The sequence below is a fragment of the Leptosomus discolor genome, chromosome 1 (assembly GCF_034619465.1).
Source record: "Leptosomus discolor isolate bLepDis1 chromosome 1, bLepDis1.hap2, whole genome shotgun sequence".
Taxonomy (NCBI): Eukaryota; Metazoa; Chordata; class Aves; order Leptosomiformes; family Leptosomidae; genus Leptosomus; species Leptosomus discolor.
The window spans coordinates 17767294-17911472 of record NC_141391.1 but is presented as its reverse complement, the minus strand read 5'-3'; the positions used below and the strand labels follow the sequence as shown (position 1 = coordinate 17911472).

Here is a 144179-nt window from a genome sequence, read left to right as displayed (position 1 = left end):
CACAAGAACTTTTCCTCAACTTCATGATTGTCCTGATTACAGTATTGCTCATGTGGCTCCTTGTGAAGTCTTATCAGGAGTAAAAGACAAACAGAAACTCTGGGAGGTGATTTAAGTGTGTGTCTCCACAGACAGAAGTAACACCCACAGCACACCGCTGTGATTAGCTTTCAGTCAATTGAGGATGTTGTGAAATCTTTTTTTTACTCTCTCATATCTGTTGCCTATGCTAAAACTTGTGATGGGTCTATGACTGTGTAATTATTTTATTCTGCAGTGATCCAGCTGTAAAATGTAAAATGCAAGATCCTTAGGAACTGTTCAATGTGGCTGTCTCCTCCGGTAGTTACTGTGAATGGTGCAGCCCCCTGCCCGCTGCACCGGCTTGTTTGGTGTCGGTGTTAGGTTCTTGAGGATATGAAACTGCAGTATGCAATGTAACCGTCTGTATTAACCAGCACAAGAGGCACAAGCTCGCTTAGCAGAAAGGAATGTGAAACCTCTACTTTCACTTGCCTGTTTCACTTAAATAAAGAACATGTAAAACCATTTTTTGTAGCATTTTTTATCTCTCTCATGGCCTGACTGCTGTTTACTGAGAGGTCTGCCGATAATCATGGTACAGTGCACTGTGCGAGTCTGGGGGTTTGCTTGTTCCTCCCATCTGCATTTTTATTTGTATTTTTAAAAAAATTACTGTAGAGTAGAAATCCTGTAGCTTAACAGATGTGTAGCCACATGAATGAGCTGTTCAGGTCACTTTTTTGTCCAGGGTGACTTACACCATTGATGTCTGTGGACTGGGACTTCAAAGAGAACTTCTGTCCTGTCCCACCAGGGCATTGTCAATAACTGCATTTTCTGAAGTTGGCTTTTGGGCAGGGATTCCCAGGATCCTATTTTTGGCCAAGCTATGCTTGGAGCTGTGCCTGGAGTGATGAGCCTGGGTCAGTTGCAGGCGTAGGAGCCTGCTGGCGCCGCAGCCCTGCTGTGAGCTTGGCCCGGGGCAGCAGTCCCTCGGGGTCCGCTGCGGCACGCCAGGCACCGCGGCATGGCCACACTCAGCCTCGGCAGGATGAGGCGCGAGTGTGTCTGGGTTGCTGTGATGGTGTCGTCGCCTGTTAAAAAATCTTGAGCCAGCTTGAAGAGCCCACATTCCCTGGGTTTGTGAAATCAGTAATTAAACTCCTCCTAGGCATTCCCCATCTGTTATTTTAATGGCTTCAGAGAATCAGTATCTTCTACAAAATATATCTTTCTGTAGGATGGCGGTTAGCTGTGTGCCACGCTGCTAAAACAGGTCTCCTTCCCCTCCAGGAGCCTGCAAGGAGCGGGCAACATCGTGGGGCCACGCTGTGAGTTACCCAAGGCAGGTTTCTGGTATGGTTAGGTGGAGAGGTGTTGGCCACGACAGCTGGGACTCAGGCCTGGGCTTTAAGGGAAGACAGCAAACGTTGTGGTAGCACCACTTGTTGAGTCCGTGTGTTGCTTAAAGATTGCTAGTAAATGACCCGTTGCCCTGTGTCACTTGTGCTGTCGTCCGGATTAGCAGCCACCTCCTCTGCAGCTGGTGTCACTCATCCTCCCAGTCAAGAAATCCCCACCCCAGTGCAATGACAAAAATCACCTCTTGTTTACTCTTGGCAGTGACTGAGCAAACCTCTTTCCAGCATTTCCAGGGATGGTAAATTTTTTGTGAGAAAACCGAAACATTGAAATGAACTTTTGCCAGCGGTGGACACAACCTTTCTCTGCAGCCCACCTTGCACCAGATGCTGTTATATTTCCAGTCATTTAAATGGTCAATGTTTGTTCATAAGCTTGACTGAGACACGCGGAAGTGGCTGGAGAAGGACATGGAAAAATCTATTTTTAAATAGAGTGAATAGTTGATAATTCAGTATGAAAGATTCTCATCTTTCACTGGCTATGGCTCCCTACCCCAGCTGAACATGGTGTCTTCATCCAGCATTATCAGACCTTCCCTGTGGCTTAAAACCAGATTTTCAGAGTGTCTCATGCATCACGGCTTTCACAGCAGACTTCATCATCGTGCGCCGGTCCCACCCGGCAGGGCTGAGGCTTTTCTGCCAGTTCAAGAGCATGTGGCCACTGCCCAGGGAGAGCAACGTCATGAGCAAATTGATGTATTTGGGCTCACCTCAGGCTAGCAACATTAAAAATGGAGGTGTGGGTTTCACTGTCTGAACCAGAAGTGGTTCAGCAGCAGCTCAAGGTTTTTTTTTCAGATAGGAAGAGAAAATGTTCTGGAGAGTTTGGGCCATCCACAACTTTTAGCCATCAGTCTTCTTGAGAGTAGACACGCATTTAACTTTGAGAATATGATCAAGGTAAAGCACCCCAAACAAGTTGCTGAAAGTGAGAATACCAGTCTAAGTGGTTCTCTTTTCAGGCTTTTATACTCTTTAAGCAGATTTTGAATAAGATAACTTATTTGCCTAAGTCATTTGCCTAAAGCTGCAGAAAAAGGCAATTCAACAGTTAGTGCCAGACGCTGCAAAAAGCCAAAATATTTGTGTCAAAGAGCATCAGCCAAATACACACATATGGACAAAATTTGGAGGTTGAGGGACCTTAATGCAGACGTTTGGTGGGACCACTGATTCTCAAACTCTCTCCATTATCTTCCTGCTTGCCAAAGAGGCTCTGGAGGAGAGGTGGCTCTCTGGCAATGTATGTTACCAGCATTTTCCAGCCCTTTGCAGTGTAAGAGAGACTAAGAACACCAGAGAACTTTGGGGCTAACAGTGATTTGTGTTTAGTTTATCAGTAAAATTATTTTAGGCAAAAATTTTATTAAAACTATGGTTTAGAGTAAGTAGCTGCTCTAACTGTTCCAGCCTCCCTGGACAAACTGTTCCAGTGCTTGACCACCCTCACAGTGAAAAACCTGTTTCGTATGTTTAAATGTAATTTCTGCATTTTAGTTTGTGTCTGTTGCCTCTTGTCTTGTTGCTGGGCACTTCTGAGAAGAATCTGTCTGCTTCATTCCCACCTGTCAGGTATTTATATACATCGACAAGACCCCCCTGAGCCTTTTCTTTTCTAGGCTGAGCAGTCCCAGCTCCCTCAGCCTTTTCTCATATGTCAGATGTTCCAGTCCCTTCTTCATCTTTGTGGCTCTTTGTCGGACTCCCTCCAGTGTGTCCACATCTCTCTTGTACTGGGAAGCCCAGAACTGGACACAACATTCCAGATGTGTCTTGTTGGTGCTGAGCAGAGGGGAAGGATCACCTCCCTCTATCTGCTAGCAATGCTCTGGCTGATGCAGCCAAGGAGGTTGTTTGACTTCTGCTGTGAGGGCCCATTATTGGCTCATGGTCAGTTTAGTGTCCATGACGAGCCCCACATCCTCTGCATCATTGCTTTCCATCTGGTTGGCCCCAGCCTGTCCTGGTGCCTGGGGTTATTCCTCCCCAGGGGCAGAACATGGCATTTCACTCTGTTGGACTTTGTGAGGCTCCTGTTGGCTCATTTCTCCGCCCTGTTGAGCAGGACAACACTCTGGTGTATCATCAGCCACTCCTTTCAGTTCTATGTCTTTAGTTTACATCTTTCCATACATACATCTACATACTTTACATCATTTTAACCAACCCGTGCCTGTTTTAAGCTTCAGCCATCTATCTCTTCTTTGTGGCCCCTAACACATTATGAATGATGTACCATGAAAAGTATTTATTATGTAAGCTGTCTTATATCTGCAAGCTTTTTTGTTTATATTTGTATCTATATCTATATTTATAGGTATATATGTATAAATATAGAAATTTGACCTGCTATAATTTTTACACGTAGTGTGCACAGGACAGGAAGGCAGCACAGTACATGCTCAAGGAGAGGATTGCCAAGGTGACGCTATACTTACCGTTTCCTCTCCCATCCCACCTCCCTTGTTAAAGGCAGTCTGTGTGGCACCTCAGGAACTGCCAATGACAAGTAAAACAGCGTTTGCCCACGACTTTGACCTGACCTGAACTGAACAAGACAATTTTCATTCTGGCATCTAAGTATAGATGAATATGCCTCACCCAGAACCAGAAGTTCAGCAGTGGCCTTTCTGTTCACTTTATCGGGCTTTGGATCAAACCTTAGCTACCTAATTTTAGATGTTCAGATTTCAAAAGTTTGGCTCTAGGCCTGGTAATTCAGAATTGCTAATCACTCAGCACTTCACTCAATAGAAACTAGAGACACAGGGTGTTCAACATGCTTTTTTGAAAAACCAGACCACTAGTTTGTGTGCCTGGATACTAACATAGAAGCCAAATTTCAGGCACCAAGATTTGAAACGTTGGCTAAACACTAGAAAATTGTTCAATGGGGTTTACTAAAATGCTTTTATGAATCAAAAGTGTTTTCAGTTGAAACACGCTTCTATATTTTTTCAAGAAAAGTGCTTTTATCAAGGAAAACTAAAATTTGTCGAAGGCAAACACCATGCTAGAAAATCAGCTGTGTCCATTTTGGTTTTGAGTAATGTCATGGCTGCTGTAGACTGTGTGGCTTGTGCCCCCTTTCTCCTTTATTGCCCAGGCTCCCGGTGACATAAACAACCATATCCTGTGTGACATAAACAACCACTCTCACGATGTGTCACCTCCAAGTCACAGGGTAGAAAACTGCCATGCAAGGAGAGATGAGAACGGAAAAAAAAAAGTGATTGACACCAAGGAACTGCATGTGCTGCGTTTCTAAGTGGGTTGGCTACGAACCATTTCTTGCTGATGTTTTTTACTTTGCAAAGATTTACTCAAAACTCAGCTTTCTGTAGAAAAAACTTCACTCTGTGTAAGCTCTGTGTGTGTATGTGTTTTGTGTGTGTGCTCAGTAGATGACAAAGAAGAAGCAGCAAAGGCAAAACCCAAGGTTCTCAGCCTTATTAAGATAGCATTCCTGTGTATGCATCTAAGTTTTCTCTGGATCAAACCAAGAAAATGGGAAGCATAAATGACTTCCTTGCTACGTAGCAAGTCCAGAGCAGTACTATTTATACAACTGTGTTTGGAATTGTCCCAGAGGCGATAAATGCCCTTGCAATTCAAGAACTTTGCTCAATAATTATCTATATTTTGGTGGTGCAGTGAGCTAGAAGGGATCAAGAAGACTGACAGCTGCTGACACCTTGGGATGCCATTGTGGGGGCTTCTAAATCATTCTTCACCTACACAGCTGAGCTGGTTTGTCCCTTGTGCGTAGGGTTTACCCATAGATTAGTGTCTCACAGGTCTGAGCTGGAAAAGCCTTTGGCGCGTTTCCCAGGGTCGTATGCAGCTGGTGCTCAAGCCAATCAACTCTGACCTCTTAGCTTAACAGTTCAGCTGTCAGCTTCCAAAGAGAGATGACAGCATTTTCAAGCAGGCTCCATTATGCTTATCAGCTAATGCCAATCTCTACTCGCACTGGGCTGATTTGTGGGGGAGTGTAAAGAAGCATAAATTCATGCAAAATGAATGGAGATGGTCAGTTTGTACTGGTGTGTGTGCTGTGTTGCACGTGTTCTTTGCCAAGTTCTTTGCTGCAGTGGGTGGATGAGGGAGATGAGTAATAATTTGGTTTTGGCAGCAGCAGTTAGCTAAATGTAGACCTATGCTTCCTCATACTACAGCTTGTACAGCAGGGTCCAGAAGGGTGCTTATGAGGCACACGGATGTGACTTGATCTATTGGCTTTGCATATATACCTCTTTGTGTACCCAGAAGAGGAGCTGGAGCTGTGTCTCTCTTCCAAATTACTCTTTTCCTTGTGTTTCAGCTCTCCCCTCTTGGGAGGCAGCCAATGGCTTTCATCTCTTGGCCTCATGGCCAGTGGCACATGGTCTAACACAACAATGTCATGCCCTCTTCATGTCTATGCTGTGCTGCTGTGCCTGCCCATGTCTATGAAGGCCTGGAACAACTGTGGGTCAGATGTTTTTGAAGATCAAATTGATGGGATCAGGATATTCAGAGTGACTCAGGTATCTAATAGTTTCTTAGGAGGGACTTGATCCCTCATAGGAACATGCTCTAGTAGAAGGGCTCCTGGAGAAGATCCTACCTTGTGCTCATAGAAATCTGCACATTCCTACATACACTTGGCATAACTTTGGTCTTGCACATTACTGTGACAGTCCGGTCCAGATGCACCCTCCAAAACATCCAGTGGGAGTGACCCAATTACTTCATCAAAACCATGGAACACGCTGAACAATAAATAATCTAAAATGGATTTTCATGTACCTCTTTTCCCTGCAGTGTTCAACCATTTTGCTGTTCAGCTTCTTGTCCACAGACATCTGTTGGCGTATCTGAAAGCAGGGACATAATTTTTTAAATACCTGCAGTGCAGTTTCTCTGGTGACTGCCAGTTTCAGTAGGATTAACCTGAGCCTTTTAACTAGGTTAGGAAAGATCTGCTTCTGCATGCTGCAAACCGTTTCCCCAATGGACTTCAGTGGAGCTGGATCTGGTTATATGAGACAAGGATCAGCCCCTCTGTGTTTCCCCAGTTCTGACCTGCTCTCTGCAAGAGTATGTGTCAGCATCACCTGGAAGAGATACACCAGAAGTAGTTTTAGCTCTTTCACTTAAACCCAGTTTTGAATAGAAGATTTTCACTGTAAGAAATCTTACATTCTATATTTATTAAGCTATATTAACTAGCACTTTAATGAACATATGATTTGGAATCACTAAGCTTCACACTTTAAATCCATAGCTGTATTTTAAACTGTATCTTTGAATTGCTAAGTTCTACAACTCATTGTGATAAGAACAAAATAGCAACAATCAACTAAGTTTAATATATCTTTTTGCGACAAATTTATTTTTACAGTCTCAGTAGAACTTTAAATCTAGTCCAGTTTTTCTGAAAAAAAAAACCCCACCATTTTTTTTAGTGGTTTAAACCTAAGTGAATGCAGAAGCTAATAAACATCAAAACCACTAAGCCTTAGTTGATTTTTTTTCAGCTGATGATACTTCCCTACTGAACTATACCTCTGGGTACTTTAGCTGCATTTTCACTTGTTTATCAGCAAAGCAATTAAACCGAAGATATTCAATAAGATACAGTCAATTCCATGCCATAATGAGGCTAGATAAAGTCTCCTGTGAGCACAGTAAGTGGGAACTCCTCCCTGGCGCACTAGAGTCACAGTCCCTTTGCAGACTTGGTTGTGAATTTTGGCTCATTCTCTGCGAAGGCAATACTCACCTGAGGACAGAAAGTACTGAAAACTCCGTTACAGGCTTGGGGAAAGCTTATTTGCATAAACAGCCAGCCTCAAAGCTATAGTGCTTGTCTTCTAGATGCAATATCATATCATACTGTGTCCTCTGATAAAGAACAGGATAGAAGTCAATGAAATTCAGATGGGAAACACAACAATCAGCAATTTCAACAAATAAAGGCCTATTTAGCCAGAATCAGACCAACCCCAAAGTTGCACATACTCTTTTTTTTTTTTGTCTGGAAATACTAGTATTTACAAAATGAGGCTGGGTAGACTGGAACATATAGTTGTTAATCAGAACTGGCCGATAAAAGAGGTGGTGACTGGGAGACTACCAGTAGGACATGGTGATAACACAAATATCAGAAAGACAAAGAAGATTGTATCAATAAGGAAGGTGCAGTATACATTTAAGAAAGCTTTAGAAAAATAAACCGTTAAAACCAATATACAGTACCCCTCTAGTCTGACATTTCAAAACCAGGAAAAGTGCAGTTAGGACTAAGCTGTCAACCAGAATATGACACGCTACAGGACACCAGCGAGGCTGTAAGGCAGAAAGCGCAGTGGTCACAGAAAACTACAGTTACACACTGCCTCCACAAAGTGGGGAAATGTCAGACAGGGCTCTAATTCTTGCTGCATTTTTTGACAACACAAAATATTGTTCTTGGGCAGTCAGACATCACAGAAGGAGAAGCCGTGCAGCCGTTAACAGCACACAGGATCAGGACCAAACATTACTTTTGAAAAATGATGGTGTGACAGTGACCACAATGTGCATGAGCGAAACAGCCTTATGGGAATGGGCAGGCCAGAAGAAGAATCAGCAAAGCACTGGAAGTAATTATAGATAAAATACTACCATTCAAAACACAGAAAATGGATCCAAATTGGAAAAACTGAAAAGAACTCAGAAAAGTTAAATATAAGATCATAAGGAGGGCAAGAAAAAATGTTGGTAACACCAGGCCAGATGCATTAAAAGTTAATAATAAAATACATCAGCAACAGGAAACCTGCCACGGAGACCGCAGGGTCTGCGGATGGTGGGTGCAGAACAGGAGTGCTCAGAGAATATAAGTTTGGTACAGGAAAGGTATAATTACCTGCAGCAGTGCTCGCTGTGGAAGGGCTTAGGAAGGCTTCCAGATAAGATCTGTTATCTGCAGATGATGAGTTGGAGAAACGGTCTCAACTGAAGGCCCAGAAGTCAACAGAACGAACAGTGATATATTAGCAGGGCGGTCAATGTTCATCCAGTGATTTTTAAAGGGGCTCAGATATGAAATTGCCTGCGTAGTTACTGTGGAGTGTAAGTTGCTGCTCACGTCAGGCTGGTACCAGAGGAACAGAAGGTGGCAGATGCAGTATCAGTTTTTAAGAGGACTGCAGAGGAGTACTGGGCAGTTAGAGACCAGGAAGTTTCATTTCTGTGTGGGAAAAAACCCCAAACCACAGAAAAGCAAACAGATAGAATTCCAAGGCATGTAAGTGGAGAATATCAGCAGAGGCTGCCCAGAGGTGGCAGAACATGGTCTGGCAGCCAGGGCCCATCCTGCTGTTGCAATTCTGCAGTGGTAAGAAAAACTTATCTACACAGAGTTAGATAAGCAGAGATGTCTTTTATTAATGATGCACACCGTGTGCACCGGGGACATGGGATCCTTCCCAAAGATGTCCGCCTGCACATTGCAATCAACAGATATTTATACATTAAATTCATACATATTTAGTTTATACAATGCATATTCAATTTCATCCTCTAGATGATTGGTTCTTCTTTCCTCGCTTCTGATGCAAATTAGCGCTCAGCCTCTGTCGTAGTCTTCTATTGTTCTCTTTTGAGTAGGTGGTATAATTTGGGTAGGTGGTCCGTGAGTTGGAGGTCTCAGCCACTCCTCGAATTGACCATGTTTGGTCAAGGAACATGTCCTTGGCTCGTAGGCTCTTGGCTTGTACCTTTGGTCGCGATTCAAAGATTATACACAATGGGCACCATAATAAATCCTGTCTTGCAGACATCTTGGACTACAACATACTGTCCTTGTTTCTAACCACTAACAGATTATTGGTTATTGAATACTTTAGGTCTGGAATTTTACAGGAGTATGCTAGCAGCATTGGCAATACAGATTTTATTTTATATTTGTTCATTTATTCCATTTGAGACTTATTTTCCCAATATAATCATTAGTTTTTCCTATTAATATTCACTAATTAGAATTCTTGATATTTAAATCAAGATGGGAAAAGTAAGGAGATTTCCAAGCAGTATCCTAAAATCCTAAATCTAGTGCTTGCTGCAACACTACCACCCAGCCATGGAGCAGGTCAGGACAGTCCAGGGGAGGCCAGTGGCAGCCCCAGCAGCAGACATCAGGCATCACACCAGGAATGGCCCAAGTAAGAGAAAAGAAGATTGTTAACAACCTTCAAATATGTACAACATAGCAGCAAAGAACACAATGAACTATTTTCCTTGCACGCAAAGTAATGGGCTTGAATATTAGCAAAGGAGATTTCAGAGCAGTTTTCTAAGTCTAACTAGTAGATGGTATAGTTGAGTATTATGCTACACTGTTGAGAGATGTGGGGCTACAAATATCAAGAGATGCTGTCCTTGTTTTTAAAGAATGAGTGCAAACATCCGTCAGAAATAGTTTATAAGAGCTGTCTTAGCTTGGAGAGGGGTACTATCAGTTGGGGAGCTTTCATGAAAGCAAGTACCAAAGGCAACTTTTCCTTCAGTGTTTGAGAGGTCTCAGCCTCTCCATACTGGCTCACTGAAGAGGAGGATATTTTACAATGGAGAAAAATGCTAATAGAAAGTTGCTGCAATTTGCTTACAGGAACTAATGAGTATGTGAATAGGCCAATCTGAACTATTCTTGATGGAATTTAGAAAGTGTTTAGGTGACTTAGAGCAGTGTTTTCCACCATGGAAAAATGTTTGCCTGGGGGAAGACAAGCGTTACAGAAATATTATTTCCTCCAGGCTGATACAACCTCTTTGGGATCTCTCAGGCCTCAGAGCACAGGATCCTTGGCAGCCTTTCTCCAAGGTGAAGGCATTCACAACAGCTGACTCTCATCCAGGAAACACATCATAGAACAGAATCACAGGATATCTCAGGTTGGAAGGGACCTGTAAGGATATTCGAGTCCAACTCCCTGCTCCTTGCAGGACTACCTAAACCTAAATCATACAACCAAGAGCATCATCCAGACACTCTTTAAACTCTGACAGGCAAACTGAGTAAAAATCTCCCAATACAGTCCCAAACACCTAAAGGGGCACAGCCTAGATGTGGTTGCCAATCTCTGATTTCCAAGAGAAAATTAAGAACAATTAAACTAATTAGATTAAGAGACATTCCTGCCGAGCCCTGCCCAGACCTGCCCTACCCAGCCCAGCCCAGCCAAGCCCAGCCCTCCCGAGCCCTGCCCAGCCAAGCCCAGTCCTGTCCTGCCCAGCCCACCCCAGCTGAGCCCTGTCCTGCCCTGCCCGGCCTTACCCTGCCTAGCTCAGCCCGGCCCTGCCCAGCCCAGCCATGTCCTGCCCTGCCAGTCCAGCCTGGCCCAGCCCTGTCCAGCCTGACCAGCTCTGCCCAGCCCTGCCCAGCCCAGCACAACTCTGTCCAGCCTGACCAGCTCTGCCCAGCCCTGCCCAGCACAACTCTGCCCAGCCCAGCCCTGCCCTGCCCAGCCCAGCCCTGCCCAGTCCTGCCCTGCCTGGACTGGACCTGCCCTGCCCGGCCCTGCCCGGCCCTGCCCAGCCCAGCCCAGCCCAGCCCAACCCAACCCAGCCCAGCCCTGACAAGCCCGGCCCAGCCCTGACCTGCCCAGATCTCTCCTGCCCTGCCAAGGCCTGCCCAGCCCAGCCCAGTCCAGCCCTGCTGAGCCCTGCCCAGCCCAGCCCTGCTGAGCCCTGCCCAGCCCAATCCTGCCCAGCCCAGCCCAGTCCTGCCCAGACCAGTCCATCCCTGCCCAGCCCTGCCTGGCCTTGCACAGCCCTGCCCAGTCCAGCCCAGCCCTGTCCTGCCCTGCCCGGCACTGCCCTGCCCGGCACTGCCCTGCCGAGTCCTGCCCGGCCCTGCGCTGCCCGGCACTGCCCTGCCCAGACCTGCCCGGCCCAGCCCTGCCTAGCCCAGCCCAATCCAGCCCTGCCTAGCCCTGCCAAGCCCAGCCCTGCCCTGCCCGGCCCAGCATTGCCCTGCCCTGCCCTGCCCAGTCCGGCCCAGCCCGGCCCTGCCGAGCCTGACCAGCCTTGCCCAGGCCAGCACAGCCCGGCCCTGTCCTGCCCAGTCCAGCCCTGCCCTGCCCTGCCCAGCCCAGCTTCGCCCGGCCCTGCCCAGCCCAGCCCGGCCCAGCCCAGCCCAGCCCGGCCCAGCCCAGCCCGGCGCTGCACGTCTTTGCCGGGCGCTGTCCCGGGTGCTGAAGCGGCGGCGCTTCACCCTTCGCCGGTCCAGGGCGGCGGGGGCCCGGCAGGAGGCGGGGCCAGCGCAGGGCGTAGGAGGGACCGTGACCCGGGGAACGGGGTCACCCAAAACCTCTGGAGTATTTTGCACAAGATCACAATCTCTTGCTTTTACCCCAGAACGTTCCTTGGTTATAACTGGGGGGGTCAACCATAGGCAATTAATGGGAGACAGTTCTTAAAAAAAATGGTGTTTATGGCTTTGAAGTTGTCTTTTTTTGTGCCTTTTTTTTTTTGTTTGTTTGTCTCTTACAACCTCAAATTCATTGTTTAGTCAGATATCGAGGGTGAAGACGAGGTTATGGGGGCCCTGCAAGAAGGAAAGTTTTGAAGGTGGAGAGAGACTGGTCTGAGCCGGTAAGAATGCAGGTGAAAGAAATAAGTAAGGAGACAAACCCCAACGGCTGCGATGGCAGGACGGTTAGCTCGTTATTGTCAGAAACTGGAAAGCGTACCAGGCGTTAAACAGCGCAAGCTGCCCCCTCTGCCTGGGGAACCTGACTTTCTGCATTTAGGTGTCACTTCAGGGTCAGATTTTGGGTGCTGCAGAACGATGATGTGACAGCTGTAAACAAGAGAGGACAATGTCTTCCATGCTTGGTGTATATATTGAGTAACAGGAACTTCAGCCATGTCAGAGAAGTGGCTGCTATGGCAGCTGAGTCAAGAGAGCGAGATCCTACCCAGAAGTTTTACTGACCGACTACAAACCAAGACATTTCATTCTCAAAGGGTGCCCTACTTGGTTGTTGGAGATCTCATGGCTGAGGCAAGGAAGGAGAGCTTGGGAATTCATGCCTCTCCTATGCACTAGCATAATTAAAACCTAGATTATTTTCCATCACACCTCATTTTCCCCAAATGTGATAAGTGGGTGTTATTTGCCCATGTACAGGGATTTTGTGAAACTGAATTCCTTCTGGTGTGCAAAGCGTTCCTTGTCCTGGCTGGAACATGGCTATTGGGAATCAGTCACACCACAGCAGCTTGCTGAGATCCGTTGATACTATGTGGGCTCATTAACAAAATTTGCTCTCTCTAAAACACGGTATTTTTTCCCATTGCAGTGTTTATTACAGGTAATTTAATATGAAGAAAATCAATTTGTTACAACTGCTTTGATCCTAAGAGCAGTGAGCTGAGGCATCCTGGAATTAACTCCTTGCATAACACAAGACTGATACAGAAGTCCCACTGCTTATGCAGGTAACGCATCACTCCGCTGTTCCCAGCTGCCTGTGGCTGTTCCAGACTCATCTTTTTTTTTAGATAGGTACATGGTCTTATAAACATTTTTGCCTGTGATTATCTCCCTCTCTGAGGTTTAGGCATTTGATATTAGGGTTGTATTATTGATTAAAATTTCAGTAGCATCACAGATGACCTAATCCAAATGGCATAGGCTGCCGTGGCTCCCATGATGCTCTACCCTAAGGGCAATTCTCTCTCTGGGAGGAAAAGTCTCTTAACTCCCATCATTCAAATGTCTAGGAGCTGTGTAATGGGTCTGCGTGGCAAGGTTTTGGTAGTGGGGGGGCTACCAGGGTGGCTTCTGTGAGAAGCCGCTAGAACTTTCCCCTGTGTCCAATACAGCCAATGCCAGCCACCTTTAAGACAGACCCACCACTGGCCAAGGCTGAGCCCGTCAGTGATGGTGGTAGCACCTCTGGGATAACATATTTAAGAAGGGGGAAAACCCCCAAAACTGTGAAACAGCAACTGCAGCGAGAGAGAGGAGTGAGAATATGTGAGAGAAACATCTCTGCAGACACCAAGGTCAGTGAAGAAGGATGGGGAGGAGGTGCTCCAGGCACTGGAGCAGAGATTCTCCTGCAGCTGTGGTGAAGACCACGGTGAGGCAGGCTGTCCCCCTGTAGCCCATGGAGGGCCGTGGTGGAACAGATATCCCCCTGCAGCCTATGGAGGACTCTGTGCTGGAGCAGGTGGATGTCCAAAGGAGGCTGTGACCCTATGGGAAGCCTGTGCTGGAGAAGTCTGTTCCTGAAGGACTGCACCCTGTGGAAGGGACCCACTTTGGAGCAGTTCATGAAGAACTGTAGCCTGTGGGAACGACTCACACTGGAGAGGTCGTGGAGGATTGTCTCCCATGGGAGGGACCCCACACTGGAGCAGGGGAAGCGTGTGAGGAGTCCTTCCCCTGAGGAGGAAGGAGCGGCAGAAACAATGTGTGATGAACTGACCCTAAACCCCATTCCCTGTCCCCCTGTGCCACTCAGAGGGAGGAGGTAGAGAAAATCAGGACTGAAGTTAAGCCCAGGAGAAGGGAGGGGTGGGGGGAAGGTGTTTTTAAGGTTTGGTTTTACTTATTACCCTTCTCGTATTTGATTGGTAATAAATTAATTTCCCCAAGTGAAGTCTGTTTTGCCTGTGACAGTACTTGGTGAATGATCTCCCTGTCCTTATCTCTATCCACGAGCCTTTTGTTGTGTTTTCTTTCCCCTGTACAGCTGAGGAGGGGAACGATAGAGTGGCTTTGGTGGGCACCTGGTGTCCAGGCAGAGTCAATCCACCAGAAGCTGTCATTGTTGTGCCTGAAAAATAGAACTGGGGCATAGAAGTTGACTACCATTATGTGTAAGACTCATAGGCAGTGATTATAGCAACCACAATAAATTTAAGAGGATCATAAAAGATACTGTTGCTAGACAGCAATGTTTAATTTGCGTTTATAGGTGCAAATTGAGAATATAGAATAAAACAATGAAGTGCTAGCATCTCTCTCTATGACCTGCAGTTCAGACAGCTCCAAAGTGACTTGAACTGCTGCAGGTTCCCATATGCACTGCACAACCTGTCTGTAGCTTTTGGATCTCTATCGGAATTAGAAATTATTTTAGTGCTCCAAAAGCACTGATGTTTCTACATGATAAGAAAGCCACTGACTGACTTTTCAAGTAGTCTCTGAGGACACGAATGCTTAGCCTAGCTTTTAATACAAGGTCACTCATATCACCGATCAAGGAAGACTTTCTGACCCACTCAGTAGATAGTTGATGTTCACATCTCCCTCAGACCTGCGTTTATATCCAGCGAATGAAGGAGAGCACTGTGCTGGGATTATAACTCCTTGCTGGGGCTCAGGGTCCCCTATTCTTTGCTTTTCCTGGGTTCAGCTCTTCTGGCCAGATTTGGAGCTGGTATGTACTTGCACAGCTTCACATCACAGCAGACAGGTGTGACTTACACTAACTGAAGCCTGTCTCAGCATGGACAAAACAAAATAAAATAAATACTATTCTGCAAGACAGAAGCAGCTGATTCTCCCTGGAGAAAGCCTGGTGGGAGTTTGAGGGTGCTTTAGGGCCGGAACAACCCCATGCACTAATTTAGCAGCTGAGCTAGAGAAGCTCTTCATTCCCCGTGCAGCCACATGCTCAAGCCCCTTTCTCATAGCCCTCATAGAGGCAGCAGCCTTAAAGTGGCCGAGCTGAGAGCAGCCCTCCTAGCCCTGGTGTCACAGTGGCCCATGGCAAGCTGGGCCAGGGCAGGATGGGAGGAGAGAGCTCACTAGGTCATCTGGTGCCTGCTCAGGCCTCTGCTCCCACCGTTCTTTTTCTGCTCTTTTTCGGCCACAGAGCTACTGTCATGGTTTGAGGCTGGGCCGGCCACTAACGAATGACAGATGCTCTCTACTAACCCCTCTCCCCTCCCAAAAGGAAAAAGGAGAGAGAACAAGGGAGAGAGACTTTACGGTTTGGAAAAAAAAAACTAAAACAGCTTTAATGGAACAATAACAATAAAAGAAAAGATAAGAATAAGGAAAAAAAATGAAATATATACAGTATGTACAAATATATACAAACACAATACCGAACCCAACTCCCCCCACCCTGATGACAATACGTCACCACCACACCGCAGGGCTGGCACTGGGGCAGTCCCAGGCTGGACTCGGCAGCAGACAGGGATGGGATACAGGAGCTGGACTCAGGCACTGGATTCAGGGATGCACGGATCAGTCCTCCTCAGATGTCAGCCATCGAAGAAGAGAGGAAGAGACGAAGAAGAGAGCGAGACCCTCGTGATCTCTCAGCTTTATACTGAATATGACGTCTATGGGATGGAATACTCTGTTGGTCAGGTTTGGGTCACCTGTCCAGTTCGCTCCTCCCTGTAGGTGCGACCCTTTTCACTCCTGGCACCCCAACACGCAGTACAAGCTTTAGCAGTGACCTTGGTCGCTACAAGAACAAGTATAAGCAAGGGCCTCTCTGCATACCATTCTTTGGTGCGAACTATAAACACCAGGCCTTATCACTGCTAGGAGCAGTCACTGTCTGGAAAAACAGGCTGCTGTTTCAGAAAATGCTGTTAGTTAGAGGAGACTTAACTGAAAAGTTAAAAGCACTAAAACAGAATTAGTTCTGATCTAGCCCAAACCAGGACGGCTACAGAGAGGTGACATCCACATCCTCTGCAAAATGGTTCTCTGCCAAATGTGTGTGGCAAAGGGTGAAAGGGAGAGAAGCTGAAGGGGTGGTGGGGACAGAGACATGGAAACTCGAGGCAAAGTATACATCGGTTGGCATAAATTCAGACCAACCAAACAATGTGAGTGGAAAACTGGGAGAAAGTGAAGAGGCAGATGATGGCTTAGTCACAACTGCTTAAAGCAACATGTGAGACCACCCAGAACCAAATCAGCATCACAAGTACCCGTATCAAAGAGAGGCTGCATCCTCGCACTTCTGCATCCTGCCCCTTTGGCATTCCCCCCATCCAGCACGTCAAGCAGGGGCAGCTTCACCAAGGGGAGCAGGCAGGTTTCATAGGCTGGATCAGCCCGAGAGGTCTGTGTCACAAGGTGCAGGACACATGCTGTTCCCATCGGCTAGGACTGAGTCAACTGGAAAAGATTGAGTCATTCCCAGGAGTCAGTCTGCAACTCAGCAAAACTCACACCTGCATTTGAGCAGGCAAGGAGGCCTTGTGTGCTCAGGGAGTGCTTGCTTAATGAGTCTTACCAGAAGGATGCCTGGTTTGACAAGGGCAGGTGACAAAAGCTAAGGGGCTGAGCTGATTTCCTGCTTTTGAGGATTTTGGTACAGTTTTTGCTGGGTATACGCACTGATTGGCCTGTAGTGAGATGGGCACTGCACAAGTGCTTTGCTGGATGAATTAAAAGGAACTTGCTGAGAACAGAGCACATCACTGGGGAAAAGACAGAGCACTCAGCTGCCAGATGCCTTTGACACAGGTCACCATGGTTGTTTTCTCAAATTTGTTTCCCCTTGGTTTCGGAGACTGTCCATCCTCTCCTGCCTCCCACCTTTTTGATCATTACTGCCACAAGTCCTGTGGAGGATTCTTTCTATCCATGGGGCTCTCCATGGCGTTCTGCCTTTGGTCTAATTTTTATTCCTGCTTCAACATTTTCTCCTTGGTTAATCTTGTTTGCAAGAAAAAACTTGGCAGTTCTTGCCCTGTTGGTGAGTCACAGAGCTCTCTCTGCCCCAGACTTTTATCCTGATGTCCACATTAAGTTCCAAGCTGTTCACCATTTTCTAATGACTCTCTCTCTGTCTTAAGCCTTGATGTGCCTACAAAGCTCTTTCCAGCTGTGGAAAAACTCCCATCTTGTCTCTGGAGCGTGACCAAGGGCTCCACTTTGGCTCTTAACCTCTCTTCAGGGCTTTACATCTAGCCTATATCTACATCTTGTAGATAATTCCTCACTGGTCTCTCTTGAGAAGTACAGCCTTTCTTATCCATCCCCAGAAATAAAATTTACACCCAAACTTGTCCTTGTATTTCAGGCCCTGGACCATGCAGTGTCGCCATCCTTAGAGCCGTTCAGGACCCTGGCACACAGCCCTTGCTGAGCTCTCTCTGACAACTGCACCAGCCCCATGTTAATCACACCAACACTCTGTGAATTCTCCCTTCAATACACACTCTCTCACTTTGGACTATGTTTTTTTCTTTCAAGGACCTTCTCAGCCATGTTGTATCCACCAGGGATATTCTGTCCTCATTTCCAGCATGTCACAGTGCCATGCCCTGTTGTCCATTGGTTAAGTTTTTCACAGCCACCTCCATGTCTGTTCCTTGTTTGTCCTTGCAATTGGGAAAAACTGCCCATAAACATACAAACGGCTTCCTTGTGTCCCTTTCTCCAGCTCCTCTTGTGCTGCTCTGCTTTGCTGAACTGTCAGCTGTGCTGGCAGGTGTTGACTCCATGCTCCCCTGTCTTGCTCACCTCTCTTGTTTCAGGCTGTAAGCATTTTGGGGAATACGCTACCTTTAGTTACATGTTTTTACAGTCCTTCAGTACAGCAGAGCTGGGGTCTAGGGACACAGCAACACAGGTAACAAACCCTCTGCCCTTCCCCATAGCTCATTTTGATCTAAGCTGCTGTACCCAGTTCTTGCTTGGAGGTTTTAGAACTAAATCTCTTTTTCTAATTATAGTTCTCTATAGAGAAGAACGGTTTCCTTCACTTGAATAAGTAATGACCTGGTTTCTATGTGTGCTGCTCACAGGGGAAAGCACACAGCCAGTCCTGCTATATTCCTACATGATCTTATAGGAAGACTCCCGTCTAATCTTTGGCAAGCCTTATAGAAAACCTGCACTGCCGCAAACTAAGGAAAACAATGAATAATTCATTTTCTTATCTGTTTCAGGATTGTTTTCTGCAAAATATGTATTTTAAAAATTCATGTGATTTTTAGCTGCACCATGCTGCAGATGCAAGTGTAGAGAGGAAAGCCATGCTGTTTTCCTTGGTGTAGCCTGGAGGATTCATTAGTGCAAAATTCCAGCTCACAGTGGGTGAAATTCCAAGTGAAGTGTGAGAGACGAAAATTGGGGTGGTTAGCAAGATTCAAAGTAGAACAGTTCTCTGAAAATCAGAGATTATGAGAGTCATTCACAGAGGAGTCTTCCTATGATGCCAAAATAGTCATATGATGGTGATGTCAAGCTTGTCAAGAGCCAACTAGTGGACAGAAAGAAGTGTATACAGAGTTTCCCTATTTCCCAACAGTATTTGCCAAACACGTGAACTTAGTGTTTACAGAATTGCATGTGGTTACTGTTTCAGGCTGCAACTGATTCCTACCTCAGTCAGAGCCATCCAAGCAGCAGAGCTGCGGATTGAGGTTTCCTCTAGAGCTCATGCAGGAGTGACTCCAATCTGCCAGACCTCACTAGTGGACAACCCTGCAATGCTGGTCACCCTGTGGAAGGGTCAAAAACCTCAGGTCATGTTATGACAAAAACGGACAGGTCAGCGAATGAAACGCTAAAAGATAACCATGGCCCATGAAGGGCAGGATTAAGAAGGAAATGATGATACCAACTGCATAAAGGAAACAGATGTGTGCACGATGCTACCAGTGATTCTTTGGGTTAGTGGCAGCAGATTTCAGGCAGGCTTCATCAACCTGAGCATCAGCACTCTGTTCAGAAACATCCTGCTGCACCTAATAGCACTTATCTCAACTGGGAACATGCTGAAAATTCTCCACGTGCAGCAAAGTGCTTCAGTCAGCACCACTAAGCCATCGCCACCCGGCTGTGCCCCACAGGGCACACAGCACAGACCACACAGCAGGTACAGGTGCTTTTAAAGATTGCTCTTCCATTAACGAGGACAATGGATTAATACCTTTTACCCTCTACATGACAGGAAATTTTCCAGTCCAGCTTCAGTGCTGCTCTGGGAAACAGCCAGGAGATACAATTCTCCAAGACAAACTGCATAGATAAGATGGACTTTGCTTTTAAAAATAGTACATAGAAATACCACTAGCACCAGCATTTGAAAAAGTACCTTCTGAAAGTGACGGTAAGAACTTCAGCAAAAATAATTTTCCTTTCCCCAAAGGAAGAAAATAGCTACAAGCCAAAAAGTGACGGGAAACCAGAACAGCACTCGTCCTCCTCCCGGCTGCAATGAAAACCCCAGGCGCAGATCCTGCCGAGGCTCACAGCCCCAGCTCCACAGCTGCTGGCAGTTGCTGAAGACAAACCAGTGCTCACCTGCGTTGTTGAAGGAGCCCCGGCAACAATTCGAATTCACATTAGGGAGGATAAGGAAGTGTTGGGTGATGGGAAGTGGCTGAATCTGTAATGTAGAGAAATACAGGCCACCCTTCTATAATTTCACATACAGAGTCAAAGAACCACAACACTGCGTGACCCTTTTTTTCTGGCTTTAAGCAGATCGAGGTAAACATTTCTGCATTTTAAATCACATACAACCTGTCAACACCATGTTTTAATCAATTATGTTTTCATCTGCCTGCCTAAAGCCAGACATATTTTGCACAGCACCATTACGCTATCTTGTATTTCATGAAGTGAAGTAGCAGCTTGGGCTTACAAGATGGCTGTGCCTTTTTAAAACACCTGGGTTGCACAGTGCTGCCAACGTGAATTATTTGCCTGAGAAAAATACCTGTTAAAAAAGAAAGGTGCCAAAGAGCTTTACAGGCTGGGCAGGCAGCACTTGCTGCCCACGCTGCCTGCGCCACGCATGGTCAGGGACAATGTCTTGCCTGCAGCAGGCATCCGGCCAGCATCATGGGAGCCTCTGGGAGAGGAGATGCCAGGTGAAGTGCAGCAACCACAGGGCTGTGGAAAGTTTTTCAAAAGATCCAACCTAAATCCCCTCTACTCTTAATGAAGCCAGATGAGTATAAATACTGATTCTACTTTCTTGAAACAACTTTTTATACTTCTTTTTTTTTCCTGTTTCTTTCATTTTCTTTTCCCCAGGGAAAGCAGCACCCAGCTCCTCAGTTTGGAGGTGTATCAGTGAGAGTGTAAATTCTCATTTTTTCAAGAAAAATTTAGGTTTGCATCATGGTAAGAGGCCATTCCTTGGGAGGAGGGAAGGCAGTGTCGGACAGACATCCTCCCTCAGCAGCGCACAGCCAGTTTGGCAGTGACCAGGGACATTCTGTGCCCCAGGTTTGACAAGGATTTTGAGAGCAAGGATGTCACAGGCCAAAGCTGAAGCATGAGTGGGTGGGATGGTAAGAACTGTAGGCACCAGCATGCAGGGGCTCCACAGGAGGAGGAATTTCACACTTAGCTTCAGGAAATCCATCTCCCTGCAAGACAGGAAAAACAATCACCCAAAGCAGCTAGATTATAGTGACACAATCTGACACAGAGCCAGATGACATTTTCTGATTTTATTTGAAGTTGACACCTTGAGACAAGGCATAGCAACTGAAAGGATCACACTTGTAAGAAGGTAGCAGGGTCCTTCATGCCTCCCTCCCCTCCAAATCCGTGAACTCCAGTGCAGAGTATTAAAAATAAACCAGCGTAGCCTAACAAATTGCAGAAGGTATTTAAGTCAGAGTGAGGCAGGGAAAGAAAGCAAGAGTCTAAGATTTGAAACAATGAAAAAACTGTTGCTAGAAACTTATTTTAGAAGTTTCAAAAGCAGCACAAAGAAGTCCTTGGTACCTAATGATTATAAATAACCACTTTCCAAAAATCAGTGGTAGTAAGTTAAACATGCATAGTTTTTATTTCTTAGATTTTCATGCAAAATATGCATTAGTTAATATTCTAGTTCTGTATTTCCTAATTAATAGGAGAAGACTAATTATCACAATACCCATAGAGTCTTGCTGATTAACTCGGCAATGAGTGCACGTTTCCAGCCCTGGAGAGGAGTTCTGATCCCCTCTTACATTTTAGCAAAACAATGAGAGGGCTTAAATCCAAAAAGGAGTTTCCCCAAGAACTTTAACCACTCCCATTGCTTTATTTTTTACTTATAAAGTGATGGCCCAAACGGTAATTAGAAATGGTATAAAAAAGCCTGATCCAAGGAAATTCAGATTACCCTTCAGACTAGGGAAATACCACAAAGCTGTTACATTCCCTTTCACTTGATCCATTAAAGTAAAATAGCTGTCATGTGTATTACTGCGTACCTCAAAAATAAAACCCACAGTGCTTCAGTTTAGAATGACATAATTTATTCATATAATTCACAAGTAGTTGGACACTACTCAATGTAATCTCCATATGCAAGTGATTTACACAAACGTATAATACTAAAATTGAGTGCTCAGAAGGTAAAAAATACCATGGGTATGAAATGCCATGGTAGATGCTGTTCAATATACTACACAATCTTAGTGTCAGAAACTTTTACTCATCTATGTTTTTAGAAAAAAGGCAGTTTGCCATTTTTAATTTGTTTTATAAGTAGTCTGGGAAACTCAAGTGGTTTTGCTCTAAACTTTCTAACCAATTATTTCTTCCCGTTCTTCAGAATTGAATTGACAACCAAAGCAACATTTTCAGTAGTCAAAAAAAAAATATATAGATTTTTGCTCCCCTGAATTCATTAAGCACAATGTGACCAAATCACGTTGCCTTCCAAAATGTGACACAAAATACCAACCCCTGTATATTCAAAGGAATGTGCAGGAATTTAGACCATGCTTCAGCATGGTGGTGTTGGTGACAACAGCCTGATGACATAATTTTTGGCCCCTGCCAGTAACCAGTGAGTGTGTTCGCAGTTCACTGTGAATGTATTAGCATCACCAGACCATTTGGTATTCATGCAGCTGTGGAGTCTGACTGTAATTCTGCATAAACTCATCTCACTGCAACTTGTATCTCATAAGCCTCATTAATTCTGCATTAAGCATATAATGGCTGCATGGAGAAAATTGGACTGTAATGTATTTGCCTGCATCAGATTAAATTATGCACATTATCTTCTAGACAAGGTCCAAACATATATTCTGCTTGAAATGCCAGTAGTTATCTTAAAACATACCAAGAAGTTAAAAAGCTTTCACGATACAAGATCCAGCTACTTATTCCACATATACAAAAACACAGCTAGATAAATACAATTCAATTGTCAATGCTGAATTATGAGGAAAGTCTAAAAAAATAGAAAAACTCTGATACCTGGACATCAATTCAGAATGTAACACTGCATAATGGGGCAATATGAGCAGCCATTTAAAATGAGAAGTCCCCAGCAAGAGAAGCATAAGGAGATCTAGTATGCCTGACAAAAATAAATGAATACTGCACCGAAAACATGCGTACAATCTCCATGGTCATTCAGTATGCTAGCGATGGTCTAAACAGTGATCTAACACAGGAGTGAGACAGTGTTCCCAAATAAAATTGAGTGGGTAACTACATATTGATTAAACTTTCTGATGCAGCAAAATGAGGGCACAAAGCCATCTCTGGGTTCTGGAGCTGTTTCAAGATTCGCTTGTGAAATTTCTCTCTGACACGATTGAACTCCATTATGTCCAGTGGATCCTCTTCAATCCAGAATTTGTGGAATTCATGCATTAAGTAGCCTACAAAATAATAAAAAAGGAGAAGAAGCGATAAATACAGCATTGTAAAGATCACATACAAAATTAGAAAGAAACCTGCAATTAACAACTACGTTTTACACAGAGAATCCTGGTCACTGAGGCCTGACACCTCACAACACTATGCAGGGACAAGACTAAATTCATTTTGGACAAGCCCAAAATTTGCTGAATATTACACATCAGCCGAACTTCTCACAATAAATACAAATAGTCACCAGTTGTCTTAACATACAGGTACATGAACTAAAACATTAACCTAACCAGTATAAAAGCAGGGGAAGATGCTGCTGATGCTGCTCCACCAGCCTTTTATTTATTTCAAGTTCTGCCTCACAGATATTTCCTCATGGCAATACTGCTTATTTTCCACTAAAAGAGAGCCTACTTGTAGGTAGCATAACAGTTACCATCACGTCTTTTCTGTATTAGTACTCCCTCCTCATGCACAATTTTACCTTGTGTGTGCATGACCTTGCTGGAAGTGCTGTTTAACACTTATGCCTATGACCCTGGAAAGATGGATGACAAAGTGACACACAGAACCACTAGCTTTGGTAAGACATCCCTGTTATAGGAAGAAACTTGATTGTAAACTGGGTTTGATATACAGGCCTTTACCCTCTCAGTTCTGAGCTGTTCTTGGACTCAACCAGCTTCACTGACAGGAAAAATGTTACATCCAGCATTAGGACTTCAATGAACTGGACTCAATCTCTTGATCCCAACTTCCACAGCAGATGAACCATTGAATAAGAACAATCTTTCCTCCCAACACAGCAAAATGTGCAAGTAAGCTTTCTGTATTCCAGAAAGTGAGGGCACTTGTAAAAAAGGCTTAATTGCTTTTATCCATTTATTTCTATTGTACGACAACACACACATTTCTAACATAAAATTTCAAGGTATGTTTGCACAGTCATATTTTTTTTCCGCATCATCAATCTGAGAAACTTAATTTAAGAGGTACTTTAAGTACATCTTCAAATCTCTTCCAACAGGCATAGGCTGTTTCATTCCAAGAAAAGTTACTTTCAAAGAAAACTCAGTAAAACCCCTTTTTAAAAAAAATCTCTATATAAAATGTAAAACATTGTTAGACCTTCACCCCCAAAATCTAGATTTCCGAGAGGTACTTTCTGTACTTCAGCAGTGACTTGTTGAACATGCTACTGAGCATGCCATTGAGCAATGCAGTTTCATGCATTGCTTGTACAGTCAGAGAAGGCAACAGAGCCTGAGAGCAGTGGGCCAAATGCAATTCTCAGCTTCCTGGGTGTCTCCCCAGCCAGAAGGAGCAGAAGGGTACAGATGTGGTGGATCAGCATTTAGGAGGTCCATGCAGTACAACTATTGTGTTCCTCTACCAGCAAGGCTGCTGGCTGGGCAGTGGAAATTTGACTTTCCAGTTCAGTTAGACAACCTGTAGGCATTTCATGCAGCCTAATGGTATCTGGGTTTGAAGGAAATTTGAAGGAAACCTAGGATGACTGTGGTAGGGAGAGCAGAGAAAGTGCAAGACCATAAGAGCAGGTATTTATCAGATTCAAACAGATAATCTCTGGATGAATTGCCCTTTGCTCCAGGAAAGTTTGTTGAAGCTTTCTCTACAATAAAGTCCATTTGATAACCCCAGGTTTTTCCTAGGACGGGAGGCAGAGTGTGTAGGAACATTCACCACCTTTACTGGCCCAGAGATCCGTGCAAGTTTTATCCTGCTTTGTAACTCATACATGCACGGGCTATAGAGGAAGAGCTGTCAAAAATCAGCTCTCCCTCCAGTGTTGTCATGCTGGACTGGCCATGTGGGTCAGCACACACACTGGTCCTGTGGCACAGTCCCAGGGTTAGCCAGCAGAAGTCCCTCCTGCAGCCAAGACTTTGGCAGTGGCAGCAAGACACTGGAAAGGTACTAAAACATGCCTCTTCCTCCCCAAAATTCAGCAGTGGGGGATTTTAGATGGAACAAGAAACCAGAATCAAGAATAGGATTTTGAATCATAGAATTGTTTAGGTTGGAAAAGACCTTTAAGATCATTGAGTCCAGCTGTTAACCTAACACTGCCAAGTCCACCACTAAACCGTGTTCTTAAGTGCCACATCTACACATCTTGCAAATACCTCCAGGGATGGTGACTCCACCACTTCCCTGGGCAGCCTGTTCCAATGCTTGACAACCCTTTCAGTGAAGAAGTTTTCCGTAATATCCAATATAAACCTCCCCTGGCACAACTTGAGGCCATTTCCTCTTGTCCTATCACTTGTTGCTTGGGAGAAGAGATCGACCCCCACTTCACTACCACCTCCTTTCATGTGGTTGTAGAGAGCACTAAGGTCTCCCCTCAGCCTCCTCTTCTCCAGGCTAAACAACCCCAGTTCCCTCAGCCGCTCCTCATCAGACCTGTTCTCCAGACCCTTCACCAGCTTCATTGCCCTTCTCTGGACACTCTCCAGCACCTCAAGGTCTTTCTTTCAGTGAGGGGCCCAAAACTGCACACGGTATTCGAGGTGCAGCCTCACCAGTGCCAAGTACAGGGGCACGATCACCTCCCTACTCCTGCTGGCCACACTATTGCTGATACAGGCCACGATGCTGTTGGCCTTCTTGGCCACCTGGGCACACTGCCGGCTCATGTTCAGCCGGCTGTCAACCAGCACCCCCAGGTCCTTTTCTGCCAGGCAGCTTTCCAGCCACTCCTCCCCAAGCCTGTAACGCTGCCTGGGGTTGTTGTGACCCAAGTGCAGGACCCGGCCCTTGGCCTCGTTGACTCTCATACAATTGGCCTCAGCCCATCGATCCAGCCTGTCCAGATCCCTCTGCAGAGCCTTCCTATCCTCCAGCAGATCAACACTCCTGCCCAACTTGGTGTAATTGGCAAACTTACTGAGGGTGAACTCAATCCTCTCATCCAGATCATTGATAAAGACATTAAACAGAACTGGCCCCAATACTGAGCCCTGGGGGACACCACTTGTGACTGGCCACAAGCTGGATTTAACTCCATTCACCAAAACTCTTTGGGCCCAACCATCCAGATAGTTTTTTACCCAGCGAAGTGTATGTCCATCCAAGCCATAAGTGGCCAGGTTTCTCCACGAGAATGCTGTGGGAAACCGTGTCAAAGTCTTTACTGAAGTCCAGGTAGGCAACAACCACAGCCTTTCCCTCATTCCCTAAGTGGGTCACCTTGTCATAGAAGGAGAATAGGCTACTGAAGCAGGACCTGCCTTTCATAAACCCATGCTGACTGGGCCTGATCACCTGGTTGTCCTCTACGTGTTGTGTGATGGCACTTAAGATGATCTGCTCCATAATATTCCCCGGCACCAAGGTCAGCCTAACAGGCCTGTAGCTCCCCGGATCCTCTTCTGGCCCTTCTTGGATGGGTGTCACATTTGCTAACCTCCAGTCAACTGGGACCTCCCTGGTTAGCCAGGACTGCTGGTACATGATGGAAAGTGGCTTAGTGAGCACTTCTGCCAGCTCCCTCAATACCCTTGGGTGGATCACATCTGGCTCCATAGACTTGTCCGTGTCTAAATGGTACAGCAGGTCACTAACTATTTCCCTTTGGATTACCGAGGCTTCTTTCCACTCCCTGTCCCTGTCTTCCAGCTCAGGGGGCTGGGTACCCAGAGAACAACTGGTCTTACTATTAAAGACTGAGGCAAAGAAGGCATTAAGTAACTCGGCCTCTTCCTCATCCTTGGTCACTATGTTTCCCCCCACATCCAATAAAAGATGGAGACTCTCCTTAGCCTTTCTTTTGTTGCTGATGTACTTATAGAACCATTTGTTATTGTCTTTTACGGCAGTAGCCAGATTAAGCTCTAGTTGGGCTTTGGCCCTTCTCATTTTCTCCCTGCATGACCTCATGACATCCCTGTAGTCCTCCTGAGCTGCCTGCCCCTTCTTCCAAAGGTCATAAACTCTGAGTTTTTTCCCCAGAGTTCCAGACAAAGCTCTCTGTTCAGCCAGGCTGGTGGTCTTCCCCGCCGGCTTGTCTTTCTGCACATGGGGACAGCCTGCTCCTGCGCCTTCAAGATTTCCTTTCAGAATGTGCAGCCTTCCTAGACTCCTTTGCCCTTCAGGACTTCCTCCCAAGCGACTCTATCAACAGGCTCTTAAACAGGCCAAAGTCTGCCCTCTGGAGAGGGCATAGCAGTTATGCTGAACCCCCCTCCTGTACTTTTATGAGAATCAAAACCTATCATCTCATGATGACTATGCCCAAAACCACCACATCACCCACAAGTTCTTCTCTGCTCACAAACAACAGGTCCAGTGGGGTGCCTTCCCTAGTTAGCTCCCTCACCAGCTGTGTCAGGAGCCTCCTGGACTGTTTCCTCTCTGCTGTATTGTATTTCCAGCAGACATCTGGTAAGTTGAAGTGCCCCACGAGAACAAGGACTAGCGATTGTGAGGTATGGGAGCCAAACCAATCATACTGGACACAACCGTTCACAACGCCATAGGCACGTCAGGAATGTGGTGAAAAGACAGAATAATGCTTCCAATGAAAAGAGGAGCTGAAGATGCGTAAGTGGATGTTTAGGTAGATCCTCATCTGTCTTTTTTTATTTAACAAGCCAACCACCACCAAAGACAAAAGCCTAGCATCTAAACTGCCCAGAGTTTCTACCAGCCAGCCTATCTAAGGCAGCATCCCAGAAACCATTGCAAGAGGGAGAGCCCTGCTACAGCATGACATCTGCCCACATAGATTTTGGGTGAATGAGTCTTATTAAGTAGCACCCTTGTTCTGAAAAGCCTGTACAATTAAATGAAAGAAATGCACAGGACACTAATATTTGCCATTTATCCAGTTAAGTAATAAGAAAATATTACAGCTGCAAAACAAAAGATCTGTTATCTAAATAGCCAAACTTATAAAAAAACCCCAAACAAAACCTTTGCAATTGTCATAACCGTAGAAAATAGTGCAACTTGACTTCTTGTTATCAGTTTCTTGCCTATACATTGAAAAATACTAGAAGTGTTGCTCCCACTGTGCAAGGATGTACAGCAGGTCTGTGCTGTAGAAGGGATGCTCATATACAGGGGAAAGAGGTGGGAAAATATTATTTTGAAGGGGGACTCTATTGAAGGGTGGAGGGTAACACTTGAATGTAGATGTAAATAATCTTAAGACAGTTGGATTTATGGGGAACGAATCTCCAGAAGCTCTTTAAAGTACTTTATTATTATTATTATTATTTAAAACCAGTGTAAGAAGATCAGAAGGTCACTTGTTCAGGCACTTGGTGGGGTTTTTTGTGTTTTTTGTTTGTTTGTTTGTTTGTGTTTTTTTCTGGGTGTTTTTGTTTTGTTTTACCCCTTGGTTTGGTAGTGGCATCCATCACAACTAAGAACTTAATCCAAACACCCTAAACACAGGAGAGCAAGACAAACATGATAGTGTCTGTGCTGTGTCAGTCTTTTTTTTTTGGTGTTTTTTTTTTTTTTTTTTAAAGTATGGGTAGTACAAAAGTGTTAGCAGGAGTACAAATTATGTATTTCCCAACCCCTCACCACTTACAGAATGTCTGCTGAAAGTGAGTTAGTGTTGGTGCTTCTGGAGCAACATTGTAGAAATGGGTCTTCAGAGCTCCACTCACAAGCAGGTTGTATGCGAGGTCTGTTATGTTAATGCCCACGATAGCAAAAGAATAGCTGTAAGAAAAAGCAACAGCAACATTTGTGGAAAGTTTGTCTTTTTTCAACATGCTATAAAGAAACACTGATGACACTGACACTGCAGATTCTGTGTGCTACTGAGGTGTATTAATGCTCTCCTTTGTGAGCTTCCAAGGTGGGGGGTGCAAACAAGAAGAATGTTTATCCTGCCTGCTTTGTACGCTCTAATGGCAGTGTTTCCCTTGTGAAACATATGGTCACAGTGAAAACAGGAGTTTCAACACTGTGCCAGTGTTTTCAGTGGAGCAGCATAGATTCATTCCTATGGAACAAAACAAGCCCAGGCCTCCCTAGGCTCCTGCACTCGCCTCTGACACAGGGCAAGCACTCCACGTGGTGGCTGTGTCTGCAGGGTGACACAACATTTACTATTTCAACCCATCTGCCCCACTAGAATTCATTACCCACAGTTGGGAACATCAAATTTCAACAATCAGTCCTATAAAGATATTCATACAGCTAAAAAGCCTGAAAAAGAGATCCAGCAGAGTCAGGTCTCTGTTAGGAAGAAATTGGAGGTAAGATACACAGGCCAGAAAACAGGCAAAAACCTAAATCAGAGCAGGCTGGAAACAAGATAATTAGACTCATGAAGCAAACTCCTGTCCTGGTAAGAGATATCAACAATGATTTGGGCATAACAGAACTCTGAAATTGGAAGTTATTTCTTAGTTTGTGAGCCTGTTGCATGAAGAACTTGATATTTCTGGCAGTGACTATTTCCCAGGAAAACGTACAATGTCTCATACTGAGAGACACATTTCGTGATAAAAGCAAACTTGTTTAGTTATTCAGAGATTTTTTCCTTTTCTTTTCTAAACGCAGCTATCTTCTGTAGACTATGCTGGGTACTTTTTCAATTACCTCTATCAAGCAAATAAAAATATTTTCCTGGGTTTTAACCTTTGATATATTTCAGGAGAAAAAACCCAATATATGAAAGTCCAGAAGTTATCTGCAATGTGAGGCCTCATGGCAGGTTTCACAGAAAAATGAAAGGTGGGCATTAAAATGTTGTATTACAGATTTTCAGATACACTCAGAAGGAACATCCAGTTCCATACTCATGACGCAGCTATACCAAACCCTGTACTTAAGGAGAAAAAAACCTCACTACTATTTCTTCCCTATTATACTTTCCTGAAAGCAGATCAGAACCTGTCTCTGACAGTAAGAAGTGAGACTTGACCACATTATGGGTTAAGAAGAATTAACAGGATATTCATCACTGCACTATTCACAGCATATAGAGAAAGCTTCTCCTTGCTACAACAGTTTTGGATTATTTTTCCTAATTCTTCAAACTGGTTTTCCTGTAATTTTTGATCAAAATCAGAGTGTGGTTAAGACAATACATGTTAGTGTGTACATTGAAATTTCCTTTAAAAAGTAATCAGGAAACACCTTTTTCCCCTCAAATACACAGCATCATTGTTAACTATTGTGTTTGTGGCAACTTTAAAAGATTTTTAAACATACCCGATTGCTTTATCAAACTTTTTCTTCTCCCACTCGGCTTTGCTGAATTGGCTGAGGGGAAAAAAAAAAAAAAAAAAAATTAAAAACCAGATATTGCCATGTATTACTAACTGACAAATATTTTCTTTCAATTGCTTTGATATTATAACATTGACTGAACGTGGTATTTTACCTCCATTGATATGGCTCATCACATTTAACTCTGCTTCTGACTGAATGGATTGGTATAAAAAGACTTGAAACAGATAACTGGCTTTATAGGATTGCTGATAAACTTGTCTCATCATTACAAAGTATGCACCTACTCCATGCTCTCAGAAAAAGCCAGTTATTTTCTATATTGACCACAAAGATGACCCATTTCAGTTAAGTGTGAGCTATACAGATAGTTGAAAATATTACATTTCTTTTAACTAATCAAAGATGATTTTAGCCTTTTGTGCTTTCAAAGATATACACGACACTCATCACTGGAGGCATGATTCACCTGAGGCAGCAAACATGAAAAATACTCGTCTGTCCAAGCAAATTAGAAATCTCTCAACAGCCAAAAATAAGGAACAGTATTTCCTATTATTTGGCACAATAATGCATAGTTTTTTAAGGACACAATTCCCTCCCTTAAAACAAAATTAGTCAGGGAACAGACTGATTTTAGACCTGATTTCTGCTGTTCAACAGCATTTTCATTTAAAAGAGCTGCGTGATGCAACCAGTCAGCCGACATCCCACTAACCAGGCTTTAATCTAATCAAATGGAGCAAGTTTAGCAGGAATCATTGCCTGCATTTATCAACAGCTAAAAGCAGGCACAGAACCAACCCTAACCAGTGGGCTATAACTTAGATATGCCTGCAGGAGTTTTGCCTTGGTAAGGCAGATAAGAGTTTGCAAGTTTTAGATCCCAAATCATACACAGCTATGTGTGAAAGTATTGTTCTTGGACTATACTTGAACGACAGTAAGCCAATATTACACTAAAAAAAAAAAAAATCCTCTGAGTTTCATGTAAATACAGTATTTAAAAATTGTTGCCATTAATCATTTAAGATGCTAATAGGTTCATACCCATCCTGACTTGAGTGTTACCAGGTGGCACGTGTGAAGACAAAACTTCACCTCCTAAATGGCTTAGCGTACAGAAGTACATCAGTCTTCATTCATTCTCTAAAATCTTAACCATCTTTGCAGGCTGTGGCATAGCATCAGTTAAAAAACCCCAAGCAAACATGAATAATAAAGTGGCACATGAAGGATGTGGACAAGCGATACCATTCAACAGAAACAGAGAGTACATTGATCACGTTCACATCAGAAATGAGCACAGCTGATAAGCAGTCACACCAGGAAGAGCACCACAGGTACCACCAGCAGCATCTATCTTCTACCAAATGCTCTTTCAAGGAATGGAAATTGCACATGGTCACACAGCACTCCAAGATGATCCTCTGTAATCAAATGTGTAAACGAAGAACACTAATGTGTTCGCATCTTCCAAGTGCTTTTTGTCACAGAATTACCACTGGGAACTCAATCACGGAATACTGAAGAGATCAAAAGCTTCACAGGATTCAATTGTGGACCTGCTATATGGATATCCTACCTTACTGGCAGAAGAAAAATGTCTTTTAAGGCAACTGATTACTATGTAACTGGCTAAGAGGCATCTCCCCTGGAAACAATTATGAAATAAATCTCCTTATGGGCAAATCATTCACAACACAAAATTTCTGCCACTTGAATGTACCTGATCTCTCAACAGTCAGGACAATGGACTAGCCAGATCAGACCCATCATTAGTCAAGGTAGACAGAATATGTGACTACAAATAAAGGGGTCTTCAGTTGTGCCAACAAGTCCTTGGCCTAGACTACTCTTGATTATGAAGTCAGTCACAGCTGTTGTGACCATAGTGGCACTGCGTAGCCTTTTTTCCTACAGTTAAAAGTCACACAAAATTTGTTCATTAAGCCTAGTACTAAATAGGTCTAAAATACAGTGCTTTAACTCCATCAAGCAAGGTTGATGACATTCTTTATATATAAGCATGCTCAGATGTACCAGTGTTGCACCATCAGCTACATTTGAGTTAAATTTAGAGCAAGGAATATGGATCTCTTTGGATCCATATGTATGGATATGCATTGCAACAAATGCTTTCAGTTTATAACACGCCAAGTTGCACTATGATTTGGTCTTTATTTACATGTAGGGTCTCATAAAACTAAGAGAAAAGAAAAAAAAATACCTTAGTTCCTTCTTAGTGACTTCCCTTCATTATGAAAAGACAAAAGAATTAAAAGAAAGGTAAATAAAAATACAAAATCACTTGAAATTAGAAGTATAAGTGAAAACATTTAACACTAAGTTTAACTATTTCTAAGATTCAGTATACAAGTTTGCCTTTTGATCAGTTTTCATGAGCAGTACTTGAAAACAGATAGCATGTGGCAATACCCAAGCATATGCCCCAGAAAAGAAAACAACCCGAACAGCGCCCTCCCCCAAACACAGCCAGCACAGTGCCCTCTCAAGTTATTTTCTCTGGTCTCAAGCATTACCTGTACTTAGGCTGAAGAGAATCACAGAGAACTTGCTGAGCTATTTCAGTGTCCCATTCAGCAAAGTACCTGCAGATATAAATGTTTAGGGTGAATTGTTAAAGAAACTCAACAAAAAAAGCATGTTAAGTCACACTAACATACACACCCTTTTAAAGGTTACTACATGTGTTATGCAGTATGAGTATCATCAAACATGTTAAATTCATTAAGCTACCACTCAGACCTGCAAAATGAAAGATAAAAGCAGCCTCAAATCATGAGTGCAATCCTACAAGTGCTTAGTGAACGTGCATTACCCACCCTACAGAAAATCAGTTGCTTATTAGCATAATAAGCATGTTGGCTGCTGAGGTCAAGAGAAAGCAGTTCAGGCCTTTTGATCTGGCATATTCATTAAGCAAGATAAGAGTCATCACAGGAGACTAAGAAATGAAATACATGGTAGAGATTCATCTCCAATGGAAGTTCAAAGCCAGAGTCCAGATCCTCAACTGAGCTTTGCTAGAGAACGACATATGGACAGTGGATGATATATGCCCTTCAATCTGCAAAGGCAAAAAAAAATTTCTTTTTCCCCTCATAGGGAGAGGTTATTTTACCAAACGTTTCCAAGTTACGTAACTACCTGCAGTAGATACAAGGGCTGGAGGACATAACATGCATTGATCAATTCCCAAATTACCAACCACAGATATGGTACCAACATCTGGTGTGTGTGAGGTGGAAGGGAAAAGTGATGTAAACTCACTGCTTAATTTTGAGTATCAACAGAAATTGAAGAAGTGGTTCAACTACAGAAGTCTGCCATCAGTTGCTGCATTTCAAGTGTTTTGACTAAAATTTCAGCATGAAATTCCCAAACAAGAAAGCTGAGCAGTAACAGAACCCTCCCACCTACCCACTTCCAGGGCATTTTGTTTAAGCAGATCCAGATATTGGTGAAAATATAGTTTACAGTTTCTTTCTTGTGGGAAGAGAGTGCTAGCTTACTGTGTCACAAAGAAACTAAATAAAGGGCTTAGCAAATGGTATTACTGAGTTGAATTAGGAATACTTAAAGTCAATTTCTTTAACAAGAGAAACCCTCAAAAAATTGGGGTACCAAATAAATTCTTTCAGGTTTTTATATGAAATCCCTAACACTTTTATAAGTTATTCCCACAGACTTGCTGAAAATCTCCAAGTAGCGCTGCTTTTCATGATTTCAGACACACATAAACCCATCTACAGAGGAACATACTTACACCAAGTTATATAAGCCCAGGAGACCCATCCCTCTAAAGTCTGTTTTAGGATCGTCACCTTGGAAACCAATTTCACACCACTGCTTTGAAATCCGAGCTTTCAGTGGTGAACTGGGCTTCAAGCATTTCCACAACTAGGAAGATTACAGGTAAAACATAATTAAACTTCCACACGTTAGTACGGCTTTTTCTTCCTTTTAAACCAAGCTAAACCAAACCACTGCGTTGCTTTCCCAGCAACCCGAACATAAAATCAAATTAAATTCCCAGGGGTGAGAAGGGTGGGGGGGAAATCCCAAACCACTCTTAGGTATTGCAGAGGTTTCAGCCCTACAAGGCCCTTCTGACCTTATCGGCAGCTGCTGTAACGTCTTGCACAAGGACTTGTTTTGTTCATGCTTTGTGCATCAAACTAGTGTCTGACTCCATAAGCAGAGACATATGAATGGGCTGGAATTTGGTTGTAAATCACTGACAGAGCAGCAGGCAATCAGCCCTCAGGTCCCTGAGGCTCTGCAGCAATCTCTTCTCCAGCATGTTTGCAAGTCGCTGGAAGGGTTATAAATCAAGAATGCTGACTTGGCTACCACAGTGCTGAAAAGCAAATCAGAGAACATAAAAAGAAAAATCCATTCAAGAATAGCATGTGCCACCGTCATATTTAACTAAGGGGTGAATCATTCATTGATCTCACATAAAAGAAAAGGACAAAGTGATTTAACAAGCCAGATCCTCAGCTGGAATAAATCCACTTAGCTGCACTGGTCCAGTGACTTTAGTGCCTAAATATCACGTTGCTAGGCACCTAAAAGCAGCCTAAATTGACATGTCTGACAAACACATACGTTTCTGCACACCTCATGTGTCATATCACAAACTGACCCTTTCCAAAGTGTTTAAGAAATCAGGTGTTCTCCATAAACCCACAGCTGGTAAGTAGGGCCTCAAGAAACGCACTTAGACAAAGCCTACCCAAGGGAAAGAGCTGTATGCACATTTCCCAAATAAAAAATTCAGAAACTGTATTAATTTTAGCAATTGTAACTGCATTTAAAATGAAGTGCATTAGGAAGGTTAGAACTTTAATGATTTCTCTTCGTAATGACTGCATAAAGCATCATTGTTTAAATCATATTTGCTATCTACCTTGTTCATCCATCAACAGTAAATACAGTATTCTTCATTAGTTCAATAACATTAAGTTAATCTTTCTCTCATTCATAAAGTGCCCTCCTGGTAAACATGAATAAATGATAGACATTAGGAACCTGAATTACCCATTACAGAGATCACTTAGCAGAATACCTAGAAGGAATGAAAACCAACTGACCTATTCTTCCTCAGCATGGGTTGGGAACCAAATGAAACCCTTGGACATATTTCCATTTGACATGAGAATTTGCAAAAGCAAAACACCTACTGTAAACAAGTGCTAATACACAGGTTACACTGGAGGCAGATGGTGAAACTGATTTCATCAACACTATGAATTTTACAGTGTAAGCTGCACTATCTCCCCTCAGACAAAGGCTCAGTTTCCATCCTGCTTTTATTCTCCTGCAGTTATGTTTTTAAAGCACTTGCATGACTACACATCATTGCTGACATGATTCTCAGGCGCATCTAGGAACTAGGACCTTGCCCTCACAGGCTGGGTGGCTGGTAAGGAGACCACAGCCAGCTTCTTGGATCTTCTCATCTGTGACCCCATCCACAGACCCAACTTCTTGCTCTCTGGGCAGTGTAGATGACCATTGTATTTAGGAACGCTTTCTTGGAGACAAAAGCCCTCGTTAAACCTGCAGCCAGGTACTGGGTGCTTTCAGGGACGAACATTGTAAGCTGACACCTAGATCTCCCCCCTCGAAGACACAGGCTTCCTTACTGGGTAAATCTGTGTGCCCTTTTAGTTACAGCCCACTCTACCTCCAGAAATTTGCACGTTTGGCTACACCAGGGCAGGACTTGAATGGGAGTCGTCCATCTGCCCCATCCTCCCTGGTGGCTAGAGCACTCCTTCAGGGGCAGCTCTGGATTTTGACTCCTCCTTAGCGAAACTCCCGCCTCCTAGCAAGAAGCCAACCTTAAAGACAGCTTTCCAGACACTTACAGGAACACCTTGACCATTTAAGGCATTTTTTCAGAAATAGTTATTTGCATCCATAAGTGCTTATATAAGATGCCTACTGGGAGTTTTGGAAGTACCTGGAAGCTCAAGTAACTAAGGAAAAATTTCCAGAATTCCCAACTGTAACTTGTGTAAAGCATTACACTGCAAGGTAGAGCGTGGGAAAGAGCTTCATCTTCATGTGTTGGAAAAATCCCAGCCAAATTCTAACAGTGGCAGAAGCACATGTAGTGTTTTAAGTTTTCAATATTTTTTGTTTAAAGCAATTTAAAAAACAAAACCAAAACCAAACAGCTGGTATGTTTTTATAAGACCTCTCAAAATTCTCTAAGAAGGCATTTTGCTCGTAGATAAGCTCATTATCACTATTCTGTGTTTCTTCCCATTTCGCTGAAGCATCTTGTGCTAGCTATGGTCAGAAACAGGATCAGAAAAAATACTGGGACTGGCTATTAGACCATATTTCCTTTTATTCTGTCCTCAGTTCCTTTCGAATGTAAGAGCTCTCTAGCTCTCCCTCTGCTTATGGCTTCAAGATAGTCTTCCTAAAAAAATACTTTTATTTTCTGCTCCAGTATAAGGCTTTCCTGAAAACATGAATTAAATAAAACCCAATTGGTATGGTTTTCATCACTTTGCATGTATTATCTAAAGAATGGTTTCATTTTATTTTCATTTGAAAATATGTTTGGTAAATATAAATGTGTAAGTCATCATCTCCCATCCTTCCATCCAACACAATGAAAGCTAGAGGTTTGCCATTGGGATACACAGACAATGACTTACAAAAATAGAAGAAGTTGAAGAAAAAAAAAGTTTATTCTGGTTAAGAGAGAAAAATACTCTTCTCATACTGAAGAAAGGTGTATTGAAGTAGGACATAGGGCTGTTCTTCCAGAGCTCACACTGCAAAGCTGTTATCTACAGTAAGAGCTGAATATCCAGTGCCTAGATATCGTCTAGCCAAAGGACATGTATTCATTGACCGGGGAGTGAGCTGCTTCCTTGGCAGGTGTTACACCCAGACCAGATTAGTGTGCTGTATAGCCTTAGCTTAAAACAGGTACATGATGGAGGAAGGTGACAACACTTCTCAATGTTTTAAAGAGGTTTATAAACCAGGCTGTTTGGAGCTGACATGAATAAAGGATGCCCTCTAAGTACTTACCTTCAGAAGCATTTCCTCATGTTTTGGATTTTCCGAATCGTATGGCTCTCTGCGCAGCTTTTCAACCTCTGCAATCAGATTTCTGTACCCCACAATCTGCAGCAGGCATGCCTGAAGAGATACTCCCAACCTGGGGTGGGGGAGAGCAACATAATCCAACTCAATCGTACGGAGCCATGAAACAGCACTACTGCATACATACCCATTTAATTCACATGAGTAATGTTACATCAACGAATTGATAGTCTAACACTAACTACAATGGGAGAAATTCCAAGAGATCAATATTACATCAAACAAGGCCTTGTGAAATGCATAATCTTATTTAGTGCCTTCCTCAGGTGACAAATTTGGGATTTTTTAAAAACAGTGAATTTTCTCATTGAAATCTCATTATAGCTATTCACAGTAGTGTTGAACACCTGCAACAAGCACATCACTGAATTCTTCCACTCATTCAAATGGCAGCTTCTCAAACGATGCCCTGAGACCAGAGTTGTGAACTTAAAAACGGGTGAGGGGGAGAGGAAACTCAGCAAAAACCTAGAAATATTAATTTTGCTTCTATGCCACAAAAGCTAGCATAGAGAAGCTGAAAAACCTGAATTAACATAATTCAAAGATCTGCCTCGAGGCAGCTTTTTTTTTGGGTCTCATGTTAAGAATCACCATAATGGTTCTCTTTTCATTATAATGCAAATTTTATGTTTCCTTTTTACATTTCCTGATGCATCATTTAACAAAATCCCACAAACAAAAAACCAAAACACCCACCAAAAAAACAACCCCACAACCTGAAACAAACTGCCCCCCCAAACCTCAACAAACATGTGGCTTGCAAGTCTTTAAATTACAACAGTTTACTCAGCTTTAGGTTAAGATTTTATAATATTAAATACAAGTTATACAGTACAGAACTGTCATGCTCCTAAGAACCCTTTAATTTTTAATGATGTCTGAAATTATATGAATGCCTAATATGAATTTGGAGGGCACAACTAAATCTATACCATCATTCCTCTGTGAAACAGGCTGCACTGACGCTAAGCTGCACAGGTTCCTCATCTGTCTTGTTTGATATACTGAAACATTTTGTTTATTCCATAATACTGTTAAATTTGCTGAGCAGAAGGATTTTCACTGCTTATCTTTTGAGATTAATCTACAGAATCAGAGATGTCATCATTAGGCCATTTCTCTTGCTGCAATTTCATGCTATTTGTGGCTATAACCCTTCCAGAAAAACCTATGCACTGTTTTCCTTCCTTTGCTTTTTGGTGTTTTTTGTTTTTTTTTTTTCCTTAAACATGCTTCACTTGCTATATCCTACAATTTTACAGAAAGTCTGCATTTCAAAGAAAGCTGAAAAGCCTGACAAGACTGTATGTGAATCGCTGTAGTGCATCACTAAACCACAGCCATAATGTTTTTAACTACTCTATAACCTCACAGTAGTTCAGAGAATACCACAGGCAGTGGCAAAGCAATTTTATATTTCAAAAAATACATTTTTAAGTTCCAAGTTGTGCAACATATACAAAGGAAGCCACATTTGCACTTTATCTAAAATCAGTCAAATGCTTCATGCAATGTTAATCCCACCTCCCCACCCCTAGGAATAGTTTCCCCATTCTCCTTTTCATTAAGCTTTTGCTCTTCTCCTTGTCAAACAGAGGATGCCAGTGAGCTGCTGATACCCCACACCTCCTCCCTGCCATCCCTGTGCTGGCAGTGGCAGCTCTCAGAGCACATGAGCCATCTGCCTGGGCTTTCATCCCCACTGCACTCAGCTCCAGGAGTTCTACCAGATGGAGGTGAGTCCAAAACTGGGAGTATTTAGTGACTGCTTCCATAGTTAGTCTAGACTGCATGTGTCACCACCTGGTTATCCAACCTACTTGCTTCCACCACTAAATACACCCACTTATGTCAGAAGCATTGATAAAGGGAAATGACTGTGGGCCTCCTCCTCTTCAGGTCATGTCAGACCACAGCCTTCAAGAACAGCTCAATGCAAACAGCCCTTGGATGCTAGTTCAGCTCTGCAAAGATGCTACATTAACAAAAATGACTGCATACAGATGCGCAGAAACACATATAGTATGACACATGTCCCCTTGTCCTTACCCCAGGAGATTTCAAGTCTCTACTATGCAAGGGAAGGCCAGACTGAACAAGACAGCTTGAACGCAGGGGTTTTCTAATGTCCAAGAGTAGGCAAACCAATGGATTTTCCTTAATCCTCTCTAAAGAAATAGCTGACCTGCTTTTGCTGAAATTTCTCCAGAAAACTTTAGTATAAAATAAATGGCTTGCATGTAAAACTTCAGTGCAGATGCTTAGTTTAGAAGAACTAGGATTAATTTAAGGAGTGATTTAGTGTCAAGGTTTGTTTCTACGTATGTGGCACCACCTGGCGCATCCCAGGCCTCCATTGCTCACTGTTTTGAAAAGAAATTTCACCAAACTGGGGGAAGTATAAGGGGAGATGCGGGACGAAAGACTCTGTCCTGTAAAACATTGAGTGCAAGGGTTCTAGTGAAAAACGATTAAGCATTTGTTCTGTGCTATGCATATGAATACCACCTGGATTAAACAAAAAATAGTTCACATTCGTTTGGTTGATTGATTTTTTTTTTTTTTTTTTTAAATATTAGGACCAAATCACTCAAAATGTAACTTAGGGTTCAGAAGCCTGATCAAGCAAGCAGAAATCATTTGCATCTCTGCTTTCTCTCTCTTCTGGAAGATAACATTTCTTCAGAGACCAAAGGCAATGCCATGAGAACTAGATTATGATCTTTGTGTCACACAAAACACTATGTTAATGAAATCTGTTTTTTCTTGGAATTATTCCACACAGTTACCCAAGGGTCCAACACTGAGAAGCGAGTACTTGAACAAGCCTGATTGCTAATGCTGCAGTTACTGTAGGGGGCCTAGAGGAAAGGTGGGGAGGGACTCTTTACCAGGAAGTGCAGTAATAGGACGAGGGGTAATGGTTTCAAACTGAAAGAGGGGAGATTTAGGTTAGACATTACGAAGAAATTCTTCACTGTGAGGATGGTGAGACTGGAAGAGGTTGCCCAGAGAAGCTGTGGCTGCCCCCTCCCTGGCAGTGTTCAAGGCCAGGCTGGATGGGGCTTTGAGCAACCTGGTCTACTGGGAGGTGTCCCTGCCACGGCAGGGGAGTTGGAATCTAGATGATCTTTGAGGTCCCTCCCAACCCAAACCATTCTATAATTCTATGATGCCCACAGGCTACGCTCTGAGCTGTGCACATTTACATCCTGCAGTTCTTCCTCACCAGATGGGCAGCCTCTCAGCAAGGCCTTGCCATCCACTTGAAGCAGCTGCTCTTTTATCACCCTCCCTTTGAAGGTCATGTGGGCAAGGTCCTGTGAAGAGACACCCCTAGAAAAGCTCTGGGCCCACTCCCAGAAGATCTTCATATGGCTTCTCATCTATGAGAATTAGGTATTTTCTTTGTTTTGTTTCTTTTATATTCTTCCCTTCTTTAATGATTGGGTCACCATGTTTTTAAATCCAGGTGGACAGTGGTCATTGTCTCTCAAGTTAGAGAGACACCTAGTGTACTCTATTTCCCTTATGATCAATGAATTCTTATTTTAACACTACCCAGTTACTGTCCTTTTCACTGGGGAGTAAGGGCTGGGGGGTCATTCCTGTAAGGAGACAAAAACAAATGAACAAAAATATATTTTTCTAACTGAGCTTTTGGTTTTTGTTGTTGCAGCAAGACCGTGGGACCACCTCACCTGTTGATGCTGCTGACCACTCAAAGAAAAGCAGCTATCAGTTTGTGGATGCCCATTTTGGTTTATGTACATCAATTTCAAGCGAACCTCAGACTGATCACCTGAATAATACAACCCTCAACGTTTCTCCCACCAATTCCTAACCTAGACCATGTTGTGCCTTAAGCTAGGGGCTGAGAGGTAAGGCAACAACAAAAGCGTTATCACGTACTCTTGAAATATGCACTTGTAAGTTTAATAGTTTGTCGTCAATCTCTTACCACCATCATCTTGCAGCATTAAAAGAATATCAGCTATGCTGTATCTTTAAAACTTGCGCTTGGATAATTAAAGGCAGTTTTAAAATGTAAACCAGTATACTGTTTACATCAGTTACAACAGGATGATTTCTTCCCTACTCAAAAGACCGCATCCAGCCTTGCTAAGAAGCCATCACTGTCCCTGCCAGGACCACCTGCCTTTGGTGCTATTTTATCCCTGGTGAAGCGACCCCCATAAATCAATGCATCAAGAATATACTAAGACAGCACGATTCAGGAAGCAGCTAAGTAAAGAGACTCAAGACTTGCCTATTACAGTCACCGTAAAAGATAATTCATTTTTCCATCAGCTTTTCAACAGCAAAGCTTAAGTTGGAGTTTTATGCTGAGAGACGGAATTCATCTTCAAACTGTGTTCCACAATAGCTATGGAGAACCAGTTCTCTATGGATTTAGACACTGAAGAAATCAATAATTCCCATTTGTTTTGTAAGAAAACCGCGAACTTACTGTGGATTTATATCTGGATTAATCCTTTTCAGCTCCATGATGTCGTCTATAGTTTTTTCAATAGCATCAGGATGAACACTTACTGACGTTTGCAGCCGCTAAAAAGAGGTTTTAAACACATATTAGTTCTCACGGAAGATATTATTCAATAGAAGTTAACAATGGTAAATTTGATACCCAAAAGCTTCTAGATTAAGAGCCCAGAAGACACAACTCAATATATACACACACCTTTCCAGTCTATTCAACACTAGTGACTAGTTTCAGAGTGCTAGCCCTATAAGAACTTGAGTCATGTTGCCTTGCCCTTGCAGTCAGTCTATCACCACATTTCTGTAGCAGCTGCCAGAGAAGATGATCTGCACTGAGGCCTTTGATCAAGAAGCAGCTTCAGACCTTCTGCCTAATTACACTGGCATTACTAGCATTCATTTGACACCCCCTCTCTCAACACGTTGCAGTATCACTGCAAAACATTTTTCCTTTCTCTTGCATGTCATTCCACTGTAGAGGTGCCCCTGGAAGTTCAGTATTCAAAAATCAACATGGTTTGAAAAAAATTAAGAGGTTGACGTTTCTGGTGTTTTGTCTCAAAACTACACAAGTGCTTAAATGCAAACTTTTAAATAAGTTTCTGCCTTTCTGTTTGTGCTAGAAGTACATGTGGAAGCTATGCTGAACTATGAGCTATGTGACATTGGTTTTGCTAATACTGAGGTAAGCTTTTCAACATCACTTATTCTCATGCCAAAGAGAAAAGCACGTCTGAATGATGCTATTTAACACATACAAAAATGCTTTGTGAGAAGACTTTAGGTTAGCACAACCAGTGCTACAGTGAAATGACAAAGTGACAGAGGCTCTTCTCCATTAATGTATCTAAAAGGAAAGCAGAGAACAAAGTTGTCTTGGCTATCTAGGTACTGCTGCCTTCAGCCTCTTTTATCCCTGCTTTCCAGATAAAAAACCCCTGAGGTGTAAAGTCTGGAAGTGACTGACTGCAGATTACAGAAATTCTAAGACAGGATGAGGAATCAAGACAAGAAATCCCAAATTACAAACACATCACCCTTGTCATCTCTACCGTGGTCTGTTGCACCCTCGATTCCATCCGTGCCACAGTGTGCCTGTCCCTGGAGCACAGGACACTCTCCCTGACTTTGCAAGATCACCTGCTATTGCAGACACAAGACCCTCTTCAGTAGAAGATGATTTTAATGTAAAATCATATCAAAACTTGAAGTGATTTTTTTGGGGGTGAGCAGAGACTGAACAAACCAACTGCACAGGACATGACAAAAGGTGAATGATGAGATCTTTCACTCACCTTACTTTTTGAACCTTTCAATGATGCCTCTGTAAGAGAACAGTATTTGAAAGCATCATGTCAGACATGCTAAGTTTATATAGGATTAATTTAACAACTTATTTATGTATTTATTTGTAAGAATGAAGTCATACTATTTTTAGCACATGCAGAAAGGTACAAAAGCATGCAGAGCTAAATATTTTGCAGTTACCTATTTTCATAGTTCTGGCAGCTCCAGGTTTGGTATTGTAACAGATCCTTTGCAATTCACATTGACCTGTTAGTTTCCTGACCACGAATTTCAGGCAGCGCCACAAGCATTTGCAGTAGAAGTACAGGCATACCTGGACAAACATCCTGGCAAAAGAAGAAGCCTGAAAATAAGAGTCTTGAGCAGCGTTCATTTCAACAAGGTCACTACCCAAACAGAAGGTACTATCTCACCCCAAATTCCCATTGCCTAAGGACACCTTTAATGCTAAAGCAACGCTCACACTACAAACCTTTATCCTGGTAAGTGTTAAATCATGCTTTTTAGTCTTAGACAACAAAAAACCCACACACAAAGCACCATGGGGTGTGAGGAAGGATTGAGTGAGTGACTGCGTAGTGCTTAGTTGCCAGCTAGGGTTAAACCATGACACATCAGAACTGGAAGAACAAAGTAAGTCAACTCCAGAGTTCTCAAAAAGAGGATTGCTAGAAAACTCTTTGTTCCCTTAAAATAAAAGGCTGTATAGTTCCTACTAGTGCTTTGGGGAAACAGGACTACATGAGAAGTGAGCACAGCTCACCCTGTTACCATGGCTGCTGAGGATCCAGGGAACCACTACACCCTGGCTTAGCTTTGCCTCTGCATGCAGCTGCTCCAAGCAGAGAGGCTAGTTATACGGACAAACACGAATTAACACTCATGTCAGGTCCCTAAGAGTGAAGAGTGATGATTAAGGAAACCAAAGCTTTCCTCCCTTCAGGAGAGAAGGTGTTTAAGAACCTGTCCTGAGGACTGCCAGTTCTTCTTAAGATCAGCTGTTATACAACGCTGATGCTGTGCCATTTCCCAAAGTACAGACAGTAAGCCAAGAAAGCCCTTACTTAGATACTGCGTCCAGTTTTCAGCCTCAGCAATACAAGACAGACAGACAAACCAGATGGATTCCAGTGGAAGGCCCCAAGATGGTAGGGCTGGGGCACAGACCCTGCAAGGAGAGGCCAAGAGCTGCGCTTGTTCAGCTTGGAGCACAGATAACTTCAGGGGGACATAACAGCAGCCGCCAGTGCCTGTGGGAAGATCATGGAGGAGACAGAGCCAGGCTCTTCACAGCAGTGCAGGACAGGAAGACAAGTGGCAACAGTCGTAAGTTGAACCATAAGAGGCTCAGCCTAAATATAAGGAGAAGCTTTTTCCCCCATGAGGTCACTCAGGTAGTGGCACAGGTTGCACACAGAGAGGCTGTGCAGTCTGCTTCCTCAGAGTTTTTTTTCAAGCCCTGACTGGAAAAACACCCTCAGAAGCTCAGTCTGACCTCAGAGCTGACCTGCTGTGAGCAGGAGGTTGGACCAGAGACCTGCTGAGGTCTCTCCAGCCTGAACTATCCTCTGATCCTATGAAAGCCTGGAAAAGGCTGTGTACATGAGAAACGCTCTATTTTAAAGTTTGTTAGCATTGCAGCTGCTACTAAAGCCCACATACTGCTAACACAATTATTTAACACACCCCAAAACCAGACTTAATAGGCTATAACTTATTTAGACAATTTAGCGTTATTGTTTCTATGGTTATGAAGGCACAGATTCAGCCATATTACCCAACTGTCAACCCCCACAAGGTTGAGGTAGGAGGGGATGATCCACCCAGGGTTGGGTTCAGAAGCACATTTCAGAAAAGGCAAATTTCAGAGACCTGACAATGGGAACACTGCTGTCTGAACACGGCCCTGAGCAACTGGCTCTAGGTGGCCCTGCTAGAGCAGGGAGGGTGGATTAGATGACCTCCACAGGTCCCTTCCAACCTCAACCTCTCTGTGATTATATTCTATGATTATATTATGGGAAAACATCAATAGAGTTTTGATATGCTAGCTTGCCATGAAACATTAAAAAAATAACTCAGTGTATTATGTTCTAAGTCTGTGTGTATGCATATTCATCATTAGCCCATTATTTCCTCCACATGATGTTGATGCTTTCAAAAGGACAGTTACTTGTTAGGAGACTCTCTGTATTATCCTTTTTAAGGGAGTGTGGTGGTTATTCTGAAATTTTGAATTCCAGATGCTCAAATCAGCTATAGCTTTAATAAAGCTTGAAGAGCTGCATCACTTCCTAAAAGCATCCTAAAGGACATGGTGTAGAAGGACATTCAGGGAAGGGAAGTTAACTCATGTTAATGTCCACACAGTAGTTTAGTCTGCTTTATGTTCACTTCAGTTTAATTCCTGTCCTAGGTTACAGTGTAAAATGTGCCAAAAGAAAAAAAAAAGTATTCTATTACCATCTTCAGGAGCTGTTGAGACCAGGTGGGGCGGTGCTCCCTGCCTCCCCCCTCTGGACTATCTTCTGTTAATGGGCACAACAATGCCTTATCGCCTGACCCATCGATAACTCGCTCCCGGACTATCTCCTGTTAATGGCCCACCAAGGAACTGCCTCACGACTCCCCATCCCACTGTGAGATGCTCTGCCCGGGGGGGAAGGAGCCAAGCAGTCCATGCTAAATAAAAACTGAGATCTCGAACACCCTAGCAGCCTTCTTCCACTGGATTCCCAGAGGAGTTTTTTCCCCCAGTGGAGTTCCAGAGGACAAGAGCTACCTACCTACCACTGGACCTTCGGAGGAAGACCAGACCCTTTTACAAGATCGCTGCTTCACCAGCACCACATCCATCACTTCAGGAGGACTGCAGCCACCACCTTATTGGACTGCTACTGCCACCCTAACAGGGTGTCAGGTTGTATTTCTGACTCTGTCAGTGTAAACCAGTGGGTTGGGTTTTTTCCCTGCCTTGTGTTATATATATATATATATACATATATATATATATATTAGTAAAGAACTGTTCTTCCTATTCCCCATATCTTTGCCTGAAGGCCCGTTAATTTCAAAATTATAATAATTTGGAGGGAAGGCGGTTGCATTTTCCATTTCAAGGGAGGCTCCTGCCTTCCTCAGCAGACATCTGTCTTTCAAACCAAGACAATTCCCTTTGAAGGAAGATTAAGCTAAGGGAACTAAAGCCATTTTATGTCTAAACGGAGAGCATCCACACAAGTATTTAACATGTTTTAAAAGCATCCACTTCATCTTCACACTTTTAGTTAATTCACTTAACACTCCCAAACGCCCTCACGCAGGCAACGCCCTTGCCTTTATGCAACAGGAAGCCTATTTTAGATACAAAGTGAAACCTAAAAAATAAGGAATCACTCCCACACTGGAATCAAGTATTAGACAAGCAAAAAAAGTTTCAGCTGCTGACACTGAAATATTTGGGTTCCCGTGGGGAAGTTGTGCCAGAACGCACAACTGTGAGGAGTTCGTACCTGCTTCTCAGCAGGTTATCACCTTCAGCATTAAAAACAAGACCAGTTACCAGGAGGGAAGTCCATCATCAGCCAAGCAGCCACTCTAAGTTTCCAACAGTTGGAAATGTAAGTCAGTTAGAGTGTCAATCTCAAAGTCAACTAATGCCTTCAACTGCAACCTTTAATAACGGCTTGAAAAAAACCCCAGGCTAACATTGGGCACTTTGGTTTTCCTGGAGACATTTGATATCAACCTTCACAGATTTGACCAGTCCACCATCCCTGAAGAATCCAAACACAACCTATAGCCATCCCTCAGGCTCGTCAGCACACCCCAGCTCTGCAATCAGGCTGAAAGACCAGAGAAAAGAACACAACAGATTAATGCCAAACTGGAAGGTGGAGCGTAGTAAAGAGGGTTCTGAGTTTTCACCGCACATTTGTAGTAGAAATTAAGAGTTGCTTTCTTTTGGCCTGCTACGTTTCCAAATGTTAGGTCTCTGTTAGAGCAACTCACTACCCAGAGAGCTCATTTATATGAAAATAGGGAGGAAAGACTCACTTAACTTCATGTTAACAGCCCACATAAGAAGATTTCCTTCTAATGAGCAAGATAGATGTCCTTTAAGAAAGTTCATGCTTACACTTAATTGCCTCCAGGGCTGAAACATCACAACTCATTTCATTACTCAAAACCTTGTTTTGTTTCTCACCGTATTTATTGTGTAATGTGGACAAGATTGGGGGGGGGGGGAGGTGTTAGGTGCATTTGAATTGTGTGTTGTTGCCTTTAGGCTCAATGACATATTACAGATCAAAGGAAAAACTCTAAATGGGATAGAGCTGTGACCACATGGTTGCAACCACCTTCCCCACTAAAGTTTTGCTTTGTCTGTGGTTTGCACAAAGATTAACCAACAAAAATGCATCTACTAAAAACATGCCACTACAGCACGCAAACACTACACCTGTGATTCTCTAAAATATACTTTGCAGCTATTACTAATAAAGCAAACAAACACTAGTTTTGACTAGTTAGCTTATAGAAGAAAGTCAGCCTTTGGATACCTTCAATTTGCTACTACTTATCCATCTCAAGCTTATAATAGTTGAAATCTTCCATTGGAAACATGAATGGCATAAACAGTAACACAACTTTGTTTTCAAAGGCTTGTTCTTTACAAAAGGGAATTCTTGCTTGCAGAAATCCTGTAATAAAAGCACACTCGTGATTAAATAAGACAGGTTTTATGTTAGCCACTATGCCCTTCAGTTCATGTAAGCAAAGTGAGACACTGGCAGCTATATAACAAAACGTAGTGTGTATCTTGAACAAGAACCCACATGGAAGTGTAGCATGAACCACATGTCTGACTACAGCACAGTGGCACTAACTTCTGGTTTGTTTCAGAGTCCAATTCCAAGCCTCCTCTCCACTCAATCTCCTCCATAGTGTTTTTTTTTTTTTTTGGTTGGTTCGTTCCCATGCCCCCCCATGCCCCGTCCTGTCGTGTCCCCCCCCCGGCCCCTGCTTGCCTTTGCAGGTTCTCAGCACAGAAAATAGTGTGCTTCACCAACAGTTTCTGTAGTCATGTACAGCAATAGTTCAGGTCCTGAGGTGAGCTTTAAGAAGCACTACAGAAATGAAGGCGTTCCTCAGAGACTTGCACTCCACTCTCCCTCATCCTGATAGAAGTTCCTTTTCCTCCTGTATTGCATGCAGCTATACAGACCTACACATTCATGTTTATACATGGATAGTGCATTACAAGAGTTCAAATGGACATTTATTTAGGTAAAACAAAGGAAAAAAATGCATAATAAATGCTGATGCGCACAGACCAAATCAACAGGCAGTTCCCTTGCCAAGGATGCTTCACGAGTGGAAACACATGCAGGAGTCAGCGTTACACATTCCCAGTTGTTGATGCCAATCGCTTGGAACATCAGAAGCTACCTCTTAGCTCTTGAGCAATACCACCACAGCTCAGCATAGTTCTCTCAATTTGGCTCACAGAAAGGGTCACTGAACTGAGGTCAATACTACAGAAAAATGTACTTACTACTTGGGTTCCGGGGTGTGTGTGTGTGAATAAAACCAATGAAATATTCTGATGTGAGTAAGAATTCCCTTCCATGTCTAAAGAGACTTACGGAATACTACACAGTGCTAAAACTACTACCATAATAGCCTGAAGTGCCACAGAGATGTCAAGTTTTCTTCTGTATAATTATTAAACACCAGTTAAAGGCTGGTATATGCACCTATTTCACCTCTCCTTCTTCCTTGCTCTTCTATTTTTAACTCTTTCATATCTTACTTGCTGTATGTCACTGCTTCTGAGATCAAATTTTCTTCTAACAACACCTTTAACCAAAAAAAAAAAATAAAAAATTAGGCAGTCAGTACCTTGCAAGGACTATCAGGAAGGCTGCAAAACCAAGCAAGCAACCAATCTCTATCAGCAACAATGGAGCACAGGAGAGGTTGTGGAGAGCTCTCTTCCATGAGGCAGGGGATGAAGAAAGTGGTTCTACAATTGCTAGGATCCTTGCAAGACACAGAGAAATTTAGAGCCAAAAAAGAGCACAAACCAAGAGTACCGCTGCTGCTGAAGTCACAGCGCTTCTGTTCTCCACAGCACATGCAGCTCTGCCTGGGGTAAAAAAGCACACGGCTGTGGAAGCAGAGAGAGCTAAGCATATTGCTTCACACCCTGACATTGCAAAGAGAAGGACAGAAGTGGTTCTCAACAAGGGATCTCAAGGTTTGCCCTCAACTTGCCCAACTGATATTGGGACAGTGTGATGGGAACGGCATGTGGCTGTTATTAGAATTTACATCACTCTCCAATGACAGTATGACATCACATTTCATGAAATTTGTCTTTTTATTTAAAGGTGATTTGCTCTACACAGCCTTCTCCATGATAAACAGGCAGAAACAAAATTGAGCAAAAGTTTCCAAGGTTGTCTAATATTTCTGTGAAGCTCTTGTAAGCTATTATGTATAACGCACCATGCGGTATTTCACTGATGTGAAGGGAAGTAGACATTAATTACTGTGCAACATTTTTGAAACTATAAAAATAGAAGGTGCTTATTCCTTCCCCCTGTTAATTTCAGTACCTTAGTATTTTCAGAGCTAGTGACAAAAAGAATAAATACTTTCGGAAAATGCAAACTTCAACGAGATACCAAATGCAAAAAACCCCAGACCTACTAGTTTAAAAGAATGAAATAAAAGTCGCTGAATCTACTCCCACATCTTTTCTTTCCTGTGTGTCCTGTTTTAGCTCTTATGGATAGGAAATATTCTTACACCACTATTTTTCTGAAGGACATACTCAGCTCAGAGAAGAAAGCATTACACATCAATATTTCCTTCTTGAGAATTCCAATTATGGCTTGAGAAGTCAAGGACACACTAGTTATGGATGACAAGCTGTCCAAATAGATGAATAAGCAAGTGATACTATCCTGTTAGAAGCTAATTAACTTGACTATCTTTAGTTTATTTGTACAAGTTACAGTGTGTATACAAGGTCAACCAAGAAGTAATGTACCAAGCACCATTTCTGCCATAGACAAACATGCTATTATCTCCTTTAAAACACAAGAATTTTTTTAATTCTATGCCTTTGCAGACTTGATAACTGAAATCCACCTTATTCCTCCATTTAGACATGAAAAAAGCAAGTCACTGTGGCAACTAAAGAAGACACAAGAGTACTTTTTAACAGCAGCTTTCCACACTTTCCCTGCTCTTGCTTTTTGCTGACTTGATTTTCGTTTTATCTGATATGACTCCAGTAAGACAGAACTTATGCTTAAAATCTGCTAGTGCCTACAGTCTGTTTTGCAGTAGATCAAGAGAAGGTGTCAAGTTTCTAGGATTTATTGAAAAAAAAATTTAAGTGCATACTACAGTTAGATCTCCAAGTTGTTATTATTTCAGACATTTAAGATAAGTTACAGTCAAAGTGGATGTATCACTGACAGACTCCTCAAAATCCCTTTACAAAAAAAGAAAGCACTGAAAGATTAAATATTTCACTGAGAAACAGTTTTATTATTTCATAAGTAATATTTCAGACTTCAGGAATAATTCCTGCCAGAACAAGCTGAGAACAAAAAGAAATCTAGAACAGCTATTTTCATTTAGATATTGCCTTGAATTAGAGATAGAAGCGTAAGAGTCCTGCAGTTTACCGGCCAACAGCACCTCCCTAAATTTAGGGATTTAAAGTTACTCCAAGTACTAGACTGTCTGTTTAAAAAAGCTTCTCTTTTCATTGGGAAACAGCAGCTATTGAAAGCAGGTAGATGAAAAGCCAGAGATGAACTTCTGTTAATTAAGGATCCTCCATTCTAAAAATTATATCCTTATAAAAGATCTAGATGTCAAAGTAGTTGCCGTTTGCACAAGCCCTTCCTCACTACTCGGATGCGCAACACAGTCCCAGAAAAGGCAGGAAAAAAGGAAGTAATTCAGATTGAAAAATGAGACTGAACAAGCAACAGATTCAAGTTAGGACTTATTTTGATCTTTTGCAATTGTTCAAACACTATAGGACTTCAGTTTATTAAAAACAGTCTTACTCCATGGCACCACAACCCGTATCTTCTTGTATCTTGTCTCATTCAATGGCTGAACTTTGTGTTAGAAATGTACTACAAGACACATTTTTCAAGTTACTTTTACAATGACAATTTCACTTTCCAGTTAAAGTAGAGATGGTGACTGTTAACAAAGATAGGTAACTTCAGAATCAAGCCGTTTTGCAACAGGTAAAGACTATGCCTTAAAGAAAAAAAACAACACACAAACAAAAAACAACCCCAAAAATGAAACCATCCACCCCATACCTCAAGTAGACACAGTCATCAAAAGCAATAAAACATTATGCCATAAGTTTTTCAAGGGATATTGCATATTTATCTGTTGTTCTAAATATCAACACAATAGGAACAAATTAATTACCTTCATGTAACAAGTAGTTTAGCCAGTTTTGTCAATGGCATGAAGCAAACATTTTTTACTCCCTTTAAAATGAGGATGTACAAGTGTTACTTGTGTATAACTAAGCAATTGCTTCAATTGTGTGAGAGCAGTCAAAAGTTTTACCTTTTCCATTGCCTTTAAAGCTCCATGTATTTGTGGATCATGCTGATTGTACTCTATACTCAGCCCCACCAAGACACATCTGGAGGGCTATGTTCAAGGCTGGGCTCTCCAGTACTAGAGTCACATGGGCATACTGGAGAGAGTCCAACAAAGGTGATTAAGGGACTGGAAGCATCTGCTGCAGAAGGACAGAATGAGAACTAGGGCTCAGGGAGATCTTATCTATGTGTATAAATACCCAATGGGGCCAGCAAAGAAGACAGGGCCAGACTCTTCTCAGTGGTGCCCACTGGCAGGACAAGAGGCAATGGGCAGACAGAAATGCAGAAATTACATTTAAACATAAGTGTGGGGTTTTTTACCTTGTTTTGTTACTGTTTTTAAATTGTAAGGGTCATCAAACAGTCAGAACAGGTTGTTCAGAGAGGCTGCAGATTTTCCATGCTTGGAGATAGTCAAAATGTGACTGGACACAGCCCTGAGCAACCTGCTGTAGCTGACACTGCTTTGAGCATGGGGATTGGACTTCATGATTTCCAGAGCTGTCTTTCAACCTCACTAACCACAGGATCACAGAATGGTTGAAGACTAAACAGGGCTCCTTAAATGGAAAGGTCTGGGGGAAAAAAAAAAAAAAAAAAGACAACTCAATGATACTAAATACAAAATAGACCATGTCAAAAGAGAGACAGGAGATGTCAAGCTGATTATAAAAAGCCATGTCAATGGTCCAACAGATGAGTAATAGGTACAGCAAAAGCAGCACGCAAATTACGCTAATTCCTTATTATCTGGACTCACACCTACAGTGTTTTGTTTAGAAGACAAACTCCAGCAGCAGTCAGGGAGCCCTGATGCAGCACACCCTTTGATAGCAGCAGCAGAGACTACAGTGTGCCTCCAGTACACAAACCTAACTCAGAGCTGAATGGCAAGTCTGCCTACAGGTGACAGTCTTCTCTTACAACAAGCTGGATTTGAGAGTCACTGTTGAAAATCCTCCTTGGGTCTTCACGTGAATATCTGCTGCATGAAGTTGCTGCAGGTAAACTAGTGTCACTACTCAGAGAGCAGTTGAGGTTATCGTAACTTTGCAGAAGAAAGCTCTGCTCCTCTCCGTCTGTTTTATGGCATTGTCTATGTTGCAGTCAACAAGATGACTTGCAGTTTGTGTAGGCTTAACTAAACTCATTGGTTTAAAACACAGAGATAATCCATGCCATCAGCATCAGCTAGTCTGGTGTCTGCTGTATGTTGTGCTAGAAGGAAAACACTGTGCCACTGTGCAGTCCTTGCCATCAGTACGCCACATTCAGCCCTGCATTTGATCTTCACAAACAGTGAAGGATGCTTTTAGCAAGCTCCTGTGCAGCTGCTGCTATTGGTAACAGAAAAATAATAGAGGACACAATGTATGTTAACTTGTTTATTTTCCAGCTCATTTCCAAGCTGGAAGGCTTAATATCCTTGTCTTGCATGTATGTCTCCCTGCAGCTCCAAACTTCACTGCCTTATTTCCTCTCACACAAATCTGCAACCACCACATACACAACAGAACTCGCTATCCACAGTAAATGCTTTTCTTGGAGGATGACCCCAGTTTATTTCTTAATCTCCCCATATTTCTTCTATATTTACTAAACATGAGGAGTATATTAATCATATCAGCTCACGTCGAAGGATTAACATAAAATAAGAAAATCTAAATGCTTGTAAGTAAACAGAATAGCTTTCCTATTCCAACAGTGTTTTCTTATTTGAGGTGCTTTGTACTCCCCCCGCCCCATCCCTACCCCTTAAATCCAGCTTTCTGTTCAGCATTTGGAATACTGGACTTTCCATAATAAAGTCCTAGACTGTGCTATTTAGAGAATCAATTGCTTTTCAGAAGATCTACCTTGGCTACTTAAAAGAATCTAACATCATCAAGACTTCTCAAATCTTGTAGGATTCACCGACTTTAGAAATACCAGGAAAAGAAGTAGGAGGTACTTTCTTCAAGACAGCCTCAGGAACCCAAATATTCGAAACAGCACACTTTCTCCAACATGGAAAAAACACCAATGGGCCGTGACAGACAAAGGAGGGCAGAACAGGCAGTTTAAAGGGAGAAGCAAAGTGTTTACTGTAGTCAGGGAAGAGCTGGCAGCTTAGAAGCTGTCCGCAGCTCAGCTTCTCCATCAGGAGGGAGCAAAATGTATTATGCTCAAAAGATACCAGGTCATTATGGGGGCAAGCTGTAACGCCCTCTGTGATCCCAGCTGGAGGCTCCCACCCACCAACAGGATGGTAGAGTCCCATTTATGCAGGATTCACTGCCCATGGCACCAATTTGTGACCTTGAGCCAGGCTGCTGAGCCAGTCTGTACAGAGAAAGAAAGGTAAAATTAAAGAGGCAGGATTGCTGAGATGGAAATCATTAGCAGGATCCAACAAGGAAGGCTCCAACATGGGACATTATAAAATTGTAAAGGGAAAAAGCACCACAGAGACATTAGCCAGGCTAGTTGTGAACCATCAGGTCACTGGACTAGCATTAATGGAGTTGGTGGAAGACTTGGGACCATCCAGGTTCTGGGCCACAGAGCTGCAGAGGCCAATCCTTTTCCTCCTTACCAGTGCCTATCAAGCTGATGAGCACACTAACACTTAGCTTAATGGCTCATTAAATCTTAGCTGTCTTTCGTGGGTGTTAGCAAATAAATAATTGCTTTATGCTTTTAACCTGTGTCCTGCTTACAGAGTCATTTTGCAGCTGACTCGAGATACCCAAGGAAACTGACCCAGGGGCAGAAATGCTTAAGCCAAGGCTGGCTTGGCAGCAAAATCATTAGAGATGATCAGCCTAGAGGTAATGATGCTGATATCCATAGAGTATAAGATTCTTTGCTATAAACAGTCTACAAAGAGGGAAAAATATAGTGATAGATACTCTTGAAAAGGTTTTTCCCATCCAGACAGAATATGATTTCTTTGTTTTACACACAGACTAAGCTCTTGATCTGTTTTATTTTCTAGCAGTGCTGAACTCTCTCCACTGACTGCAGAACAAAGACAACATGGGCTTTCTGCACCTACTGCTGGTATCTGCAAGTCCTCCATTCTACCCCTGGTTTACAGAGAAACAACTGTACTCATATATGCAAGTAGGAGCAAGTAATAGACATTTCTCTCCAAATTAAGCACAATTAGCTTCAAAAACATTTGCCATCTTCAACAAGCGTCTCCCCTTCTCCACTTTCACATATAACACTACAAAAATCCAGACAGCAGACAAGAATGGGAAACAAAACACCCAACATTTTTTCAAGTACTGTTCTATGTTACTGCTTCTTCTATTTTCCCCTGATATATCAGGCACTACTGATTTGATACATCACTGCTCAAATCCCACAAGACAGTTTCCATGTTCTTTGCTTCTATAAAGAACTGGAAAGGAAATTTTAACTTAAAATAGCTTTAATTAAATAGTGAAATTAGGTGAACAGCAAGCAGTCTAGTATAATCTACTTTACACCTTCTGTACTACTGGTAACAGCTAAAACACTTAACTCACTGCAGCACAGAAGTAGTTAGAATAATTTAACACTTGAAAAAATACAGAACAGTTACCTTAGGAAGTGTTTCATGATGATGGTTTGGTTTGTGTTGCTGGAGCCGTAATCTATTGATCACTGATGACCTCTTCTTTGCAGGCAATATTAGTGCTGTAGAAGTAGAATTGAGATGTGTTTACTAACAGAATAAAAAAAAAAAAGAAGTGGTACTTCAGTTTTCTAAATTGCTCTTCAAACAAATATCTATGGAAATACATGGGAAAGATGTTAAGAAATCTCATGTCAATAAAAACAAAATGAAAAATTGTAATTTGTTCACACTCTTCAGCCTGAGCTCATCCTTTGATCAGACTATGCGATCCATGTCTCTTTTCAGAGAAGTAAAATATCTGAATAACAGTAGAAAAATAAGTAAGAAAGCTTGAAGAAAAACCTAGACAATTTCAAATACTTCTTTGTGTTCTTCAAACACCTGTCTGGTTCACAATAGCTTCCAAGTGGCAGTTTCAGAGACACTTGGCTCACTCTGCTGTGAAAAGCCCTCTGCTCCCCAGAATTTGCAATGGTGCTTGGAGACCTTGGATAAAAGTAACACATAAGCAAAGAGCTGCTACTGGGTCCTGATTTAATTAACTATAAGGAGATGTAAAGTAATCGATTTTCCTGGCAATCAACTTTATTAAATGACACATATAAGGTCTTGAAATAGATACAGTTGACCAGGTTGCCCATCCGTTCTGAGATCTGGTGTCCTACAGTTAAATTTCTTTATGATTACCATTTAGTTCCAGCAGAGGAGAGGAACAGGAAGAATTCAGGGAGAAACATCATAAATATAACCCTGCCTACGTATTGCAGACTCTCTCCAGTTACTGCCTATTTACTTCAGGTTTCTAAGATAGAGTATTCACATACAAGCGATATTTGACTAAGAGATGCAGACTTCTCAGATTACTGTACTTCATACACTGTAAAAGGCAAGACAACATTTTCACTTTTTGCCAGAAAACAGGGTACTGCTACACATGTCTGCTATCAGGACAGCGTAATCCAGGACTTAAAGGGAATAAGGCCACACTTTCAAGCTCTGTACTAGTGAAAACCACACACAAAGGCCTGAAAGCTGCACTGTTCAGAAATCACTTAAGAACCCATTTTTCATTAGCACCGTATGCAGCATGCTGAAAAGTACCTGAAGGCCTTAAAAAACGTGACCTCTTGTCACAAAGTTACAGAACCTCAGAATGGTTTGGGTTGGAAGGGACCTTAAAGACCACCTAGTTCCAACCCCCCTGCCATGGGCAGGGACACCTTCCACCAGACCAGGTTGCTCAAAGCCCCATCCAGCCTGGCCTTGAACACTGCCAGGGAGGGGGCAGCCACAGCTGATAGAGAGTCCCTCCCCACCTTTCCTGTAGGCCCCTTTAAGTACTGGGAGGCCACTACAAGGTCTCCCCAGAGCCTTCTCTTCTCCAGGCTGAACAACCCCAACTCTCTCAGCTGGTTCTCATAGAGGAGGTGCTGCAGCATCCTGATCATCTTTGTTTCCCTCCTTTGGGCCCATTCAAGCAGGTTCATGTCTTTCTCATGCTGGGGACCCAGGGACACAGCACTGCGGGTGGGGTCTCGTAAGAGCAGAGTAGAGGGGGAGAATCACCTTCCTCAACCTGCTGGCCACACTTCTTTTGATGCAGCCCAGGATACAGTTGGCCTCCTGGGTTGATTATAAATCTAAAGAACTTCAAATCTATTTTCTTTTGCAAGACCTATCAGCACCGATGGGATAAAAATTTTCTTATCCTACCTTGTTCTCATATTCTTTCCCTTTTCTGTTATGCTGTTGCCTGCTGACAGGAACAGAACAAACATTTAAGTTCAGAAAAATGCAGCTATCTTGTTGGATTACATCACGTACAGCTTGCTAAAAATATATAATCCCCAAACAGAGAAAGCTTCACTCATTTATATTGTTTTTGACTGGCTGAATCATGTTGCTGTCCCCTGAATACAGCTGTAATTGGTGCTGGCTGTAGTGACACCTGCTTGCAAGGGCAGAGAGATGCTAACATCAAACTCTGGTTCATTAATGAACACAGTAAGCAGGCTCCTAACACTTCCTGCTACAGCTTTTGATAGGTCTTCAACGACAGCAAGCACAGGAGATAGGGAAAAACTTGAGGGGATATAACCTGCTCCCCTTCTCCAGTCTAATAATTTGCTGTTTAAAAGATACAGTTTGTGAAAGATTCTCACAGCTGAGTCCCAGCTTTTTAGCATCAACTTGAACAAAGGAAGCTTCACCACAATATTTGACCCATAAGGGCAGCAGTGTAAGGAACACACCAGAAGTGCCAGGAGCTGTCAAATCAGTGCCATCTAAAAGTGTGTGCTGACCTCGGCGTCTGAGGTCAGCTCCTTCTTCATTCTGATCAAGTGCCTTGCTGAAAATGATGCTGCTTCTTTACTACTGCTTTAAAGGGAAGAGAAGTTCCACTTGGATGAGCCAATTCTGGAGTTCAGGCAAGTGTGGCATGGTAGGAGCTTCAAGATACTCTCCCTTCAAGAACAGTTACCAGCTACAGGCAATTACAGATCTGTTTCAAAAACTATATTTTAAGAAGTCAGCATTGCTGTTCATAAACCCCTGCCTTCTACCCAGAAAGCTAAATTCAAAGGAAGGTCATTGGTTGCAAAGAAAAAACATAACTAAGTGACACAAAAAAGCATGACAAGTGGTTAAAAGCACCAAATTTTAGATCTCTTTAAAAGCTCACCTTTGGAATTAGAAGAATAAGTCTCCTTTCTCTCTCCCTTTTAATTAAAAAGAGGTGGTAGTGGGGGATGTCACCAGAAAAACTTTACAGCTGAAGTCCTGATGCCACAGAAGTCAACATGAAAGCCCTCAAGCTTGGAGAGGCACAGTTCACCCTGCAAGCTCCAACAGGTAGTTCCCTACAGCACAGGCCCAGCCAATAACCAGGTCCACAGAAAGGCTATGGACTCAAAAGTAGTCTCCTCCACCCGAGCACAAAGCAACCAAGTTCCACCTTACTCTACCAAGAAGGTTTTCAGGACCTAGAGGCAAGACTTCCAGCACAAATGAAAGTACAGAGAGTCTACGCTGTTGTCTTGGTTCATAAGGTAAAAAGTTTAATGTCTGGCAGACAGGCTTTGTAAATGCTGTCATTTGCCAAGTACAGGGATAGAAATTAATGTCATGCTGTGCGATTCCTGCAACAATTCACTTATCTGGACACATACATACACATGGCATTAAGCTATTGACATCCAGGCTAGACTGGGAAGCCAAATCAGAAGGCTAGAATTCACAGCCACCTTCAAACAAGTAGGACTGGAGGGCAGCATTCCTCATTTCCCTATACCTCCAGAAGTGATCCCCTAGGGCAGTTCAGTAAAGATTTTCTGTGAAAAAAAAACAGTGTTTAAACTCTTTAAAAAGATTGTTATCACAATTCCCAGCTGAGTAAGTTCAACTATTCATAAACCTGTAGAGCCACACAACCTAATTTCTGCTAACCTCTTTTCCTTTCAACATGTAATAGACTGTGAAAAAAAGAAACAAAACCTCACACAAAATAAACTAGTACTCTGTTAAAACTTCCAGTAAAGTTGCTCACTGAGATGCTGTAACAAGAAGAGCAGCTATAGCTTTGGACAACATTTACACCACTTCAGAATCTGCCTGAAAAGTTTCAGTCAATTGCCATTAGGTGTGCTTAGGAAAAAAAAAAAAAAAAAAAAAGGCATTTGTGGTCAGGGAGAGGGACTTGACTTACAGCCTCCTCTTTTCTTAAGGAAGGAGTTTCCTCAGAAAGTTGGATGTCTGCAGATCAGAAAGGCTTTCAAGGTCCACTTGTGGGAAAGGAAGACACATATGAGAAAAAGTTTTCTACAAGTGACAGATAATCAAGGTAATGAATGTTTGTGAGCTTGTTGAAAGAAAAAGCACAATTATACCATTCAGTTGAGAAGATGACAGCAGTTACGGATTTGGGGAGACTGAAATAAAAGTTTGTGAAGACTCAACTTCTTGCACTTTTGAAATATCACTTTTGTCAGAAAGTAACAGACTCTCAGCAGGATGCCCAGAGCCAGCAGGTACCCAGTGGGGAGCAGCCTGTTGGCCACAGCACGCACCCACCACTCTGAGAGCCCGAGTTTGCGCTTTTACATGGTTTCACTCACATGATCTTGCACCTGTGTTTTCCTGCAAGCTAAGAAAATGTTGCAGCTTTAACCTGTACACACTCACATTTCCTGACCAAGGAACCTGCAAGAGACTTCCTCACTTCTCCTTTTCAGGCAGCTTTTTAGCCTTTGCTGATTTTAAGTCATGCAGCTGGGGTAAGCCTAAAGACAAGTACGTTTGACTTTGTTAGCCATCTTTCATTAATTCCCTAGTAGTAGCTTAGACCAACACAGATCCACCACTGAAGACCTCTTGGCCCGATGTTTAAAGTTTGCTCTTTGGCATGAAAAGACTCATGTTCTAAGGCTCTAGATTGAGGACGAGAGAGCAGGGACACAGTTTGGATCTCCCATAAGCTCGAGTTTCTCAGCTTGCAGGATTTTATCCCACATCACACCACTTCCACAAATCAACCTTCTCCCGCCTCCAACAACACACCCATGTACCCACTCACTGCCAATTTTTTCATTCAGTTTATCTTAAACCAGACAGGAGTTTCCCCTCCTAAAACTAGCTGCAGCTTTTCTTGGAAGAGAAGCAGTACTACTATAATCACATAGAACGGCAGAACTATTGCAAGATCTGTCTCAAAGCATAAATGAAGCTTTCCTTGTATAAACATTAACTATTTGAATTCTTGTGACTCTATGATCTTTTAAGTAGTATAGAAAAACATGCATCAATCTGAAAGGTTAACGGTTGCTGGAGGCTGAAAGAAATGAAGAGAAACCCTTAAAAGTCACTTCTTTATCTGAAGCTGAGGGTTTGCCTGGTTTGTCTTCAAGAAAGCTGCAGATACAGCTGAGGGAAAAAGTTGTGTTATTTAATATATATCACCATATTTGCAGAATAAAATATAAATCCAAGATAGTTTTCTTCACAATGTTTTTCTTGCAAGCTAATGACTCACCTGGCATATTGCAAACATTTTTAGAAGGTTTATATTCTAATTACAAAGAAAGAATAGCTGTGCTGAAGAGACAATTAATCAGAACCATTAAGATGAGCAGGCTGAATACAAGACTCTATTCACATGGATCATCAGACTACAGTTCATCCAGACTTTCCTCCTCACAAAAAAAAAAAAAAAAAAAGGACATATGTTTGTAGTGGCAGGCAGTAATTGCATCAGTCATCTTGAGTGCAGATGAAAAAAATTCACATGTTTTTAGGTTTAGTTGTTACAGTTTCAATGTAGGTTCTTCTAAGCTGAATGCCACCAACACCATCACGATGTCGATTTCAGGTTGCAATTTTTCTTTCAGTAGCATCCTGCATTGCCACCTATCCCTCATTCACCTCAGGAGCCTACATGTATTTATTTGTGAGGGACAACAGTCTTGAGCCTTAAGTCACCAAAAGTGTTTTGCTACTGTATATTCCTTTTTTTTGCTGATAGGAATGTTAATGCTTCTCTATCCTGAACACCAATCTGCAATAACTAGAATTAGAAAGAGGAAGAATAGCTGATGCACGTTATGAAATGTCCCTTGAGGTCCTGGAGGATAGCAAGCTGGCCACAAGCCAGCAATATGCAAAGACAGACAACAGCACCCTGGGCTGCATGAATGCAAGCAGAGCCAGTAAGCAGATTGAGGGAAGGGATTATCTTCCTCTATTCAGCACTCTTTGGACCACATTTAGACACTGTTTAGTTTTGAGCCCCAGCAGTACACAAGACACAAATAAACTCGAGTAAGTTAAGCAGAGGCCACTGAGATGATGGGAGGAGGCTGGGGGAGACAGGCTTGTTCAGCCCAGGGACAGCTTTAGGGGGACCTAACAGCACCTTCGGTGCCTATGGGGAGGTCATTGAGAAGTCTTAGATGGACTTTTCACAGCAGCGCAGGGCAGGAAGGTGAAAATCAACAGGCATAAACTCAAACAGGAAAGGTTCAGCCTGGAAATAAGATGAAAATTTTTAACCAAGAGGACAATCAGGCAGTGGTACAGGTTGTCCAGAGAGGTCACACAGTCTCCATCCTTTGAGGTTTCAAGGCCCAAATGAATGAAGCCCTGAGAAGCCTGATCTCAGAGCTGACTCTGCTGTGAGCAGGAGGTTGGGCTGGGCATCCCTTCCAGCCTTTGAGTCTCTGCTTTCCCCACAGTCACTCTTACGGGGAGATCTCAGGTATACCCAAGTACTGTATACCACAAAGAGGGTGCTCAAGTCCTTGCTATTTTATTAGTTTAAGAGCTACCAACTTCTCTCTAAAATCCTGTCTAATTTTCAGTTTTTCCCACAAACAAGCTTAGCTTGAGGATGGAACAAGATTACTCCCCCTACCTCATCTCTCCCCACTGCTCTCACCTGAAAGCCTCCACCACTCAATTTGACTATAAACAAATAATTTTAAGGGACTTATATTAAAGAATAAGAGTCGGCAAGAGTCCTGACAGTATCAATATAACACAAAACTCCCAAACACAAATAAAACCCCAACAACTCTAGGACCCAAGTTTGGTCAAGCCATATTCATTCTCAGCAGGCATTGTTTATCAGGCTATCCCATGGAATAGACACATACCTACTTGCACCTTCCAACTTGCATTCATGTTCAAAGGTGGAACAAAATTCACTTAAAAATGTTTTTAAAAACAGAGGAGCTTTGAATATCTCAATTGCAGCATAGTCATTTGTAGGTCTTTGAATGGTATAGCAAGAACAGTGCGTAGATGTCTCCAACTCAGAACACATCCTCGGAAATGGCTCTATTACCGAAAAGTAAATTGCACCTCAAACCCCAGTTCCATGGAGTTCAAAAGCACTTTGTGTTGGCTCAGAAGTGGCTTTGCCTGACACCAACAGATGCAGCCACTGGCAGGACTCATCTCAAAGACCAAGAGTGGATGCCTGTTTTGTGTGAGCTCAGTTTCCCATCTCAGTACAGGCTGGCATTTTCATTTCCGTGTGCCAAAGACGAGGCTGTATTCAACTTCAGGCACTCTTTAGAAGAAAGTCTTGGAACAAAATGTCACACTTGATTGATGAAGCTAATAAGCGAGACTTTACTTCAGTCACACTGTCACAGGTAATAGGATTTTTTTCCTCTCCTAATCTCCATCTCACATTGACATTTCACGTTTCTGTATTTCACTAGGAGAGTGAGGGAAAGGCTAGACATGAAGTCAAAAATCACTGAGTTTTAGTACTGTCTAAAAGAGCCTGTGAGCATGAGCACATACAACACAATTAAGCAACACAATTAAGCAACACAAAGAAAGAGCCCTGAATAAAAGCTTAAAAATCACAGCAGAGTTCGGGGTGGGAAAGCACAAAAAAACCACCTTCCCCCAAGCCACAGAACAGTGCTTTGAAAGTCTCTGATTCTGTAGTCCTAACTTAGAGCTTCACTTCAGTCCATTACTGCCTCTTTAAAACAGTAAATAGCATTACAGATAAGACAGAAACAAGGAAGCATCAAAAGGGTCTTACAATATCTGTAAGAGACAGTCACATAGAACTGCATCATTTGGATTCAAGAAAACTTACTTGTCAAAGCTCACGTGGCGAGTTACCTCTAACACCATCCAGTTCAGCCTGCACACTGCAATTCCTCAGTAGATTTTTGCTCAGTGATAACCCACAGTTTGATGAAGATAACATCAAAGCAAAACTCAGCATTGTACAAGCATCTCCACAGTTCATTGTTGGTCTCTGCCATTTAAAAGACTGCGGTTCTGTACCTGACTTTTAACAGCAAACTAAATCCCAAAAAATCAACAAAGGAGCTGTACATGCATACAGACATATTTTGCATACAGAACTGTGGCAACAATCTGCTTTTACCAATTTCTATTAGCTCCGCTCTCTTACAATGTTGATAGACATTGAGGACAAAATTACATGAAGTCACTTCAGCTCACTGAAGTCTTCACTGGGTACATTATTTCTAATACTAAATACAAGGTTTAAAAGCAGAGGAAGCTCTCCACACCCCAGAGTACTGTAAACTTCTAGAAGTGTACTCAGATGCTTAACTTCAACAGGAATTAAAGTATCCAGGTCCTGTGTCTGTCTATAATGTTTCCATCCTTAACAAGCTTACTTATTGAGGAAAGCGTATTTTATCCAGAAGAGGCCTAAGTAGATAATGTGTCAGCTAAAAATGACATCTCATGCTTGAAAATAACCTTCAACCCATAGCGTCTTATTCCCGCTCCTTCACACATTATAAAAAAGCATCATTTTTAGCCGGTTCTCATGAACTTTCACTTGAAGACGGATGAGTTCACCCAGGAGAACAGCAGCATCATCTGGGTGGCTCATGTGTGTCTACGTGATTTGCAGTGCAATGGTTCTGGCCTACTTGCCCTGTTTCTAGACACACTATACAATAGCTTGTACTGTGAGGAAGTCTGTTCTAAATAAAACATCACACTTTGTAGCAACATTCCTTCAAGTTTAGAATAAATCGTAGAAGACTGGATGCATAAAATCCAAAGAGGCTCCCTAGTTAGCTCCCAGACTAATTACTGTAGAAGCTCCATGGGAAAACCCCAAAATTACTATTTCCAAAAATGAATGACTGATGTTCTTTTGCCTTCCCTTCTTGGTTTTCACCTCATTGCCTAGATGAGAGGATGGTACAAGGTAAAAGGCAAAGATGAAATATCCACTTGCCACCAAAATTAACTGAAGTCTAGATTTGCTTTAGAGCCCTACCAATTCCTAACACGCAGTGGTTTGTGGGGAAGAAACATCATCCTACCAATGGGCCACATGCAGATCTGCAATGTCAATAGAATTACAGCAGAGATGCTTGCTCTATCCTTTCCCCTACCTTTCCAACATCTGTTACATTTGCTTGGACCAGGCAGAGTTTATTCAGCCGTCAGATCAATACAACCTCACACCGAGCATCAGCCTGAAAGCATGCAGAACTAAGGACTTCCATATTTACTTTGTTAACCGAACAACAACAACAACAAAAAGACAAGGACACCAGAGGCACCAGGGCAAAGTCCAGACAAAGCTTTCAGGCTAGAGAAGCACAAAGCAATTTATTTACCCAGGAACGTGGTGAAGGTCAGACACGATTTGTACTGAACAAACGGAAAACTGCTCCATGTAGTGCCCAGTTTTCCCATCACTGCCTCCAGATTGCTTTGGCATGCAAGCGACAACTTTTCCACAGAGCTCTCAGACACAGGCATGCAAGAGCAGGGTACATGAGAGTTTCTGCATGTCCTTCTGTAATTTTACAGACACACTGTTCCCTAAGACAGGATTCGAGAACAACGACCTCCCATGCAGTAAGCCAGTTACATGACGTCATGAAGCATCACATTTGTGAAACTGTGAGCATCCTATAGCAAATGTCATGCACCAGCTGTCAGCCACCTGTGGTCCTGCAATCTGCAGAGGGACAACAATGAATGACCAACATACTTAACCTGCACACAAGAGGACTAAAAATCCCACTGCAGGTTTTTTTGCAGACTTCATGGCCTACTATTTCATCTCCTGTTTGCTGCTCAGTGAGATGTTCTGCATCCCAGGAGATGAGAAACCAGGACAGCTCCAAATACATGACCTTGCTGGAAGCTCTGGTTATGCACTTGCTGCTCAGAAGAACACATATGGGGTAGATTTCTCTGGTTTTACCAATGTCTGGGGTGAGGAGAAGTGGAAGAAATAATCTATTTGCCCACAGAAACCAGAAAGTTTTCTTATGTTTCTGCAATAAATATTGTGAACTCCATCCTTTGGTTGAAATAGGTTCAAGAGCTTCTTTAGGGAAAAGTTTTGAATAGCAATATGGTTAAAAAAAAAAAAAAAAAGAAAAAAAAAGAAAAATCACTTTAGGTGCCTCTTCCCAAATCTGTAGTTCAGACAGGCCTGTGTACCAGCAGCTACCAATTGACTCTTCAACTTGGAAGAGTCACAAGCATCTTACTAAATTTTAGTTTCAATTAACAAGGGTTGTGAACAACCGTAAAAGTGACTGTATTAAGACTCACTTCACCCTTCTGTAGCTTAAGCTAACTCCAAGCAGCACCAAAATCAAGCACTGCTTCTATAAGTAGTGAAGAAAGCAAGCTAGGATGGAGTTTGGTGACAGGGACATTCATAGCAAGGAGGAATACAGTAACACAAACACCCCTCTAACATGATGAGGCAAAAGGAAAAGGTGATCAAGATCTGCCAAAGGTAAAGATGGGAAGAATTGTTTGGAGGTCAGTAAAGTTACACCAGCTAGTAAGAAAGAGTTATGAAACACACTTTCAGGCATGGCCCAAGAACCATCCTTATGTGGTAATTGCACAAGATGCCCTTTCTCAACCAAGTAGGAAGAAAGTCCATGGCAGGGGAAGTGTGAGGTGCCATGGTGCTCTCCTTCCCTCTGCCACTTCCTGCTCAGTCCTACCAGGCATTTGTTTTCTTTTAGGTGCCCAGTCTCAGATAGGAAAGGATGCTGGCAAAGATTTGATAGCAGAAAAGTGGAAAGACAGGAGAAGACAACGTGGGAAGAGAAGAGAAAGAAGAGAATGAAGACCATTGGAAACTCTTCCTGCAACACCACTACCAAGGGCAAAGAAGAACAAAGCAGAGCCAGGAAGAATACAAGCCAGGAAGAATACAAACTAGGACAGGATGATTGACAGCATTGCCATAACACACTTGTTCTTAACATAATGCAACAATGAAAGTCTTCTTCCTTCAGCATCTTGTTCTACTTAGAATAATGGGGAGCACATTTTTTCTAGTCCTACCCTTTACCTCAGAAGCATAAAGCCATAGTTAGAAAATCTTCCAAAAGAAAATAAATAAAGCAAGTTTCCAGAAAACTTGCAGATACACCCATAATTGTTGAGTAACAGGAACTGATCTTGTCCTTGAGATGGTAACCTGTATGATACAGCACAACGTGCAGACCTAAATTTTCCTCCAGATTCAGTGGGCTGGTTGTTTTCAGAATATGACTATCTCAGATCCTTGGAGATATTGTTGTGGTCCCCCACCAAAGAGTTGGGGCAGACTGCATGGCCTTTTCTTAATTTGTGCCCAGGGTATGTCTTGTTTTCCATATCTTCCTCTGGGAGAACCATCTTTCCTCTCCCTTCCTCACTCCTCTCCCTTCCTCACTCCTCTCCCTTCCTCACTCCTCTCCCTTCCTCACTCCTCTCCCTTCCTCACTCCTCTCCCTTCCTCACTCCTCTCCCTTCCTCACTCCTCTCCCTTCCTCACTCCTCTCCCTTCCTCACTCCTCTCCCTTCCTCACTCCTCTCCCTTCCTCACTCCTCTCCCTTCCTCACTCCTCTCCCTTCCTCACTCCTCTCCCTTCCTCACTCCTCTCCCTTCCTCACTCCTCTCCCTTCCTCACTCCTCTCCCTTCCTCACTCCTCTCCCTTCCTCACTCCTCTCCCTTCCTCACTCCTCTCCCTTCCTCACTCCTCTCCCTTCCTCACTCCTCTCCCTTCCTCACTCCTCTCCCTTCCTCACTCCTCTCCCTTCCTCACTCCTCTCCCTTCCTCACTCCTCTCCCTTCCTCACTCCTCTCCCTTCCTCACTCGGTTCAGCAAGAACTCCTCTTTCCCTCCTTCAATCCATCTGCTCTCCTCAGTCTGCCTTAACACTGACAGCATGAAGGCCTAGCAAGCCCAATTTTAACAAACCCCACATTGATCTTAGTGTTTCGAGGCACAACCTGTTTGATGGCAAGCATCCAAGCCAATGTTGATACGAATGTGGCTTTGCAAAAGCAGAGTGGGAGAGGGAATAAGAGACTTGCTCTTATAACTGCCTACCAGAGCTATGGAAGAGGACTACAGTTTCCATGACCACAGGACTGCTTTGTACTAAGGCAACTAAGGCACCCAATTCCTATCACCTGCACACCCACTCGATTGTGCAAGTATTATCAGTGCAGTAACAAACTGTCACTACACTATGGACAAATCCCAATACCCAAAGGATCCTGGAAGACAATGAAAGGTAAGGATTTATTTTTGGTTTTAAATATGTAAGACTACTACTAAAAAAAAAAAAAAAAAAAAAAAAAAAATATCCAGTGGCAAAACTTCTGCTCATTATCAGTGCAATCTGGAACCGGCCAGACTGAGCCCTTGATCAATATTGTGATCCCAGTAGCACCACAGTTTTGGGGTGCTAGGAAACGTATCAGTTCACTTTTGGCAGACTCAGACACAGGCGCACAATATGGGCTGGTGTGGCAGATGGTATAAATGCCAAAGAATAACTCCTGTGTTTCTGAAATTGATAGCCAGTTGTAGACAGTCCTAAATAGGCTTTACAGAAACAGCCTGTCTTCCTTACGCACCTTCAGAAGACATCAGGTAACTGTCACTGGATTAGCAGCACGATACTGGGAGCTAAGGAGACACAACCTCATATAACTAATTTTCTTGGGTTTGATCCTGTCCCTTAATGTCTCTACCTGAGTATCCTTCCCTGGATAAGCAAATACATACTTACCACAGGAGCTACAGCTACATCAGTGCATAGCTCAGACCAACAGAAGTGGCTCTGCTGAAGAAAAAAAATGGTGCCAAGCATTTGAAATTGAAACTACATAGACGGGGGAAAGGCTGTTTGTTTTTAAACAAAACACCTGATACGGATGCTGGATTAGCTCCAGCCTGGTCTCTGGGACTGAATGCCAGGTTGCTGTTTATGTGCTTCCAAAAGAGTTCCTCCCATTTATTCTCAGGTACTTCAAGACTAGTCCGCAAAGAGAGGTGAAGAACGAAAAGGCAGGGGCAACTGGGACACTTGCTTCAAAAACTCTCCGCCTCAGCTAAAACATTAGTGTAGACATGTATATTAAGACTAACAATGCCTGTGAAGTAAATCTAAGTATACTATACTATATTACACTATACAATACCACCAGAGAGGGGAGAGCTCACAGGTACGCACGATATCCTATAGACACATTCATGAGGACCACGGTATCCTGGTACCTCCTAAATCTGTTCTAACAAGTTGCAATTTTACCTGCTCAATCTGCCAATTGTTTTCAACTCCAGTCTTTGCACCTCCTTTATTTCTCCTGCTCTCCAGGCTCCTTGGTACATCTGTGACTGTAGCTGGCTGAACCAGAATGGAGCGACAATTGATCTGAGGATCTGCAGACAGATTAGGACATGTTAAGAACACCATGCCCAACCACTTGGTTCCACTTGGGTACTACGCCTACTATAAGTGCTGGAAACTATCTTTCTGAAGGGCCTCTCAGCTGTAACAGAAAGCTGAGAAGTATTTGCTCACATTTCGCAAAGGAGTGGGACACAGCACTCCAGAATGAACTGCCAGAAATGTTTGAAGCTAAGAAGCTTGGTGTGGGGCTTTTCACTGGTTTTATACTAAAGTGGAGGAGAACTGCTCACACGATTACAGCTGAGAGGTACTTGAAAGAAATCAGTGTCTTTCACGCAAGACTCAGTAATGGACTGGGATTGGTCTCAGAGCAGGACTCACAGTTTAGTTTTATTTGGAGTTCAGGTCTCTTGTAGCGAGACTGCTCCAAGACCTGAACCACCACAAGGCAACTGGAGAAAGTCTCTGGAGGATGTGTCAGATACTCAAGCTGGATGTGAGCCAAATCGCTAGTGTGAACATATCCATAATTTGCTTCAAGGCAAAGTCAAACAGGTCAGTTTACCGCTAAAATGCTTGCTTTGCCTTCAAAAAGAGTGCTCACGCAGTCCCACGTACCGCTGAGAAGTGACTCAGGAAGCTGCTCCCGCAGCCTCTGCTGTCAGACTACTCTTTCCACCGCCTGGCAGGAACAAGCAGCGTTTCCACCTCAGACTTAGGCTTGGCAAATCCTGTGGTGCAGCATAGCTCAGCACTCGAGCTCGGTTACGTGGCTGAGCTCATTTCATGTTATATGGATGCTGAGGATGCTAAGCCTGAACCATAGCCTCAGTCCTGCACTACAACAACCGTTCTCCACATCTCTTTACATCAGTCTCATGTTTCATTTTATTTTTCCTTCCTTCTTTCCTGATTGGAATTTCACCACCTGGCTTCCTTCTTAGTATTCCAGCAAACCCTGCCCTGGAGTTTACTTGTCTTGCCTCCTTCCCAAAGCTTGCATTCAGAGAGGGTAACATATTTCATGCAGTCTTTTGGCCTATATCACTAAGCAAAAGATTTCAAAGGAATGTCAAATAAAACAAGCTTTGCAATCAAGAAGACTGAGCAGATGAGCAGATGTTCATTAAAAAAAAAAACAAAAACCCCCACGTCTCATGAGCCAGAGGGCATTAAATCCAACAAGATTTGATCTGCAGGCAGCCCAAGCCTGCTCTTCTTGCAATTTTCTGCTAACACTTCATATGACCCCTTGGGAAAAACAAAGCTTGCCTGGCTCTGTATAGTGCTTATGCCCTGCCTGTACAACTAAACAGAATTTTTGTTAACATTGGTTACAGCTGATCACAGCTTAACTGTAAATACAAGTTCTCCGGACAGCTTTAAAATACAAGATGATTTAAATACTAGCAGCAGCCTGGAACTCTACACACACCAGCATTTGTGCAACAGCATTTTCTCTGCTTCCATCACTGCAAGCAGCAAGACCCTGTTTGCACAGGGGAGATGACAGATAACAAAATAACCACCTAATACAACACAGCCCTTATGTTTCCCCGCATAAGTATAGCTTAGCTCTAGGGGCTGTAAGTCACCAGCAAGACTGACAGAAAGATGCTTGATCAGAGGAAATTTTTGGGATCACAAGTGTCATTGCAGCCAATGTGATGCTGTCCCATGGCTAATAAAGCCCTGTCTCAAGAGCTGGGCAGGCAAAGGATTCATAGGCACTTTGAATATACGCTTAGCCCTCACAGGTTTTTATACTAGCAAAACACCTTTTACTCTATGTCAGTGAACCAGCAGGGAAGTTAACAAATGTATTCTGTTACATGATTTTTCCATTGTTTAGTGCTTTCCTGGAAGTATTTTCTTCTGGTTGTCTGTCTAGAGTGATACATACAGCATCTGATGCTGTCACATGATTTCACTCCTGAAAGTCATAGGCTTCCTGTCTCCGAGCATCTATTAGGCTTGGTGATAAGTCAATTGCTACAGCAATGTGGTTTTGCAGTAGTTTTAGTTGAAATACTGCTTAAAATGATATGCAAATTATGAGAATTGTACAAGTCAAAAGATATTTCTAGATGCAACTCCACCTGTTCAGTTTAGAAATGCAGTGCTCCACATTTAAGAAAGTCAGAGAAAAGCAGGCTCTCCTAAGAATCAGTAAGTCTTCTCTGTACTTGCAGCTTTTCTAAATATGCTAAATAGACATAAGTATGCAACACCTACCGAATTACTGCACACAATGAGTCTTTTGCTGTTCTCATCTTAGGAAGACGAGATGTTCTTATCACAAGCACACTCGACTGCTTCAACTATTCATGGATCTACCAGTACAAAATAATGTTCTTTAAAAATGCATAATGAAACGTTTGAGACAGAAGGCAAACAGTAAGCTTGCTGTAGCGCATAGGGATGATGCAGGATTCAAGAGATGCCATTTCTTTTATTCTACTTCATTTTAGGATAAATTAGGATCGCAGAGGAGGGAGCAGAAGAGAGAATAATGAAAACCTGGATTTACTAAAGCATGCAAGCCACAAAACAAATTTCTTTCAGTTTTTAAAATGGCTCCTTTGTTCCAAATGCCTTTGTCACAAAAACCAGCTTGTTGTGATCTGACTGTTGAGTTGACTGAATTGGGACAGAGGTGCTATGCGTGTGTCCCCCTTCTGACACATACTTTAGCTACTCTTTTAGCCATTTTCATGGAAACGGTTAGAAAAGCAGAAACGGTGAGGACAAAGAGAAACAGAAAAGACTGCAGACATCAATCCTAGAGTTAACTCAGGAGCAAGTGTAACTTCAACACACAATGACCATACGGGGGGGATGAAGGGGAGGCAGGGAAGAAGAGCGCGCCATGAGAAGGAGAAAAAAAAAAAACAAAACAAACAATCGTCACTATCACGGCCACACGTCGGTGTAACTGAGGTCCACAGACCTCGGGGCAGCTGCACGCCAGGCCGGCGGCCCCCAGCGCAGGGCGGGCTGCCGGGGCAGGGCGCAGAGCCCACTGCGGAGCCGCAGAGCCCTGTCCCTGGCTGCCGCCCAGCGCCGCCTCCTCCAATTATAAAGGAGGGGGGCCGTTAAAAAAAATAAAAAAAATAAAAAAAAAACCCACCCCAAACAACCCCAAACCAACAAACCACCTACAAATAGACCCCGAATGCGCAAACCGCGCAGCGTCCCCCCAGTTTCCTTGCCCCGCAAGGTCTTCCCAGGGAGAGTCCGACATCGCAAGGGGCAAAACTTCGCTCCACCGCCCGAGGGGGAGGCGGGGGCAGCGCAAGGGGCTGCGATGCGATGCCCGGAGCCGCCTTCCGCGTCGCTAAGCGACCCACTCACCGCTCCGCTCCCGCTACATCCCCATAAGCGCGGCGCAACGTCCCGGACCGTCCTTCGTTACCGGGCGTGGAGGAGGGGGCGGGGGGAGCGATGATGATGATGATACTGCCGATGCCGCCGCCGCTGCTGCCGCCGTGATCTGGGTCACCCGGCGCCGCGCCCGGTGAAGGTGAGGAGGAGGAGGCGGAGGAAGGCGGGTGGCGGTGCCGCCTACCGGCGAACGCGGGGGGAGGCTGCGGCGGGGACCGAACCCGCCCCGCGGGGAGGGGAAGGGGCCGGGGACCGACGTCCCCCGGGGAGGGGAAGGGGCCGGGGACCGACGGCAGCCGGTGCGCAGGGAGCCAACGCGCCCAGGCGCCGGTGGAGGCTGCACCTCTCCTTCTCCCCCCACCCCCCAACCCCAGCAGTGTATCCAGAAGTCTTCTTGTTCTTCAAAGTTTAAAATCCTCATCAGGCTCACCTCCAAGAAGACTAATGACTGTTGTCTGAAAGACCCGCAGCCTCATTTAAAAGTTGCCCCGTGCTATAATTTACTGCCAGTCAGTGTTTCTGTGCATCCTCACTGCTGCGTGCATCTGTCCAGATGTTGCTTTGAAGCTGTGAGCAGGCTGTCAGGCCCCACTGACATTCCCCATGCTGTCTGACAGTCCTGGGTTTTCAGATGTCCCTTGAAAATGCTAATTAACCTCTTTTTTTTCAAAGTGTTTTCTACACCTAACCTGAAAATAGCTTTCTGCATGCCTGTTGAGGGACATGGATTAATTTCTTCAGAATCTCCTTTTTCAGGCACTTTGATCTCGTAGTCAACTGTCTCATTCAAGACGTATAGTGAAAACACCAGGGTCACCAATTTAAACATTTAATGGCTAGGAAATGCTTGTTCAAGTCTTGCTCCCAAGGCAAAGTAGACTGTTGCTCAATCCTTCCTCTAGCCAGAGCTACCTAGTCCCTCTTCCACTCCTCGACATCAGCCTGTCTGATGCTCCCGGCTGGCCGATGCTGCGATCTGCAGAGCTTACTGAATGGCAAGGACAGATCTCAGCAGACTCTGCTATGGCCGTGCTGTCCATTAGCAACTAAGGTCCAACACTCAAAGGAACCGACTAAATGCTGGGTATCAGACTGCAGCTTTATTACCTCATCTCTCATTTGCCTCATGTTTTGCACATTGAAGTAAGGTTTCAAGCTGAATTTCCATGAATCAAAGCAACTAGAAAAGTAATTATTTCTCTTGTCTCCTGTGTTATGGTGGTTTTTCTAACTACTATATCCCAATGAATCCTCCCCAACACGCACACAGATCCCTGCTCTCAGTTCCTGAGCACTAGGTTGGAGGAGCCACCACAGGTTGCGATATCTCTGAACAGAGTAAACCCAGTATTGGGGAACTTCTCAGGGACTTTAGTAGCAGAGTTCAGTTATGGTTCCCAAAATAAGTTTGGGAACAGAGCTTTGTGAGACAATTCATTCGTAATTATGTAAGATGCACCATGAGCATGAAAAGCCAGATCCATGCTACAGAAGCACCCTTACTTTCCCAGATGCCATACTCTCGTCCACAATTGCATTTAAAATGTAAGCTGGAAAGGCTCATTGACTCCAGTCCCTTACTTATGGCAAATTTAGGGGATCAGACCAACAGGTTTGGAGTTTCCAGATGGCCTCCTGCCCGTCCTCTGGAGTCATGTAGTAGTACATAGCTGTACTGTAATCATGCAGTGCCATTTCAGACCTGACTGGATTTTTACAAGACCCTTGTTTTCAAATTGCAGTTTGGTGCACCCGCTCACTCTGTACCTTGGGATGGAAGTTACCTGGATTACTATGCCTCCTATGTTCAGCATCATTGTTCTCATGGAAAGTTGAGGTAAAATAACATTTTAAAGCTAACACAGCCCTGGATTAAAAAGCCCTCAGCTCTTTTGGTTATAAGCAATTACAGAAAATTTTATTATGCTGTACTTTCTAACAGCATAATTGTTTTTAATTTATGGCAAATGAAAGAAACTCCGCACGGCAGCAAAAATATAGCCTGTACTTAGAAGTGGCAGTGAAAAATGTTAGAAAAAATAGATACAGGACCCCACTAGTTGAGCAATGTCACACTTTTCCAGCAATAGCTCATACAGCCTGCTGTGCGTAATAAAAACCAGCAAGGTCACCTGCATGATTAATTTAGCGTTGGAAAGAAGGTGACAGAAGCAGCAAAAAACCAGATAGCAACACACCTAGCTCAGAGATTGGTGAAAAATCAAAAGCTCAAGTCCCTCACTATTTTGGATAGAAGCTCTTGTTGCACAATCTACTGATAAAGACAAGATTGATAAAGAGTAGAAGTGCTATGCCCTTGTGAAGAACCTAATGTGTTTTGACACCATCCAGCACTTTTCTCAGAAGATGTGCCACCCAAGCATTATTAAATGCACCATCAGGAGTCATGTTTTACTTAACACTTATAGTATTATTTTCTTTTTAACAAATAACATTTTTCATTTTTTGACAATACAGATGGTGGCAGAAATACTTCAGCTATACTTGTATTCTTTACTTAAAACAGACAAGAGAAAGAATATATTTTGCCTAACAATTCTAGTACTCCCCGAGTAGTCTTAAAAGTTGTAATAATAAAAGATAAGGAAAGAATAAAAACAATCCCCTTATTTACATACAGAACTTTCTTACCTCAGTTTTCAAAATCTGTAGTCTAGATTATCAACCCGTTTTACTCAGGATGAGACAGACTACGCTCAAAATAAATTAAAACCTTCTCAGGCTGCTTTCAGCCTTCCTCACCAGCCCCCGGGCATCAGGGGATCCCTTTGTCAGCTGGGCATTATCAGGGTGTGATAGACCACACCCTTGTCTTTAGTCTGCTAGCAGTTTTCCTAAGACCTGTGGATCAGCTAGAAGTTTTTATTTTTTATTTCTTAGTGTCTGATCTTCTGGCTCTATTAATCCAAGTGTGATTGAAGAGACCATAATACATTAGGCAACCCGTGACAGTGCTGTGCATCTAGAATAAAATTGCTGTAATGGAAGCATACTGCTAAGTATAATGATACTTGTGATATCAAAGGAACAATAGAGGATTAAGTACTGCAAGCCCAGCTGCTGTGTTTCTTTATTACTTTGACTGAGCTGATCACTTTTTTGCTTGTGGGGAAAAGTTTCACATTAAAAAGGCCGTCGCTTTCTCCTAGTACTCTCACCTACTGGAACACCTGAAGCCTCATTTCAGTTTAAACAGCTACTTGCCCTCACTCCACAGGAAAAGGCATCTCACCTCTTGTCATGTGGAAACACATATGTTTATATGAAACTGTGGGATCTTGGTGTTAGACCTCTGTAAGAAATGACCAAACACTGGTATGTGGTGAAATAAAGCCTTTCCAAAGCCAGTAGCAAGCAGATGACAAAAGAATGAAGTAATTAGCGAGTCTGATGGTAACTACAGCTTTTGTTCACAGAAGAATCAAGCTCAGATTACCTTAGGTGTAGGATGTCATCAAGCAAACATTCAGCTACATCTTCAGGGAGGTGTTATACAGTCCAGGTGAATGCGATACTCAGGTAAAGGTGCAGATGGGAGGAGAACATTTGTCTGAGCACAGCTTGTCACCATTCTGCACACATGGAGCACCTCCCCTATGAGGACAGGCTGAGAGAGTTGGGGTTGTTCAGCCTAGAGAAAAGAAAGCACCAGGGAGACCTTATAGCGGCATCCCAGTACTTAAAGGGGGCCTACAGGAAAGGTGGGCAGGGATTCTATCAGGGAGTTCAGTGATAGGATAAGGGGTAAGAGTTTCAAACTGAAAGAGGGGAGATTCAGATTAGATATAAAGAAGAAGTTCTTCACTGTGAGGGTGGTGAGGCACTGGCACAGGTTGCCCAGAGAAGCTGTGGCTGCCCCCTCCCTGGCAGCGTTCAAGGCCAGGCTGGATGGGGCTTTGAGCAACCTGGTCTGGTGGGAGGTGTCCCTGCCCATGGCAGGGGGGATGGACTGACTAGATGATCTTTCGAGGTCCCTTCTAACCCCTAACATTCTGTGATTCTACACATTTAGGGTGTAAGTTACCTCCTGAAAAAAAACTTCAGTAAGGGGGAGGGATCTGGATTCTTGGAGGCTGCCAGTAGGAGCAGGAATCATGTGAGAGCTATACTAACTATAGTGAGCTCCGTAGTGAAAGGTGTCTACAGTAAATTGATTTCCAGCTGCTGGACTATACTATGCATGCAGCTGAACAGGTGCTCCCAATAGCGCTCTTACTCCTACGTCAGCATGGACAGAAATTTGTATGTATCTGCCTGTATCTTTACAGTTTACTTCTAATAAGTAAAAAAAAAGATAGATCCAGAAACAGGCCCTCTTGGGGATCCATGAGAACCTAGAAACAGAGTAGTAGAGTAGTAAAGAGCTGTAGATTTGCTTATATGCAAGAATTATCACAGTTTGGAGCCTTTCATCAGAGGATACCCATGTGCTAGCCAGAGTTAGCATCTCTGTTTTATGTTTGATACTGCATAAGATATGTAGGAACCATTTGTTTTTACTCTATATAATCATATATATCCATGCTGGGATTTAGTGTGTGGGATCTGGGGTTTGTAGTTCATCCTTCCCCATTCCAAGCAGTGCTCAGGTAGTGAGCATGATCCTGAATTATGTGATGCAGTCATGGAGTCCTCTCTTTGGTCTCCATGCACATGTAAGTAGGTGCTGATTCCACTAGTAGGACAGAGTCATGTGTAATTGATAGGTGTATGGGGACTTCCCTGCAGATATCCTCCCCCACCACAAATGCATTCCTACAACTGAGCTGCAGAACACTCAGGGAAGTGTGTTATAAAGAACCATCCTGCTGCGGTGAGGAGAAGGATCGGGCGACAAAACGTATTTTCAATCTCTAACTTCTGTAACTTTGTTTGCTTAAGAAATCTGGACCCCCAAATGAAAAACTATTTTCTTGCTAGGTCTGAGTATCTATTTCAAGTATCACAATGATTTCATAACCGTTGTAATGCTTCAAATCTGTGTCAACACTCTACTTCGAAATATTGAACAGCTGGCAATTCTTTGTGCCTAGCTCCGGACAAGCGTCAAATACAGAATTGTCCCGAGCTGGTGTTATTACGTGGCTCTCGTGCACTGGCATTATAGCAACTAGAGCAGTCTGCACACAACCTTTATGATCATTTCTTAAACCTCTCTCCTAGTTATTTTGTTCATTTTCAGCACCACACCTCGTTTCACTCATATTCCTTTGACTGAAGATGCTGTAAAGTTTAACATGGGAGACAGTAACAAAAGCATGTAGATGATGGTAACATGAGAGATGAAGTGTGTCAGGTTTACTCACATAGCCCTGAGAGAGATGACAGCTAAATGAAGCAGCCAGTATGCTCATTTAGTTTACCCGTCTCTTGAAGCACAGAATTTTGCCAGAAAGGACTTTGTCTATGTGTGAATTAAGAGCATTTAATGTTATAACATTTTAATTTAAACAATTCTGTTTGGTATTTCTATATAGAAAAGAGTAGAATAAAATGAAATAGACATGAATTTTAAACACTATATGCTAACAATGCCTGCCTTTTTAACTTAATAAAAGTGAACAAACTTGAATAGAAGGAAAGGGAACTGCTTGAAAGAGTCCCGCCCAGAGCCACAAAGATGGTTAAGGGGGTGGAACATCTCCCTTCTGATGAAAGGCTGAGGGAGCTGGGTCTCTTTAGCTTGGAGAAGGGGAGACTGAGGGGTGACCTCATTAATGTTTATAAATACGGAAAGGGCAAGTGTCAGGAGGATAGAGCCGGGCTCTTCTCGGTGATGGCCAATGACAGGACAAGGGGCGATGGGTGCAAGCTGGAGCACAGGAGGTTCCACATTAACATAAGGAAAAACTTTTTCCCTGTGAGGGTGCCAGAGCACTGGAACAGGCTGCCCAGAGAGGTTGTGGAGTCTCCTTCTCTGGAGACAGTCAAAACTCACCTGGATGTGTTCCTGTGTGACCTGCTCTAGGTGGTCCTGCTGTGGCAGGGGGGTTGGAATAGATGATCTTTTGAGGTCCCTCCGAACCCCCAACATTCTTTGATTTTGTGAATATGCTGATTAACATCAGATTGTGTCCTAACCTTCTTCACTACGATGTGTATCAACTATATTATGTCTGTGTGAAAAAGATTTGTAATAGAAAGTTTCTTTGAAACCGATTTTGAAAAAGGGGGAAAAAAAGGTGATGTGATATTTTTTTATCTATTCTTTTAATTTATTCTCTGCCACTAATCATCAGATCCATACTCTGAGTGCATATGCTACGTTTCATTCAAGGATTACTAAGTGTTACACAAACAATGATTCATGAAGATTCACAACCCTTGTCGAGTTGTGTAAATATTTATGTAAATGTCATATAGATTGGCAAACTGAGTCACAGAGAAGTGGTATTTGTAAAAAAAATTCCTCTTAGTTTGGATGTATCTTTTTTTTTTCCCTATTCAGTTGAAAAACTTACAATTTCTGTTTTTCAGATGCGCTGAATACACGTACAGATCCAGAGAAGTCAACAAAAACTGGATTACAAGAGCAGCAAGTGGGGTCACCCAAGACACTGACCATGTTCTCATGTAGAAAATTTTAATTTATGGTTGCACAGTTGTTCTTCCAAAGAAGGTGGATCTATTGAATGAGACCTCCTGAGAGGATGCCTGAAACAGGCTGAAAGTATGGAGTCCCAGTCTAAGGAATACAGTGCAATATTCTCTCCAGTCTCCCTGGAGGACCAAGGATCTAACTTACGACGGAAATATAGTATTTAGATTTCTGTATATAAACCACACTATGCCTTTAAAAATTAACTTTGCAGATTGTGTCTGCACTGTATCCTTAAAAATGTGTTGATTGATGAAGTAGACAAATTCACTGCCTGATATTCCATGGTTGTCCTTATGACACTTCTATGTCCTGAGGGATAACTGAGAGAAATGATGGTTTCCAAGGATATGCAGGAAAGCAGACTGCCTGCCTAGTGTAGATATCAGGGAGGATCCCTGTGCAGGGTTACATTGCTTTCTGAATGCCAACCAAATCCTAATTGCTTGTGACAGAACTGGGTTTTGCCAGGTTAGTGTAAGTTTTTGACTGCAGGGCAAGAATAGAATAATATAATTCAATCAGTAAATCCAAAAAACAGTATTTCCTGTCTTGTCACGGAAAACAGGCATGAAGAGGAGTATACAGAGTACGTGCGGGCTTTGAACAAGAGATGATAATTTTCAGCCCTTGTGCCAGAGAAAACAAATATTTGCAACAACATTGCTTTCACGACTAAACTAAGCCATGTGTTGATGGGTTCAGTGATTTGAAGGGAAATCAATATTTTGTATGGTTCTTTCAGTACTTCATATTACTTTTCTGACACCCTGGGAAGTGTACTAGACTGTTACAAGATCTTCCCTGGACTTTTCTTGAATTGCAGAGAAAGGGTCACCTGGGCAGTGAAAGCAGCAGTTCTCGTTCAGCAGACAGCCAACAGTGGATTCAGTAATATGTTGGAGAAGTGTTTCCAGCAGTGATTTATGGATTTAATCATTTCCAAGCCTCTGGCAGACAGTCCATGGACTTTTTATGTAGTATTGTACTTTTATAGTATTTTCAAATAAAACTGTGATGATAAAGGTGCATAGTGCCTGGTGAGAACCTGACAGAGGCCCACTGCTCCAATCTGCACGAGGCCCCCTGTTCTAGAGAGCGGAAATGTCAGTAGTATTCTTACAGCAGAGAAGGCATGGCTTTGGAAAGATTTAAAGTCCTAAGTCTCCAAGATTTTCTCCAAGAGAAAATTTAGAAAATGAAAACTGAGGGCAAAAGAATTGCCTGCGATGTATGATATGCTTAGTACTGGTTCATGTGGGACTTGGAAGGTTGGGGACCATTTACTGAGAGTTTTATGTGAGCAGAAAAAGCTGGCAGGAGACAGCGTATCAGGGGCTCCACTGGGAACTTTTAGTTGATCTTCATGGATGTTATGCTTTTCAGTAATTGTGCCTGGGGAATTTACATCTGTCAGACTCTTCCTTAATCAAATGAGGAAATTCTCAGTTTGCTGACATCTGTGTGCATGCGTTGCAGGACCCTTACAAGAGCTGGAGCTTTGGACTGGCAGTACCGGTAACGAAAGGGCTTCAGACTTGCAGCATGCACACCACAATTACAGTAATTTCTGTCTTCTGCCTGAAAGTTCATAGGAATTTCCTGAGGACTCTCCAGGAAGGGATCAAAGATTTTCTGCTTATTGAAGCCTACAGAATTGTGCTCCTAGTTCTAGTGAGATGCTAAAGGTGACCCAGCAATGTAGGCACACCTTTGCAGTGTGTCTGACAACAGAAGTTAAAGCTGTTCCTCTCTGCCCCTGATAACATAGGCTTGCACTTCTTTAATGCAATCTCATGGCATAGAAGTGCTCAATTTAGCTGGCCTCTGCCCAATCCTTAACATTCATTGACTGGTTTGGTTCTTGGATGACAAGATCTGTAGCAGTCCCAATATAGAACTGAAATCTCCCTGCTCAGTGTTGTCATGCTAAAGACACTTGCTCCACAAAAGGATGGTACCTTGTAACAATGGAAGTGAACCTGCCAACAATCATGCATTTGTGCCACAAAACCACTGCTGCCAAATCTTACAATTTTATAATTAGATTTATGCTATTTAATGTATTTCTTAAAGTTCCAGTACCCTGAGTCCAGAGATTTCAGGAAAATTTCAGCTTTTATGAAAGGAAAAAAATGTACTCCAAAGTCTTATATTTGTGGAAAAAAGCTTGGAGGTATGAACAGAGTGTAGCCTAAAGCTTGGAAATCAGGAAGCATACTGATATTACTTGATATTTCAAGTCTCTTGAGAATAAAAGATTTTTGTTTGTTAGTATTTGAAAATTCCATTGATTTTACCAGGGCTGTGATTTCTCTTGGTCTTACGCAATTGCTAAAAAATTCTTATTTTTCTTTTTTAGAGAAAAATACAAAACCTAGCATTGACCAGCACAAATACAGAATCAAAATGACATGCAGCACAGAGCCAGCCTTGCTATCTTGCTGAAAAATACAAGCCTTTGGCATTCCAGAGGTTTGTTATGGAGAATTTTACTATTGCAAGCAGAAGCAGCAGCACATTTTGAATTTAGGTCAACAGATATTTGTCAAAGTCCTTAACTATTGCATGAATGCTACCCTTAAACAATTGATCTTGTGTCTTACTATTTACCGCAGTATTCCTCTACAGTATTAGTCATGGGTGATTTTGAGCTGGATTTTGGGCTAAGAAGTTTCTTCTTACTTCTGTAACAAACTGCTATCCTGAAACACATCCTATTTGTCACGATTCTTAAACTGCAGTTTCTTAAATCAAGAGATTTAATACAGCAAATCCTAGTATCTTCCTGTGATTTTCTTTTCATTGGGTTTGAAAGTGATGGAAATCCAGCGTGATCACATTAGGCTAAAGCATGGCTTGGCTTGCTTTGGTATAAGAGGGAGTAAGATTGTCTTTCCATGTACGGACCAGTAACCTCTAGTTTGTTGAAGGAAACAGGAGTGTTTACATACTATCATATGAAGTGGATTCCCAGGGACTGACGAATGCCTTGACTCTCCCTAGGAATGTGACAAAGATAAAATAGCTGACTGCTTAGTGAGTATTGTAATTTGCTCCTGGGAAAAGTCAGCAGCATTTTAGTTCTCACCCATGACTAAATGGGAGCATGATACCTTGCTTTAGAAGACATGTTTCCTGGTTATCAATTAATAAAAATAAATAAAGCCAGAACCAAGATTTTCTGATCTAAACATTATTTTTTTTTTTTTGCTTAAGAAAACTATGAAAAGTTAATTTCAAACTAGAATTTTAAAACCAAAATATTATCATTATAAAAATCTGATTTTTTTTTTTTTTCAGAAACATTGAGATTTCTGCCAAAGCACTTTTAATCAGAGATTATATTAACATCAGATGTAAATGGATTTGAATCCCCACTTTGGTGAACTATTTTGTGGGTTAGTCAGTGATAATGTTGTTAACCATATGGAGATGTATTTTTACTTGTGGTCAGTAAACACTGTGCTATCTGTAGGAGGAGTCTGTATCCGTGTTATCTAGCATGAGAAAGAACTGCACAGTGCTTCAGGGCTTAAATTATAAAGGGAATAACAGTTCTGGTTTGACCAAAATAAGCCTGTATTAAAAATCCCACAACCGGCCTTTAACTGTTTTCCTTTTAATTAGTGGAATTTTCCTATGTGAGAATTTTGTTTATAGAAGTAAAATCTTGAAGCATTTACAGAGGATATTTTATTGCAAAATGCATCACAAATTCTTGGCTAATGCTAATCATACAGAAATATTTCAAGAAAAAAAATGCACAGTGAGTCTGTTCTCCCCTAGAAACCAATTTTCAAAATAATAAAGTAGAATAAACGCAAACGATGACTGGCGAACACAGGGTCAGGCAGCTGCCAGAACCTCGTGGTTTGTGCTCTGAGATGTAACATTCCGCTAAGCCTATGTTCTACTTCTTACCTACCAACAATGCATCCCAGTGAGGTAAACCACATATAAACAGCCAAGTGGAAGAACGGAAAGCCCACAATCAGGGTTTTGAACAGGAATGTGGGCACTTAACAGAAACAACCTTTGCGCGGGTATTTTCCACTTCCCAGAACAAATTGGTAATGAATTACAAACCAATTTCATCAGGATTACCCTTTCAGTAGCTTTCAGGTTTGGTGGTTTCTACGGCTGAGGGCCTAAGAGAATATTGTAATAGACACAGCAGCTGTTCACATTGCCTGGTTGTTCTTCAGCCTCATTCATTCTGGCTTACAAAAAGACCAGATGATGCTAACACTTAGTGTTTGCAAAGGTTAACAAGCTCCCTGCTATACTTTTGCTAGGTAGGCAGTTAATACTCACACTGTACATATGAGAAAACTTAAGCAAAAATCTGTGCTATCACAATACCTTGTAACCCACTGTGTGGGGCAAAGATGGGGAGTGATGTAATGCCACAGACCGGGGAGGAAGGACAGAAGTGGGACCACCTTTCTGACCAAACACTACTTTCACAGGCTGGTGGATGTGCCCTGTCAGCCTCACATCCTTACTGTGCTTGTACCTCCTGCACATGGGATAGCTGTGTTCCTGGCACAGGGCATGGTGTATGCTCCAAGGGAAAGAGAAAAGTATTTTTATTTTCCTGGGTAAGCACAACATGGGTAGACTCCTCCAGAGCATGGATCTGGGACAAAGTTGAGGAGCTGGCTTCTGACTACAGGTTTACAGGCTCATCAGCCACCTTACATACCACCTGAGAATCCAACACCTAATTGATTTTGAGAAAGGTTAAATACCCACAGGAGGCTGAAGAAGGAAAAAAAAATCAGCTTGGTATTTAAATAGAGAGGGGGGGGAAAAGATAGTTTTTTAGGTAATAAGCTACAGTAAGAAATAGAGTATTTGTCACATAAAGACAGAAAAAGTAGGTAATCCTAAACCAGTATTTTGGATAAAGAAAGGGCAAAGGGCTGTGTTAGTCTAAGCGCATAGTATGAAGCTTGGTTAGTCTATGATGGCAAAGAAAAAGGAAGGGAAGAGAAGACTTACACGTTCTATCTCTGATTTAAGGGATCACTTTCTCATGCAGTGAACTACGGAGACGCTTCCTTTCAGCAAGGTGCAGGTTGCTCAACAGCGTGGGTTTACTAAGCAGCCGCAGTTGGGTTATGAACGAGCCGAAGAGTGGCATGGGGAAATCTGTATGTACAACCAGAGGCTCGGTCTTCACGTGGCCTCGGCAGCACTGGCATGGTTTTTGTCCTCCTCTGTCCCTAGGGCGAGGTATGCAAAAAGTAACGCGGTCCGTGCTGGGTGCGGTGATGGCCTGTAGCGGGCATGGTCTCTTCAGGTGAGCGCCTTGGCTGGGGGAAGCCTTCTTTAACTCGCTGCGTGGATGTGGCTCCCACCGGCCGCTTTTGGATCCCCAGCGCCTGGAGGAGGCTCTGCCCCTTCACTAAGAGCGATTTGGGGCAGAGCCTGGCTTGGGGCCAAGGGAAGGTGCCCGACTGCGGGTGGGGTTCAAACATCGCTTTTCTTCTGTGGCGGACTTGGAGGAAGTCTTTATTGATGGGAAGGAGGATGACAAGGTGCCCGTTCTACTTGGAGAGAGAAAAGGTGGCAACGGGAGGGCCTGTGGGCAACGGCAGCCGGGCAGCGCGGAGCGAGCAGAAATAAGGCGATGGAACAGCTACAGCCAGCGTCTGTCCCAGGCAGGAGGGTGGAGAGGGCCGCTTTCACCCCCTTCCCCGCGCTACGCTGCCAGTTGCCCTCCGCGCCGGGAGCATAGGCCTCGGGGCCGCCCGCCCCACTCCGGGCAACGCCCGACCGCGGCCGCACGCCCCGGGAAAACCCCGCCCTGGTCATCAGGAAAACTCGGCGCAGAGCCGGTTTGGGGGCGGAGGCGTTTGGCTTCCTTCGCCGTGTGACATCGGGGCACCCGTTCTGCCCGGTAAACATCCTCGGAGGGGGTGTTGCCCGCTCGGCAGCGGTGACCCACCCGCCCGCGGCGGGGCGGGGCGCCGCCATGACGGAGCGGCGAGGGCGGTGGCAAGCGGGCTGCCTGCCCCAACATGGCCGCCTCCAGCCAGGTAACGTGCCGCGCCGGCCGGGCCCGGGGCTGCAGCGCCCGCCCCGCCCGGCTGCCGGCCAGGGGAGGGGGAGCGCGGCGGGGGCGGCGGGAGCGCGGGTGGCCCCACCGGCGGGCTGCCCCACCGGCGGGCTGCCCTCCCCTCCCCTCCGCGCCGCCCTGCGCGGGGAGCCGAGCCGGCGGCGGCCCGGCTCTGGCCTCGGCCTTGTCAGGGTGAGGGGGGACCAGGCCAAGTCAGTCCCTGCGTGTCCGTCGTGGCTTTTACAGCCCCACCCCATGTTTTCTCAGGGCAGAGCAGTCTGTGCACACTCCTGTTGTTGTTCCTGTTACCCTCGCTTTTTTAAACGAGTGCCCAGAGCCCGTGAGTGTGAGGGGTGGCGGTGGGTGCTGGCTGTCGCTGGCAGAGGTGGGGTGGCGATAGCCGCAGGGCTGTACGGACACCTTCAGGCGTGTTTGGCCGGTGCTGGAACTCTTAAATCTCCCCATCAGGGCTCCCGAATTTCGTTTTTCCCACGAGTTTTGATGCCTGTGTGTATGCAGCGCCTATGCACATTTTACGTGTACGTGTCTGCGGCCAAAACAAAGCCAAAACGGAATAATAAAGTGCCCAACTTCATAACTGAGCGTGGTTCGCCCTCTGCTGGCACCTGCGGTTTAGCGCCACTCCGCCAGCGATGCACTTGCATTTTCAGAAGTAGCTGTTAGTACAAATAAGGTTCCCCCATTACATTAAAGCTTTACGTTAACCTTTGGAGTAACTTCGGGCCAATTGTGTTACCTTCTATAACCTGAACTAGCATTGCAAGGAGAGACTGTTTTCAGTGTATTTTCAGAAGCTACTTTTTTTTTTTTTTTTTTTTTTTAATACTTGCAAAAGGAGGTGATAGCAGTTATGAATAATCCACTGTTTGATGCTTTTTCTTCTATCTTCTATAGTCATGTTGGCCTTTGTAAAGGGGATGTGAGATGCTACCAGATAAAGCTTTCCGCTTGTATACAGTTGAGTGTGATTCCTTAACTTGGAAATCAAAGGAGACTTGGTTTCTGTGCCTGCAGAATGGAGCCTCAGGTGACGATGCAGCAGACAAGGCAGAGAGTGTAGGCCCAGTTCAGACAGAGACCAAGGGAAGGTTCTGCTGTCTCAGCAGTGTAAGTAGTGCTGTTTGAGATGCCTTCAGGGGCTGGAGGCATCTGGGTGACACTGGCAAGCATGATGCAGCATGTAGGGAAGGTCTTCAGCTTTTTGAGCAGAAGGTGAAAGGCCAGGCAGCGTGAGGTAGGGTATCTCTGCCAGTTTTAAATCCCTTTGTTTAGGCAGCTGAGTCACACCTCTCCTGTCCCTTGATCTGTTGTTTAGCTCAGAGGTAATGAAAGGATGGAAAGACATCTCTCAATTTTGTTTTCTGTGCTAGTTTGCCAAATACTGGGTTGTGACTTCTTGGCTTTTGCTTGGAGAATGTGGGATTTTGTGAGGACCTGACTAACTCAGAGCTGCTGTCCCCTGAGATCAGATGGAGTCTTGCAGTGCACAGAGGCATAGGTATTACAGGAAAGGCCTGAGCCTTTCAGTTCAATATCCGTTTCTTCTGGCAGAGGCTGTATGACAGTGGTCTGACTGGTATGGGTGGTGTATGCAGCCTCCATGCTTTTCCATCTGAACCAGACTTGCATGGTTCCAAAGAGTAAACCCATCCCATATTTTTACTGTTTCTGTAACCCCTCCTCACCAGATCAAAGATGGGTGTCTTCTATACTTTCCTGTGAAGTAGTTTGAGACTGCTTGTCTCCCCCTCCCCAGAAGATAAGAGCTTGCCTATGGACAGTCTGTAAAGCTCTTGGCCTCTGTTCACGTGCGTATGGCAAATAAAGTTGGGCAGGCCAAGCCTTTTGGACCAGATCTGTTAATTGGGCAGCTCGGTCATGGTGAGCTTGCTGAATGAACCTGCAAATCAGATGGATCCTGGTAAGAGTAAACTGTTAGATGCACTTAAGGGAATGTCCTTGATGTAAACTTTTCATGTCTCTTTTCATGAGACTCCTCCCCCCGCCAGGTACCTTTGCTTCCATTTATCTTTTGTTGTTTTTTCTGTGTCTCACTGTGCTTTTTTTGTCCAAGCAAGTTTACGATTTCTTGGTCGTTATTTAACTGATGAAGGTTAAGAAGACCATTTCTCTCTGTGTGTTTATATGGAGATAAGTGAAGAATCCTCAATAAGAAAACCATTTTGAACTATTTGTCTTTAGAAGCAAGTGTTGTTTTATCCAAGAATGAGCTGTGGCCTGTGTGCAGGTCTGCCATAAAGAAGGGAAAATGATTATTTAAGAAAGTACCAGGAGATTCAGGAAGGGAAGGGAGAAAATCAGGGTATAAAATATGCAAAAAGCCCTTAGTGAGCACTGTTGCTTTGCAGGGAAATGGGAGACAGATGCTAACAAATCTGTAATAAAAATTTTACAGAAAAGATTTGCTCTATAACCCATTGATCTTTTCAGCCTCTAAATTTTATGTTTCTGAAGTCACATGAAATAATTATTTCAGTAGACTCCTCCTTCTTCTGAAACTGTGCCCTGCTAGAGTTTTGTCATGTGTGAGATTTCCTTCTCGTACATTTTGCCTCTATTGCATGTTAATGTGGTTATGCTTGAATTAGCTCTGAGTAGCAGACCCTAGGAAATGTCAGGAGTCTAATGGTAGTAGGATGAGTCTTGATGCCCAGTGTTTTTGTTTTTTTTTTAATTTTTTTTTAATCAGGCTCAGATGTAAACATTATCTTTATGTGGTCAGGTTGTGTGTAAAATGAATAATGCTGTTTGGCTAGGAGGTCAGGGTTCAAACTGTTATGGCCATGCATGCATCATCTCAAACTTGATAGCAGGTGTCTGAAACAGTTTCAGGATAGAATTGTTGGAGCCTACCATGCCAGTAACTTGCTAGATTTGCTTGTAATTGTTGTAGCCAATTAGTTTTCTTTGAGTGTTTTAATTCATTTGAGACTGATATGAAATCAGGTTTGGGAGTGGAAGAGCAAGAGTAGGAGGGAGAACCAACAAATGGTAAGGAGTGGCAAAAGGCTGAGTCTTCTTTAGCAGCATTTGTTCTGCTCCTTTTGGAGGATTAGAATCTGTTGTTTCCATGGGGTGCTTTTGTCATTGTGATTCCCTTTCAAGATTTTTCTTTCTCTGCAATTAATAGTTGTGCATGTTGATGATGGTAGTGCTGCAGCAGGCGCAGGGGTTACATACTTACAGCTCCTATGCAACTGTTCAATATTTTGGTAACAATTTGTTACAAAATTAACAATTATTAAACAATTTGCATTTGTTTAAAAGAAGGTATTTGCTAAGTCATTCAATACAAAGTTGCATCAAATACTAATATGAAATGTTGTTTTTTACCTTTATGATTTTCCTGTGGTACATCATCATATTACCATGATTTTGTCTGCAGGTTAGGTATTGGGAAGCAGCCTTGCAGGCCAGAAGGTATGCAAGTGGATGACCAGCTGTTGGAGCAGTTGACACCTTTAAATAGGTAAATATAGTGATGATTGGCATAGTCATGGGTTTTTTTATTATTTTCTTGAATTTTTTTGAGGTGAGGAGAAGATGAGGTGGTAGCATTGTTGTCTGTCACTTTCCATTCTTTTGTTATCATTGATCTGATAACTGCAGTTGGATTGTCCAGCTGTCCTGTTAGGAGGATTTTGGGGAAAGAAGAGAAGAAACCACTAAAATATGGGTAAGGGATTATGCTATAGGGAGAGAAAAAGAGAAAGGCAAAGTATAGCCACATCAATGGCTGGGATCTTTGTCATAGACTTATGTGAGGTCTGGACTCTTCCCTTGGGTTTGAAGAAAAAAAAAAAAAAAGAAAAAGCAAAAGAAAATAAGCTCAATGTAGCACTAGACCAGAAGTGGCAAAAGATGCAACAAAACCTGAAGAAGGCCAGTGACTTTTAAGTAACTCACTGGTAAGTAAATGCTGTGTTGCCACTAAATTAATAGTTAATATGTGTGCACAGTTTTCTGTTCCTTCTTGTGGCTCGCATGGGGTTTCTGTAAAGTTTGGCCTTGGGAGATTTGCTGAATGATGTGTGGAGCATCGTGGTTGCTAGTTCTTGGACATCTAAGTATTGAACACATTTTTCTACTCAAAAATCAATTTTTGCCAAATGTCATATTCACTTGAAAGTGGCAGTTGGGAAAAAGGAGTCAAATGGGAACAGTTCATCTCCAACTCAAGCATTCAGTGAGGCATTAATAACTTAGAAACTAAGGCAATACAAGTCTCATGGCAGTTACACATATATTTTTTTCTCTTGTTCTACTCTGCAAAGACTGTAGAAAGAAGGAAATTAACTGGAATTGCTATGTGAAAACAGGAGGGGCAGGCAGGTTAAAAACTGCAAATGGGTATAGTGATACTGCAAATAAAGGAGTGAAGAGGAAAACTGGAAAATGATATCTAGCATCATGACAGTCTTATAAAGCCTTTGTTTTGGGGGGGAACCTCTTAATAAAAGAGATTTTAATAACAGAACCTCAGAGATGGGGAAAACCACACTATTGACTGAGGAAGAATGTACATTGCAGACTCAGTTTTGTCAGCCCCAAATAATTTGTAAAATCTGGAATTATCTAAAGTCCTATTGCTATCCTAGAGATGTCATGTGAGATGGAGAGGCTACCTCTCTAGAACAGACTGAATTATTTAATTTTTCAAGCAGGACACTTACTGTGTGTTGTTACTTCTACTTCCTAGATCACCAGCATGGAAGTTAAAACCAGTGAAGATCACTTGAAAGTCCATAAAATGAAGAAGAAAGTATTGAGGAAGCAGGTCAGAGCTCAGCATATGTTGATGAGACATGAGGGCATTGAGTGCGTCTCCTATGCCACACAGGTGACTGGTAGTTCTGATTTTGATGGTAGTGTGAAAATGCTGCTTATCTGTGTTCTGTTCTCACATATGCTTTGTCTAAAGTGTAGTTCTCCTCCAAAATGCACTTCTGAGCTGGAGGGTTTTCTGTGCCTCTGATTTCAAAGCAGAACTGTACGGCAGTTTAATGTCTGTGGAGACTTTGATGGCCTTTGGATAAGGTGGGGTGGTGTTTTTTTTTGTTGTGTTTTTTTTTTTTTTTTTTTTAATCTGAAACAGTAGTTCCTTGGGTTGTGGACGAGGATGAAGCATGGGAAATGTTACCTTATTGAAGTAGATAAACTTTTCTTCTCTTCCTCTGTGTGATTTCTTTTCTTCTCTGACTTTTAGGTTTTGTATCTTTCTTTCCTCTATACTTCTCTATCAAGTAAAACTCGTCTCATCTAAACTCCCTGTTAAAAACATGTCTATCTTAGAAATCTTTTTCCACGTTGTTTTCTTCATCTGAATTGCTGTAGACTGGCTCTGTGAGAACTGAACTGATTGACTGACTTGCAGTCAATTGAAAAGGGGGCAACTTTCTCTTCCCTTGCACAGAAGCAGACAGGATTAGGAGGAAATTCTGCTTTCTTGTGATGCTCGTTGGACTTCACCGTAAGCTACTTTATTCCCTAAGCCAACAGAAAAGTACTTGGCTTTTTGATTTGTAGTTTTCTGCCACAGTAGAGGGTTACAGCAGATCAGAGGGAGACCTCACAGATGCTGGTGTAGCAAAACGTAAGTGACAGGAACTTGCAGACAGAATGGGCAGAAGTTAGAGAGTTTGCAATTTCCCTCTGTCGGTTGTGGGGAGATGCTAATGGCTTGAAACACTGTAGAGCAGTATCGTTTACTCTAGCCTTGTTCATCTTGATCCTGCAAATTCTTCCCATTCAAATATGGAAACATCAGTTAGATATTTATTTTTTGTAACAAAATTTGGCTTAGTCTTCACTCAGATTTCACACCACATGGACATGTACTAAAATGACCCAGCAATCTTGTGCATATTGTAAGCTCTTTGGCGCAGGGACTGTGTTTTTCTAGTGTTGCTTGGAAATGGGTCCGTCATCTGGGACATGTTCCCCTCCACGCTGTCCCAAATCCCAAATTATCCATCTAATCTATCAAAGAGTAATTTTGGGGTCTAGCAAGATCCTCATCGATGACAGAATATTTGGATAGATGATGTATGAAACAAAATCATAGTGCTAGTCATAAACTTGTGTCAAAAATATGGAAAATGCTTTTGGGCTTTGTGCAAAAGTCTGATGTTGAAGTTGCTCAGTCAGGAGAACATGATCTGTGGCTTTACATGCTGCTGTTGTGTAGTGACAGTTGTTATAGATGAAGTGCCTACAGTCAGTAAAAGCACTGGCTTTAATCTCTATGTTTCCTCTACACACATGGGCCTATCTATTAATAACATTCTAGAAAATAACAATAATTAATAATGTGGTCACCTTTGAAAAATGTGATCAGTAATGGACAGCCTGATGCAGTGCCAAGAGCAAGTGTTAACAGCAGTACTCACTGTATAACATTTTTCTTTTTTAATAATCCTTCAGTTTTAAACCTGATTTCCTGTCTTTTAGAGAAGTGAAATGCTATCATTTGAAGCAATTGAACACTTTACCAGCTGCCTTCAGAAAAGGTCATATAACATTTATAGACTTTAAGGAAAAGATTATCTGAAAGCTTTCTGGAAAGTTACTACATGGAGGCAGCCTGAGTAAATTGTTGCTAGCTGTTTGGAGTCATCGGAGCTCAATCAAAACTTTTAAGACTGCATTCTCCCTTGGCCTTAGAAAGAGACTTACTTAAACTTCTTTCAACCACCATGATTAGATTGAGCATCCAGTTATGGCATGTAGCTATTTAGATGTCAAAATAACTTGCTAATTTATTTTGAAAAGGTCCATGTATTTTCAAATAATATTTCTTGAATAACAGTCCTTTGAAAAGTTCTGTTTTGTTGTTTAATATTTGGCAAACCAGCATCAGTCCCCACAACATCCTTCTCTCTAAATTGGAGACATATGGATTTGATGGGTCAGGTGTTCGGTGGGTGAGGAATGGGTTGGATGTTCACATCCAGAGAGTCATGGTCAATGGCTCAGTGTCCAAATGGAGACTGGTGACAAGTGGTGTCCCTCAGGGGTCCATATTGGGACCAGTACTGTAATATCTTCATCAGTGACACAGACAGTGGGATCAAGTGCACCCTCAGCAGGTTTGCAGATGGCATCAAGCTGAGTGGTGTGGTTGACACGCCTGAGGGATGGGATGCCATCCAGAGGGACCTGGACAAGCTTGAGAAGTGGGCCCTTGTGAACCTGATGAGGTTCAACAAGGCCAAGTGCAAGGTCCTGCACCTGGATCGAGGCAATCCCTGGTATCAATAGAGGTTGGGGAGTGAAGGGGTTGAGAGCAGCCCTGCGGAGAAGGACTTGGGGATGTGGGTGGATGAAAAGCTGGATGTGAGCTGTCAATGTGCGCTCACAGCCCAGAAAGCCAGTTGCATCCTGGGCTGCATCAAAAGAAGCATGGCCAGCAGGTTGAGAGGGGTGGTTCTGCCCCTCTGCTCTGCTGAGGCCTCGCCTGCAGTGCTGTGTCCAGCTCTGGGTCCTCAGCACAGGAAAGACATGGACCTGTTGGAGTGAGTCCAGAGGAGGGTCACAAAAGTGATCAGGGGCCTGGAGCACCTCCCCTGTGAGGACAGGCTGGGAGAGTTGGGGTTGTTCAGCTTGGAGAAGAGAAGGCTCTGGGGAGACCTTGTTGCAGCCTTTCGGTACTTAAAGGGGGCTTATAGGAAAGATGGTGACTGTTGTGCTAGGACAAGGAGTAATGATTTTGAACTGAAAGAGGGTAAATTTAGGCTAGATATAAGGAAAAAATATTTTACAATCAGAGTAGTGAAACACTGGCACAGGTTGCCCAGGGAGGTGGTATAAGCCCCATCCCTGGAAACACTCAAGGTTGGGTTGGATGGGGCTTTGGGCAACCTGATCACTGCAGAGGGGTTGAACTAGATGACCTTTAAAGGTCCCTTCCAACCCAAACTATTCTATGATTCAATCTGCATACTCCTTGATCATTTTGGACATAAATCACTATGAAAGCGTAGAATTAAGCAATTAGGCATTGTGTATGAAGTAATCTGTGTTAACTAAGGATGGGACATAAATCCCTTTTGTTTATAAAAACAAGAGGGAGAGTTTTCAGATAAGAGTGCTGGAGCTGAACTAGACGCTCTTTTTCTAGAGGCTGCTTTTTTTGGTGAATGTGATGTATGGGGGACATGAAGTGGGACTGGTAATATCAATATGTCTATACTTGGAGAGACTCCTTAGCAAAGATGAGAAAACCTTTACTAAAAAAAAAAAAAAAATCATGGTCTTCAAAGGTTTTTCTGTTTGTTTTTGTTAGTGGTAACAGGTCTCTGGAAAAATTCCATTTTAGAAAACTCCAAAATTGTGTGCTGCTGTCATTGTTTGCCTGCAGTACGTTTGACGCACATGTCCCAGTTTGAAGCTTAAGTGCTCTTGTAATAGTGACTACATGCATTAACTGAGGAGGTATCTCTGATAGAGGTTGCAAGCCTTTCTTCCAGAATAAGCGCTGGGCAAACAAAGGTTGCCTTAGCTTCATATACCAAGCTCATTGAAATGTAAATATCTTGTGTGCAATATATAAAAGACTACTCATGGGCTTAATTTTTTCTTTATAGAGCTGTTCTGTTGATAGAGAGTTAGTTTTAAATGAACCAACAATAATCACTAATTCTCAATTTTTTTAATTCCTCTTCAATTAGAGCCTGGTTATTGCCAATGCTGGTCTCGGTAACGGGATGAGTAGACACCAGCTGCTGAGGATAGTGGAAGAATATGGATTGGTGGAAACACTCTTAATGCCACCGAATAAACCATATTCATTTGTGAAATATGGGACAACAGAAGAAGCCAAGAAAGCCTTTGATGCCCTTAATGGAAAAGTAGTAACACTGGAAGACTTTGGCCAAAACATTGTTCTGTATATGAATTTTGTGGAAAAAGGTATAATTTTTCTGCTCTCCTATGTATCCAACTTCCTGCACACTGCTTTCCTTTGCTTTTGCTTCCTGGGTTGTAAATATAGCTAAAAACACACTGGTCTTTGTAAGTAGACAGAGAATATGAAAGACAGAATCTAAGATTCGGGACATAAAATATTCTTTGCTGCTTGTATCTCATGATAGGGTACTCTAATTTGAACTCCTTTACTTGGAGGCAAAAGGAAGAAGGATTTAGTTAAGTTTCCAGACAATTCAATACTGCACATAAAGATTTTTGTGATTAAGGAGCTAAATTGGGACCCAGGAGACCTCTGGACAGTTTGTCGGATTTCTGGTGTGACCTTAGTCTTGCAATCTCTTATCTCAGATCCAAGAAGGAAAGTACACACAGTAAGATTTCTGACTTTTTTTTCCCCCTTCTCTCCAGATTTTTTTTTTTATGGCTGACTATAAGCTGTTTAGTACAAGAACTTCTGCTCTTTCTGTGAGTTTTTATAGTGTCCAATGAAAAGGGGTTGTGGTGTTGGTCTATAAATTCTGCTATCAAATAGCTTTTTTTGAGCTATTAGGATAGCAAAGTGAATGTCTTCTACAGCACCAACATTTTGTGTTCACCTAGGTATTGCATTATACTCCTCTGTACTTGATTCGACATGGCTTCTCTGGACAGACAGTAAATTTGGTAAATCACTAAACTTCTAGAAAATAAAAATGAAATGCAGGTAGAATCCTGAAGTGATTGGGAAATTCTTTTTACCATTATTTTGACAGGAAAATCACAAGTGGTTTTGCATTTGAATAGTGTGGAGTCGTGTTGGTATTATGCAGTGAAATTTTTAGGAAGTGCTTTGCGTGATGCAAGACTTGGGCCTTATCCTGTTTTGTCATGCCAGAAAGAGATCATTCATTCACCAAGTAAGACTCCAGTGAGGGCTCCATTGTACCATTAAAGTAAATATTTCTACAGCTATACTATGTTCTTGTACACAGTACATATCCCTATAGGGAACACATGGTTTTGTTTTCTGTAAGCAGTGACAATATTCTCTTTTTCCATACACCCTAGTTTTCTGGCAGAATGCTTTTCCTACCAGCTTGCCTCCAGGCCTAATGGTCATTGAAAAGATTGTTTCTCCAGAGGAAGAAAGGAAGATGTTGGAAAGTATTGACTGGATAGGAGATGAAGATACTCGAAATGGTGGGCATAGAAATCCAGACCTCCCATACTTTTATGCTGGTTTTTCCTACAGTTTCAGTTTACAAGAAGTCTACATCTTGGTAAATGTATTGTTTGAAATCATTGTGTATTTATTCTTGGCATTTTAGAAATTGGATCTTATATTGCAAGTGATAAACTCCTGGGGGCAAGTGCTCTGAATTGATATTCTGGTGTGGGTTTACTTGAATAATATTCCTGCATCCAGAAACAGCTAGAGTCTTTTTTAGGTGTCTTATGCCAAGCACAAGACCGTTCTGTGAAGGTTACCTTTGCAATTTGTAATTTGTTGTCCAACTGAGGAGCTATGTCTTCTTTTAAATAAAAAAGAAGTCAGTAAGACACACATTCTGGATGCTTTTTGCTTTCAGTTGAGCTCTGTGGAGTTAAATGTCTTAATAAATGAATTGTTCTTGGAATTCATTTCAAAGTTTCTGTGTCAATTTTGTTCCTTGGAACAACACAAAGGATTATATTGATCTTAGCTAACATGTAACTTGGTGAGAGTGAAGGATCCTGCTGTATCCATAAGATATTAATCAAGTTCAGAGATCAGGGCAAGAATAAAAGTGCATTAAATGTGGCTCAAGAAAATTGGTGCTTTCCACTTCTTGCATATACAAAGCCACCATCAGTTTAACTTCCAACAGCAGTGAATGTGATGCTTGATGAAAGACAAAAGATAGTAGGGCAGAAGTGTGTGCCTTGAAGGACAAAGGTCACATAAATTGTTTTAACTGTCAATTAAAGAATGTTTAGGTTTAACAGGTCAGATGGAATAGGGAAGCATAGCAAATTGCCTATAATGTTTTATGTAGTATAATTTTACTTTAAACTTGTATGGTTTTACAGCCCAGAAGACTTTAAAGCATAGAAGAGTAAAACATTTTGGATATGAGTTTTGCTATGATAACAACAACGTTGATAAAGACAAACCTGTACCTGGAGGTGAGAACTTTCCTTTTAAATCAGACTTATTTTGCACTGATGTTTGAACCATTATATAAAGCCTTTAAGCTTCACTGAGATATGAATGTGAGATTCTAATTAAAGGAAAGGTGGGATCCTAAAAAAAGGAGAGCCTTCACTGAACCTTAAGCACACACCTTTGATGAGGTCATTCCAAATTACTGTCGGTGTTTGAAGCTTGTTTTCTAATCACTTGCAGCCAGGATTGCTTCCCTTTGTTGAGGTCCAGTCAAATAAGGCTTTTGGGATTGTAATTACCATTGCTTTTTAGCTTTTATTTTGCAAAACAATTATGTGTTACAAGTGACATATTAATTTGTTTAGGAGTTGTGACGTATGTTGCTGTGTATATTTGTCTTGACTAGCTTGAAGCTTGTTGGATGCACACCAAAATAAAATTTCTTTTGGACTGAAAGCAATTTTGAGAAGGTTTGAATAACTCTTATTTGGAGTCGAGAGCTGTGAGTCAGAGCAAAACGAGTGAGTCATCTTATAGTCTTAGATTTAAAAATAGTGAAATAGGGGAGTTAAATTCCTGTAAAGCTTGAAGGTGTTTAAGGTGATGCATGTGTACTGGGGTGGATGTAGCTTCCAACAGAAGGATTCTGGTTACATTGTGGTTTTCACAGTGAAGGTATATAATCATAAAAGCATTTGTATTTGAGCTGTATTCTAGTCTTACAGCTAGACTATTTTAGGTGTGAGAAAAGCATAAACACTTCATTGGGGGAGAACAATTAAAAATAAAAATCAATAGGTTCATGGAAAAGCTATTACTAAAATGTCTATGGGTGTTGCCTCCAACAGAATTTTACGATGAAGTCCTCAGGTAAAATAGCAAACCAAAGATTCAGTGAAGGACTGTAACTTTCATTCCTGTTTCAAGACAGTTTAACTTCAGCAGATTTTTTTGGTGATATTTAATCTAATTCAGTAACAGATTTTTAGGGGGCAAGTTTTTTAGAGAGCTCTCTGCACAGCTTCTGACTTTCTGCATAATAATTTTGCTTCTTGACTGCAACTTTTTTACTGTAGTTGGTGTAAATTTTGCCTCTGATTTGATATGCTTTTATTTGTGTGTAGAAATAGTACAGTTTGCATTTGTAAGGAGTGATCCGCTTCTGAATGTGGAGGCCTTGGAGGAACGACCTTTCTAATTGTGAGATGTGATAAATATATCAGTCTTGCAGATGAGCCCCCCAATTCCGATGTGTGTGTTACAGCAGATGCAGACTGACCATTATGAAAGATGGACTGGCATAGCTACAAAGATATTTCTATGTATTTTGTCCAGTTATTATATGTATTGTAAAAAGAAAGGATAAAAATGTAGAAAGCTATTCTGTCTTGCTTACAATTTTGTTTCTGTAACTAGGTCTTCCTGAATTTTGTGACCTGTTTTTGGAGAAGTGCTTGAAGCAGGGATATATCAAACATAAACCTGATCAACTGACTGTAAATCAGTATGAACCCGGACAAGGTGAGTTTATCTGTCCTTCAAAAATTTTGAGCTCTTTGCCTTACGTTGTGGTTTAACCCTGATTGTCCATGTGGAGCTTAGTTGTCTCTTGCTCACTCCCCCTCATTGAGGTAGGGGAGAGAATCAGAAAGAGAAAAGTGAGAAAACTCATGGGTTGAGATAAAGACAGTTTAATAAGAAAATTAACTCTATCCCAGCCCAGTTTAACTGAAAATCAGATGAGAGTAGCATCTAAATGTGACATGGTATAGGGACAGGATTTAAGCACTGCTCAGTGTGTTTCTTCTGTGACCAGAAATGCTTTGAATCAAAACTGAAGTCTGCATACTGGTTTCTGAACCTGGGAGCTTGTGTTTAGAAGTACAGTTTTTAATATGACTGTTACGGAAATTGATGTTGTTTCGGAGTCCAAGGCCATAACACAGAAACTAACTGTAGAAAGATACAGGAATAAACAGTCATATTTGGTTTTGTAGTCAAGTGCGTTTTTTCACTCTCAACTCTTCTTGCTTTCTGTACTGTGCATACAGTCATCAGGAAATAGCTTCTGCTGTTAGTATGTATGATATGACGTTAATATATGTAATATATGGACTCTTAAGTATGATGCAAGCAGTGTTTTCTTGTCTGAGGAATAAGGAATTACTCTGTTTCTGTAATCTTTCCCAAACTGGAGACATCTGAAGGGAACATTGCTTCTAATCACACCTCTAGGGAATAAGTCATGTGCTGTGCTTTTTGCTAAGGTCAATCATCAAGGCTAAGTATCTGGCTTGCTTTCTAGAGTGGATATTTCATTGTCCTTAGGAAGAAAGGACAACAGCTTTTCTGTCAGAATTAATGCCTGACAGCTGATATAGTGTCCGCAAACAAGGGTCTGAAAAGCTGATCCTGTTCATTTATGTATCTGACAATCTGTTAAACTGATACAGTCATGTACTTCTGTCTGGGACATAGGAGGAGATTAGGTAGAATTGTATATTTCTGTCAAGAATAGAAACTTTTTTTTTTTTAAAAAAAAAAGCAACCCAAAGCAAAATACCCTTTAAGTGTGAGTTGTTAGGATGTGAATGAGCACAGAGTGCAGTCAGATTAATACCTTTAGTATCTGTGTTTCAAGCCAGGTTTTCACTGGAAATTACACTTGAGATTTCAAAAAGTGACTGATGACTTTGGGTATCTAAGCTGTAGGGGCCACACTTAAGGCACATTAAATGAATTCCTTTTTGAGGGCATTTTTTCATTCAGGGTCCTAATAATGTTTAAAGTTGTAGATTTATATTTTAAAGTTACCATCCACTTTTGAATGCTTAGGTGACTGTCTCTTACTATGTGCTGCCTATATGGAGTATAAACAGCAGGGAGGTAGGTCAGTGTGGTCTTGATTGAATTGTCTGGGTGATGCTGAAGAGAGCAGTTGATGTTCTGTTGCACAGGAATTGCACTGACTTCAGCGCGTTTCGGTGCTTTATACTGAGGCAAAGTTGTGAGCAAACACAAAGAGATATGTCCCCTTGATTTTCAAGTCTCGCTGATTTTCTATCAGATTAAATGTTGACCTCATAAAACTTTTGTATTGCTTTCACTGAAAGTAATGGGATTCAGAGTATTTACATCTGGAGGTAAAATCTAGCATATAATAAGGGTGCTTTATAGGGCTGACTGACACTGTTAGGAAAAAAACGTTTTCAGCTCAGGAATTCAATACTGTCCAAAATCAATGTGGATGGAGTTTTTAATAAGCAAATAGAGCTGTTTTGGTTTGGATCACATAGAAGTTTTATCTGTCTGGGCCTGCTTTGGTGTCAAAGGAAGATGTAGTTGCAGTTCTCCCAAGCTGTCTGCTGTCCTTGCTCCACTGCTGACTACAGTTCCCCACCATGCAGTGAGATCTTGCTGTGCTGCACTGCTGTTTCAGCACTTGGTGTTCAAATGTGTGGCATGAGCTGCGAGGAATGGCAGGTTCATTTCAATTAGCAGATCTGAAAGAAAAATTTAAAAAAAAAGAAATTGCTCTGTGTCTGGCAGTTCTCAACTATGTGTTTTTACTGATACACACACCAACAGATGTACTACCTGGGGAGTAGCCTAGCAATGGCGTGTGGGAACTGCAAAGCAGAGACAGGGTTTGACCCTGGCAGTGCCTGTGTTTGTGGTAGTAGGTCGTAATTCTGGAGCTGAAACCCTTAGCACAGTCATTTGCTAGCAATAGAGGGAGTGTTTGGGATGACTCCTTCTCTGTGAAGAGAGTGAGGGAGAAATACATAACCATGAATGAGCTAAGGCCCAAAATCACCTAACATAGCATAACTGTTAGTGTTACTTGCTAAACTGCCTGAGAGGAGAGCATAGTGATTTCATGTGCTCTCTGCAGCAAGGAGAGTATTTGGAGACTTCACAGGGTGAACGAGGCCTTTGGGTGCCCTGAACTGTCTATTAAATGTTTCCACTGATTATACAGGACACACATGTTAACTGTGTGCATGTAATCTGGGCATGTAACTCAGACGATTGTCTTGAATTCTTTTGGAAGGCAGCTCCCTTATTTATGATATGTTTTGTTTGTTCAGCTGTACATCCTAGTTTTCTCTATGGACATCCATGGAAACAGAGCTTACTAACAGAGTTAGCACTCTATTATTATTATACTGACTTTTTTGGTTTTTTCTTATGCAGGAATTCCTCCTCATATTGATACACATTCCGCTTTTGAGAATGAAATAATCTCTCTCAGTTTAGGAGCTGAGGTAAACTTTGTATGTGTTTTGATGATGCTTTACTGAAGTTTCATTTTTTATGTTGTTTAATATAAGTTAATTTGATTTTCCACAGTGTCTTTTCACACTCTGAGTTTAATAGCAAGCATGTAAGGTAGTGTGATATGCCAATTCAGTAAGTTACTGCAACGAGGTGTTGTCATTGAATGATTTGCCAGTGATACTCTATTTTTAAGTCTTAGCATCCAGCTCTCATTGACCTTCCTTCATTTTATATTCATCTTAGAAAATGTATCCCTCTCGATTATGTTTCTACTTCCATTTTCCCCTGTGTCATCCCCTGTTCCCTCTGGTCTGCATAAGCTTCCCATTATTTTTATATTCAGTATGTTTAAGTAGGCTAATGTAGGTGTATTAATTGTAGAACGTCCAGTCAAAGTCTGAACCTTACTGAGCCAGTCGTGGTGCAGGCAGAGATAGGCTTTGATCTCATGAGCTTCCGTCATACACAGATGATGTAGACAAAGAGTGGGAAGGGAAATGGAAGAACAGTGAACTAGCACAAAATCATGCAGCATATATAGAGTGGGGCTGAAAACAGTCCATATGATCTAGTCTCAGTGCTCTAATTGGTATCTTTACTTTCACTCTGTTTGGATTCCTCTGCTGCATCTGTGCCCATTCACGGTTTACAAATTTAGTGTTATCTTCTGTCTTAAGCACTAATGCAGCCAGTCTTTGCTTCTTGGCCTTCTGTGTTGGGTTTGTGTGGCAAGGTTTCGATAGTGGGGGAGCTACAGGAGTGGCTTCTGTGGGAAGCTGCTAGAAGCTTCTCCTGTGCCTGATACAGCCAATGTCAGCCAGCTCCAAGATGGACCCACTGCTGGCCAAGGCCAAGCCCATCAGTGACAGTAGTAGTGCCTCTGGGATAACACATTTAAGAAGGAGGGGAAAACCTAAAACTATGCAACGGCAATTCCAGTGAGAGAGAGGAGTGAGACTATGTGAGAGAAACAACTCTGCAGACACCAAGGTCAGTGAAAAAGGAGGGAGAGGGGTGCTCCAGGCACTGGAGCAGAGATTCCCCTGCAACCTGTGGTGAAGACCACGATGAGGCATGTTGTCCTCCTGCAGCCCATGGAGGTTAATGGTGGAGCAGATACCCACCTGCAGCCTGTGCAGGACCCCATGCTAAAGCAGGCGGGTGCCCGAAGGAGGCTATGACCCCATGGGAAGCCCATGCTGAAGCAGTCTCCTGACAGGACCTGAGGTCTTGTGGAGAGAGGAGCCCATGTTGGAGCAGGTTTGCTGGCAGGACTTGTGACCTCACAGGGAACCCACGCTGGAGCAATCTGTTCCTGAAGAACTGCACCCTGTAGAAGGGACCCATGCTGCAGCAGTTCACGAAGAGCTGCATCCTATGGGAAGGACTCACGTTGGAGAAGTTTGTGGAGGAATGTCTTCTGTGAGAGGGACCCCACACTGGAGCAGAGGAAGAGTATGAGGAGTCCTCTCCCTGAAGAGGAAGGAGTGGCAGAAACAATGTGTTGTGAAGTGACCGCAACCCCCCATTGCCTGTCCCCTGTGCTGCTGGCAGAGAGGAAATAGAGAAAATAGGGAGTGAAGTTAAGCCTGGGAAGAAGAGAGGGATGGGGGGAAGGTGTTTTTTAAGATCTAGTTTTAACATTTCTTATTATCTTACTCTGATTTGATTGTAATAAATTAAATTAATTTCCCCCAGTCAAGTCTGTTTTGCCCGTGACGGTACTTGGTGAGTGATCTCCCTGTCCTTATCTTGACCTACGAGCCTTTTGTTGTGTTTTCTTTCCCCTGTCCAGTTGAGGAGGGGGGGTGATTGAGCAGCTTTGGTGGGCACTTGGCATGCAGCCGGGGTCAACCCACCACACCTTCCCATCTTCCTATGCGTTTCTTCAGAATGTATTCTGCACATCTGCAAGGCCTGCTTCCGTTGCTGCCTTGGGCTTTTTGTGTTGGAGAGTTACGTGTATTGCTGCGTATTCCCGTGGTAATGGATAACTAGAAGCTTAACAAGGCTAAGAACAAGTTATTGCAGTGGGTAATAAAGGTTTGACTTCTGAATCTTTCCATTGAAAAGCTATGAATGCTGTAGGAGAATGATCTAATTGCTACTTGTTTTCTTCTGGCAGTGATGTGCAGATGGCACAGATGTGTTTGCTTATAGAGTTATACCTGTATTACTGATAGCATTCAGCTGTTACAAAACAACAACTTTGATTATTGCTCTTAGTTTGTCTTACTCTTTAGGTAGAGAAAGGAACATGGCTAGATATTCTGAGCACTGACATTTTTTGAATCTTTAGTCTGGGCTTTGGCATCAACTTCCTCTTTACGTGCAGATTGTTGGATGTGTTGCTCCTGGGACTAGGGGTGAGTCTAAGGAAGGACAGGTTTTTCGTTAACATGTGGCAGTGGCACATCTGTGTCTTGGTGGCTTGAAAATGGGATGTTGGTCTTGCCAGTCCTTCTAGCCTGACCATGGATGTATTTGTCCACCATTCACAAAAGCATCCACTCTGGAGTAGGAACACCTGTGAGGGTGGTGTGCGCCGTGGCGGTGGAGTTCTTACTACTTTTGTTTTGGAATCTCCCAATCTAGGGCCTACTTCCTCATGTGGCTTCTGCACTTAGCCCTCTGAGAGGTAATTCTCCTCTGTTCAACGGCAACGTTGTCTTTAACATTGCCAACACCTCCATGCTGTAGGTCCACTTCTTTCATGCAGTTTCTCTAGGAGAAGAGCTCTAATTGGTCTTCTTTGCAGTTTATCCATCCTAAGTTTAATTTTTCTAATACATGCTGTGTATTCAGAGCAGCACAGCAACAGTAGATGACCCCAACTTACAGCTGTTCCTATGTTGATCTTGTAAAGAAAAACAAAGTTACTTTCGTTTACCTTATAAAAACTATATTGGTGCTGTAATTTCACATATTCTGCTTCAGTCTGCAGCCCCAGGCTTTCTTACCCTTTCCATTTCAATTAAAAGGCAGATTCTGGTACAGATGGTCTGTTACTTCATTGATGAGGCACCATAGGCAGTGCATTTCTTGATGATTGTATTACAGCACACCTTTGTGATGGTCTCATGAGATGGCCGGAAGCAGAGTGATTTTAATCACTTGAGAAATACAAACCTTTCTGGGAAGTGGACTGCCTGGAGCGTTATGATGCTTTTAAAAATTGGAATGTGTGAATTTCAATCAGGGAACTAGCCAGACTTGGGCCATTTCTAGATATTTCAGGCATAGACATTGGATACAGTCTGTTAGATAACTCCCAAGTTTCAGTGCCTTTTCCTAATGGGCCACTAATGCACTTTTCAGGTGCAGACAGTGAAAGCACATGTGTGGTAAAACAAGCCAGTGGCCCATAAAATGATGCATTATTTAATGGCTTTTCTTTCTGGTACTTTTACAAGTTATTATGATTTCTTAATATATTTTTGTGCACTTAGCTCTTCATCTGATTTAAAAATGTAAATATCAGTTGCAGTAATGTGTGAGTTAGCTATTTAAAGTGTGAAGCCCCCTACTCTATTCCCATTAAAGCCCACCATGTACAAAATTTACACACTCTGATATTAAATAATTGGAGTTGTGTATACAGCAGCAAAATTTGGTACCTGTCTGTTCTCGTCTCTGTAGTGTGACTATTTTTTTCAACTGAATAAATTAGGCTGCAATGTAATGGAAAATATACATAACCAAAGTTGTATATCTTGTCTGTCCTTTATTCTCCTCAACAGTAAATGCACACATTTAAATAAAAAGTGCCATAAAGAAATAACCTTGCAGCCCAGCTGGTTCTGTATCTGATTTCAGAAGTTGGTTAACCAGATACTTCAGAGAGAAAAGAAAGGAGAATGCCTCATATAGTTTATTACCAAGTCACAGGAAGAGCTTTTCTTTTGATTATTTGTGTGCTTGTCCTTCCAGGATCTGAGTTAGGCAGGTACTAGTAACAAAAATAAAGGCTTTGGTTTATGAAAAAGAAGTCTGTGGCAGAGCAGGGGACTAAACACAAATGCCTTCCTAGCCTGGCACCTTAGTTATCAGCATAGGTTCTCAAACTTCTTATATCATCTTCACAGAACCACAGAATTGTTTAGGTTGGAAGGGACCTCTTGATGTCATCTAGTCCAAAGCCCATGCTCAAGCAGGGTCAGCTAAAGCAGGTTGTCCAAGACTGTGTCCAGTTGTGTTTCTAATATTTCTGCAGGTGGAGGTTCCAGAACCTCTCCGGGCCACCTGTTCCAGTGTTTGACCTCCATCACAGCAAAACCCCCCTGTTTTCTTGTGTTCAGATGGTCTAGTTAGTGCAATACATTGTATTTTGCGGAGTTTACAATACAGATTAAACTTGGTTTGAAGGAGGAGAAACTCACTATTACTTTGTACTTCTGCCTAGCTTATACAAACCAGTAAATGGTTTGAGGGCAAAGCAGTGAGACATGATGTTTCCTGTCCTGTAATACTCCAGTAAAAGTGAGGGTCTCGGGCTAATCACTTCTGTGTGTCTGACACATTGCTTTGGCATCTCCTGGAGAAACTGCAGAATAAAGTGAGACTTCCAGAATGTCCCGTGGGCTTGTAATGGCATTTTATAAATTACCACGTTCACCCTTTCTTTATAAGAGCTGATACACTGAAAACATTATTGAATATCAATTTCAGCGTTGTATTACTGAATACAACTTTCTTTAATCCAGAAGTTGTCATAGTAGGAGAAGAAAGGCAATGGGGTAAGTTTAGTTCAGTCATTTTTATTAAGCTTAGTGGCAAATCATATGTCCTGTGTCCATGAATTTGAACACAGTACTGCAAAACAGGGAAACAGTCCTTTCTGTTGAGAATTTTCTGGTTTTGAGTTAGGTGTTATTTTCAGTGCCTCCATTTGGTGTCTCTAAAGATATGTAATCTTACGGTATTTCATCTTAGGAGCGTGGCCAAGTTTGCAGCTGTCTCAAAAATCCTAGTTAAAGACTGTGACAAATTTCCTTTTGCAGGTTTGCAGCGGGAGCTTGATCAATATTGAGATTTCTGTTTTTCCACTTTTCCTAATTTGCCATTTTACATGCTGTCATGTAAGCCTTGATTCATTAGAATTTTAGAAATACAGAGGTAGCATTTCTATAATGAGCTGAGTAGTGCTATGTGCGCATCCAACCCATAAAAGAGTTTTCCTGGCTGCAGATCTTACTCCCAATAAACAGGTAGTGACACCCTGCAGTGCGTCCTCATCAGCTCTGCCCGGTTCTGCCCAATTGCCACTGCCCAGTGCCCACTGCCCCGGGCCAGAGGGTGAAGCGCAGTCATAGTTTTCCTGAAGGGTGTGTTGTGTTGGCACCATAGTATGATTTATGTTGTTCTGTCCCATTTTCCTAATATGCAGCTCTGATGTGGAAGGCCCAGGCTTGTCATTTTGTTCTCCTTAGCTCCTGCTTTTCCTCCTTGAGAGCCTTACTCTGCTTCCTATCCTTGTACCTTCACCTGGCAGGAGGCTGGTGTAAACACTGAGAACTGCTGTGATGCTGTGACTGGGCCGCTGACCTCATGTCTGCAAATGGGAAGCTTCAGGGTTTTGAGTCCGCTTTGTGGCTCAGGGTTAAACAGTGGGGCTGTGTGTGGATCATGCTTGATCTCTGCCTAGCTTGTGTTCATCTGAACGCATATTCGTCATGTCTTAGCCTGCAGATACTAAGTGCCTTGATCTATAAAGAAAAGCTGTGACTCTCTTAAGCCTTGAAAGCAGAGCAACGTTACAAACTAAAATTCCACCAGTCCTGTTGAAATATGTATGACTGATGGTCATCCTAGGACTGATAGAATGAGGGACACTGCTATTACTCATCTCTCCGGCTGGTAACTGACCATTTTTCCAGCACTTTTGATTCTTCTCTGTTGATCTATTTCTAATTTGCCTTGGTTAACAAACCTGTAGCTGCTATAGCAGCAGCTGTTTGTGTAATAGCTGCTTGAGAGATTTTCAGAAGCCTTTAGAAAGGCTAGATTGTACCCAGCCTTTGATGGTTAGCACCTATTTCATGTTTTGTATGAGCTCTAACAAGGAGGGCAGGCGCTGGACATTGTTGTGTTAACTTTGTGGTCCCGCTCTTATTTTGCTTATCTTGGTTAGTTGCTGATTCAGTTTAATTTACTGTTTACATTGCTTTATTTTTCTTTAAAGAGAAGGCAGAAAGTGTCTTGCCTATTTAAGGAATTACTCCAGTAGTGGCTATACCAAAGTTTTTCCTCTGTTCATGCTAGTAGGATGATTCTAGTGGGTGAAATAGTAGTAATAGTGATCAGTATTTAAAAAGAGATTGGATTGGCAGAACCAAAATATCTCTTAACTCAAATGGAAGATGTTAATTTTAATCTGATGTTCAGAAGTTTGTTCGAGTGAGTCTAGTGGAATCTGTCCTGCAATACCTAATTACTGCCTCCTATAGCCTTGGTTGTTTATAGGCTAATTCCTGTTTCAGCCAAAGGTAACAACAGCAAGGCACCCACTGTGTGCAACTAATGCAGACAACCATTTGTTTCTCAAGTGCTGTTGGAATCTGCTAACCAATCTTGATTTTCACTGAGATGCTACAAGAAGAGCATTCAGACAGAATTGCCCCCAAAACAATGATACTTGTATTATTTCTCTAGAAGCTGTGTGGCAGTAATTTGTTGAGAAATGAGACAGCAGCATGGAGATCTTACCTTCTCCGCTACCTCCTCAGCTACTTGGGAGGAACAAAATGAAAGCTAAGCTATGACAGAACCTGTATTTTAAAATTTTGTGTGTAAAAAAAAAAAAAAAAAAAAAAAAAAAAAAAAAAAAAAAATTCTCCCCTTTCATATTGGTGAGACATTGTAATTTCCAGGTGCCTTTTTGTATGAGTTATCCCTGTGGTGAGTCTCTGAGGTCTGACATTTACTACCAGTGGGCCAATGCTGGGCAAAAAGCTCTACAAAGCTTTGTCTCCTGTCTCCCTTTTGTTGGATTCATACCATCCTGCCTTCCTCTCCACATAAGAAAGAAACTTGTCATCTGCTGTTCCTTTCCATAAAGCTGTTTCCCACTGTGCAAGGCCTAATAAGTCCTAAATTGGCTAGAATCCTACTTCAGTGCTGAGGAAGGAGGAACAGCCTGTGGTTTGATTGCTGTGGGATCTCTGATCTGCAGAACATGCTGTGGCTTGCTGAGACATTTCTGCTGCTAGAGTGGGAAGCTGCCTTACTCCATTCTGGGTAGCAGTTTTATGTTTCTTGCATGTGGTCCATTATTTTGGCTGCTGAGAGGGAAGGCAGAGCTGTGGCTCCCCCTGATTTGTACCACTTTGCTTTCTTCCCAGTCAGTTAGTTGCTCTTTTTAGCATCCTGTGTTTTCTTTCAGTCGTTGGTGTTGAGAAGGGGATGTGGGAACAACGTTCTTCTCTCCTGACCTCGTCTGGGCAGTTGTATCAGCAGTGCATCCTAGGTGAATGTGGAAAGACAGACAAAAGAAATTGCAATTAGGAGGAATTTGAAAGTGAAATCTACTCAATATCACATAGAAAAATACAGAGGTGCTCTGAAAAACGTCGTATAGTTCCAGTTAGTTTTCTCATAATCGCACCAGTTTTCTCATAATCACACCAAAGTCCTACTGTGAGTGAAACACTTTCTAAAACTTTGAAGTCTGCAGTAGGGCTTACGATTTTCTGACTGTGGTCATAGCTGCTAAATAATGAAGGAAAACTTCTGCATAATTCCTTTACCAACTTGATTCTATTTGAACAGAACCTGTTGTCTCCAGGCTATTTGCTCTTTCTGTAGTGTGCTCATTTTGTATGCTGAGGCAGCATCGTTTCATTTCCAATTCTCAGACGTCTGGCTGTTATGGCTTTACTGTGACACACAAATACAGATACTGAATTTTTCAGTGGAAGCAAATGTACTCTGTAAAAGGTGTCTTGCTATTGCTAGAGATTTCTAATTGGTTTTCATGTGGTAGGAAATATGTAGGTAGGTAAAAATCTGAAAAAAAAAAAAAAATTATGATGCACAACACTGCTCTATTTAAACTAAACCCTTTTTTTTTCTCTTGTTCCACTTCACTCCCTCATATACCCTTCTCTATGATACATAAACTACTTTTCAGTGGTGGTGAGATGAATTAACAGTTCAAATATGAAGTTGCTGTTTATTCCTGTGAAAAATGTAATCATTATAATATAAGAAAGTTAGCAGCATTTAAATTTACATTTCAATTAATGTCTTTACAGCTGTAATTATTTGAGTCAGGTTTTGGATTGTCATTCTTGAAATACAGGGGTTTTTTATAGAAAACTCTGTATTGTTTGTGTAATTACTAATTTCTTTATTTTTTTAAAGAATTTTGAATTTCTGTGAGAGGTTAATTAGTGGGATTTATTTCTATTCGTCATGTTACTTTTAGAAAATCAGTAGTTGATGCATGAAATGGAATCCTGGTGTCTGCCACAAATTAACAGCAAACAGGCTGAACTCTAGGGCATTAGAAAGTCGTTATCTTTAGCTGTTGCATTTCATCTGTATTTCAGTTCTGGAATTCAATAAAGAAATCTAATTTCATTAGCCAGTGATGTCATTTCTATTGTCATAGTAGCCTATTTTAAGACTGTGGCAAATTTCATGTAGAAATGACAAGTAGTCAGTCAATAATAATAGTCATAAGTAATCTATAAGCAAAGAAACAAGCCTAACTTGTTAAGCTCCTGCTGTGGTGTATTGTCTCTGTTGGCTTTGAACTAAACTTTTGTAATACCAGTAAGTGTAGCAAATGGGGTTTGAAGTCTGTCTGCATTTGTACTATCTTTACAAATCTGAGCATTTTGCATACTGCAATGTTCTGTTTCTGTTTTTCTTTCCAGCTGTGTTGAGTATTTCAGGAGGAGTTTCTCAGCAGAGCTCTTGTTTCAGTAGAGTTGACTCTGGAAATTTTCACTGAGGATCTGGCAATTTAGTGCAGTTAGAAGTGTGCTGGAGCCAGAGCTGTCAAACCTGCGATGCTGATACTCTTGACAGAAAGATTCTGATCCAAGGCAGGGGGAGAGGTGTGCTCTTAGCAGAGAAGCAAGTAGACAGGCAGCCTGTTGGTGCAGTGCAGGGGCAATGCAGGTATACCGGCTCTGGTCTGTTTGCTGGTGCAACAGCAGAATGGTTGGAAGGAACCAAGGTTGATGGTGCAGCTGAAAGCAGTGAAAACTAGACACTTCACAGTTCCCTGTGAGGTGTTCTTGTTCCCCCTCCTCCTCTTCCTCTGTTGCCGTGTACGTCTCTGCAGTGCATGTTCACGGAAGCCATTGTAAATTCAGAGCCAGATGCTGAGGCACTGGTAGAGCCCTTTTGTATAACTTTTGGCTGTGTTGTGTGAAGACACTCATTGGGCTAATGAATCAGATGGAGGGAGGGAAGAAAGAGATGGTGTTGCTTGTGATGAAAATCAGCAGTGTTGGAACACTGCCTATTCAAACTTGAAAATGTGTTTTTCCTTTTTGAATGTTTTACCTGCTTTAAAGTAATACATATGTCAGATGTGTGGTGTTTCCATGGGGTGAAACATAACAATTGTGAGTTGATAAAACTGTTTTCTTTAAATGATTTTAAAGAAGTCTTTCTGTGTCATGCTGTGTTTTGAATTATACTTTATGGCCCTGGGAGACATCATTAACCAAGAGATGGCTTTCATTTGTTCTTTGGTGGTGTGGGTTTTGGGGTTTTTTGGTTTTTTTTTGTTTTTCTTTGAGAGTTATATGCTTTTGTCTGCTAAGGAATTACTTTTCTTTATGTATTTAAGCCATTTCTGTAAAGCCATGCCCAGATCTTTGTTCCTCAGTAGGTTTCCCTTTTACAGTGAAGATTTAGAGGAACAAGAAACAGGCCATATGGTAGTTTCTATAGCAATAGATTAAAAACCATGTCTTGTCAGCTCTTTTGAGATATGATGCAAGCTTTAGTTTGGGAAGGCACAGTTTGCATGGCTTGTATTCTGGCAGTTCTCTGTTATTGTAATGGTCTCGAGGATAGTTGTTAGATGGAGTTGAGAGAAGAGCTAGTTGACCTTGGTTTCAAACTCCGGCTGAGTAAACTCATTATTTCATCCTTTTGAATTACAGATATTCAGCACCGGACTATTTCCATAGTACTTTCTCAGTATGTAGGGGGCAAGATTATAGTGATAACAATGCAGGAAGAGGTTTTTATTAAGGCAGGGCTGTTTTAAGCAGAGTTGAGGCATCTGCTGAATCCATACTTGGTTGCCTTATTTAAAACTTGTTGTCAGTGGCATTCAGTTCAGGATTAAATCACTGAAATTTTAGCGTTTACAAGTAGGTATGAACATGTGCATTGCATGCCTGAGCTCCTCTGTAATCGAGGGGGATTGAGTCAGTTCAGCCTAGAGGGTGATTCAGCTCATGCTAAACCAGAAATCTAATGTCTGGTTTCACAGATTTTGGTTCCCTGTTAGGATTTTTAAAAACCTATGCCCAAACATAGAGGTGTTAATATTGAACTGAACTGACTATACCCACCCTGTGAGTTAATAGTTAGCTTGGATGGGCGTACTACAGCGATACAAGACCTGCAGGGGAGAGTAAGGTCTGATGAACAGCCCTGGTGCTTTGTAGAGAGTGGGGGAAGACTGTTTGCCACAGGTTAATGAGCATGCAGCATGTTTTACCCATGCCATGAAATACCCTGAACCTGTAAGGACTTGGCTGTTGTACAACAGATGGTGGGTCTGTGCCACACTAGTACGTGGTATGAGGGTACACCCTGACCATAAGAATTTCAGGTCCTCTGGCCCCTCAGTTCAAGAAGGACAGGGAACTGCTTGAAAGAGTCCAGCACAGAGCCACAAAGATGGTTAAGGGGGTGGAACATCTCCCTTATGATGGAAGGCTGAGGGAGCTGGGTCTCTTTAGCTTGGAGAAGGGGAGACTGAGGAGTGACCTCATTAATGTTTATAAATACGGAAAGGGCGAGTGTCAGGAGGATGGAGCCGGGCTCTTCTCGGTGATGGCCAATGACAGGACAAGGGGCAATGGGTGCAAGCTGGAGCACAGGAGGTTCTACATTAACATAAGGAAAAACTTTTTCACTGTGAGGGTGACAGAGCACTGGAACAGGCTGCCCAGAGAGGTTGTGGAGTCTCCTTCTCTGAAGACATTCAAAACCTGCCTGGATGCGTTCCTGTGTGACCTACTCTAGGTGGTCCTGCTCTGGCAGGGGGGATGGACTAGATGATCTTTTGAGGTCCTTTCCAACCCCTAACATTCTGTGATTCTATGAAATGACTCATTGCCGTAAGTGTTTTGTTCCATGTATGGCAATGTTACTCATCCAAGGCCTGGTTTGTCTTGTATCAGTTATTGTTTGTTACATGGAGGCCCTATTCATAGTCCCTTACACCGCTTCTGTTGTAGAAAACTTGCAATTAAAGGTTATAATGGTTGATGACAGGGTGATAACTGTACAGGTAGGGGCATGGAAATAAAACTATAGTTGAAGAGAGTCCTGCTACATGTATTTCCAACCTTGGTAACATGGAAATTGCTGATTATAGTGTGTGTTTCCACAGATATTTGTAAATGATCAATGATTTAAAAAGGTGATATGCTTTTTTTGAGCATAAAGTGTTTCCTTTTCTACTGAAATACTGAAAATATCTTGAGAGCTTCAAGTTTTTAATGTGTGAAAGAATTAGAGATATGCCACAGCACTACATATACAGATGTGCATACCAGAATCCTGTAAATGTCATCATACTTGCATATAAAGTTGTACTCCATTCAGAGCAGCTGCATCTGTGTTGAAAGGACTTGTTCAGTGGTTTCTCAATAGACATTTGGTACAGCATTAAACATGTAAATAAGGATTATTTGCTTTCAGGACATAGAGTAATACATTAAGTGGAAGTCTGAGGAGATTCCAGGATGCAGAACTTTGTGTGGATGCTTTCTTGTGATGTTCAGTTGTTATGTCTTGAACAGATTGAGCCCTCTGGAGGCCACTAGGATCAGGATGCATAAGTGTCCTCTTGTGCTACTCCACTAGAGAAGAAGTGATACAAAATCTTGGACATTTCCTTTCCTTTGGAAAGGAAAATAAGAGATTTTGTACATTTGGGGCACATTTTGCCCTGGTGTAGGTCGATGTGATTTTCTGTATGTCAGTGGAGTGGCACCCATGGATGTGAGGGAAGACATCTTACTGAAAGAACAGAAAATGTTGCAGAGGAGGCTAAGTCAATAAAAGGAATTAAATGAAGACTTAACAGCATTAGCCTCTTGCTTTCTGTGTCCTAAACCAGTTTAAGCTAAGAGCTAGGGAGGCGATTTATTAAAGGATGAAAATGGAATGTTGGTGACATTGGATAAAGTGGATGTTGTTGAGAACTTGACTGAGTCTTTGTCTCTGGATTCACAAAAGGATGTCAAGGTCGTATGATGGGGTTGGACAGCATTTTCTGGAAAGGAGAAATTTATACCTGTGGTGGCAGAGAGAGGGAAGCAGTGGTAATGCAACCATTGCCTTTTACTGTAGGGATTGCAAGTTTTTATGTAGGAGTCTAGTATTCAACATGGATTTTTAACACAGGTAATGATCTGGGAAGCTGCAAAGGCCACAGGTAACATCCTGACATAGAAAAGAAACTTGATACTTTTAGAGATAGTGGGAACTGGCATATTTAATGGATATTCTTTAATGGATTACATTTGTTGTGTTCTTCTTTTAGTCTGGCTGTTCAATCAGCGAGGTTAAATAGTAACCTTGGAAAGAGGCTTTTAAAACAAAGAAAAGTCAGCTTGAGAAGATGTATAAGTGAAGCATAAAAATCTGTAGCGGCAGGGAAAGACCTTTGTGTGGGAACAGCAGCCATCACAAGTTGGTGTGATGCTACAGAAGTGACACCAGCATCTCAGCCTCTGCTGAGGCTAGGCAGAGCAGCTGCCCTGTTGGACACCACGAGGAGCTGGCATCCAGCTAGTGGGGCAACTAATAACTTCTAGTAACTTGGAGTTGGTGAACCTCAAGAGATCCATCTCCAGGTACAAAATGAGCGGTGTATATTCCAACTAGCTGTAACAAGGCCTACAGAGGATTGGAAGCTCCTACATCCAACAGGAATTAGCTTGGAAATTGTAGTAGTTTTCCTCTTCTTGTGCTCTTGTCCTCTGAATCTTGTAAACACAGTCAACAAGAGAACTTGTATCATGGAGTCAATGGCATATGTGATAGCTAGGACAGATAGTGGTATGCTGTTCAGTGGATAGACTCTCCTCCTTGGGAGTATCAAGAAAATCATAACAAGGTGAGACCTCGGAGAGAAAAGAATGAAGTACTCTCTGTGTATTGAAATAGAAACATACATATGCTAGACTTAAATTAAGAGGAAGAAATGTATAGATACTTAAAACAACACAGAAAATTCAGAAAAATATTAATGCATTGAATGGATTGAATACAATTTTTCAAGAAAGAAAACCTAGTAAGTATATTAAGCATCTGACTACTATTACCATAGTGCCTAAGTAGCAAGAGATGGTATGCTTTGGCATAAATCTGATATGGGTGAGGCCTGTGTATGTGTTGAGAGATTTTTGAGGTAGGCAGTAATGAAATATTTCATTGTGATTTTCAGTGTTGCACTTGTTTTCTGAAGTATGGCTAGAGACCGTGATATAGGATGTCAATATCAGCATAGATTACATAAAATAAATTTCTATGACGTGGATTGTTCTGAGAAGATAGTCCCATTCTCTTTCCCCTTAAAATTCAACATTTTTCCAAATTCCAAATTTTGGAGTTTAGCATGGGTTTTGCAGTGAAAGGTGCTGTATATAACTGATGGTCTCAGTCCTGTGTAAGCCAGCAGGCTCTTGTCTCTGTGTAGAGCCTCACTGTGTTGTTCAGGCCGCATGTGTGGGCTTTAAACCTCTCATCTGTCTTTGAAGCCGACATTCTTTTTCATCTGTTTTACATGTGGGAAACTGCTATGTAGGCTGATAATGTGTCTTTGCTCTCTGAAAATTCAGTAAATAATGTCAGAGACTTGAGAAGCATTCCACATTGTACTTTTTTTAGCTTTAGAGTATGTTTCATCTAAGATAGTCGATTACTGTCAAATACAAATTGCATCTGTGACAAGGCTTAGAAAAACAGTGTTGTTGTTTCACGCTGTAGCAGTGAAATCCTTATCGACACTGTCCTTATAGCTCCGTTGCATTACTTCTGTTTTGCCTTATTTGATAGACCAGTCATTCACTTCCTTCCTCCTCCTGCTCTTTCATGAAGTGCAGTACAGTTGCACTGAAAGGTGGTGCAGACTTCTCATTCCTTGAGGAGTTAAGAAAAACATACTTTCTTCATATTTTGTGCCACGGGAACAAAGTTCATGATGTGGGTGTCCCTTTGCTTTGATGTTTAGCCATCCTTGAAAGCTGTTTACTGCTTCATGTGCTCCCTGTTTTCAATAACCTGGTGTCGTGACAAGTTATTTAAAACCACAAGTAGGTATTATTAGCGGTTTGTTTCTTTTAAGTTTTTTCAGTACATCTAGAGACACGCTTTTTCCATAGTACAAAGCAAGAAGGTAAAAGTTGTATAAGATTAAAGCATCCGCCGTTTTTATTTTTTGAATGTAACCCCTGGATGATGCACCGTGGGCTAGCTGGAAATTTGATCTTTATTGACTCTGCCATCTAAGAGAAAAAAGAAAATAGGTAAAAATGAAAATGGTAATTGGAAACAGCTCCTGTGGAGCAAAGCTGTCATGAAACAGATTGATTCAGCAGTGGCAGAGTTGCTTTATTGATTGTGAGTCCTTAGTAAATTAAAAAGAGGACTAAATGCGTTAATCTTTGTGTGTGTGTGTGACAGTGACAATTTAGAATGTTCTGCCAGGATAAAGACACATAGAGGAGTGTGGGAATCTTACCTACTTCAGTCAGTAATAGGCTTGTCAGAGATAAGAACAGAGTTCTTCAAAAACCCTTCTGGGTTAAATGTTTGTTACTGTACTCTAAACAAAGAATAGAAGTAGTATTCTTGCTTGGCTTTTTTAAGCATTCAGGTGCAGTTATTCTAGATAAAGGAATAAAGCATAGAAATTGCACTAATTTACTTCAAATGTTCACAGTGGGTTCCTTAAATTTGTTTCTCTTGTTTGAATTGCAATGTCAAATTTGTTGTTAATAGAAAAAGTGTAAAACTAATATTTTTCTAGCTGAGGATCTCTGCTTCATAAGCAAAAGTCAGTTTTGGATTTGGATTTTTGGCTCTTCTAGTTACTGCTAACTGCTTAATGCCATTGCCCATTTGCAAGTAAATCAATCCTTTATTTATATTTTCCTCTCTGCATCATCATGGCTTGTCATCAGGATGAAATTCATTTAGAAGAGGAGCAGCCACACAGTGTGAGATGATAGTACAGAAGCTTTTCCTCCACAGAAGGGTAGGGAGCAGGGACTAAGCTGGCATCCTGTGCTGGTAGACTAGACTTGCCAGTTATTACATAGATAATCTCCTGCTTTTCAGCCTCACATTCTGCACCATTAGAAATTCTGTTTCACATATTTCTTGTTGGCTTAGCATAGCTGAAATTCAGCCAGGAGGACATGCTCTTTTACTATCTATTTTCCTTCCACTTTTGCCTGAAAATCCAGCTACCAGGGATAGTTTTGTGGCCTCTCATTCCCAACATGCTATCTGTTAATAGAGCACTTTGAACCTCTGCTTTTTTGAACACACAGTTGTTAACAGCGTGAGGTTTGAGGAGCATCGTCTGTGAAGAGACTCTGGGGCCATGCAGTTGGTGGGGGAAAAGGAATTGGAGACGCGTGATGTAAAGCAGCGGAGAAGGCAGGGAGCTGGAGGAACTGTTTCCCACTGCTTCATATACAGTCCCCAGCCTGGTGTGCAGAAATGAAAGGGAACTGTGTCCTCTTCTGGGCCCTGGAGGGAGATGGGAGCTGGAAGTGTAGGAGACCCCACAGAAGTCTCCTCGTTGACTCTTGGAGAAAGTGCAGTTCTTGAACATCATCTGCAAGAACAGAGCTTTGCAGCTACTACTGACCCAGAAAAAGGGACAGTGGGGTAACTGAGTCTCCAGGAAGGAATCTGGACAGTCTCATGTTCAGTTCGTTCTGCTGTACTTCTGAAGAACCCGGTCTCGTCCCCTCATGCCTGTCCCCCAACAGTGGTGAGCCAGAGAGACAAAAGACAGACTGAGATACCTCACCCATTTCATTCAGCCACTTCACTCCCCACTTCTTGTCGTGCTTTTCCTTTCCTTACTTGCTGGTCTGGGTGAGTTATCCTCTGGTTTCTTTGCCTTGCTGGGTAGCCTTTTACAAAGGCTTGCATCCAGTCATGCTTTATGGGACAGCCTCCCCATCAGATCTGTGAAGCCACTGTGTTTTCTCCTTCTTCACCCCGTGCTTCTTTGAGGATACCTAGAAGAAATATCTAGGTGCAAGCAAAGGAACATATTATTAGCAAGTGGCTGCCATTCATCTATTGGTGTAGCTATTGAAGTGTTTCATAATCACTAATCAGTGCTTATAGGTAGGCTTTATTCCTGTTCCCCCATATCTCTCTTCCGCTTTCAGCCCCACTGTTTGTCACCCTCGTCACTTCTTGCTTTAAATTTAGATAGCTCAACAGGAGAAGCTGTGTCACTCTATGTGGGTGGTACTACAGCGTAATCTTTTTTTTCCTAAAAATGTAAATGCCATTGTAGCTTGCTCCAGTGTGCACAACATTAAATAGTAAATGTTGTAAGTGGTAATTTGTAGTGTTTAAAAGTCTTGCTTGTTCAGTCTCTGTCTTGCTGTTTTTTTGTGCTGAATGACTGATCATTGCACCATTGTTTTCTTTGTTGAATGCATCTGTATGCAGAAGCAGAACTGTTTAATTTGTTTCAATCTGTCATACTGTAGTAAGTCTGCTTTTAAATTGCATACTTAGTAGGTTACAAATCAGGTGGCAGCACTTTCATGGCCGTAATTCTCCAGTGTAGCTGGAACTACTGACTCGAATAGTTTTTGACCACTTTTCTTTTTTGGTAAGTCTTCTGTAACTCATTTGGCTTGCTTAACTGACCTGTTCCTTATTTTCCACAGCAAGAGTTTGTCTCATTTGGGAAATGTAAAAGGATAACATTCCTAGCCCAAGCAGAAGCAAAATGTAGCACTGCCATCTGGGCTGTGAAATTGGAATAAAGCTGAAAGCGTTACCTCAATATATTGCCATGGCTAGAAGCCAGGTGGCAAATAATAGAAGGATGGTCTGGTACTTGGCATGTTAGTCGTGATCTTAGGAGACTGCATGTGCTTGTTGTGCTGCAAACCTCCAAGAATGTGGGCAGGTTGGAAATTATTTCTCTTGCCTAATACTCGTTATCTAAATGTTATGTATCTACTCTGAGTTAATTGTCTCAGCTCAATCTGCTGTGAATGGATAGGCATTTCCAGGGTCATTCCACATAGCTTAGCTCTACATTTAAGACTAGGATGAGTCACTCTGTGGAGATACTTGTCTCTCTCTCTCTGCAGAGGCTTCACAAAAAGACAGTAGCTGATGGCCTTAGCCCGGGTACCTAAGTTTCAGATGCCTGACAGGACGAATGAGCCCTGTCTTCCCTTAACTAAAGGCATCTTCATTTAAGAGGGTAGTAATCCTTTCCTACCTCACAGGTACACACAGAGATTAAACGGTGCTGCCATATTCTCACAAAGAAAGATATTACTGTGGAAAAAAAAAAGTATTATCTATATATACATATATATTTGTGAGTGCCTTAGATTTTTGAACACAGTGTTGAAAGGGATTTTAAGGACAGAGACCTAGAGGCTTTTGCATTCCTAGGAAATATATAGCTGTTCTGTGGCAATATTCTAATGAACACATTGAAGAGGCAAAAAGCTAGGACTTGAGAATGCCTGTCATGTGTATGAAGCTCTGGAAGTCACACTCATTCATAGTGGCTCATTTTGTTTCTTTTTAGATTGTGATGGATTTCAAACACCCTGATGGCCGTACAGTGGCAATTATGCTGCCCCGATGCAGTTTATTGGTGATGGCTGGAGAATCCAGATACCTATGGACACATGGGTATGTGTAAGAGCCCCTGCATTGCTGATAATAGAATAATATATGTTGTTTGCTTTGTTAAGGAAATTCTGTATTTAAAATTGCTCTGAATGAAATGAAGTCAAGTTTTATAATTAATACACAAGTTCACTCCTTGCTCAGATGCTGCTCAGGTTTAATTGAAAAAAATAGGGATTTTAGGAAGCTAATTGCCAGTCCCTGAGCTGCAGTTTCCTGCTGCTGTTACAGGTGAAGTTTTGCTTGGAAATTGCTCTCACATCTGCGGTGTGAAAGTCCTCAATGTCTCTGAGCTGGCAAAGATTTGATTGTAGTGCAATTAGCTTCACCATTTCCTTTCTCTCTTTTCAGCCCACAGCTTCTCCCATTGGATCACATATGCCAAAGGTTTTAGAGAAGGGCTGGTTTAAGAGAGTGACTTCACTTGCACAGAGGCCATGAGGGTGATGAAAGGAAGTCTTCCTGAGCTCTTCCCAGCTGCTTTAGGGACACTTTAAATACTGATAAGGCTGCATTGTACTGAGCAGGTTTGGGATCCTGGAAAAGAGATTTCTTGAAATGTGTCTTGAGGCTTTGCTTATTGTGGAGTTTAAATACATGCTTTTTAATCACGCACCACTGGGAGATACTTATAATAGGAGCGCTGAAATTGGCAAAAAGGCTAAAACCTTGGCGAGCTCCGAGAGTGACAGTAGTGTACTTCAGGAGAATGTGGAAAGCCTCACATTGGACAGAAATGCCCATGGTAAATGTTTCTTCCTTTGTTTGACCCGAGCCATCACTGGTTACAGCAGTCAACTGGAGACACTAATTACATTCTGTGTAAATTAAACATCAGATCCTTTTATTGGCAGATTTTCTGCCTTTTAATTTTACCGGTTAATTTGTATTATGAAGAAGGGTGAATATGAACTCCCTAATGACCTTTACATTGTTCAGTTTTATAAAGTGGTTATACCACCTGTATATTCCCTCATTAAATTAAATAATTGTAAAAAGCAGCTGGTGCTTCTGACGTGCATTGTTATAGAAGCCCAGGTCAGTGAAGTCCATTGTTTTTTGGCATACAAGACTGAACACAGATACCAGCGTTATAAGCTTCTTATTCTGTCCTGTCGAATACTGTCAGTCATCTTTTGGAAAGGTTACCTACAACTCTGAGAACATAGTGCAGGTTCCATGTCAGTGGCATTGCTGGCCAGGGGAGCTGGGGGGTGGTCCCCAACCCCAGGCATCAGAGAGCTCCATGGGGCCTGGCTGAGGCCAGGTTGAGATGTCAGCCTGGAGGTCAAGGCCCAGATCAGTGAGGCAGTGGGTGTGCACTGAGAGAGCTGGGGATGCATCTGGAGCTGTAGTTGGAGCAAGGCCCAGCGAGACAGCCTCCGTTTAACAGCAGCTCCCAGGGAAAGGAGGGGTGGTCCTTGCTGAGGCTTCTGGCTGTCTTCCTGACAGCTTTCTCCAAGGCCACAACTTCCAGGAGGGGGAAGGATGCACGCAGGACACTTGCAATACTTGCCAGTGGGCATTCAAGTTGGGGTAGTGTACCTGCCTACTAAGAACTGGAATGAGATTATTGCTTAACTCACTTGTGCCTTCAAGTGATGATTGTCTTTTGAGAACCAGTGACATAAACCACATTTAAATTTAAAATCCTAGGTCTTTCTAATCATGTATAAGTTATTCCTATCCCAGTGCTTGTCTACCTTTCCTAAAAATAGTTTTCTGTATATTTTTAAAAGTAGTAGTGGGTGAGGATACTCAACTGGAGTAAGCTTTCCATCATGCTAGTGGAATATACTGTTGTAATCAACAAGATTAATCATCCAGCAAGCAAGTGTAGTTAATTCACTTGCATACATAACATCAGGATGTATTTAAGATCATTTGTGATGCCTCTTATCTAGTCCTCAGAAGTCAAATTAGAGAGCGAAAGGTTCAGTTTTGGAAGTATTCCGGAAATGTTTTCGATGTGTACATTTGGATGCCAAAGGAGTTGGAGACTTCATTTTGACCTTGTTAACAAAGCGCACGGGAAAAGGGGTTTTGTTCTGTTCTCTGTGAAAGAGAAACATATGGTTAATAAACAAGCTATGCAGTGTCATCAAGGAGAGCAAAAGATACGTGCTCTTTTTGTCTCATAGGTGAAAGTAAAATTATGGCTTTTCTGATGAGGTTCATTTTTGGTTGGGTGATCTGCAAAACACCATTCCTGACACTGCAGTAGTGAAACAACTCTGTGCTAAGCAAGAGGATGTGCAGCGTTTTATTTTTGACATTGGGAATCCTGTTTTTAGCCCAGCCTTTTTCTGGAGTTCTGGCTTGTAGTTCAGGCAAAAGGAAATTATGTAGGTTGAAACTGGAACTTTGAAAAAGAAGAACTTATTTCTGAAAATATTAGCTGCTATGCTTAGCTTATTGCTGCAGTGCAAAAGAAAATCAAACAGAAAATCTGCAAACTCTGGATTTGAAGTTCTCTGGTCCAGGGAGTCTTGAGCATCCTCAGCTGATTATTTCATCGTAGCTTCATTATCTGCCATGAACAAGGCCATTCTTTATTAGATCGCATCCTTTCCGTGGCTGCCTTTGGGAGATTTCCATTCTTGGGGCTGCTTCGTGTCTCCTCTTTGCAACATCTAGATGGAGCATCAATGAGCTGCTTCCTGATTTCCGGACAGAAAGGACCTGTGCTCTTTTTCCCTCTGACTGGATTGGAGATCAGCTTCTCTGCAGGAGGAAAAATGGCATACAGCAAAGTACAGGAATGGTGGCTGGGCTGTAGGCTGCCTTCTCAGCATTTGGATCATTCTTGGTTAAGTACAGGCACTGGTCAACAGTTTTGTGTGACCTGCAGAAAAGTGAAATGTGAGCTGAGACTGAATGCTGTGCTTTATTAAAATATGTAAGACACCTTTTTTTCCCCCCTTCTGGCTCAACCTGTGAGGGTTAAACTCAGCTAACCAATATGGAAGTCGGTTTTGAACTGAGACTTTGTCCTGCTGAGTCAAGTACTTTGAAGTCAGCAGCTCTGAAGGGGCTTCACTGACAGGCCAATTCCTTAGAGATGTTTTGGGGTGTTTTTTTCTTTTCTTGAGGAAATTTCTGCATTAATCTCCTTGATGACTAAGTTCAGGCAGCATTTCAGTGTGACAGTAACAGCTTTGAAGTGCTAAGCTGTTTCCCTGAAGAGTTTCCATTTTGTTCCAAGAGTATCTACTTTTTCTAACGTGCAAGTGGTGGGAAACTACATGTGGGTGCAGCAGTTTCTCTTCTCTCATGTTGTGTTTCACATTTTACTTCCTCATTTTCCTCTTCTCAACTTTTGAGAGATTCGTTTGTAGAGCGATTAAAAATTCTCGAATTTAGTACTTTTTCACGATGTAAACCTCTTCATAAAATTATTTGAAACTTTTGTAACGCCAAGAAAGTTCCAAACCACTTTTCATTTTATGAATTTTGTCCTTGCAAAAATGTTTTTGTGTTATGTTTAGATCCATGCCAAATCCAGAAGTAGCTTAAGAAGCTCTGCTCCCAGTTTGCTTGATTGATAGATTTTGGTCAAGAAAGACCTACAGCAGAGTTTCTACCTTTAGGCGTTTTAGCAAATCTCCCAAGTGCTACATTCTTCACATCTTCTGTTGTCAATAAATGGAAAAGCAATTCTGTTGCAAAGTGGAATTCATTGGAGAGGCCCATTTGTAACAAGAAACTTCAGTCTGCTCTTCAGTCTGCTAATGTAAAGCTCAGCTAATTCTATGCTTTTATACCCGTAGCCACCATTTTTAGTAGTGTTTTAGCTTTAACAACTACATTTTTTATATAAAAAAATATGAGTCCTAGAAAAATAAACAGCCAAACTTTATGGAAGGAAAGGAAGAGAGGGAAGGGAAATGTAATTAACTGCAGTTAAATAATGCTTTAATTAATGTCATTCGTTTATGTCAGCTCCTCTTTTTTTCTCTGAAATTGAATAAGTTGAAAACTGAGAAGCAGCAGTACATTAAATAGCATGTTGTAATCACACTTGTCACAGTGTGTAAGAATTGCTTTCTTATAAAGATGGATTGTTTTTCCTCAGGTGCAAATTGAATTATTCTTTCATTTTGTGTTACTTTGTTTTAGAATTACACCCCGAAAATATGATGTCATTCAAGCATCAGAGCTTGGGCAAAAAGTTGGAACAATCACTGCTGATTTTAGAGATTTAACACTAAATCGAAGGGAAACAAGGACATCATTTACCTTCAGGAAAGTGAGGAGAAGCCCTTGCAATTGCAGTAAGTGTCTTGATGTGATCCTCAAGTCAAAATTGTTATTTATCACCAATATGTAAGCTTTTTTTTTTTTTCTGACCAAACTGGTTTATCCCTTTGGGTAGTTTTGTTAGTCCTGGTAGCCATTCCTGAACCGCTCAGGTTAGGCTTGAATTGGTTGCATCCATGTGGTTGCTGGATTTTCTCTCTACAGGAAGGCATTTGGCTTGCTCCAGAGCTAGGCAAGTAATCTGGAATCTTGCATTTCGTTGGGACCTCGAGCGCTGGAATAATGTAATAGAAGTAGCTACTGTTCTCCAAGTTCCTGTCAGTTTTGACTGTTTTTTATCTGAAGGGGACTGTAATTTTGTGAAAATAAGTACATTAGGGAAGGAGAAGCAGTCAGATCTGCAGTGATAGAGCCATGTAAGTGCCTTAGGGCAGTACAGATAATAATAGATAGGTGGCTCAGTGATTACATGGAATTGAAGTCCATTTGTGCCCTCAGCACAGAATTTCAGAGGCTGAATTGCAGTGATGCCATGATCTTTGGTATTAGGGGCACTGTCTCAGTTTTGAAAACATAAACCTCATTAACATAGCAGGATGAATGATCACAGCAAAGAGCCTCTGGTACGTGTGGGCGGGTTGCTTGTTTTAAGGTCATCAAACACTTCTGCAGTTTGACCTGCATTTCAGCTTTTAAAAGGTAAAGGAGGAATTAAGTGGGGGTTTTGCATTTTAACATTTCACTTCTAATTTTATTTTGCTAAATAAGTTTAACCAACAAGGAATTACTTTAAAAAAAATTATTTTTTTTTTTTTGTGTATCTATTGCTATCTCTAGTTTACCCATCTGTCTGTGACAGCCAGAAAGGACAACAAAGACAGGTACAACCTTCAGTTCCCCACAATGAGATGGAGGCCTCAAAGCTGGAGCAAGAGTATGTACACAAGGTGTATGAAGAGATTGCCACACACTTCAGCAGTACCAGGCATAGCCCATGGCCCCGAATCGTGGAGTTTCTCAAGTCCCTACCAAAAGGGTCCATAGTGGCTGATATTGGTTGTGGTAATGGGAAATATCTAGGCATCGGCCAGGATTTGTACATGGTAAGTAGTAGCTACTGTTATTTGTTTTCATTGGTACAGGTCATGGACGACAGGGGAGGTGCCTGAGGACTGGAGGAAAGCCAGTGTCACTCCAGTCTTCAAAAAGGGCAAGAAAGAGGATCTGGATAACTACAGACCAGTCAGCCTCACCTCCATCCCTGGAAAGGTGATGGAACAGCTCATCCTGGTTGTTGTCTCTAAACAGGTGGAGGAAAAGAGGATTATCAGGAGTAGTCAGCATGGATTCACCAAGGGGAAATCATGCCTGACCAACCTGATAGCCTTCTATGGTGGCATGACTGGCTGGGTGGATGAGCGGAAAGCAGTGGATGTTGTCTGCCTCGACTTTAGCGAAGCTTTTGACACTGTCTCCCACTGCATCCTCATAGGTGAGCTTAGGAAATGTGGGATAGACAAGTGGGCAGTGAGGTGGATCGACAACTGGCTGAAGGACAGAGCTCAGAGCGTTGTGATCAGGGGTGCTGAATCCAGCTGGAGGCCTGTGACTAGCGGTGGTCCCCAGGGGTCAATATTAGGGCCTGTCTTAATACATTCATCGGTGACCTAGATGAAGGGACACTCAGCAAATTTGCTGACGATACAAAGCTGGGAGGAGATGCAGGTAAAGCAGAAGGCTGTGCTGCCATTCAGCAAGATCTGGACAGGAACCGGATGAGGTTTAACAGGGGCAAGTGTAGGGTCCTGCACCTGGGGAGGAACAACCCCATACACCAGTACAGGCTGGGGGTTGACCTGCTGGAGAGTAGCTCTGCAGAGAGAGACCTGGGAGTTTTGGTGGATAATGGGATGACTGTGAGCCAGCAATGTGCCCTTGTGGCCAAGAAGGCCAACAACATCCTGGGGTGCATTAAGAAGAGTGTGGCCAGCAGGTCAAGGGAGGTCAACCTCCCTTTCTACTCTGCCCTGGTGAGGCCACACCTGGAGTTCCCAGTTCAAGAGGGATAGGTTGCTACTGGAGAGAGTCCAGCAGAGGGCTACTAAGATGATCAGGGGACTGGAGCATCTCTCTTCTGAGGAAAGGCTGAGACCTGGGGCTCTTTAGCCTGGAGAAGAGAAGACTGAGAAGGGGACCTTATCAACACTTACCAATATCTAAAGGGTGGGAGTCAAGAGGATGGGGCCAGGCTCTTTTCAGTGATGCCCAGCGACAGGACAAGGGGCAGTGGGCACAAACTGGAGCACAGGGAGTTCCACTTGAACATGAGGAAAAACTTCTTTACTCTGAGGGTGACAGAGCACTGGAACAGGCTGCCCAGGGAGGTTGTGGAGTCTCCTCTGGAGATATTCCAAGCCCGCCTGGATGCAGTCCTGTGCGACCTGCTGTAGGTGAACCTGCTTTAGCAGGAGGGTTGGACTAGATGATCTCCAGAGGTCCCTTCCAATCCCCACCGTTCTGTGATTCTGTACTAGTGTTTATTCCATCATGCAGTTGTAGCATGTTGGAACTTCAGTTGTGGGAAGAGTGCCAGGAACAGAAAGCTATTTCCTGATCCAAGATCAGTTACCACTTGTGTTAGGTTTCCACATCCATTCACTATGTGTGTTACCCTTTTTTCAAAGCCACATTCGCTTTGCAAGTCAAAATATGTTACTAAAAAAAATAGTAATGGGTGCAGGGGATTGAAAAATTGTAGCAGATGCTTTAGCCTTTTTTGTTGTTGAATAAGCTTATTAAAAGGGGAAGTGGTTGGGAAGTTTGAATGCTTCCAACAAGTATTTCACTTGGCTGGTGGGTGGGGAATGCAATGTACATGACCCTGAAATCTCCATGGGCAGCACTATTTTTCATCTATCCTCTTCTTTTCCCTTTGGGCTGATGGTGTGGCTCATTTCTGAATGACGTCATGTTTGGCTGTCCCACCTCTGACTGCATAGGCCCAGTAAATATGCCAACGTAAAATTCATGGGGGAGTCTCAACTTCAGCACAGATGTCTGGCCTTTCTCCCACTCCCTTTTCTTCACTTTTAGACAGTTCTGACATCATTCTTGCTGATGTTGTCATCACCTTGCCTGTCTCACAGTCTCTACTTGGCTTAGTTTTACTTCTCTCCCTTGCTATCAGGGAGACATGAAGCACATACAAATATGAACCAAGAGGCAGTTTTTATTACAAATATTTCAAAGAGTTTTTCAGAAGAGTCAAAGTTCCTGTTGTTTTTACCCAAAAGAAATCTTTGAGAGGTGTGCATTATGGTATCTCTCTCCCCTGTTCCAGAATTGTCTGATTCTTTTATGTGTTTGTACTTTGAAACACCTCGAAATCCATCAGGCTTGAAAATGTCTATGTTAGGCAAAACATACATTATTAATAAAAGCCAGACTTATTTGTCTGTTTCAGGAGTTTCTGTCCTGCTATTTATATTCAGTTATAAAACGTAAGTTGTTATTTACAGCCCTGCCTGTATTAGTAATGGATTTATTTCCATTACTGTTCTTATAAGCTAGAACAAAACTGACTGATTTATAGTAGGCATGTTTATGCCTGACTGCTGTAGCCTGAAAAGAGTTATTAATGTTCAGTACATTTCAGTCTTTCACTCCTGACCCCTGTAAGAAAAATCAGCAAACCTGACTAGAGAGGAGGAAAGTTTATCAGGGTACCATGAAAGTCACCTGGTCCTAGAATGAATTTGGTAAATTGCTGTTGTGTAGGTTTGTGTTAGACTTTTAAGATGAAATCTCTGCAAGATGCTGCGTTCAGAAATTGCCAGCACCAGACTGTTTTCTGGACCCCACAGTTAACCAAGGGAAAGAAAGATCACAAATCTACTGGCAGTCAAATGAAAGCCAGCCCCTCTCCTCTGTTACTTTAGGAGTTATTTCATATCTGCTTGCAGGAGAAATCCAAACATGAAAATTAACAGTGGAAGGGAGGAAACTTTTAAAGAAGTAGTTGAGACACTTGAAAAACAGAATCTGGGAACTGCTTAATTCAGTTGGCCTCCCTTGATATTTTATTTTTCTAAAGGTAACAACTAGTTGTTCTTGGTTGGAGGTAGACTTCAGATTTTCATTTGCTTATTTTCATCTTCAGGCCAGCATAGATTCTCAGGGGGATGGATGTGATGACTCCTTTCTCCTATATTTATTTTTCTGTGTCAGCCAAAGTGTGCTTAAGGAAAAAACAGTGCATATTGTGTTTACAGGTTTGTTTTTAAAAAGACTTTTGACAAGGTGTCTCAAAAAGACTAAAGAGAACTAAATTATTGTAGGTGAGAGGAAAGATGTGATGTTACACTGGTTTGGACACAAAGGAAGGTAGAACTGTTAGATGTCATTCAGTACTGATGAAGGGTTATCAATGGGTGTCACTTAGATCACCTAGCACGGATAAGAGTAGTTGCTGTTAGTGAGGACAATGAGGTGATCCAAGGGGACCTGACAGCTTGAAAGCAGGTTAAACTGCAGCAAACTGTCTTCTACTGAGAAAAAGCCCCACTTTGGACACATTTGGTGCCATTTATCGGATGGAACTTACAGTCACAAAATGCCAGAAAGCCAAGCATTGAGCATCTGTCATAAGGATCAGGTCGCATTCTTCTCAGACACAAAATTGCTTTGTTCATAAGTAATACAAACCCCTGTTCTTTGACCTAAAGGAAAGCGCCAGTAGGTGGGAGTTAGCAAGACATTTTTCTTACGGTTAACTTTTTAGAGAGTGAACTGTCCTGATGATTTTTTGTGCATCTTCCTCTAAAGCAACTGGTAACGGCTATTATTTGAAGCAAGGTACTACTTCAAATATTTTGCTGTTTCTGTGACCACAGAAGGGACTAACATCAGTTTTTTATTTTGTGGATTCTGATTTATGGGAAGTCAGTACTCATTTATTCCTTAATGGGAAATCAGTACTCATATATCCCTTAATGGGATTTTTACCTCTATTCCCTTGCCGTACTGCTATATCAGAAGTACTCTAGAGTGTCAGCGATGTATCAGTGTTATCAGTGGTAGCCAGTCTCCTTGGTATGGTGACTGTGTGCGATGAGTCAGCCTGTTCAACTGTTCTTTTTATCTAATGGAGAAAGCAGCAGTCTTTTCCACTTCTTGTTGTCCTTCTGGGTTCTTATTTGAGCTCAACAGGAAGGTTTGATTATACAGGGCTGTTTCTCATACTGTTACTTCCATTTACCATGGCTTGGGCATGGAGCTGAGGATGAGGGGTTACAGAATATGCTTCATATGTCAGGTGCATCGTTGGGAGAAAGGGAGTGCTCTCTGGATGCAGGGCATCAATTTCCTCCCTCTCTTGACTTAGGGACATAAAATCCAGGCAGAAACTTAATCAATTGCTGCAGCCTTTCCTTCATAGCAGTGGCTGTGGCTCTTGGCAAGTTTTTATGTACAGTGCGCTGGAGCTCTTCTCTGTGATTCTATGACCTCAGCTTGGTTTGGGTTGGAAGGGACCTTAAAGATCATTTAGTTCCACCCCTCCTGCCATGGGCAGAGACACCTCCCACTAGACCAGGTTGCTCAAAGCCCCATCCAGCCTGGCCTGGAACATGGCCAGGGAGGGGACAGCCACAGCTTCTCTGGGCAACTTCTTCCAATATCTCACCAACTTCACAGTTTGAAACTGTTACCCCTCATCCTATCACTACATGCACTTGTAAAAAGTCCCTGCCCACTTTCCTGTAGGCCCCCTTTAGGTATGGGGAGGCTGCTCTAAGGGCTCCGCAGAGCCTTCTCCAGGCTGAACAACTCCAACTCTCTCAGCCTGTCCTCATAGGGAAGGTGCTCCAGCCCCCTGATCATCTTAGTGGCCCTTCTCTGGACCTGCTCGAGCAGGTCCATGTCTTTCTTGTGCTGGGGCCCCCAGAGCTGGATGCAGATCTGCAGGTGGGGTCTCAGCAGAGCAGACGGGGAGAATCACCTCCCTTGACCTGCTGGCCACACTTCTTTTGATGCAGCCCAGGATGCGGTTGGCAAAGCTTGTTGGGAAAGAAGCAATAAAGCAATGCTGTGAATTTAAGAGTTATTTAGGGGTTGGGTAGAGCACCGTTATTACAGTTATGTAGCTTGGTGTGTTTTGACTCAGGAATACTGAAAACCTGAGGCAAGCACTTTCTGAAGGGAAGCAATGTGCTCTAAATGTTACTGTACATTTTTAGATAGGATACTTCAAGTAGCAGTGCTAATGGTAGATCAAAGCTAAGGTAGCTCTTGATGCTTTTAATCTTCAGGCACTGTCTGAAAATGTCTCCACTGTGGCCTGTGCTATTGTGTTTGCTTCAGTTTCTTCGGATGATTACATATAGCCTTATCTCCTTGAGTATCGCTGTGTGACAATGAAATGCACATCAGTCTGGCTACGCTCAACGAAAATGACAGTGCTGTAATGGCTGTATTATTTTGACACAGTAAAAGAGCAGCAATTTCATGACACAAATTCGGATTAAGAATGTTTGAGCAAGAGATGGAATCTAAGTCTGACAAAGACTGGAGAAAGACTGAATTTAAGAAACTTTCAGATTATTTTTTCTGTCTCACCCAGCTTTTTTATTATTTGAATGAATTCAAAAGAGAGAAACAGCTTTAGGGTTGTTTTTACACAGTCACCTCCCCAGGCAGCCTCATTTGGGGCAATTATTTTAACAGTTTATATTTAAGTGCTTTCAAGCTTAAAATATACATACCTGTAAGCAGGGCTTTTATTTTTACAGAATGCTACATTTCAGCCTTACCCATCCCCCCCATCACCACAAGGGTTTAATTCCAGAGCCAGTTGACATCATTGCAGTGTATTTCATCAATTTTTATGAGTTTTAGCTCTGTCTCCCGGTTTCCAGTGTTCAGGTAGGTGTGGTGATGTGTAAATCCCCACAGGAACCTTCAGCATCCTCATGGGGATAGGGTGTGAGTGAAAGACATTGAAGCCTTTCAGTTTTGTCACTTTACGTTTTCAGTTGAACCCATAAACTGGTGGGAAATCCAGTTATAAACAACTGAAAATGCCATTGGGTAGATACTTCTTTATATATAAAGAAATTACACTCCTTGTCAGGATACTGATACTAGGAAGAAAAATGATGGCAATGCAGAAGCCCAAATGGTTTGCTTTAATACAGACATTCTTATTTCTGTAGTGCGTGTCATTCAAAGGTAATCAGTAACGTAGCTTGTATTTCACATGACCTTGTAAGACACCCTTTTGCTATGAGACGTGTATCTCTCTTTTCTGCATTACTGTCCCAAACTGGGATCCACTGGGACTGTGTAAAAGTTTGATTTTGCTAGGGTGTGGGGAAGAGGGAGGATGAATATTTGCTGCAGTATGGTTGCATAACGGTGGGTGGGTTTTAATTGCGCTGCGTCCGTGTTGATTGAGAACAGATTCCTATCTGAAGGACTTAGTAGTAGTGGCTAAAAGCAGGAAGGACAAAACTAATTGGGGAAGTTATATGTGGAGCAAGTTCAGTGTATCTTAGTGATTGGAGGGTGAGGCAGAGGAACCTTTCCTGCACTTTTCTCTGAATGAATAGAAGTCATTAAAACAATAGGAGGTCTGGGAAGAGAGCTCAGAAGGAGCTAGGCAGCAGCAGCACAAAACCAGAAGGAACACTGAATTGCTCCACTTGGTTCTGGCATTTGGTTGCTGAGAAATGAACTTCATGTTTTAGACATTGTACTTTGTTTCCACAGACACCCTGGCTGTGTGCAAAGGAAAACCAAAACACTACCTGAAAGGAATGCTAAAGGCCTGACTTAGACCAACTGGAGCAAGGACATTTGTCTGTTTTGCTGTGGCTGTGCTGGTGTCTCTTTCTCTATGTGTGTGTGTGTTTGCTGAATGTAATTTGGTTCCTTGAGGCTCTCATGCTATTAGTTATAGCTCAAGTGTTTCTCCAGGGAGCCACATAATTCCATTTGGCGGCTGGATTTCAGAATTAGATGTCGTTTTCTTCATCAGTTTCTAATGTGCTGAATCAATCAGGTTTCCAGATACTTAAATGAACTAATTCTACCAGGTAGAGTTAGCTATAATGAGATAATGTAGAAAGAAAATATATAATGGTGGGCAACATTGACCTGTCTTTACTTGTTTTTATTTAAGCTTGCAAGAGGATTTATCTCTTGCAGATTTGCAGCACCATTACAAAGCAAGCTATTATTTAGTGTCTTTTGCCCCTAATGATCTATTCCAAACCACTGCATTAAGTAGGTTTTATAAAACTTTGTTTAGCTACTCCTTCTGAAATGGTGGAGGTGAAGGTACCTGGGAACACAAAGGAGTGGCATGGGATATCTGCTTGTGATACCGTGTTCCCAGGAAGCCAGTACAGACCTGCTGCAAATTCAGACAGATTACAGGTGTTACATTTGTACTCCCTTCCCTTATCCTCTTTATCTTAGTCTTTTTTGATACTTCCATTAGTCTAAAGGTTTGTGTTACCCAGCATGCCCTGAAGAGAGAGTGCTGTATGCCAGAATGCCGGCATGCTTTTGCCTCTTTCCTAAGTTTTGTGTTTTCTGGGGTTCTAGTTGCCAGGCCTTCATACTAATACAGATTTCCTGGTTTAAAGCAAGAGCTGGATGCAGTTAGTGTTTATCCAGATGCAATGAAAATCAGGGCCTGAAGTCCCTGTTAAAAATGTAAGTGGATTCTGAGCCCCAGTACATAGGTGGTCGCTTTGTAGCTCCTGTGAGCTGTTGTCCGCATCACAAAAAGCAGTGGAGAGAGGGGTGGAGGTACCTATGAAAAAGGGAGGGATGTGGGAATGTCTGCCTGGAATAAAATCTGAGAAACTTGAGAAGCCAACCTCCTTTGAGGAAAAAGATGTAGAGTAACTTGCTGAGAGGTGGACTTGCGAAGAGGTGGATTCAGCTGAATAGTCAGCCATGCTATTTGAGATATATGTGAGAAATTGGGGGGTTTGACCAAGGAATTTTATTTGGAAAACAGGTATAAGAAATGGTTGAGAAGACTCACAGATAATAAGAAAAAGGGAAACTTAAAGAGCTGTACAACTTGGGTCACTAAAAGGTGTACTAGATTCTGTTGGTTTTGGACACTGAACTAATAGTAACTCATCTACCTTTCTCCGCTCTTCTAGAAGAGATGTCAGCAAGGACAGTATCCCGTGCTGATCATCAAAATTAGAGATATGAACTGGCAAAAATTAAAGCATTCTAGTTATATTTTGTGATTTTTTTTAAAAAAAAAAAGTTTCAATTATGTATTTAATTAGAGAGAGAAAAACAAACTTGTTCTAAATTAAAACATTCCTTTGAACTGTTTTCTGTAAATGAAGCTTCATCACATCAAAGCTTTCATGTGCTTCAGAATGTAGAAGTTAGTTAGTAACAGAATTGGGAAAAGATGAGTTTGGGGACTCTGCCCCTTGCTGTAAATGTTTTCTATACTCATAAAAATCATAGATAGGCTCTTTTTCCAGCAGTAAGCTGTCATTGCACCACTGAAGCTAGCTGCTTTTTGCTAGCTTAGTGTTTTCTAAGTGAGCACTGGAACAGGCTGCCCAGAGAGGTTGTGGAGTCTCCTTCTCTGGAGACATTCAAAACCTGCCTGGACGTCTTCCTGTGTGACCTACTCTACGTGGTCCTGCGCTGGCAGGGGGATTGGACTAGATGATCTTTCGAGATCCCTTCCAACCCCCAACATTCTGTGGTTCTGTGACTGAAACCAATGTATTTTGCTTTTTGATGAAGGTATGTTTCTTGTAAGTTAGCATATGCAGGGATGTGGTGATTATTTTAAAATATCATGCAGAGATAATGCTACTAAGGATGCTAAATTTGCTTAGTTTCTGCACCAGACATATCTGTGGTGACTTCCCGTGTTCAGCATTTATGCGTGTATATATATATATATATATATATAGCACATAGCTTACATTTAAAACCATGTAAAGTTTTAGTCCAATATACTTGTTTTAGAGCAGCTGTGCATTCAAAGTGATCCATTTCAAGGTCTCCATTTTCATTGCAAACCAGAATCTTTTTGCTTTGGATGTAGATTCCCTTTTATAAGTAGGACAATACAAGTCAGCCTGATGTCGTAATTATTTGATATAATTTAGATGCAAATGAGGACTTCACTTGCTGGCAGTCACGCCTTTGTTCTCCTTCTCAGTTCGTTGGATTTCATCAACATATAGCGTAGTCCTTTTCAAGGTCATTTTTGAAGGGGAGGATTGAGTTCTGTTATCCAGCCTATTTTTACTACAGACACGCAGAGCCAAAGCAATTCTTTGTGGGAAAGCTTGTTGTCAGTGGAAGTTGCGAGTATTCTTCTCCCTCCTTCTGCCAGCAGTGAATTTGGTCCTTTGAGTTTTGTTAAATACTGCATGCTAATGTCTTAATCACAAAAGTAGTTGAAGGCAACGGTAATGAGGTGTGGAATCAACACGCAGGTTGTTAGCTAAATCCATTCCATGATGAGAGTAATTTGAAGACACTTCAGTTGGCTTCCAGTGTGAAATGATGGGAATTTACTTCCAAGTAAACTAGAGTTTCCTTTTTTTACTCATAAATAACGCTATTCACTCAGTGCTTCAGTAAATGCCGAGATGAGGCCAAGGAATAAATGGGAAGAAAGCAATGCTGCGATTGATCTTTTCAGGACTGTTTAGAGCTAATTGACAGGACAATATGTACATATTCATAGTACTGGTTTTGTGGAGGATTATTTTGGGTTGTCAGGTTGGCGTTTCACAACTGTTTGATTTACTTTGGACCAGAAGTCAGGGACCTGACTAGAAAGCAGCTCACCTGGAAGCTTTCAGGGCATATGACTGGACAGAATCCTGGTTTTCTTCAATAGCGTGATGGTAGACTGAAAGCTAAGATAATTTGAACCAATAAAATGAAAAGTTATGGTGGAAAATAAATGTATTTTCTTTAACCATTGCAAAAGAGATTTTTAATTTTAGCAGCACTGTTGTCTCTGCTGGGTTGATTAACCAGAGCAAGTTGTTTGCTATTCTTTTTGCATCAAGGATGGTTTAATATTCTTTCTGTGTCAAACTCAATAAACACTGTCAGCAGTAATTAATTAGGATTCTGAATCCGTTCTCTTCTATCTACTTGTTGTTGATCATTGAAAACAAAAATAAATTTAATATTCTCATGCAAGCTGACTTTGATATATGACTTGGTAGCAGGGCTTTGGTTTGAGTATTCAATGTGCGCAGCAGACATGAAAATGAGGGTGGTGCATGCCTCTCTATCCTTTCTTTCAGAAGGATCGTGATCAGTTTGGTTTTATTGTTTTTATGCAAGCATGTAAAAAAAAACATCTTCAAGATGCTTTTTCTTACCATCTTTGACCTGGACACTGGGCAACGTTCAAAAGGGGAAAAAAAAAAAATGTTTTATGAGGTGTTCTGAAATGATACCTAGGGGTCACCTCATTTGGACTGTGCAGAACCCTGGAAAACTATGTTGTGCTGAAATTATTGTGGATTGTGATACTGAGGGTGAAGAGGATTGTACCTGAGCACTTCCTTACTTATTCTGAAGTGATGAAACCTGGGTGACTGGTGAAGCTGTGCGACATACTTCAGCGATGCCACTAATGTCACCAAATTGTCATTTACAGTTGTAGGTTCAGATTTTGTGAGTTCAGTTATTTAGCTGCTTCAAATGTTGTCAAGTTACAAATGGCAGTTGAAAGGCAAAGAAAATACTGGGGTTAGGTCACCTCTCGTTTTGCTGGTTTCAAGATACCTTAAGGGCCAGTTTTGAGGAAAAGTTAGGTTGAAACCTGTTCTGTCTGAAGCTGGTTCAAAGTTAGGGTGCTATAATCAGCTGTCTGATATTCAATCTACCATCTTTGTTTTAAGTAAGCATCAGGATTTTTTTCTTTTTGTCTGTCTGGGACATATATTCCTCTTATTTAAGGCTATTTGCTCACACTTGCTCTTGTTTTTATTTTAGACGAAAATGTCTTACTTCAATAGGAGACTGTGATGACTCTATTACTGTAAGCATCAAGTGAAAATCGTTTTCCAGTCTTGTAATTATCCTCTTATGAAAAGCTTAATGAAACACTTTCTGTTATAGGTTGGCTGTGATCGCAGCAAAAACCTGGTGGATATTTGTGGAGAAAAAAATTTCCAGGCTTTTGTCTGTGATGCCCTGTCAGTGCCAATCCGCAGTGGTTCTTGTGACGCCTGCATCTCTATTGCTGTAATCCACCATTTTTCAACAGCAGTAAGTCACCCCTCTCTGTCCTCCGCTCTACTGTTGTGTTGCTGCGCAGAGCTGCTAATACTACAAAAACCTGCTAGTTTGGGCTCATAACAAGAAGAACAAAATGGGGAGAAATCAAAGGTTTGCATTTGGTGTAAGCAGTTGTTCGAGCAGGATTAAGCTGTTGTGCTGCTGCTGCTTCTTAGACTTTCTCTTCACATTCTCCCTCTGCTTGTCAGATGCCCTTGCTCCTCCTGGCACTTTGATCTGGGTGTTTGTTTCATTTTCGTCTGCTTACACTTAATGACACTGGAGACGGTGGGCTCTGCTTTGGGAGTCAAGAGATATGTTACTTCCCAGCTCAGATCTTGAGCAGATCTCATGGGGTTTTTTTAATCTGTGCCTTCATTGTCCATCTGCAAACGACAGGGACCCTGCTCTCCAGTCTGCTGTATCTCTGGGCTGTGTAAGCTTCTCCTGGCAGGAACTGTGCGACTGTAACAAGCTTCTAGACCATGAAGCCATAGTTTTAGGTGGGGCCCACTGCTCTTTCTATACCAGAAATGCAGCGAATGTTTCCAAACCTGATATAAAAGAGTAGGGAGAAGTCTATTTTGGAGAAAGCTGATGTATCTTTGTTGGAGTGGTCAGAGGACCTGTGTTTAAGCTGTAAATCTAACTCCAGCTGCAAACTTAGGGTATGTATAGTCAGATATGGCAGATTTGAATCTAGGATTTTAGATACTGAACAATCTTCTTGAAGAGATCTGTGTCGTGGGCTAATGTGTCCAGGAAGTCCTGCTCAGCACAGCACTGTGTTATAACTTGGGGGGACAGTAAGGAGGAATTGCTGCCATTCTGTTCTCCTGTGTTTTTGTTTGTGTACTAGCTTCACACTTTTGCTTTTCCTTTATAGGAGAGGAGACTGGCTACTATCCGTGAACTAGCCCGGCTTCTAAGACCTGGTGGATTGGCACTCATTTATGTGTGGGCAATGGAACAAGAATACAAAAGCCAGAAGTCTAAATACCTTAAGGAAAAGAATGGTAGTAAAGAGAAAGAGGAGGAAATCAAGACTGGCACGGCCCAGAGACCACTTACTGATCAAATGCCTGATAGCAGCAAAGACTCGGCATGTTCTGACCGACTCCTTAGTGACTCGAAGGACGAAGGCTGTGATGCACAGCCAGGAGCAGACTCCAGGCTGCCTGTTCACACTAACCGAACCTCCTTCCACTCTCAAGATTTGCTGGTTCCCTGGCACCTGAAAGGTGGCACTAAGAAGAAAGGGGAAAGCATTGATACAGTGTTGTTTCCAGCTGGCTCCAAGGAATCACAAGAACTCAGCCCTGTTTTCCACCGCTATTACCATGTGTTCTGTGAAGGGGAACTGGAAGCAGCATGCAGATCCCTGGATTGTGTGAGGGTTCAAAAGAGTTACTATGATCAGGGAAACTGGTGTGTGGTTCTAGAAAAGTTGTAGCCTGTGGTCTTTCCTCCACTATCTCTGTTTTGTTTGGTTTTTTATAGTGTGGAAACTATTTTTAATGCAAGCTACAGCTATTACCTCTTTTAAAATAGCAGAATAAAGGTTTGTTTATTGAGTTAATTACAGTCACTAGCACTGTGTGTGTAAGTTAAAATAACAGCCAAACTCAGATAGTATTTCTGCAAGTGTTTATTTTACTTTTGTGAATCACAGTGAAGAGCATTAAGTGGGAAACTATTGGCTATGGAAGTCAGTAGGCCAGAGTATAGCTTTTAAAGATAAAGGGCCTAATTCTCCCTTCTCTTACACCAGTTTATGCTGGTGTAGCTGTAGTGGCCTTCCTGTAGCCCACAGCTAATTGGAATGCTCTGGGCAGGAAAGGTAAAGCTGTTTGCTGTATAAAACTGTGGGTCAGGGAGGAGGGAATGAAAGACATGCGAAGCAGTTTAGCTGAAGAGTCAAAACATTGAAGTTTGGTCCTGCCTGTTTTGGTGTCTCTCACGGGTCACAGATCTCTCTGTTTGGAATTTACTCTCTCGGTCATGGTAATAATGATTTCCTCAAGGGGAGCTGGAAAGCCAGTGGGGATACCACAGCCCTTTTTGTCTTCCTTGACCCTCAAGCACCCACAATTCATGCTGTCACTCCCCAGATTTCCCTAGCTCTTCATTGTGGTGGTGTTTGAAAGCTCCTCTGAGGTGTGAGGTTGCCCAGCTGGAACACTCTGACCAGCTCTGCTAAACACCTGCCTTCCTGTGAGCACAGGGCACTGTCCCTGTAGCACCAGGGCTCATGGTGTGGGGTGACAGTTCAGATGCCCCCAGAGAAAAACAAAATAAAACAAAAAAACCCAAACAAAAACCAGGAAAAAGATTAAAGTGAAGGCAATATTGGTGGGAATTTCCTGCAGGGTAGTTTCAACCCTTAAATGTTGGCAGTGGAACAAGTTTTATTTATTGTACTTCAGAAGAGCAAAGAACTGGAGTAGAGGGACTGATGCTGGGCTACCTGGCTGACTCACTGCAGCCGTGGCTGCCGTTGCATGCAATGACTAGCACAATTTATTTAACACAGCTCTTGTGCTCTCAAAGCAGCATGCCACTTGCAATGCATTTCCAGAATTAAAATGTAGTGGACTGGCTTTTTCAGGGTGAGTGGCTATTGATGCCTCTGGAAACCAGTACTGCTAGGCTGTGCCCTCATTGCCCTTTTAGTTGATTCATGACCTGTAGTTGTAGAAAGATCTATGGTATAGGCAGGTCTTTCCTGCTGTAACTAACGGCATCTAAACTGACATGCCCATCGTGAATCGTGGGGACTTGGAGGACAGCTGTGTGCCCTGGGCCTACTCCTGCCTGCCTCAGGCTTGCAGGTTAAGGACTGCTGTGCTGGCAGTCTGCTCCCAGTCACCACTTCTCCTGAGCACTGCCATTTCCCCTGCATCATCTAATGGAGAAAATCTGAGGGGAACAACAGTGGTAAGAGGAGCTTGCTGCCACCACAAGGCATCTGGCCTGTGCCTTGCTCCCTCCCTTGCTGCTTCAAGGAGCCCTTGGGGAGGAAGATCTCATTCCTCAGCTGCGCATGTTGTGCATGTAGCTGCAGCCCTGTCCTAGCTATTTCTTTTCTTTGGGCCATGTGGAGAGATGTCCATGGCAGATGAGCCTTCTTGGGCGTGTTCAGGAGTTGATTTGCATGTGTTCAGTAAATACTACGTAGCTGGAAAGTGTTTGACTTCCCAGACATGTGTGGTTTGGCTCTTCTGGTATTGTGGCAGCTGGTGAGTTTATGCAGGAGGAGCCTTCCTTTCTCCTTGTTGACATCTGTGGTCAGGCTGTTGGCCATTGGAGACACGGTGCTGGAAAGGGAAGGACTAACACTGACAAAACACTGTGCAGTTTCTATCATGGGAGCAACTCACTGAACAGTGCTCGGGGTGTGCAGGCACGCAGGGGAAGGTATTTGTCACTCCAAGCCTTGATTTAAGCAACAAAGTCCAAGATGGGAATTGGAAACTGAGTCCAAAGAGTGAAGTAAACTGGTTGATGCTGTAGGGAGAGATGGAAATGTGATCCATTCCTTGGCTTCATTGTGGGACCAGGCTACCCCTCTAATCTTAAAGCATTTACAGTGCACCAAACTGTTCATTTCCCACCTCCAGACAACTGTCTCCTCCCTGCCCTTGCCCAGAGTGGGGCTTCCCCACACCGTCAGAGTGAGAGGGACTAATCACGGCTCTTGCAGTTGGCGTGGAGGTTCCCATACACTGAAGTGTAGCCCGCAGGCAGCGATCGCATGTGTTTGATATTCAGTAGGACTGGTGCCTGTTCTCTGGTTCTGCTTTGTTTGATCCTCCTTTGTTCCTTGCTCCCACCAGTCATTGTTTTTGCTGTTTCCTGTCTTCTTCCTCTTCCTTTGGCCTAGAGGGGAACTTGCTTGTCCCTGCTTCTGCCCACAGCTGGCATGCCACGGGCAGAGGGTGGCTCTGGGAGGTCATGTGGGAGGGTGCTATGCTGATAGTTACCATGAGTAAGTGGCAACACTGAGTGATATATTTTCAAGCTAAGAAAACTTAAGGAAACAAATCAACTGTGAAACTTGGGTTGTTATTTTACTTTTGCTTGGCATTACATACTGCTGAGAAACCTGCATACCGGTTATTAAGACTGCATTGTGTTTTGCAGGGGTGCCCCGGTGTGCTCTCTCCCCTCTGGGACACTTCCCAGAAAGTTGCATTTCCCACTGGGGACTGGTTTTCAGAATGGCCCTGCAGGACACAGTTTTGCATCGAGGCCTCTGAGCTGGCTTCAGTACTGGGACACTGTGTTTGGGTGCAGCAGTGCACCAGTTCCCAGGTGGGCTGTGGGACTGGAGCTAGCCCAGATGGCTCACCAGTGCAGTGCCACACGGTGTTGGTGTGCCACTGGTGACAGAGGGCAGGGACAGCCTCTGCTGCGTGTCTGTGCAGTGACTAACTCACTGCATTGGGCTGCCTGTTATTTCTGATTGCTGCGGGTTGCGTTCGTGTAGAAGTAGGAGGACCGCATCTGTTACGCTCTTGCTCTGCACAGCCGTGGTAGGTACGCTTTCTGGAAAGATACACAACGTGCTGGCGAGAAACGCAAGCACTGTTTGAAACAGTCCCAACTGTTGCCCGGTCTTGACCTTGTGTGACAAATTAGGGATCAGGCCTGCAGTAGTGTGCAACTACTCAATGTACTCTTGTTCTGACTGGGGAGAGCTCAGAGGTGCTGCCTCCAAATTAATTGCTGGCTCTGAGCTGGGCATGGGGTTAAGCGCTGTTCTAACCTAGGGCTTGAATGCACCGAGTAGACTTAAACAGTCAAATGTGGACTTCACTAGAAAGTGATCTATTTTTCTCGGGCCCTGTGATTCCCCCAGAGCTCTGCTGCTTAATTCTGCTTCCCCAGCAGAGGCAGTGTTAGGCAGCGACTGCCAGGGCTGATTAATATCTTTTCTTGCCTGCTGCATAAATGAAGAAGTCAGATTCCCTCTTTCACCAGTTCTACGGTGCAGCATCTGGGATGTCTGAGAGAAGAGTCAGACTTTGCTATCAGCCTTCAAGTATTCCTGCTGCAAGGTATTCCTTTTGGCCAACTGCTTTTAGCCAAGTCACATCAGCGTTTCTCATCTGTTTCACCCTGATCCAGAGCAGAAAGTGTTGCTTTCCCTGTCCCAGGTGGCCCAGTGGTGATGGGTCTCAGCTGGTCCTGGTTCTGGAAGGAGGTTCTAGCATGGCCAACACTGGCTTGGGCAATGCTGATGTGTGGGTTGAACGTGACAACTAGTTACCAAAGGGAGTTTTCCCAGCATTCCTGAGGGCCGTGAGCTGGAGGCTGGTCCCAGGAGCACATCAGCTCTTCAAAGACATTAGGAGAGCTGAAAGAACTCTGACATCCTCTGAGGCCTGGAAATGTTATGAAATATTTCTTTGATTAAAGTCAGACAGTCTCTTCAGATGCTCAGAGAGGAGTCAAGTGATGAAGGAGATAATGTCAAGGGAGGACAGCAGGTAGATGTTAACAAAATGTATTGCAGAGGTTTATCGAGGAGCTTATTACAACACAGAATTAGGTGTCACCACAGCTGCCCTCTGCAGTAGTCACTTGCCCCTTTTTACCTCCTGGAATGGTAATGAGCTGAAACTTTTTAAGGTCAACAGTTGGATTTAAATGTTACAGGTTTCACAGTGCAGTGGTTTTCATAATAATTATGTTCCTTTTTTGGCCTTATTTAAATAACAAATGTGCTTAAATGGTTATTCACTTGCAGTCTAGAAGATAAAAGGAAGGCAGAGCTCCATGTGGGTATGACCTGTGTTGTGAATGCCAGTGCCTCTCCGGCAGCAGTCCTCCCCCACGTCCCAGTCACCCTCAAAGTGCCTCAGTGCACCCAGGAGTAGGGAGGTGGGAATATCTGCTCTGGCCCAAATACGGCACTTGGTTTAGCTCTGGGCACACGCGGGCAAGTGTCTGGTGGTGTGACAAGAGGTGGCTGTTTGTTTTGGGGGTTGCTGTCCCCCTTGTTCCCAGCCTCCTGTTCCAGGGACCACCAGGCCATCCCACCTGGCCCTGCATCAGAGACCTGTCTGCTGATGTGTTGCACTGTCCTGCCCTGACCAAAAAAAAAAGTGCCTCGCAGCATTTCAAACAGAAGTTTGTGGTTGGACATCTACTGGTGTCCCTGCCTATGGTGGGGGGCGGGGGGGGTGTGGAACTGGGTGATGTCTACGGTCCCTTCCAACCCAAACCATTCTATGGTTATATGATTTGTGGGTTTAAAGCTAAGTACATAATGATGTGATATGTTGTCCCAAGGGCAGGCAAAAAATGAAACCTGCAAAGCACTGAGGGCTTCTCTTAACTCCACTGATGTCCTGGTGCAGCAATGCCAGTGACAAAACTCCCCCAAACCTCAGAGGCGCTGGATTTCCCTTTCCCTGGGAGTGCTTAACTTAAGCTTAGAAGGGAGAGGCTTAGAAGAGCAGATGGCAAGGGACAACACAGTGACTGTGTTGCTTTGCTGCCTGAGAGCCCCGAAAAGCTGCACGGGGACCACAGGTTCTCTTCAGAGAGCTTGAAGGACTGGTGTCGGCAGCATGAGCAGAAGATGAGCTCTTGTACTGCTCCTCAAGGCTATATGAAGTTAGCGTAGAGGAGAATGCAGTGGGAAACGCAATTTTCCCTGTTTTGGAACTTCTCCAGCAATTTTAATGTGATTGAAGAATTTGTGATAGATTTATGTGTCAGTCGTTGATCAAAGCATCAAAATCTACTTGAGAACCTATTTCTGGTGAAGTTTCCAAATGATAGTTCTAAGAGAATATGTAGGTATTTACTGAGCAACAGAAGTCTCAAGTTTGCTACTTGCCTGTTGTTTTTTTCTGTTTGAGTGTTTGTTTTTTTCAGAACTGTTTATTTTTAGTGTTTGTCAAGGTCTTTATTTTTGTGTGCACAACAATTTCCAACGTGATTCTATTGAAATCTCTGATGAAAAATTTGTGGATGTGTTTAGTGAAGTTCTGTGTGTGGAAAAACATATGCCATTTCGACGCGCAAGAAACAATACAAAAAAACTTTATAATTTTAAGTAAATTCCTTGTTTATCAAATGTAAAGATTAAAAGCCAATACGGAAAAATCCCAAGTACTTTCCCCCACGGCAAGCCATGCTTCAGCCATTGGAGTGGCTGGTTAGTCTGGTTCTTTCCATTTTGTGTGAATCTGGGAGGGATCTCCATGGGCAGCCCACAAATTTCCATTGTTACTGGGGTCCATATTTCTGCAAATGCCAAAAATGGGGTTTGGTTAATTTTGCTGCCTTGTCTTCTGTATGGTCAATAGTACGTACTGCCTTGTCCCCTTCTTTCTCTTCTTTGCAGTGATGCCTAGAAACTACTGGAGCAGTGTGCTCTCAATAGCTACTGCCTGTCCCGCAGCCGGGTGACTACTTGCTCCCCTCGTCCATGTCCCTGATTCCTTCTGCCTTATTTTGTACATTCTCTGAGCATGTGCTCCTCTGTTTGTGTAGTGCGATGCAGCTGGATCCTCCTCTGCAGCTGTATTTCACATAGGGTTTGGTTCCATAGGTGTGTTCCTCACCAGCAAAGGCAGGCTGAGATGTGCCTTTTCCTAAGCTGCAGGTCCCGTCTCTCAGCTATGCTGAAAACCCTGTTTGAGATGGCTGCACGGAGAAAAATTACATGAGATACATGATTTGTAGGAGGAAAGAGGCCTGAGATAGATGAGATTGCCCCAGCTCAAGGTTATTCCATGTACCCGTGCAGATCTGTACTGAGGGTCCAGGTGGCAGGAGATGGTATTTGACAGTCTCCCAAGATTTTGCTTTGCCTAATCTCTCCTTATTTTTTTGCAAGTATATTGACATGTTTATAATAAGATTTTTTAAGAAGTGACAGCTGAATTCTAAACTATCAAGATAGAGAATTCACACATTGCTGTGTTAGCAAACAGCATTCCAGTTTCTTACTTCTGGAAAAGCAGTTGCATGGTAGGAAATGTTGACTTGTTGATGAGGACTTAGGAAGATGTGCAGTTCAGAAGAATCTGCCAGGTATTCAGCCTTTAATCCTGCAGACCGTCAGTCTGCTTTTATCAGACAAAGCAATTAATCTGTACAAGAGATGGAGATATTTAGGTCAAGGTCTTTTCTCCCAATTATGTATTCAGAGTGGTTTGAGAGGTACAGGAACAAAATGTCTAGAGCTGAGGATAATTCATCCTTCTCTCAGACACATTGCAGACTTGTTCAGAGGGGCAGTATTTTGGTGAGGGTTTGACAAACAGAACAGTAGCCTGATGCCAATGCAGAGAGAAGCCAGTGGTAGCTCATTTTGAAAATAGAGGATCTCCTGGGCAGTATGACATTAGTTATACTTCACCTGCACGATGGGTCCAAATCAGGCCTCACTGCTGACACAGGGTGCATCTCTAGCCTGAACAGAGCCAGGTCTCTCGCAGCTATCCATGCAATGACTGATTCATGATTTGATCCAGAAAAGCTCAAGGTATCTCTGAGCTTCAAGGAGGCTGAAGATGCCTGCTTTTGGTGGCAGGTTATTTGTTCTTATGGAGACAGCCGTGGCCTCAGCTCTCTGTGGCCCAGGCAAATCACAAAAAGCCAGATTCCCCTAAAATTCTTCTGTGCCAAACTTGTAGGTCACTGAGCTCAAGAGCTGAATTTAGAATCCTGCATATCCTTCTGTGCTCCCTGCAGCTCAGAGGCATGGTTTCAACACGGGCAGTAAATAGGCAGAGTGTACTTCTGGATGAAGATGAATGTTTGGTGTCAAGATCTCTTGATGTAGGAGCTTGGTCTCCTGGTATGTATTTCTACAGCACCGCACATGGTGAAAACAGAGGTGGTCCACGCTTCACAGGAGGGACTTAGTCTCGTGGGGCTGTGATGAGGGTGCCTGGAGAAAGGGTCACCTCCTGAGGCTTGGGCACAGCTTTGAAATGTAGATAGGAGGTAGGTGAAGAGCTGCTTAGTGATGGGAATTCACAAAGCAGAACTGCAAGTACCCTGTGCAGACGCTGGGGCCTACAAGGCTAGTGCATGGGAAGTTTTCTCTTTGCCATTTTAGATGCGCATTATTTTCGATCTATCTCCATCTTCCCTAATCCCATGTTGCTTGGAATCAAGGTGCAACGTGCACTTGCTAACAGGGCAGCTTGTTCCTTTTGGGGTCATGTATCCTTGGACTAGCTTTTGTTTTGTATCAGAGTCAGAGGTGGTCAAGTCAAAGGCCTCAGGAAGCACATTTGGTCTCTGGAGAGGCTGTGAAATAAAGGAAGAAAGAGCACGTCATATTTCAAAACAAACAGAAGGAAAGGGCATGGGTGTGAGGGCTCTG

General features: G+C 42.7%; 3 protein-coding genes across 5 annotated transcripts in view; 2 read left to right on the top strand and 1 right to left on the bottom strand.

Annotated features, from left to right (window-relative positions):
* SLN (sarcolipin) overlaps positions 1–83 on the top strand; it is a 96-nt gene extending 13 nt beyond the window's left edge. Inside the window, exon 1 of the mRNA XM_009949016.1 lies at positions 1–83. This exon is cut by the window's left edge and continues 13 nt beyond it. Coding sequence (XP_009947318.1) covers positions 1–83 — 83 coding nt within the window.
* Positions 84–22875: 22792 nt separating this feature from the next.
* On the bottom strand, positions 22876–43561 carry ELMOD1 (ELMO domain containing 1). The gene is made up of 10 exons (XM_009947385.2): positions 43417–43561; positions 43224–43252; positions 41897–41994; positions 37348–37477; positions 34052–34185; positions 32805–32873; positions 32492–32515; positions 30244–30294; positions 28607–28740; positions 22876–23048 (listed from the first exon to the last, which is right to left on the bottom strand). Exons 1-10 carry the CDS (start codon positions 43559–43561, stop codon positions 22876–22878), a joined length of 987 nt encoding a protein of 328 aa, XP_009945687.1.
* A 37289-nt stretch (positions 43562–80850) lies between these two features.
* ALKBH8 (alkB homolog 8, tRNA methyltransferase) lies at positions 80851–136408 on the top strand. Of its 3 annotated transcripts, none has more exons than XM_086481781.1 (12): positions 80851–80868; positions 89501–89641; positions 93471–93711; positions 94777–94908; positions 95779–95874; positions 97271–97375; positions 100052–100122; positions 118155–118261; positions 122378–122532; positions 123356–123621; positions 134666–134815; positions 135711–136408. In XM_086481781.1, exons 2-12 carry the CDS (start codon positions 89510–89512, stop codon positions 136275–136277), a joined length of 2022 nt encoding a protein of 673 aa, XP_086337907.1. In that variant the 5' UTR covers positions 80851–80868; positions 89501–89509; the 3' UTR covers positions 136278–136408. The 3 variants fall into 3 exon arrangements, with proteins under 3 accessions (XP_086337907.1, XP_086337905.1, XP_086337906.1); XM_086481779.1 differs by lacking the exon at positions 80851–80868 and adding an exon at positions 84710–84739; XM_086481780.1 differs by lacking the exons at positions 80851–80868; positions 95779–95874 and adding an exon at positions 84710–84739.
* The last annotated feature ends 7771 nt before the right edge of the window (positions 136409–144179 follow it).

Bases quoted from the DNA above. Each gene is read 5' to 3' on its own strand.
- ELMOD1 (XM_009947385.2), bottom strand. From the start codon at position 43,561: ATGTTTGTCCAGGTATGCCTGTACTTCTACTGCAAATGCTTGTGGCGC. The intron at 41,995-43,223 runs GTGAGTGAAAGA...ACCTCTTTTTAG, and splicing joins TGAAAGGTTCAAAAAGTAAG to CGGCTGCAAACGTCAGTAAG. The intron at 34,186-37,347 runs GTAAGTACTTAG...TAATCTTCCTAG, and splicing joins ATGAGGAAATGCTTCTGAAG to TTGTGGAAATGCTTGAAGCC.
- ALKBH8 (XM_086481779.1), top strand. The intron at 93,712-94,776 runs GTATAATTTTTC...CATACACCCTAG, and splicing joins TATGAATTTTGTGGAAAAAG to TTTTCTGGCAGAATGCTTTT. The intron at 94,909-95,778 runs GTGGGCATAGAA...ATGGTTTTACAG, and splicing joins AGATGAAGATACTCGAAATG to CCCAGAAGACTTTAAAGCAT.